This window comes from Falco punctatus (genome assembly GCF_963210335.1).
Source record: "Falco punctatus genome assembly, chromosome: 6".
In the NCBI taxonomy this organism is placed as follows: domain Eukaryota; kingdom Metazoa; phylum Chordata; class Aves; order Falconiformes; family Falconidae; genus Falco; species Falco punctatus.
The window spans coordinates 86617557-86761735 of record NC_137585.1 but is presented as its reverse complement, the minus strand read 5'-3'; the positions used below and the strand labels follow the sequence as shown (position 1 = coordinate 86761735).

The 144179-nt window shown below is 40.1% G+C and overlaps 1 protein-coding gene and 1 long non-coding RNA gene across 2 annotated transcripts; one reads left to right on the top strand and one right to left on the bottom strand.

Moving 5' to 3' along the window:
• The first annotated feature begins 35762 nt into the window (after window positions 1–35762).
• LOC308065935 lies at window positions 35763–83361 on the top strand. The gene is made up of 2 exons (XR_013928981.1): window positions 35763–76515; window positions 76774–83361. It is a non-coding gene; the product is annotated as an uncharacterized lncRNA (long non-coding RNA).
• On the bottom strand, window positions 82965–88378 carry PIM3 (Pim-3 proto-oncogene, serine/threonine kinase). The gene is made up of 6 exons (XM_080392601.1): window positions 87558–88378; window positions 87075–87184; window positions 86878–86928; window positions 86214–86577; window positions 84744–84920; window positions 82965–84570 (listed from the first exon to the last, which is right to left on the bottom strand). Exons 1-6 carry the CDS (start codon window positions 87640–87642, stop codon window positions 84386–84388), a joined length of 972 nt encoding a protein of 323 aa, XP_080248727.1. The 5' UTR covers window positions 87643–88378; the 3' UTR covers window positions 82965–84385.
• Between the last annotated feature and the right edge of the window lie 55801 nt (window positions 88379–144179).

Here is a 144179-nt window from a genome sequence, read left to right as displayed (position 1 = left end):
TTGCATGCTGACTGAAGCTGGTTTGCATGTTAATGTGGAGAAGAAACAGCATTAAGACTGTCAGTGCTGGACATGCTTCAATGTTGCCTTTTAATTAAAAGTTCAAATTTCTGAAAGAATAGCTGGAAAAGAATGTACCGGAATCTTACACAAGAGCTCGACTTACAAAACACAGCAGTCACATGGGTTTGTTTCCTGTCACACACTGTTAGCATCAATGACATTGCTGCTGCCAAGTTCACTTGATCTATGCATAAAAGAGATGCTTACTTTTCAAGAGTTATTTGCCCAGCAATAATGAAAACATCCAAAATTCCTTCATAGTTAACATGCCCCCATCCCCAGCCATTATTAATATGTGGCTATACAATTCAAGGAAAACAAAGTACTGAATCGCTGACCTCACAACTTTTTCTGTGGGGTGGGGGTTGCTTTGATTTGGGGTGTTTTGCTTTTTCTCAGGAGTGGAGTTTTCTTTTTATGGGTGTTGTATGAATGCACATTTTCTGTACTTACTGGCTTATCTGCAATATTTTGTGTGGATTTCTAGACTGAAGCTCCTCTATCATTAATGGAAATTGAGATAGCTGGTAGTTCTTTCAAAGCTAGATTTATGTCCTGAAAGTGCAACAGCCCAAGGAAACTAATGCCCCAAGTTTGTGATTTAAATCATTCATTCCTAGCAGTAAGTGAATATCGTATTTTCAAAGATAACATGTCAAAGTTTCCCAGAGATATTAATTACAATGGGTCACATCTGATTATCTGTTGCGCTGGGATGAATACAAAGTAATTTTCCTTTCTCAAGTAGGTCTGCTCTGTCATCACACAGCTATAAACTGAAGTACAATTGGCCCACCCTTTTTTGATCTTTAGAGTATAATGGCTCAGCTCAGAACAGCAGTAGAATAATATTTGCATATTTGGCCCATTTTAGAATCAAATACCATTATTTAAATGATAATTGGAATCCTTCCTTTAGAAAATGCAGCATAAACAATGCAGATATGAATTAATCATCTTCCTTTATGAACTTTACAGTTCAATGAAGATCGTTTAGCCAATGCAGAACAACTACATTAATCAGTATAATACAGCTAAACTTGCGTTAAATAAATCAAGAAGAGCTTTTTATGAGAAGGGATTTGGCCTTGGTGCAATCTTGTAATATTTTTTTCAACTCAAGCTTGATCAGATTGTTTTTAAAGAAAAAAACCATCAGGTCAGATGAAAGGGCAGTCTAACCCAATGTCCTGTCTCTGACCATGGCTGAAAGAGGATGCCTAGATAAGAATAAGAGAGGGTAGACACCTACAACTTTCACTGAACCTGCATATTCTAAGAAGTTCTTACACTGCTTGTGTCCTGTGACTCTGCTTTTCCAATGGATATCGAAGGAACATGAGGCACTTAAAGCACCATGTTTCTGTTAGCCATTCAGAAGTTCATTTCCTCTTAGGTTTCTTACTTTGAACATAGCTCTGACAGCTCCTTCTTTTTTTTGTTTTTCAAAAAAATTCAATAATCTTTACCTTTTCCATCTTTCTGAACTTTAGAACTAGTGTACACAGATTTGTTGCATTATGAATACATGGCAGTATCGTGCAAACACATGAAAAAGAAGCATAAGCCAAAGTCACCTTTGGCCTGGTGACCTTCCTAAGATATTTTGGATCTAGATTCCTCTCCAAGAATATTTCTTCCAGGGCACTAGATCTGCTTATAGGCTAGCTGCTCATAAAAAAAGTCTCCAAATGCTAACATTTTTGAGGTTTTTTTGCTAGGTACCAAGAAACTGCACTGGTTAGCCCAGGAACAACGTAGAAAAAACCTGTCTTCACAGCTGTTCAGGCATCGCTTTAAAACCAGGACAGTGCACTTTATGCATCTGTCTGAACCATCTCATCTTGAGGCCTAATTGCCCCTGGCTCTCAATTCAGTTCCTGGTTGAGTTCGTGAGGAGAGGCAGCCCATGACTGCAGCTCAGACCTGAGGTGACCCGAATCGCTTTTCCAAGGGGCAAAGCTGTCTGTATCGATTGGTCACATCAGCTGTTCCAATTGTGGACACATCTTGTTCAGGTGTCTGATGCTAGGAGATATAAATCCAGGCTGTATAGTGGAAAGACAAGTAACATTAAACATTTTAACAAATATTTGATCATGATTTTTATCAAGCCTTTTTGGTGGGTGATACTAACTTTTTGCAAATTAATTTCCTTCCAATAAGCTTTAGTTACTGAAACAGGTGTTTATAAAAAACAAATTTCAAAACTTCATGCCCACAGATCACTGGAATGTATTTCATACATGCACATGAAAGAGTCCTTGCCAGACATGTTCCCATGCCCAGTCAAACACCAGAGAGAAATTATCCTACTTGAGTGATCTGAGTAACCATAACTACATAACACAGCTTGGTTTTCAAGTGTCCATGAGTGATTATGGAGTCAAATGATTCAAAAAGCAATTACTGGAAAAGTTGGATAATTATTTTTTTGAAACTGGGTTTTCTATATAGATATTCTACAAACAATAAAGATGCTAAATTTATCAAATAAATCTTTTGTTGTGAATTAGTCACTCCATGACAGCTACAAGCACCAAAATACATAAACATACATCAAGAATTGACAGCTTTCTGTTAAGGTCTCTGACAGAATGGAAATGGGGTCTGTACTATTTGAATAATGTAAGAAAGAGGAATATGTCAAGACTGTTGAATTTATTCAGACTTTATCACTCTAGGGCCTTCAGTTATACTAAAACAGCCAAGTGCTTCCTACAAACATTTTGCCAGAGACAATATTTTACCATTAGTTAGCAAACAACAGTTTAAAAAATTCAAAAATCTTTAAGATCTTTTTAACTTTTTTCCATTCTATTTGTCTTTAACCCCCAAAATAGATATAAAATATACACTTAAACTGTATTCAGAACATAGGAAAGAAACACTAGCCAAAAAATCCTCTTCACCCAGCAACAGAAAAATACTTGGCTTTATTTGTTTATTTATGTATATATTTATTCATATTCTCACATGTAAAAAATGCCAGTGAATTAGTAATATATCTTGCAAATAAGTTATGATCTTAGATATCAGTCTGAAAAAGCACACATGCACACACCTGGTCGGAAAGTACCTAACCATATGCCCAGCTTCAGTAGGACTTAAGCATATTGGATGGAATCTTTCCAAAATTAGGACCTCGGGCAGTAAGAGAGCTAGCTCAGGCATTGGAGGAGAACACTAGCACAAAAAGTCACCCGAACTAACTTACCCTTCAGACTCAAGCTGACCAGTGAATCTACTGAGGTAACACAAAAATGTACTATGTTTCAAAGGGAACATTTCTACGATCTCATTTACAGCACAGGCCCCAAGGAGCCGTAGTGGCACGACCGAGCTGGTTGTGCTGTGGGAAAAGGGTGAGTGGTGAAGGAAGACTGGGACCTCAGGGATGGGGCTGAGGGATGAAGAGGGGACCACCACCACCACTGCCACCACTTGGCTGGAGCCTTGGACAATGCCTCCAAAAGGTGGTTGTGGTGGACTGCTCTCCAGAAGCTTCAGGTCCAGCTATTGTTTGCCTTGACCTGTTGAGTAACATTTTCCATGTCCACTATCATTCTTCAGTTTACTGGGATGTAGTTTTAGGTTGTTAGGGGTGACTCATTCCTACACTTAAAATCTTAATTTTTGTTGATTTAAGGAATTTTATACATTCATGCTGCTGTTACATTTAGAAGCAACAAACCTTGCCTTTATTAGACAGATGTTTGATTGCTCTAAATTAAACTTTTGACTGATAAATCATACAAAAGTTTGCCTGAAATCAACTCATCTCTTTAATGCAATAGCATTTATGTGGATTCACCTTTCCTCCCCCTTTTCCTTGTCACCAAGGATTTTTTTGTGAGAACTACTTGTTACGATGGTTGACTCTAAAGCCCGTTTTTGCAGCTACTAAGCAAATTGGCTCTGACACTGATTTTTATTGAAAATAAGCCCAGAAAGCAATAAAATCAGTTGTAGGAAGAAAACTGGAAGATGTTTGAAGTCTGAGGGCAAGTTCAGCATCATCCTTACAACAGAATGTGTTGCATGGAGAAACAGTGTTTCGAATTCTTGGCTCATGCTTTCCCTCCTTGACTTGGCATATGCTGAAAACTGAAGCAGCGCATTAACAACCAGGCACTCATTGTCCTCAAGGGTCTTGTTCCTCAAGCGTACTTAGTACACTTAGGTACCAAATGGAGACTTTTTTGGTGCTCAGAGGAAAATTCTGTGATTTAGGCATTCAAAATGTGGTGCCGACAAGTTTGAAAGCAAAACAGGAAGCTGAGGATACAAAATCCTTGATTTTTTTAAAATCTATCTGCAAATTCTTGTGAACAAGGCAAACCTACCAATTTCTTTGAATTCCCTAACATTTTTCCAGTGTGAGATGTTCCTTTGTGAAAGTATAAAAGAGAAAGCTACTAAGCCTGTTATTTGATCCATACTTATTTCGGCTATAATATTGCACTAGCAACTCCTACTACTTCATACCTCAGGTTACTCATTCCCACTTTTCTATCACTCCCTTACTTTGTCAGTACAAGCATTGGCAGGACTTTGCAGAGAACTTGATTAGATAAGTGACCTGGTTTAAACATAAATCTTTCTTATTTATACATTTACAGAGCTACTTTTTAGCCAGATCAAGTCCTGACCCAGATGACCACACGAGCCCTAGCCTAGTGGATTGGAGGTGGCAGGGGAAACAACTCAGGTGCCTGTCAATGCAGCTGGCACTGTGACTGTTTTAAGCAAAATGACAAAATTGCACCAACCCATCCGCTTTCCCCATGGTTGTCAAACATGGACCATTTGCTTGCTATCCTCCAGAATATCTATTTCTTTAATTTGGTCAGTTCCTCATCCTGCCTCATGATCTAGCAGCTGAAGAGGCTGAGATGGGACAGCATGTGGGCCTGTGTTTGGGGAAGGAGTGGCCAGGCACTACCACATATGATGGGTCCCAGTGGCCCAAGCAGGGTGAGGAAACACCTGGATGAGCAGCACTGCGTGAGTGCTGCTACAGGTGAAGAAACACCTGGAGATCTTCCACCTCTGTGACGGCATGGGTATTGGTAGTAAGGATGGAAAGGAGAAGTGGGTGGTGATAGCCCAGACTGGCACAGCTGGCAAAGAAATACGCATCATCCCATTCTTGTCTAACCTACTCTCAGTTTTTCAGCTGACCACACTTTGTACAACAGCTTGAAATCAGGTTAAGGCACATAATTCTGCGTGGAATGTCCATACTGCAGCTTACTGCAGTTTAGCTCTCCTACTCAGATTTCATGGGGGTTAGTTAATTTAGTCTGCTTTTCTTGAGAAAGACCATTAAAGAAAACCCCAGGAGAAATGGTGCGTGAGTCTTGTGTGCTCCATGTGACTTCAATACCAGGTTGCTGCTAGCAGCCTTAGTTTATACACTGCTCTTCTCCCTTTTGCCAGGCCACTGGCAGCCCTGCTCTACCACCTGTGAATTAGCTGCCCACAAAAATGAGCTGAGGGGCAGGAGAGAGACTATGGTCTGCAGAAAGCCCTGGCTGTATGTTGCCTGCTGGGGGACATTATCCAGAGCAGAGTCACTAGAAGGCATGATACCCTGCTGCAGCCCTGAGACATGGGGCTCACAGCCTGTTCTCCAGGATGTGATCAAGGTAATTCATCCTGAGACCCACCATCACTCAGGTGTACCCCTCTCTGACCCTCCATCTTGGGTTTCATAGTGCAGAGCAAAAACACACTATCAAAAAATGTAGTGCTGTGAGGGGTGCTAGTGGGTGAAGGAATCCAAACAATTAACAATTGCACAGAACAATATGTTGATCATATTGGAAGGGAATTCAGCCATAAACTCTCAGATTTCTGTGGGAAATTCTTTTCAGATATAACAATCATGGTTTGAATTTACACTAGTTTCATCAAGGATATTTGCTTATCATCCACTGAAGTTTTTTTTCTCCCTCAATAGCATTTACCAGCTAAGATTTCTTGGGCTTTCTTCACATTTTAAGAATTGTTTTCATTATTTTTGGTTTAATTCAGTTAAGACTAATTTAATTCAATGAAATTATTAATTCAATTCAATTCAGGCTCAAGAATTTTGAGCAGTTTTTAAATGATCAGCCTATGAATTTGCTTACTATAGGGGATTTTCAAAACTCTTAGGGTTCTAATTAGATCACACAGCCTGTTTGGACATGATCATCACGAGTCTTAAATTAACTTCTTGAGAGCCATTAACTAGAATTGATAATGTCAAGTTTTTTACTTTTAAGTGACAGAAGAAATTCAGCTGCTCTGAGCTTGAGCTTAAAAAAAAACATTAAAGTGAAATAAATTGCTGTTAAGGGTTCGTTTCTTTAACCTTTTGCTTGATAAAAACTCAGAACTGGTTAACTCAGCAGCTGAGAACACATTTAATCTTGATTGCTTCATTCTAGCATTACTTAATTTAATTTCTTTTATCTTTATCCCTGGCTTTGAAATCTTACTAGCTCTTTCCAAGCCACTGTGATTGATAGTCATATTACTCTCATGTGAATTTGTGGTGAAGGTGATGTTTCTCTGCTTTGAAAGCAATGCCACAAATGAAATTGAAAACCATAGTTTTAAAAGGAGAAAGAGTATTTATGATTTGGATAAAAATATCAACCTTGAGACCAATACAAAAATTGAATTATAAGAGTAGCCTCATTTACTCATATCTTACATTTAATTTACATTTTATATCAACCCTTAAGTGCCAATTTTAATGCTAAATGAGCTGTTACTTTGGAAATAGATTATCTGGTTTGATGGAGTGGCAGAAGCTTTGACATCTAGCTCAGCACAAGGATAGCTGAAGAAAGCCATCTTAAATGCAACAATATTCAAGGACAATGGGAATATATAGCTCTATTCACAAAACTGCACACTAGACACATGCTGTTTATGGCTTATATGGACTGAGAAGTGGTAAAGTACTCTGCAAGCATTTTTCCAGTGTCTCGGTTACTCAGGCATCTCTGAGCATTAACTTGCTCTAGCATGCTGATCTTTTAAGTTTTTCCAGCTCAACTGATTCTGAGATCTAGTTTTACTACAATATATTGACAGCAAGGAAAGCAAAAATTGGGGGTCCACACTGAGGTTCAGGTTACCATGTGTCAAGGCTGGAAACAGGACAGCATTCTGGAGACAAAGTCTCAGAGAGCAGTCTGGGTTGCTTCTCCAGGAGCACCTGAAATCAGTCCACAGTGGAGCTCCAAGTCCTCCCTCTGCCAGTCCAGACACATCCCACTTCATTCATCTAAGCACCTACCTTCTGGCTAAGCGGTTCACAGCCAGCTAGGGAAGTACCTAAATGTCTCCTAACTTCCCTAGGTGATCCATCAGGCATGTTCAGAGCATGTCTGACACACTGGCCTAGCAAAACCTAAAGGTTATTACTATTTCATCTAAGAACAATCATTCACCATCCTTCTGGGAGCCAACCAGTTTGATCACCATCCTAGAAACTCTCCATCTTGAAGGTTATGAGTCTATAGCTCCTACTGCCAATGAAACTGGTGTAATCACTACAATGGACACCAGCCATGGGGCTGCTTTCCACAGTGGCTGGGCTACTTCACAGGGGGTGAAGGGTTCATATTGCCATGGGGAAAACAAATGAGAAGGGCGCATCTCTGTCCGTCAGCACAAAGGGTGATTACCCACAAAGGAAGTCTTGGACTGTACTTTGCTTCCACAATTGCCTGTAGATTTATTCAGTGATTAACTTTTTGATGCAACATTCCTAGATTAAGGACTGCAAAGAAAATCATAGTTATTTGCATAATTTGTATTATATTAACATCTACAGTCCATTACAAGGCTGATCTCTAATGTTCTAGTCAGGACATTCATTTGTTCAGGAACCATCTCTAACAGTTTACAATCTAACTAAAAAAACACAGCAGAGTCAGGAAATGGTGGAGGATTTATGATTTATGTGAGTTTAGGCCATTATGGGTCCTTTTCCCCTTGTGTGAACTTCACTTGAATTTCTATGGTTTTATCTGTCCTGTTTAAATTGTAAACTGAAGGGCTCTGTACAGACCGAAGCATCCAAAATGTTTTTAATATCTACCATTTTACAGGTATTATTTCTGAAATATCATTAGAATGACACTTATGACATAATGAAGCTATTCTTTACATCAATAAAAACAGACTTAAACAGAGGTGTATACACCAAGCATTTTGCATCTGAAAGATTTACAAGCTACTAAGCACCCAAACTATCCTAAATCTACAAAGAGCAGTAAAATATCTGATTCCAAACTGAAAGCGCTAACACTTGTGGGAGCTTAAATATGATTAATGATATCAATTTCTGTAGACATTTGATACTCAGATTTTGACCTTAAACAAAGCATGAGCTGCTGAAGAACCAGCAGTCATCAGCTGCAATTTACAGCTATGTCTTCTTCTGCTGTCTTTTTAATAGTCCTCCAAGCTTCACCGGTATTAAGCCCAGTCCCTTTTTTCTATGAGGCTTTGTAACAATAAGAGTTGATTTTGATAGTTTTCATCAAAATTAAATCAGTGTTGAAGCAACGACCCACTGACCTTGGAAGTGAGGGTCACAGTAGGAAGGATGTGAAGTGAAGCCACCTCTGTTCTGCATCTGGAGGCACAGGGGCACGTTTTCACATCAGTAGATGTGATAGCTATGCCATGCAAGCTATGCTTGTTTGAATTCACTCAAACTACATGAACCCAAGTTGGCGTGCTGCATTCACCGCCCCTGAGTTTCACTTGGAATAAAAAATCTGGGTCAATCTATGCACCAGAGCCCTTCCTCATTCTCCTTCTTCATTCTTTGTGCACGCTTCAAACCCTGTGGAAAAATCTTACGACAAATAGACGATCTGCCCCTTTGGTTGCCCCTCTTTGGACCCACTTACAAGCATCAGTAGAACCAGGTTAAACTTTGCTATCAGTGATGCAAAGATTCTTTGTATTATTAGGTTGTCTGAAATATATTCTCTCTAAGAAAAGCAAAAAGAAACTCATTAGTTCAAGTAAGAACCGCCCACAGTACTCAAGGTAGGGCTGCACCAACACTGAATACAGTGGGATAATCACCTCTTTTGACTGGATGGTTGCACTGTGTGTGATGCATCCCAGGATATGATTTGCTCTCTAGGCTGTCAGGGAAAATATCACATTTTTATGTTGAATATTGCATTATGTTTTACTCAAAACTTCTAGTTCTTCACCTATCCAAGAAAACTGCTATACAGAAGACTGTTGAGTAACAACTAGACTGGCTGTGAATCTTGCTGGGAAAAAGGAATATGTGGTGGGAAGTATTAAAGTCAGCTTTTGCAGCTGTTGCCTGGAAGTCACTGTAAGCATTGCGAGCTTCCTGCTTTGTTTCAGAATTTTGTATATCGCTACCACTAAGCCCAGTTCCATGGCTACATTGTTGCAGAGCTTGCGATGAGCTAAGATTTAAAAAATAAAATGTGAAGGTGGGAATGAGTTGTGGAGCGTTTGCCAAGAGTAATAACAAGAGAAAGATCCTGATGGGAGAGGAAGAGGGTCCTGGGCCAGATCCCTGCTTCTCAGCCCCTGCGCTCACTCCTGCTGCCTGTGCAGGGGGCTGCGGGGACCCTCGGCCACTCCTCTGCGCCTGCTCTGCCCACACCTCCACACCCCACTACAGGGAAGAAGCCCTCCTTGTGCTGCTCTCTTCCCCTTCTCTCTGCCTACACAAATAGCTTTCAAACTAGAAGTAAGCAGAAATGTGCCACAGTTGTGAGAGGAAAGGCCAGGAGAATCGGTAAAAAATTATTTCGGTTGAGAAAATGAGGACGTATCCCATCTTTATAGTTTGTAGACTGCTTTAATTCTTGACTGAGTAACTCCCACAGAGCAAGTGAAATTACAGTGAACTGTGACATAATTGGGGAAAAAAAAAACAGCATCTTGTATGATGATGACCATATACTCCTGTCTGCCAATAAAATTATGCAGTCACAGTTATTTCTGTTTTCACTGTAACTATTCATCCCACTTTTCTGCTGTTTTGTTTCTGAAAGTGTAAAGAGTCTGAAATAGCACATTACTCTTCTTTTTCCTTATCTAGACAGATTTTCATATAGGCTTCAACACTGAACGCACAAAAGGACTGTTTTCACAATTATTTGCTGAAAAAATCAGTTTCTAGCTGTGAAACCAAACTTACATTACCTCAACTGACCGGACCCATAGCAGACTTTCAGCTGGAATGTATGCATTGCTCTTTGCCAGTTCAGAGGTTATTTAATATGGTATGTCTGGAACCAGCCTTTTTGTGGAAATTTTTTTGGCTAAGAAACTATCCAGATGAGTCTACTGCAAAACTATGTGCTTTGACTGGGATTTTCAAAGTTGGTCTGGAACTGCTCCACTCAAAAATGGGCAGTGTTAGAGATTACTTCTTATGGAGAATATCTCTTAAACCAAAGGTTTGGTTTAGTTTTGTTCATTTTTATTTTATTTATTTTTATCTAGGATCAGTACAACTCATATATGCATGTGTTATTATATGCAAAACAACTTTACCTTTCCTTCTCAATTTTTTTCATTGTCTGTGTTCAAATTATTCAGTAAAACATCAGCAGAGATAGGGTGATAAAGACAGGGAAGAACTGTAATTTAGTCGTGTGGATGGGAGCTATCATTTTGCAGTATTCTGTTTAGCCATGCATCATCCTATCCAGAAATGGTTAGTTACTATGTTAATGGGAATAGCTGATGTATTGCAGTAAGTGCTGGCATTTTTCTGCTGTCATGGTTTTTTATTCACACTAATGAGCATTTTTCTTTTAAATTGGTTGCACTGTTTAATTCATTGTTATACTTACTTGACACCCCAGAACAAATTCTGCTCTCAATTATACTAGTGTAAATCTACGATAAGCTGTCTGTTCTCATCAGTGTTAGACCTTGATTTGTCCAGTGATTTAGACAAGCCTTTAACCTTAAGTACATTTCCATCAGATGCTGATAGTAGGGAGACTCCTAAGTGTTGGGTTTTTTCTTCCTCATGTTGGCGAAAGGAAGCAAATTTGAGCTTGTGTAATTAATTCTACCATTTAATAGCTAAGTGTATAGCTACATATAGCCCAGGCGGTAAAAGAGATACTGAACCATCTTCAAAAACAGCAATCATGGTGAGTGAAATATTAAGCCCAAGTCAGTAGGCATTGCTGAGAAAGCAGAGCTTGTTAACCTGGGCATGACAGCCCCACTGCTGCTGCTGCTTTTTGAAAGGTGCCTGAAAAGCTGCGTACTCTGGCAGGAAGGTTTGGGTGAATTTAGCAGTGGTAAACTCAGGTGCAACCTCACCCAGATACCTGCCCCACAGCTGGGACTTAGTGAAACCTGGCACCTGTGGAAGGGGCAGAAGAAATGAGTGTGCCAGCTCCTCCTTCAGCTACTGGAGTTCACAGTCTGGCATATTAATTCAAGCTGCTTTCCTCGGCTGAGAGTTGTCTGGATGGTTTTTCAAGTCCTGCGAGGTAGATTGGATTCAATTTTTCATCTTACTCATCATTAAGTGGGTAATGGGCAGTTTCAGGCTTGTAATGAAACTAGGTCAAACAGTAGCCTGCTTGTATAAGCTCCAAATGTCTGGTTCACTAGAGTTAGGTATATCTTAAATGACAATAGATGGTATTTTGATGTACCTTACAGAGCAGAAAAGGCTAGACATATATTAGCCGTGAATAGATTTTTCTTCTTAAATATGCTGGAAATTAATTATGTCCCAAATCCAGCATTTTACATTTCAGGCCTTTGGGATGTGGTCAGAAATGCAATTTCAATGTCCAAAATTCAATTTATGTAGTTTAAATCCTGGCAGCTGTCACTACACTAACTCTAATCACCATCTCAGAAAAGATACTTTGAAGTCCAGAATTTAAGTCTATGTGGGAATATAATGCAAAGTAGCATAAAATCTTTATATAGTCCCCACTCTTCACTCATTCAGTGTTGCGAGTACTTTGTCCAGCTTGTGACACAATAGATAATATACCATGCAACTCTCTTTAGCAAAGCTAATGCTAAAAAACTCCAAACCAAAACAGTTTATCACTCTCATTTTTGAAATGTACACAGGTTTCCCATGACCACAAATGAAGATAAACTCAGAACTTATGATTTTTAAAATTTGCTAATGCACATCTTTGTACAAGCCTCATAACAAAAGAAAAGAGAAAGGAAGAAATGAATGGTAGACACTGAAATATCAGATTGCAAGGCACAGTCTCGGGGGTTCTCATGTGGTCATTCCTGCTGAGCCTGCAGCAAGCCACTGAGCCAGGCTCTACCATTTCTCTTCATGCCTTTTGTTTCTTCTGAGCTTCTCTGGGGCAAAACTGCTTTTGACTCTGTGCTTGTAAGAGTAGATGGTTTAGTCAGAAACCAGATTATGAATTATGATAATGGCACCTGGTTATGAAAGATAACAGCATACTCAGTCAATAGACGAAGTGTCAAAACCATGTAAGGCTTTACAGAGTGAAAATGAAGCGCTGGAAAAGTAGCGGCAACAGAGGCCAGTTTATTTACAAGTTTGGAGGGAATTTGGAGGAATAAACTTTTCAGAAAGTGCTGACTGCTCATCTTCAGGGACCTTTTATATAACCCACACTGTGAACCCCAAGTTACGCTTCTAAAAATGAAGACATTTTAACTTTCCTGGACTATATCCCCATCAGGCTCAGTCTTGCTCCAGCACCGTAAGTCTCACATCCCCTTCTGCCCAGCCTCACGCCTTCGGTATCTTCAGGGGTAGGGCACTAGCCTTCAGCTCAGGCTATTCCACCACCCTGCAGTAAGAACACCTTCTTAAAAGTGGGAACTGTGGATTCAAAACTACTATGGGCCAAAACGAGTCAAGAAGCATAGGTTTCCCATATTGTAAATGTTAGTCTATTCTGTCAGGCTATTGTGTGGAGGTCAGTGTATGACCTGAGCATGTCTAATGGATCAGGCTTCTCTAAGGAGTTAGGGTAGATTTAGCTGCCTCGTGCCTTTTATCAGCCTGCATTGGAGGGTAGATGCTTTATCCCCTCAGCCAACACATCTCTGAGTAAGTGATATGCTAGTCCTGAGGAACTTTGTGCACTGAAATGGGGGAACAAATTGATTTTAAGCACCTCCAAGGCTTAGACAGGACTGGAGTGTCAGCAGTCTGAGAACTGTGGACCTGGTATCAGGGTCTTGGGGAGTGAGAATGAAACCTAATTTGAGGGGCAGGCAGCTGGTCCCTCGACTTGGTGTAACAGTTCAAATGAATACCTGCACTAACCATTCATATTCTTGTTTTTTTGAAAGGAAAAATCAATGGATTATTTTATTCTACCCTGACCCCACTTATTACTTGAGCTGAGTGAATAATTTACAGTATATCTTCCCTGACAAACAGAGCTGCTTTTTCTGCTCTTGGACATGAATCTATGAAGCCATCTGCCTGTAGCTATGAATAAATTGCAGTTTCCTCATGTTTATCTGTCTGCAAAAATGCAGTGGGTTTCCCCCCCACCCCCAATCTTATAATTTCTATGAATTGGTCATGACCTGATCTCTGAACTTGTTTTCTGGTCACAGAAATCACCAGGGTGGTATATTTCAGCCACAGGTACAGTGAGCTCACATGTTGTTATTTGCTATTGTTTAACCATTTTTTTGTTTTGTTTTGATAGATGGTCTCAAGATTTATGATGAACAAATGTATACCTTTGTAATCTATTCAATATGATAAGAGCTGCAGGAAGATACAAAAAACAGGTGCAGCATAAAATAAAACTGGAAAAGAGCGGTTAATAGAATAAGCAGTTTTCTGAGTCATTTCTGGACCCAAAGCTGACATGGAAATTTGAAGTCACATATGTTTAAAACCTTGCAAATGTTACTTTGAAATTAAATTTCTGCTATCCTTTATTGTAGTAACATTTTGTGATAAGCGAGGTATAGCTGTGGCAGGGTGCAGGTTGAAGGAACTGTAACAGATGCGAATATATTAAAAACCTCACATGTATTTTTGGAAGGACTTAGGTTTCATTTGGGATGTATTTTGCTATAGTCATTCCAGCCTTTTTTATGCTTGATTAATCATTGTTAATTTGTGAACTGGCTAAAACAAGGGTTACTTTTCACTACAAGAATGTGAGTCATCTTGGTAGATCCAAGGCATGTCACTCTCTGTCTGCTGTAAAATTATATTTTCCTGTCTTTCTAGAAGTCTGTTGTTTAATTCAGCCCTACAGCTGGATCAACAAAACAGCACTGAGAGAATCATTCACTGTCATCCCTGTAAGCAAGGTTCCTGCAGTAACTCTGAGTCAGGTCTAGAACTAGTGCCAAATTCAAAGTATGGTCCCATCTATGCTATTTTTTTACAAATTAATATGAGAGGTCTGTAATTATCTTAAAGGTATACTCTTATCCTCTGAAAACAAATCTGGGAAAAGAGAGGAGGAAACTGATACTGCACCAAAACCATGTGAGCTTCAAACAGAAAGGCTGATAGTAAGAAATACACGTTACAGGCTTTTACATCCTTATCATGCTGGACACCTCATGATATATTGACTGCCTTTAGTTCCCTAACCCCAATGGCAGTTTAAAGCATTTGGTATAGCAGAAGATAATAATAATAAGTTTACAGGATGGAACTTACCAGTGTGGCAGTTTATGTGAAAAACTGTCATGTTAACCATGGCATCTTGGGTTTCACATTGAATCCTACTACATATTCATGTTACTTAAGTGTACCAATCCCCATCTATCAAGAGGTGGATCAAGGTGTTTGGAAGTGGCTATTTAATTTCTCAGATTTACATTTGGCACTTAAGTATGCAATCTGAGTCCTGATTTTGTATTTACTTCGGCTGGATATACAGCTATCTTCTGTAAAATTATTGCTCCCTTTTTTATGAAACCTCTGAAAAATGAAAATTATTTAGTGAAATTTTTTTCCACTCCTGCGATGCTTGAAAACTTTTCCATTCTTTTCTGTATGTATTTTAATTTGGAGCTTTGTTAATTATAAATAACCACAAGTTATAAGATGTTTTCGAATTAACCAACCTAGCAAAATATGTTCAGGAAGTTTAGCAGAAATTATTTTGGTTTATACTACTTTGGGATTATGCCAGCGCACTGTGACCGCCTCTGAATTGATGCAGGTAATATACCTGCATCCCTGTGGACTATGACAAAACTAGCGAGAGCAGCTTGTCATCTTCTATCTACTAGCTGTCCGAATATATTCCTGATCCATTCTTGTGACAATTACCACCCCATACTCTAGTTCTATACCTCTCTTCCTGTATAGGAAAAATGGCATGGTGTCCAAATAATGATATAGTCTAGACAGATTTACTGCATGACTTATTTTGAACAGTTGAGTTGTCTATAATTTTTGCTAATATTAAGCAATTTTGATAGTTGGTTGGCTGGTTTCAGTACTTGTTTTTTTCCTGTGTCTGCCTGTGAGGAATCTGGTTTGCAATACGCTCTCACTTCTCTTTTGTCTATGACAGTGTTAAGATTGACATAGCCCTTTCTTTTATGCTTCTAGGTTTTTTACTGCCTTATACTAGTGCCATGTCAGTAAAGACTTCTCTGTCCTCATATCAACATAATGTTGGCCCAGTACAGTGGAAAGTCTGACCCAAAGCACACAGATTCTAAGAATCAGTCATTTTTCAGTATCTGAGTCATTCTTGAATCAGGATCATGGCACCTTCATCTTAAGTGAGGTGCCTTGACTCTACAGAGATGACTCTGAGAACAATAACTCATGTAACAGCAGTCCTCATCCCCTTTAGTAGGGTTTAACAAAGATTGCATGCACCAAGATCACAGAACCATGTGTATGTATGACAAGCTTGTTGTATTTTATTGTAAAGTAGATACTCAATTCTTACTTGATCTCAAGTCAAGGAGAACCTTTACTTTCAAGGAGAGCTTGAAACTTGAAGTGACAAGATTCAATACTGTAGCAGCTCAGAAGTGGTTAAAAACAGCCCAGCTACCCTAGAAGATGTAATTAAGGAGTCAGTCACCAAACAGCAGTGTAAGACTGAAGCCAAGACAGACCACTTCTGGAAAAACAGACTTAGCAGTAGAGTGGGAAAAACTTCATAGCGAGATGAAAACTTTATAGCTAAAAAAGGTATTCTAAGTAGAGAGCAGCCCAAAGATGCAGGTAGGATTTCTGCAGCTGCTTAATTCAGGGTCTCTGGGGTAGGAGCAGAAATAATTTGGGGCCTGAATAGTTTTCATTTTGTTTGAAATCTTTGTGAAACAGCCAAATGGACCATAAAGTATGAACATGAGGGGACACAGACAATTTCTAAACTGCCTTGATAGCTGAACTTGAGTTTGACTAATTTTCTGAGCTGTGATGCTTGATTGCCTGTTCATAAGACATTTTAGCACCTAAGCTTCCCTGCTTGGAGATTTAATGGCTAGTACCTGTCAGCAGAGGAAGGCTCCTTTCTTTTTTTCACCTAAAAGTCTACTGTGAATGTGGTGACTTCAAATTGTGAAGGAACCAGCATTTCTTTGGGAGAATAGTATGGGGAAGATCTTTTCCATGGGAGGATCTAGTAATTTTTCAGACTTTTACAAGCATAGCAATTCATGTGTACCTTTTTTTCACAGAATGTTGAAAGCCAATCACAGAATGGTTGGGGTTAGAAGGGACCTCTGAAAGGTCATCTAGTCCAATCAACCTGCTAAAGCAAATTCACCTACAGCAGGTTGCACAGAGACATGTCCATATGGGTTTTGAATGTCCCCAGAGAAGGAGACTCCACAGCCTCTCTGGGCAGCCTGTTCCAGTGCTCTGTCACCCTCAAGGCTAAGAAGTTCTTCCTCATATACAGGTGGACCTTCCCGTGTTGCAGTTTGTGCCCATTGCCCCTTGTGCTGTCACTGGGCACCACTGGGAAGGACCTGGCCCCATTTTCTTGCCACTCACTCTTAGGATATTTGTATGCACTGATAAGATCCCCTCTCAGTCATCTTCCAGGCCCAGCTCCCTCAGCCTTCCCTCAGAAGGTAGATGCTCCAGTCCCCTCATCATCCCTGTAGCCTCCGCTGGGCCCTCTCCAGCAGTTCCCTGTCTCCCTTGAACTGGGGAGCCCAGCACTGGACACAGCGCTCCAGATGTGGCCTCGCCAGGGCAGGGCAGAGGGGCAGGATCACCTCCCTCGACCTGCTGGCCACGATCCTCCTAATGCCCCCGGGATCCCACTGGCCTTCCTGGCCACCAGGGCACACCGCTGGCCCATGGGCAACTGGCCGCCCACCAGCACTCCCAGTCCCTTCCCCGCAGAGCTGCCCCCCAGCAGGTCACCCCTGGCCTGTGCTGGTGCTGGGGTTACAGGTGCAGGACCCCACACGGGCCTTTGTTGATCTTCATTAGGTATTCATATACCTCATATACACAGACTATGAAATGAAAGTCGAATTCTGCTGTGGTATGAAAGGCACATGTACAGCAAAACACCCTAAATGATCACAGGCCTTAGTTCTTGATGTTTTGTCTATACAGGCCCTGACAGACCCCTTTGGAGAGGAAAACTGCTGCTGGTGAGAAACTTTTATCTGGAGAATGTGGTGCCATTTCTTAGAGATGTAGACACCTAGTCATGGTTAAGAATTCATTTGAATTCAGTGGGAAATATTTATTCATTTATTTATTAAGAGTAAGATTAACTACATCTGGCATAACAGCTCATTATCCTGTGAGGCTTTTCCAGTGACTGACATTCAGTACAAACATTTCAGAGTGTAAAACCAAAAAGTTACTCTGACTCTGCAGGAAATTCTTGGGGGAAATACGTTCAGAAGGAGAACTTTGTGCTGTGCTGGGGAAGGCCCCACAGTAACACAGGAGTGGGAAGCCCTGAGGTGCCAGATGAACAGTAGCTGTTTGATACAGGACTTGCCAACACAGGGGACAGGAATCCAAGTATCTCCCCCTGTAACACTTCAACAACCCAAGTATGTAAATGTAAGAAAATTACATTAAATTATTCTAACTGAAAGATAAAGAGTAGAAAGGAGAACTCCATGTAATTAGCATATGAAGGTGTCCCATTAAGTACCGTACTAGACTTAGACCACAATAATCTCTGAGTGAAAAACCAATGGGGACACAAACATACCAGGTACGCTCATAAATGGATTAACCACTAACATTGTGTCAGATTTCCCAGTTACAGTGGGTTGCATGCTAATTTATTCTAATTTTGCAAAACCAGTGCCTTAAAGAATGGACTTTACATTTCTTTGAGGAGGTACATAAAAATATTAGCAGGTAAAAGAACCATTGTACATGCTGCTAGAGTGTGGAAAAATGCTCCTTTAACCTTCTTTAAGCAAAGAAAGTGATAAACCAAATTAAATAGATGCATCAAAGAGCTTTCCTTTGGGCTTCTAGTAGAGCTAAAAAGGAAGGCTTTAAAGAGCTTACAAGAGGCTCCCTCACAATAATCACTTCTATATGAATAGCAGCTCTAAGTGAAATATGTTTAATTAGGTTAAAAAAAGAGAAATATAATCAATAGTGTGAACAAGGTTAGGTCAATGGTAGGAATTCCTAAGGAATGATCTTTTAAGCTTCCTAATCTCTTCTTCTTGAAAAGTTGTCAATATGAGCATCACAGTAAAGAAATTTTGGCAATATAATCTTCAGCTGACACTAAGAAAGATATCCTTACCAGGTTTAATGGCATCTTCTCTTTAAAAGTTTAAGAAGTGACAAAAAGTTTGAGTTACTTGAACAGCATTTTTACAAAGTCTCAATTGTAGTAGAAAATATCTGAGAAAACAAGGTAAGGTTGGAGTTGTTTTGTGTGTCTAGATGAGACAATTATTTCCTACTTATTTTAACACTGAAATCACACTATGCTAAGGTTGACATTTTTAAACTTTTTTTTGAGTTTTAGTTATTTTTTTATTCATCTTATATTTTTATACCTGTTAGCTTAGCCAACCTTTTAATACTTGTTTAATTAAACTTTCATGCCATTTAATTTTTCTGCTTTCCAGAAATCTCATGGTCTCTGTCTGGATGACATATTTAAATAAGAACATCAAAGAAAAAAATGAAAATGGTATATCCCTGTGACACAGGAATAAACTTTGAGGTTTAGCATAGTACCCAATGTTTGAATAACAGAGAAGATGGGCAATTATTTAGCCCATAGTTCTAATGGACTTTAATTAGTTCATGTGTAATTTCTGTGCTTACATAACTTCCTTGAAAGAGATACTTCCTGAATTGGCAACCAAGGGACAACTGAATGAAACAGGAAACAAATAAATAGATATTAAGGAATAAACTCTTATATGCCTGTGACAGAAATAAACTACCAAAATACTGTATTAGTCATGAAGAAGAATAGTAAGGTAAGATGGAAAATATATCTTATCTTTTTGTGGCAGTTTTTTTCTCCCACATATTCTGGTGACAATTCAAAGCCAGCAACAGATGCAATTCTGATTTGTCTCATGTTGTGGGTGAAAAGACTCAAATATCTCACTTCTAAAACCTATAGTCTCAGTCTCTTGAGGGATTATGAACAAGAGGAATGAGGAAAGTTTGGGGAAGGATGCTTAAGGTTTAAGGGCTATGAGGATATTTCAAAGATGTTAATAGCTATCTTCTACATCATTGAGAGGATGCTAACTTATGGAGTTGCATTACAGAAGTTAAAATATTTTCTTCACATAAAAATGAAACTTAAAAGCATTGTGAAATACAGTAATAAAGTAAAAATATCTTTTCATATTTTACTTAGGTTTAGATCTGTTACAAGCTTGCATTTTTAAGGGGTTCTCTCATAAAAGGTCATATCCTGATTGAAATCCAAGAAGGGAAAGACAAAGCCCAGTTAGACTGTGAGGAGGTCCAAATTATTCTCTAAAAAAGCAAGTGGTTCACCAAAGTCCAATCTGTACATCAGTTCATTTTTAACTTAGAGTTCAAAAGAAATAGCAGCTCTGTGGTCAAGCAATGATTGGAGAATTTAGTAATAGGTCAAAGGATAAAGCAAAGGATAGGAAAGAGATGGGTGAGCATCTGCGGTGGGGGAAATGAATAACATTTTCCTTGATCTGGTCTGAGAAAAAACAAGAATGTGGGGGAGAGAAGGGGCAGGAACAATAAGATCATACTTCTCAGGAGAAATACGTTTTTGCTCAGAATGAACAGTGAAAATCTCCAGAGAAAAACTTGAAAGATGCTACCACTGTGCTTTAATCCTTCAAAATGCTTTCTGTAACTAATTCCTCATTTGAAATCTGTTACTTTCTTTCAAAAAACATTACACAATTAAAATACCCCAAAACTGCAAGCCAGATTTATTCTTTCTTCTTAGGGCTCTGCTGTGTTGCAGTATACTGAAAAGAGATATTTTTTTGTTCCTTTTTTCCCCCCCCCTGAGATTTTTCCTCTGGGAATGAAAGCTTCTTCTGTATTAGCCTTATAACATCTATTTGCATAGCATTCCTGTGACTTAGGGATATATATCTCCCTTTTTTGTTAACAGTTGAAAATATTTTTGCTCCCGTTTTTAACATTTTGAAGTCAGAAGGCAAAATATTCCTTGTAGTTTACCATATAAATGGATCTACAACCTTATAGCATTATTTATTATTAAACAACTTGTGCAAAGTAAATTTCTTAAAATAGTGAAGTTTAATTTCAACAAGCAACAAACTGCTGTATGTATCCCAAGTCTTTGTAAAACATCTTTGGTTTTGGAATTAGGGAATATATGTATTTTCTGTATTACATTAAACATCTCTGAAATACTAATCTCAGCCTAATTCGATCCTTCTGGTTTTTGTAGTGGACTTTTATTTACATCCCTAGCTCCTTCTGTTGATGGTGCTTCTGACCTGCACATGGTAATCATGCAACTTTGGAAGAAATTTGTCACATCTGTTGTGTCTGTCGGTGTGACTGTGATTTCACAGGTGGAAAATATTAAGTGTCTCAAACTATTTAGCTATATAGTATAGATAAGAATCAGACTTAAAGGCAATATTACATGTATTCCCAAAACATGAAGTATTGTATGTATAGCAGGATACAGGCTTTTTATAAAGGCAGATTCTGTGGGTGGAAGAGGGAATATTCTATAGATACAAAATTAATGAGAAGTAAGCATGTTCTTCCATATGGTCCAGAGGAATTTCTCAGGCCATTTGACAGGGGTGATGGACAAGATGTCCACCAATTTTGCAGCAATGTTGTACTTTAGCATTTTTAGGGAATTAGGTACTTTTTTTATAGGATGAGAGCTCTAATCACTGAGCCACTAAATAAACTAAAGCTTCTTCTTTGTATCAGTTTAAAAAAAAAACAAACCCAAATATCTTCTATTGCATTTTGTACAGAGGCCAGTTCCATGGTTATGACTTAGGTTTTGGGAGATAATTGCTCAGTCTGAGAATATGCCCCCAAGGTTGGCAGCAGTTGAGCAGTGGGTTTTGAAGGTCACAATTTTGGACTTAAGCAGATTTTAAGTACTAATTTGTGGGATTTGGAAGCATTCCCAAGATCAGAAGCTGTGGTGTAGCAGAGAATGGAATCCAGTTGTCTTGTGTTGCAACCCATAAACACCGGGGTCTAGAAAAGTCTATGAAATAATTTTGATGTTAAATCACTGCCATAATGGAAAAAAAAAAAAAAATAAAAAAAAAAGAGTTTAAGGGGTGGAGTTTTGAGGTATTTAAGGATATACTGCTTTTAAGGATCTACTCACCAAGCTTTTCCTTTTATGTACTGATAAGATAGATAATACTCTGGCTGTAAATATTTTAAGCTATTGAGGAAACTACCGTGAGGGGGAAGGTTACTGCAGTCCCTGTGACAGGCCTATCAATGGTCTTTCATGGTTACAATTTAAAATTACATTTCAGGACTAAACAGATGAGGGAAAGGAATTCAGAAGAACAATTTCTTAAAGCCAGCTTTGTAGTAAGAAGTGACGAAAGTAATTATGTTTTTAGAATTCTACTCTCTGCCACTTTGCTCAGATGACAAAATGCAGGTATTTATTAGGTTTGGAAAGGTGGAAAAAATTATCCTAAATGGATATTTGCAAAAAATTCTGCTCAGCGAAAAGAAAGAGCTAGAGCAGGAGGTCTCTATGACTTATATACCCTAAGTCCTCATTCAAGTGCATTGTTATTGCAGAACAAACACAAATCCTGCTGTGCCTTGCTATTTAGCTGTGACATTCATAATGGCTAAAAATGTGTATATTGGACATTACCTAAAAAATATTTGTTGGGAAGAAAACCATAGCTTAAAAATATATGTAAATATAAATGGACATCTGGAGGGCTACAGTGACTGCCTTTCTTTTAATTTCAGGCTCAGATTCACTTTTCTTGGTAAATCAGCCTACATGTAATTTAAGTAAGAGAAAAGACCTTTACATTGACTTCAGTAAGGGGAAAGATAGATTTTTAATAACAGGCAGTTATTCAGCAAGGCAGTTACACATGTGTGGATCGGAGCCATACTACTGTAAACTCTTTCCTAGAACACCTTTTATTATCTGTAAGGCTGTATAATCAGGCAGCTTGTCAGTCTTTCTAAAGGAGAGAATAATTACATCTTCAGAAGTCACATAGTGGAAACATTACAGTTTGATTAAGAACAAACCCTTGCTTTTCCCCTGGAGAAGAATCTTCTCATGTGAAAATGCCTAACTAATCAAAAAACATATGCCACAATTAAAACAGATTTGAAGATCCTAAATAATCAAGCAATGACAGATTTAAAGTGTGCCTGACACTGAATGAGGGAGCAAGACTACAGGTGTATTTCACAAAGTCTAGTTAAATGAAACCTAGGGGAAGAACAGGTTATTATACCTCCTTTTTCCTGTTGCTTCTGTGTAACAATTGGCCCTGAGGTGATTTGGTATTTCTAAAACAAATTCCTTGTTCTGATAAGCACTGGAAAAGATATTTCTGATGCTAACTGTCAGGAGTTTCAGCTTCTCTAGAAGAACAAAGGGTTAACAAAATCTTCTCTTCTTTTCAAGTGCTAAAAGCCAAGAGTTGCCCCTGCTTTCATTTGTAAGAAGAGCCTGATTGAATTTACTTCTGTTTCACTTTTAAAACTTCCTGGCTTTTCATTCACAAATCACACGTTTGTCTTCTCCCGGAAAAGCTTTGCCTTTGTTTTTGTGACCTACATTTGTAGGGCCCCTAATTAGCAGGCAGCACTAGGATCTGCTGTCCTTCAGTAGCTCTGCTGCTTTGGGGTCCTAAGCTAAACAGAAAACATGCTGCCGAAATCTCAGTGAAAGTAACTACCTACTACTGGCTGGCACCTTTACGTGAACAGTGTAAAACAAAAATCCAGCATAACTGCAGATGTTCCCATGTATTGCATTCGTGTCCTAGTCTAGCAGCTATTGAAGTTAACATGAGAAGGAAGAAGGTGAGGTGAGGTAAGTTTTCATTGTCCTTAAAACAAAAATGTGCCAGCATTACATGTGTCAAAACATTCTTCCCTGCATTAGTGTTTGCAATAACTTCCTCAATTTTCTCTCTCTTTTTTTTTTTTTTTTCTCTCAAATCTTTCTTTAGCCTCTGTAGATAAGCTGCTCATTATTTTTACCTTTGTGTTCAAATGATCATTCTGGCTTATGAGAAAGTGGCACAACATCCTACTTAAATAGCATTAGACCACACAAGGACTAAGTCTTCTCTGTTCCAGTTGTCAAAGTAAATAGGAGTTTGGCTGGAGCTGGAATGCAGCATTTGACTCTGCTTTTTGTATTAAAAAACACGTTACGTACTGTGGTGAATTGATACGAACTGCTGCATTCAAGCACATTAACCAACCAACTCCTCCCACCACAGGATCTTGTTACTTGCTTAATGACATTTTTAGACTCCTGCTATGCCTATCCTCAGCAGTGCCATGTTAGTAGCTGGTCAGTCCAGTGCTTTGTCCCACAGAATAGGTTAGATAATGTCATTATCATTAGAACAAACGAAGTTTCATTTTCTTGGGATTTGCCTTCTGCTTGGTTGCATACCTTGGGCGTGCTGTGCTTAAAGGCATACTTTCTTAGAAATTTGTTTGTGATGAAGCCTTTTCCTAAACCTCACCACTTGCAGCACTTCTCAAAATTTATGGGAACTTCAGCTCTGTAGCCATTGTTCCTCACAATCAAGCTGAGCTGATATGCTCGAAAGTTCTTGGAGGACACAGATGGTGACTGACTGCTTTTGCCCTAGAAATTTAGGCTAGAAAGACTTGTATCTGGAAATATATACAATATATACAGTAATGTCTGTCAATGTAAACCAGATACCTCAGGTTAGAACCCCAAAGGCAGGAAACAGGTATGAACACACCTAACTTCTAATTAACATCCCACCTAGAATATAAGATGTTCAGTCTTTCCCTGTTCCAAGATCTAGCTAATAGTACAGCAGAAAATTCCTAGTCCTAGTGGCAAGACTAGCTTGTTTCCAGAAACTTTTTTCCTCGGTGTTTTTCTACTCTGCCAGTACTCCATTGTCTGGCACAAGAGTGGAAGGAATGTGCTGTATGTCAGGTTGCCACTCTGCAGATATGCTGCTATACTTGCATTTTCTGGAAAGCTATAGGTTTCATTGCATGCATGCTTTAAATACATAACTATTTCCAACTACCAGATCCACTGTATGTATACAAAACTTATCTTCTGTATCTATCTGGTAACTCCTGATTCTCTTGCAACAGAAATAATTCTGTATCTGAACAGTAAATCTGGCATACCTACAGGCTGTGTGACATTGCACGGGGTCAGAAACAGAAAGGCTGCTGCATACAGCCCTCTCCCAAGACTGTGCGAAGAGGGCTGTTTGTAGCCTGGATCCATGTACGTAGGCAGTGACTCATCCAGTCAAAAAGGTTGAACAGTGGAGACTGAGGGGAATTGATGCTCGTGCTGAGGAGCTTCTACAGTGCCAAGAGAGACTTGGCCTAGATATCACTCCCAGGGGCAAGAGGAGGAAATGTTCCGTTTATTCAGTAGTCAGATGGTTTCAAGAAAGGGAGATGAAGTTCCATCTTTATTTAAATAGGTATTTAAATGTCTTCGACAACACAGTATAATTTCACTAGCAGAAAATTGTGTTCTTTTAAGAAGCAGTTTTCTTATTCAGATAGACAGATTAGTATGTGAATACAAGACTCCCATTCTGCCCTGATTTCTAATGCTGGGGCTGTTGGCTATAATAGGATGATTAGACAAATATTGGCTTCTCCTGCCTTGCATTCTTCAGCACATTGGATGTGTTCCTCCTCACATAGGAAAAGCATCTCCTAGCTTGGCTGAGGTTGAATTGGCTGCTCACACCTTTCAGACTTCAGACTTTTTGGTGTCCACTTTCTGGCAGAAACACAGGGCATGCTTATAAATCACAGTGGAGTTAAAGGTCTCCAAACTGATGTGTCTGTATAGTGCAGTGCAGTGCCAGGCAGAAACATGAAACTGAAGTTGAGAGCAACAGCACAGTGTTAGGGTGGCACTGCCGTCATACTAGTACAGCCTTCTAGAAGGAAAGGCTGACTGGCTCAGACCCAGCGATGCTAAAGCCAGTAACTCCTTTGGTTTCTTTAAGAGACTCAGTCACCACCAGCTTGGGGCTTTTGTGCCGTATTTCATTTACGTAGCGTGGACTTGCAGTTTTACAGTCGCCTAGGGCCCTTGGACTTTACTGATATTCATCACAAGGCACTTCGCCAGTGCCAGTGCCAGAAAGATTTTTAGCAAATGCTGGTTGCTGAGAGCTCTACCTCTCAAACCTTGCTTGTTCTGTCAGCTCCTGCGGAGCATCTGTACAATGCACATCTTGGGTGCAATTTTGTCTCTGTGTCTGCAAAGCATCTAAGCTCTCACTGTAGGCAATGGAGATCTAGTCAGTGGAGTATGGGGGGATATTCAGTTGACCAGCTATAGGTTTTTGGGTTAGGTGAACTGATTTTGCTCTCCTCTTAGGATTTTTAATATGCCAACCTGCCAGTTGTCTCCTCGTGCCAATCTGTTCTCTCAGAGGTGAAGTGACAAGTGTCACAGGAGTAATCCAGATCTGTGGTTACAAGAATTTCCACTGCACTGGAATGATGCCTTGATGTTAGCCATTTACCCTGAAACTGTCCTTTACCCTGAAATCACTTTTCATTCAACCTGCATTACAGCAACAAGCAATACTTATATGTGAAATCTGAAATAGTACTTGCAAAGGTTTAGAAAACCTGATGTGTGACAGAAATAAAATAACCCTCATTGAACTCCTTCCTTCCATGTATCCAGCAGATGGATTATGGATGCTCTGATTACTAGACACCACTTTAGGGTTTTTTGCACATGAATGTTAGTTTGTATTTTCACCTATAGATTTAACTCAAATCCCCTCTTTTCCTTTCCTGGGAAATGTTATTTCTCCTTTCTTGTAGGAGAAAAATATAAGCTTTTTTCTTGTCTTCTGTTTATCGACAGTTACCACCTCTTTAGAAACCATAATGTCTCAGTGGAAAACCTAAAATCCCAGTACACCCTCCCATATAAGCCAGTGGTGTTGAAGCTCTTGACTTCCTTCTTCACTTCCCTCCTCCAAGAACATCAAGCAATTCTCATGTGGCTTTTACAAACCCTAAATGTTTTTTTGACAACCACACAAAATCTAATGCATAAATGGAGCTCTTGGCATGAAGTCTGTTAGTGATTCTTGAGAGTGATTCTGAGATTAGAGAGAACAGGAAACAGGCACTCTGGAGCAATAACAGAGTTGGCATGGCTCAGCCCCCCACCTTATGCTCCTGCTCTGTAGATGCCATGGCAGCTTCTTAGATGCTCACTGCAGACTTTAAGCCCTGGAGGCCTCTAAGTGCCTCCCGGAGGAGGGAGGAGGCAGCTGTGCAGCTGTACTTGCTGCCTGCCATGTCAGCACTGGGACTGGGTGCCCAGGCACATTCAACATGTTCAGCTCTTTTGCATTAGAGTGAATTATGGTGGGTGAGAGCAACTGTGGATGCTGCTGAAGTGAATGTATCACCTGCTTTAGTTCATAGGAAAGCTAATGTTTCTTTCCTCCCACCTTTTTTATGCCATAGTGGACACAAATGATTACCATGCAGTAAAAGAATGCACCCTTTTAAAGTCTGAAAATAAAGTTAATCTCTTCCTGTCTTCAAGATACTAGTAGACACATATATTTGCATGCTTGAATGCAATGTTAACTGCAATAACAAGTGGGCAAATGAAGCCAAATTATTTAAAAGACACCCAAACTCAGCAATTTTCAGCCGAGTTGGAAGTTGAAGCTTGATTTCTCCTGTTCCACATAAGCTCCTGAGTTAGGAGCTCATCTTTGTATGCAATTGGACTCAGACAGTCCCTTTCCTAAATCACCTTCTGGGAACAATCAAATTCAATAAATGTTCCTGTTCCCTTCTGTCCCCTGTTTTAGCTCACAGCATCTCCTTGGCATTAAATGGCAACTCTCCTACAGCACTGACTGAAAAATCAGAGAAAAACATTTCTATTTTCTTTGTTCTTGTTTAAATAAAAAACACTTTTCATGCATTTGGAGGCAATTCTATCTCTCGCTTGCTAACAGAAAACTTGTTGATAGCCTTTACTCAAGAGGTTTTCCATAAACCTAGCTAAACATGGAGAGCTTAACTACAGGATGAGAGGCAACTTATGTAAAACTGATATCGGTACTGAGAAACCTAAAATAGTCACTGATATATATCCAGGGTTTTCTCTTGGTTTTGTTTGGGTTTTTTTGAAGCAAAAGAATTCTGAGTTGTTCAGAAAACCTAGAATTAAAAGCTGCAATTCCTTCATACATATAGCAGTGATAAAGTGCACAGTAAAACTATTCTGACAGCAGTAGCAGGTATATTGTTTTTTAAATAGGTACCTAGTAAAGAACCTGAGTACAGCTTGGGTTAGCAAAAGAACTCTTTAAGTGCTCTACTTAAGAGTTTCATTTTACTGTTATTGACTCAAAATACACAGAAATGTATCTCTGACTTGAATGCTCTAATTTGGTTTTGTATTTATTATATCTATGTTTATTGATCATTTTATCATCAAGATTCTTCCTCAGCCTTTAAAACATAAAGCACATACAGATTTCTTATGCTGAAATTTCAAGTTGAAAGAATACTAATTTCTTCTTGCACCATGATGAATTAAGGTTGGTTTTTGTAAGAGGGGTATATCTGCACTGTTGCTAAGTCTCTAATTTTCATCATGGATCTCACATTTGGTTAGCTAAAAATATAATTTTGGGACCCATTTTACTGCACAAAGAGCCCTGCTTTCTTTGTAGTTTTAGATTTATTTTCTAGCCCTCCCAGTTTTGGCAAAGAATTTCTCTAAATATTTTTAATGAGAAGTTCTAAGTTGAGTGAACTGTCTGGGACAGAAGGATTAGGGAGTTATGGGTTGTGTATGAAAAACAAGGCAGTGATTAGTGACAGCCATTATGACTTCACCAAGGACAAATCATGCCTGACAAATTTGGTGGCCTTCTATGACAGGGATACAGCATTGGTGGATAGTGGAAGAACAACTGATGTAATCTACCTGGATTTGTGCAAAGCTTTTGACACTGTCCCACACAACATCCTTGCCTCTAAACCGGAGACACATGGATCTGATGGATGGACCACTCAGCAGATAAGGAATTAGCTGTATGGTCGCACTCAAAGAGTTGTGGTCAATGGCTCAATGTTCAAGTGGAGACCTGTGGAGAGTGGCGCTCCTTGGGAGTTCAGTATTGAGACCAGCACTGTTTAACATCTTTGTTGGTGACATGGACAGTGGGATTGAGTGCACCTTCAGCAACTTTGCCAATGACACTAGCTCTGTGGTACAGTCAACACGCTGGAGCAAAAGGATGCCACCCAGAGGGACCTTGCCAGGCTCGAAAGGTGGGCCTGTGTGAACCTCATGAAATTCAACAATGCCAAGCGCAAGGTCCTGCTCCTGGGTCAGGGCAATCCCAAGCACAAATACAGGCTGGGCAGAGAATGGATTGAGAAAAGCCCTAAGGAGAAAGACTTGGGGGTGTTGGTGGATGAGAAGCTCAACACAATTTGGCAATGTGTGCTTGCAGGCCAGAAAGCCAACCATATCCTGGGCTGCATCAAAATAAGTGTGGCCAGAAGGTTGAGGGAGATTCTCTCCCTCTGGTCTGCTCTCATGAGACCCCACGTGGAGTACTGTGTTCATCTCTTGAGCCCCCAGCATAAGAAGGACAGGGACCTGCTGGAGCAAGTCCAGAGGAGGTCCATGAAGATGATCAGAGGGCTGGAGCACCTCTCCTATGAAGACAGGTTGAGAGAGTTAGGGTTGTTCAGCCAGAAGAAGAGAAGGCTCCAGGGAGACCTTATAGCAGCCTTCCAGTACCTAAAGGTGGCTACAGGAAAGCTAGAGAGAGACTTTTTACAAGGGCTTGTAAGCAATAGGATGAGAAGTAATGGCTTTAAACTGCAAGAGGGCAGATTTAAATTAGATATTAGGAAGAAATTCTTTACTGTGAGGGTAGTGAGACACTGGAACTGTTGCTTAGAAAAGTGGTGGATGCCCCCTTCCTAGAAGTGTTCCAGGCCAGGCTAGATGAATCTTTGAGCAGCCTGGTCTAGTGGAAGGTGTCCCTATCCATGGCAGGAGAGTTGGAACTAAATGATTTTTAAGGTTCATTTCAACCCAAACCATTCTATATGACATGATCCTATGGCAAAAGGAGTGGGAAAGAAGAAACAAACAGCGAGTTGTAAGGTTTGCCGACTTAAGTTTTTAGGTCTGGCTAGTATGGTCTCCATGCCTGTAAGCTCCGTTCTTGACAGCTAATGGAGATGTGTATGTTTGTGTTCTGCTTTGCTTAATGTGGAGGACTGAAGGCGGTGGGTTGATCAGCATTGGTAACATGCAGCTGTGGCCTTGCCCCAGAGGCAGTGGGCTGGTTGACATGGATGATGTGCAGCTGTAGATCGTTCCAGCTAAGTGGTTAAATAGCCCTGAGGATGGTGGGAGAGGGGGTCAGGTGGAGCAGTGTGGGGTTTTTTTTGGGAGGCAGGGGAAGCAGCATGGATAGTAGAACCTGACTAATGGTAAAAGTCTTGTTGCAGTCTACTAGTTTGTGTTCTGCTCTGCTTAATTCACATTAAATTATAAAAACTTCTGTGCATTTAATAGTGTACTTTTATAAGCCTGGGTGGTTTACATTAAAGTCAGTTTGTCTTTTATCCAAAATGGGTATTTTTACACAATTAGATTTTCACGATTGAATTAAAGAAAAACATTTAAGTGGTTCTGGTTTATTCAGCCTCTTATAATACTTTGTGGTATTTATTTTTGAAATGTAAGTGGAATTGTTCTGTGTGGCTTATCTTATCATGTAAGGAGGCTTGCCTATGGGTTTTTTTAATAGTTTAGTAGTGTTAATAATATAAATGTGCTATTTAGACTGTGTAAGTAGTCTAGCTGGAAAGAAAACAAAAAAAAAAAAAACCAACAAACAAAAACCCCACCAGATTTGGCCTCTGCCTCCTCTAGAATACTTGTTTTCTTACCAGAAGTCTGACACTGATAGTAATGCTCTTCTGTGTATGAAGCTGAGGGGGCTAACACCCTGCCGCTCAGCAGACCTGAGCTGCCAATGCAATGAAATGCATCTATAAACTACAGTCAAACCACTGGAGGGTATCTGTTGTGTGATCTGGAGTGCCTGCATCCTGCTAGCGGGGTGTGTGTCGCACCAATCTCTCAACACATCTCTGCTGTGTGACTGGAATACCTCATGTGGTCTTTGCTGCAGAAGCCAGACTGAAACAGATTTATGGTGACACCAATTTTGATAATGTGTAATGTCTTCTAAGCATGGCGAGGCAGCGGCTCAGGTGTCAAGTCCTGGAATACCTATATGAAAGGGTTATGTAACCTACCATGGCCAAAAGACTAGGGTCTAATGTATAAGGCCTTCCAGGGTTAAGGTTATGATGAAATGTATACCCTATAAAGAACTTCTGCCAAAATGTGTGAAGCTCTGTGTTTTCAAGCTGTCATATTCTTCTTCTATAAACAGGTTTTATTGTTTAAATTTGTGTATGGAACCAGATGCTCATCTGATGGTTACATGATCTGGTCTGATTGACACCATCTGTGAATCTGATCTGTAGTTTGTTCTGGAGCTGCACTGAGAAAGTCAGGTGGATTTTGGTCTCCTTATCCCCTTATGTGCAGTCTTTGTTTCTACAGTGTTTTGGTTTTGTAAGAGAATGAGAAGGTTTCACTACCTAACAAAGAAGTCTTTGATTTGGGCCTGGCTAACAGAATCCAAAATTAATGTTCTCAACAATTATGCTTTGTTCCCTGAATCTTTTCCAGATAGAAGAAAGTTTAATATAACCAGGATGGGGTTATTCTAAATAATTGCATGCCAACAGTTGATTAACTTATTTAAGTTTTTGCTTGGTTCTCTGTGGAACATGATTTATGCAATCACTCTCTGAAAGTCTGCCCTCGGCCTCTTGGCTCATTTTAACCCATTTTGATAAGGGAAAAACCATGTAGAGATAACTACCTTGTTGTAAGTTTTGTTCAAATAGCAACTTGCATAAAGGAAATGGGTCCTAAAGGTGTTTGGAGTGAACATAAGGTCACAGGATAGTTTAGGCTGGACCAGAGCTTATGAAGCCAACTGTTATAATACCCTGCTCAGAGCAAGTCTAACAAAGTCTTGAGTCTTGAACACAGCCAAATATGGAGATGCCATAATGTCTCTGTATGTTCTGTTCCTGTGTTTAACTGTCCCAATGGTTAAAAAAAATCTTAATATGCAATTGAAATTTCCAGTGCTCCAGCCTGTGCCCTTTTCTTCTTATGCTATTGCTGTGCATCTCCAAGAAGAGTCTGGTTCTGTCTTCTCTGTATCATCTGACCAGATAGTTATAGACTCATAGAATCATTTAGGTGGGAAAAAACCTGAAGGTCATCAGCTTTAACCATAAACCTAACACTGCCAAGCCTGCCACTAAACAGTGTCCTTAAGTGCCACGACTACTCTCTTTTAAATACCTCCAGGGATGGTGACCAAACCACTTTCCTGGGCAGCCTGTTCCAATGCTTGACAACCCCTTTAGTGAAGACATTTTTCTCAATATGCAATCTAAACCTCCCCTGGTGCAACCTGAGGCCATTGCCTCTTGTCCTGTCACTTCTTACTCAGGAGAAGAGACCAACACCCACCTTGCTACAATCTCCTTTCAGATAGCTTTAGAGAGCATGAAGGTCCCCCCTGAGCTTCCTCTTCTCCAGACTAAACAACCCCAGTTCCCTCAGCTGCTTCTTGTAAGACTTGTGCTCTAGACCCTTCACTAACTTCATTGCTCTTCTTTGGACACTGCAGTGTAAATTCACTCTTTCTCATATACAATTCGGTGTTCGTATGTACCGAGTAGAATTGGTTGAGGAATATAGTAATTTACAAATACCATCTTTGATATAAATATGTTTGGTTATCAGCCAGTGTTAAAAGTTTTAAATAGTAGGAAAGCTAATAGATTCATATTTGTGTTCATGCATCCAGAAATTTTAATGAATTTTAACATAAATGCAAAAACATATATCTGTAGAATACTTGCTACTTGGGTTTTTTTCCAAGAGGTTCATGATCTGTAAATATTTGAAGACTATCAACCAACAGGTACTAATCATGTACCACAAATGAGAGATGATCAAAATAAACAGTTCACTAGTAATCAAACGTGTAACAACTAAGTTGCATCTGTTAATCATTGACAATTTAGAAGGGGTTCAGAACTGATTTTTGTAACATACATATTAAAAAAAGCCAAAAAAACCCCAAACAAACAAACAAAAAAACCAGATTAAATGCTTATCACTGCAAATTCTCCTCCTGTTCTTTCTGGTGCAACTCATAATGGCTTTCTAAAAGCGTGGCAGGCATTATCTGATTACCAAACCTTCCAGACTAGCATTTACCCTGGTCCTGGCATGTTTTCCGAACTGAGGGAAAAACTCCAAATAGTGTGGTCACTACATGTCAATGGACAAAACGCTTGGGACATGAGGTGGTTGGTAGACTTGGCTGCTGTGGCAAGTTGTCTGGGAAAACCTGAGGCAATTATTTTTAGTAGGATAAATTCCAAGATTCTTCAGGGATCTCAATTGAGTTCTCTTTGATCTCTGCTAGTGCAATACATAATCTGAAGCATGTTTTAAACTCACACTTCAGAGAATGTTTAAAAATGGGATAAATAAACGATTTCTCCTACTAAATAGAACTTATTTTCTTGTAGAAGCAATCCTATCAATAATACAATACATTTTACAAGAGATAAGAAAGGTGGAACAGGAAAAGGAAACAGGTCATTACTCACAATGAAAACATCATTAACATAAACAGCTTAGCAGTCTTTAATCTTCTTGTATTATTATTATATTGTAATATAATACTGTTATTGCTGGAATACAGCTGAACAGGTACAATGCAAGTAAGCTCTCAGATATGTGTGTGTCTCCAGGTAAGGAAATGGGAGAGGCAAAGGCATCTTGCCAATAGTTCAAGAGAAACTTTGTTGTTTAGTTTTGTGTTTCTGTTTCAGTGATGTTTACAATAGAAACCAACAAATGTCTGCACTGGATATTTTCCATACTGTGCTTGAAGGCTGGAAACCTATTCTCATTCATATGATATGTGATATAGAGATACTTTAATAATTGCCTTTACGAAATATCAGTTGTCACTTTTACTGCAGGTGATATTTCAGTTTCACTGTTAATTCTTTGTTTTATTTATTATTGGTATTCTAGTTATTCGGCTGTGAATTTTCTTGAAATTGTGTTGTTTGAATGAAGTTGAATTTAGACTCTCACAGTGGAATCTGATGTAGTAAGAGTTCAGAGGTATATGTGATTTTTGCTTTGTTCCTAACTCAATATAATAGTTAATATAGTCAATAGTACAAGTATGCTCAATTCCATAAACACAGTAGAAGGAGCTCTGGTATTTACAAGTTGGTGCATAATTTAGCCAATTATTGCTACATGCTGTCATGTTTAGATATTCTCCCCTATGGCTCACAAAATAAGGCTTCACAAGAGAGTTATATTTCTCTGCCTTTGATTAGCCAAACAAAAGGCAATGAATGAACAGCTAGAGTTTTACTTCAGACCTTACCAAGATTCAGCTTGCCAAACCTGATTCTGCATTGATTTGACTCCCAGTCAGCAGCCCTACTGAACATAATGCAAATCGATATTCTCCGAGCTCTCTTTATCATGTTGCTATGATTGTTTGTGAGATTGAAAAGCTCATAAAACATGTCATAATGAAAGACCTGGAACCTGAAGTCTTCCCACCCTCAGTATTCATTTTGCCTCTTCTGCGCCTTGCAAAGGGCATAATCACCAAGAGCTCTGCAGGACCCTTTTCAGTAACTATAATGCCTTTTAACATGGGAATTGGAAACAAATTTTAGAGACAAACGTAACAATAACCCAAACATTTTTCTCTAAATTGTTGATGCTATTTTTGTGTAGAAAGTGGAGTTTAATTTATATGTCATAGAGATAAAGGATGTCAACTAATGCTTGGAAAAATCCCACTCCTGTCCACATAAAGGGCAATTTATTGAAGTCATGACATACGCTACCCAAAGATCAGTCAAGCAATAAGCTGGAGACCTTTGACACTGCACAGAGGAGAAACAAATAAGGAACCTGGTTAATATTTTACATTCTGTATAAGGACTGGTTTGAATTATAGTTTCTTTGTGTAAGTCAGTTCAAAATAAAGACCTGGGCACTGAGGGGAGAAAGCAGCAAGCTCAAGGTGAAGACCTCCCTACTCCTGAAGCTTAGTGGCTTTGGGAAATTCTAGATGAGTTTCCTTCCATGGAAAACTTGTCCTACTGATGATTTTGGAGATGGTATGGAATTTCACTGCTTCAAATCACACTGCAAGGTCTAATCTAGTCAACTGTAACATCATAGCATTCATCATCAAAGGTAGATTTTCTTGAATGCAGGGAGACTAAAGACTGGGTTACCAGATCGCTAACTTAAAGACATTTTGCAATGTCTTTTGTAAACTGCATTATTAAGGCAGTGACTTTTTTGTATTCAGGGTGTCTTTGGGAATTTCACTTCTCAGAGAATTAGAAATCTTTAATTTGAAGCCTAAATATAGAATGAGATTAATTGTTTCCAGTTGTTCTTATACAAATAGTTTGGGTTAGGTTTTTTGACCCACATGCAGTAAAACTGGTGTGTATAGAGAAATCATGTCAGCTCAGCCTTGTTTAAGATTAAAATCCCAGAGTGTTTTGCCTATTCTCATAGGAAAGGCTTTATACTGTCATTATCATAAGGGGCACTTCTCAATACATCTTTCACCTTGAATTTGTATTTTCTAACTGGTGAGTTTTTTGCAGTACTCCTCGAGACAGACAAGTCCTGATAATGTCAGCAGTTCCTCTGAATTCTGCTGCAAATGCTTCAGCTCATGGACCCTGATGTCATCTGTTTTCTAATTGCACAATGCTAGCAGCTCCTAGTAATTCTTTGATCAACTAATATAAAAAAGTGTATTTTTTTTGAACTCCGGGATCATAGCAAAAATTCCAGGTAGTAGTGGCAAAAGTCCAAATTCAGTCTGTCACACAACAAATTAAATTGATACGAAGTGTAGTTTGAAATGATCCTCCATAAACACCTGCTGTCAAAGTGAACTCAGGAGAACAACTGTCCTGTCTTAGATGTTTCAGCTAAGTGCCTCAAGTTAGGTGGAATGAACCTAGATTTAACTGTATAATATTCTTAAATAAAAAGTAATGAATCATGTGTTTTATAGTTACCACCACAAAAGGTTTTAGAAAGATGTGAAACTTACATAAAATCTTTTGATATTTAAATAGCTTGATTTATTTATTTAATACGTATTACATTTTAATATTTAGAATATTTTCATGTTTAGTAAAAAAAGTTTACTTGAGCCATTTTAAAAGATAGCACAAAGGGAATTATTGTATAAAATTATTCATGTCAGGAGAAACATTTTAGTCACATTTCAGTCTACTATCTAGTCTTCTGCACTTCTGGATTTGTTTCTCAATGGGACAGAACACATCTATGATTAGAAATTGTTCTCTTCTTGCTGTATTTTTATTCTGCATATCCTTTTCCTTTTTTTTTACTGCAATATCTGAAAGTAAGCAAAATACTAACATGTTTTGAGGTCTTTCTAATATTATGCGATTTTGAACTTCTCAGCTAAATCTCACTAGCATGCACTCAATTCATTTGGCTGTAAATTTGTTCGATTATTTTATAATGTGGAAAATATTTTTTTTAATTCTTAGCAACATTCTATGTTAATCAATGTCTAATAGATGATGACTTTTCAATACCTCTGAACTCACAGGATGATACTGTTGAAAGAGACTATGGACTGAGATGATATTATTTTTCTTCCAAATAAGGTGGAAAGTTATTTTTTCTAACATCTGAATTATTAGTAAGCAAGAAGGATTTGTATTGCTCTGTATAATGGAGTATACACTTCATTTGTATTAGGAGTGCAAGTATGAGGTGATTATCATCCTTCAAGGGAGTGTATGAGCATGCTTAATACAATACTGACCTAGACAGCTACGTTTCTGGAGGGAAAAGAACAAAACCTAGGGTACTTGGAAAAAAGGTGTCCTTTTCACAGTCCCTGTGCCCTCCATGCTCTCTTGACTCTTCATATCAAACACCACTGCAGTGTTTTTTACAGATGAAAAAGACGTATGATTTTGTGTAAACATGTTAGAGTCTTTGTAGGAAATCCTGGTGCCCTTGAAGCCAAAGGCATTGCTGACCTGGGCTGTGCAGGTCACCTTCAGCATCAGACTGCCGCGCTGCCTTCTCCGTGCGCTTCCCTCACACCAACACAATGACTAACATAATAAGGAAAGAGAGGAGGGTGCAAAGACATATTTGAAGTAGTTTTTCAAACATTTCAAGGGGCACAGAAAGCAATGGTGAGGACCCATGTTACTTTTAAGAGAAAGGGTCTGAAGCTAAACTGGGAGCTACTGAAGAAACTGGAATACCTTTGGAATTGCGTATGTACTCTCAAGAACAAAAAGCAGATGGTTTTGAGAAAAGAGCTCTGAAAGTTGCTGTCACTGATAAAGAGAGTCTTCTGCTTCAGATTTTAAAAATATTGTCATACTTGGCACTGTTCAATAACTCTAATTTGGCCATTAAATTTCTGTCACCTTTGCCCTTTCCTAATGATTGTGACAAAATGCTGTCTGCAATCAGCAAGACTCAATCGTTGTGGGAATAATTTGAATAAATAATCAAGTCTGCAGCTCATCCATCACCTTGACTGATTTCTCTATTCCCTGTTCACCTCTTCATGACATTTGGGAGGTCACTTGATATAAAATATGCAAACGGTGAACTGAAATAGCCCAAGTTGCTAAAATATGCTGACTGAACACGTCGTCTTAAAGTAGCTATACATCTTTGCATGGCAAGCACATGTGTTTTCCATAGGCCTTTTTTCCTTGCCACTTTTACCTTGACCAGGTTGGTATTCACCCCCCTTTCTTTAAATTCATAAGCTTGTACTTACGAACCTACTTCACGTGAACATGGGAACTACCTGTACAATCCCTTAGATAGGTACTAAAAGATAAGAAGAAAGGAAGAGTGAGCAGGAAAAAAGGCAGTGGTAGGGAAATCAAAGGACTGAAGAAGGCAAGTGAAGGAATGTAAGATGGGAAGTTAAGCTGATGGAAAAAATATAGAGAGTTTATCTTCTGTTTTAATGAAATTAGTGTAGATATCTTTAATAGGGTTAAATAGGCTGAAAATTGAGTTACATTAAGGATACTTCCAGTTGGGATCATCTGAGTATTTCCAGGGTTATTTGGACACTTACCGACACCCTGCTACCCACCTGTGCCTCTGCTAAATTTACTGGCCTGGTTGTGTGCTGGGCAGCCGCCAGCACACACCAGCTTTGCTGCAGCCAGCTGCTGCAGAGCTCAGGCTGGTGTAAAGGCACAGAGCTAAACTGGAGTCAGTTCAAAGTAGCGTGCTGGTCTGCAAATGATGGTGCTGAGGTCTGGGCATATGTTCATTTCTGCCAGCTGTGCTATGTATGGCAAGAGGCTCCTCTAGCAGAAGGGCAGGATATCAGCTGGGAACAGCAACCTCCAAAACAGTCAGAGGTCACCTGGGGGCTCTTTAAGACTAGTGTCTCAATACAGGTAAAGTGATCTGAACATCTCCCTAAAAGAACTATGTGTAAAATGTTCTTTGAGGTTTTTTCACCCTTTTACTTAGACCTTTTTTCATGGTCTTCATTTTCCTGTGCTTGTATGTTTGTATACATTTATGTTTCTTAGATGCCTATGAAAGACAGATGGAGTCAGGATGTGTTAGAATTCAATAAAGTTCAGTGTCAAATCACTTTGGCCCTTTTTCTGTTAGCTTCTGCAGGTAAACTTGGATAATTAGGGGCAAATTTACACTACTGTGGAATCAGTAATGATTCTTGGACTGCACCGGTCTAGAATGTATCAGTGATGACCTGTGAAATACCTGAGTAACTGAAGATTAAGAATCAGTCTTAGCAGAAACAGAGCCTCCACAAACAGTCCTGATCCCTGAATTTAGGGTTTAAAGTACAAGATCAGACTGACTTCAGGAGGTACAAACACTGGTTTGCGTTCCTGGATGTAACTCAAACCACCTTTTTCTCTAATAGCACAGCCCAGAACTGACCCTACTTGCTGACTTCTGCCTTTCCTTTCTGTGTTGGCAGGCTCCGTTTGTAACAGTTGTATTATAAGCCAATTCATTTAAAAGAAGTAATTTCAAAGTAACCCCACCAAAGGAGGGATGCTTGGAAAGTATTTTTCAGTAGTCATTTCAGTTATCAGCAGACTCAGCTGCGCCATTGAAGATCATACTCGTGGAGCTGCATCCTCAATCACAGAGGGAGCTGTGATTTCATGTTTGTCTTAGCAGTGGGGATGCCTAATGCAGACATCAGCCTGACTGCTCATTCTTGTCCTCTTACTACCACCTGAACTGCAAAGATACAACCAACAAACAGGTTATTAAATATTTTCCAGCTGAAAAAAAATATATCTTCCCCCTGCCCCTTCTCTTCAGCCAGACAGATCCAGTACATCCTGTGGTTGCACAATCATCTGCACATAAAGGATGAATGAGCAGGGAAGATTTCTTAAACCAGAAGTATCACCTCTACAGAAGTAACACGGACTGAGAAGTATATAGGGATGACCTATGCCAACAATGGATGTACTGGTACCAGGAGCCACAGCAGACAGCTAAACTGCTTTGTCTATGTCTAGATTATGCTGCAGCGTAGGCATGCACAATGTATTAAGTTGTTTGTTAGGTCAACAAAGAAAGAATATATTCCACTTTTGAATTGTTTGATGTTTATTATGCTGGATAACCAATTTGAGCAAACTTTCACTATATGAAAAAAATGCAAATACATAAACCAGAAAAAGTATTCAATAATTTTATACAAATAGAACTCAGTATAACATGACTTAAAGTAAACATGCTTTTAATCTTCAAAGTTTCCATCTCCAGGTATTTCATGATGAATTGTAATAAAACAATAATAAAGAAAGAAAAAACTACTTCTTTTGGGAAGATATGTTCATAAAAGCAAACTAATAAGAAGCTAGTGAGGTATGATATATATCATAAAACAACTGATACTCAGAGGTGGAAATCTTCATAAAAATGACATACATTTCTGTTTGACAAATATTTCATTGCACGTCTCACAGCTATTAAATAATTCCCAGTTTAATTTTCGTTGTGTCCAAAAGAGTCAATAGTAAAAATTGTATTCCCTTGCTCTCTTATATTTTCATCTCTACTCACAAAGAAAACTTCCAGTTTTTCTGTTGTTTCCTTTTCCATTTTATATGCAGAACACAGTAACTTTTTACCCTGAGGCTCAGTTCTTAGCATATATGGTGACAAACTTTCAAGCAATCAGATACATAATCTGCATATCTCACCCTCTCTTCCAGGCCAAATAACTGGAATGCATGTGAATAAGGAAACTTGTTGTGCACAGTTAGGAGCTCATTTTTTATCTCTTTCCGCTTGCCCATAATGTATGGTGAGCTCAGACTAATTCTGGGTCTTATCAACATCATCCGGTATCATATGGTTTCCTTTTAAAGGTCGCAAAATATGAAGACTTACCTTAGCATGTCACAGGTGGATTAGTCAGATGTCAGACTGGGGTATCAGGGGACCTTCCCTGTGCCTGAAAAACACAAATTACCTGGGAGACCTGTGGAGGCTGTAAGCCTTGTCATTAATACCACCCGACATTGCATTCCTACTGAGACAGTCCTTTTCTACGTGGTAGGGGAATACTGCTTATAGCTGATACTTTAATATTTTGTGAATTTTGTGTCAGATAACCAACAATCTCGTCAATGTGTCCCTGGTGCATTCGGATGGGGCATCCACACCTTCTTCTGGTCAGTGTGTCAGGACTGCTTTGAACTCAGGAGCCCCCAGCTGAGAACCTGTGTGCCAGTCTACTTCATTTCTGGACCCTGATCAGATGGAGGCAAGAAATAGAAACACAGCTGCTTACTATGTGGTGATCCCAGGCATGTACAGAAGCATTTGGAGAGCTTTCAGGTCAAACTGGGATGCCCCTTATTAGGGTAAGCGACTGAGTAAGGGCTTTCTGGACTTCAGTGTTGAATAAGCACCCAAATTCTGCTTTGACCATATTTTCTGACATATTAAAGCAGCTGAAATGTATGTCACTAATCAGAAATAAAAGAACTCTGCAGAGACAAAATGCTCCATCCACTGTTTTTTTCTTTGGATTGTTTCTCCTGATTTCAACAGATATAATATTAGATCACAAATAAGTAAGTAAATATCACAAACCTTGGAAACAACCTTTGTCTGCAGTGAATTACAAACAATAGTAACATGCACATGGCAAGAAACTGACCCTTTTCTATTTAATCATAATATACCTCTGTAACACCTGACTGCCTTTCTCTAGTATGGCATGGTTAAACATCTATCAGATTGTGGTTCCATACTTATTATTACTGGATTTACGTGTTACTACGTCACTTCCTAATATACTCTAAAATATGGCTGGCATATGCCAGCCTTGCAGTTAGATTTGGCAAAATACATCATTTACTCTAAAGAAAAGAGAACGCATGGTGCAGGACAAAGTTAGCCTGTCAGAAATTCAGGATGAAGTCTGAGCTTCCAGACTAATACGTTAAATCAGAGCTGTAGCGTGGCCAGAGTGCTTGTAATCTAGTACTATCATCCCTTACACCAGATTTACTGTATTGTTGACACTGAGCCTCGCTGACTTCCCTTGAGGGAAATGAATGTAGGAGTGAAGGATTTTATTTTGTAAGGGGAGCGAAAAAATGTGATGGCAGGAAGCATCAAAAGAAAAGTCAATATTATATTTTATAGTTCATTTGTTTGAAGTCTTTTGACATCAGCTTGTAGCTCTGTCATCCTTCACTGCAATACATTTTAAAGCTTAGTCAGGTGCTCCTGGCTTGATACCATTATCTTTAAATGTTTGCTCTCTTAGGCTATAATGATACAGTCCTGAGAGGAAAGGAACTGAAAAGAAGTGTTACAGTGTCCTAGAAAACAGATGATGGTAGATTCTCAATGTTCATATATAATTTCAGTCAGATAATTAAAACTAACATCATTTCTCCTGATAGAGCGCTTCATTAGTCTGTAGCTCTCAATTTCTTTTACAAAACACCACAACTTTTGTCTTGCAGATAGCAAAACTGAGAGTAAAAGAAGCTTAAATAACTTGTTTAGATCAACGCAGTGAGTCAACGTTACTGCCAAGCAGAAAAGTAAGACTTCCAAGTTTCCATGGTAGTATATAGTCTACTACAAAACATTAGTACCCTGGTCAATATTGTATAATGTTAAAATGCCTCATTTGGTCTCTGTTATGCTTTCAAACACACCACACCTGAGTCACGTAGCAAAGATCTTTCAGTTACATTTTCAACAGGCTTGTGTAGTAAAGTACAGAAGTGAATATTTTCCACCCAACCGGCAAACCAAATAAGCAGTGTACTGAATCTGCCCACCTTGGTGGTCTCTGGTATTATAGTAATGTGCATCTTCCCAGCATTTCAGTATGGAGGTTGGAGCTGGATATGAAATTTTAAGGTTGGCTTCTGGGAAATGGGAAAACTGAAAGCAGTATCACTTATAAATTTACTTTCCCTGGGGAAACTAGCAATTTTAAATCCAGCACCTGTTTCCTAAAAATAGCAGAAAAACTGCTGTGCTATTGTGTTTCTTATGTTTGCTAATGTCAGTTTAGCTTTTTATCAGCAAACAGCTGTCCTGGCACCTCGCTCAAATTCTGGGTGCAAAATGAAAAACATGCTGTTTGCTTCATGATGGAATCACCTGTGGTTAACTCCACACAGACGGAAAAGAGAGACTGAAGAGGAACTGCAGGGCTCGTATCAACAAAGATACACACACACTCCCACCTCCACCACCACCCCCTCCCCCCAAAAAAAACCCAAACACAAACCAAACAAAAAACCCCAAACCAACAGCTCTTTCTTGCTTATCTTATATATTTTGTCATAGGTTGAAAACTACTTAGCCAAATATATTTTTCTTTCTAGGAAGGTGAAAGTCTATTCTTTACACCATTTGGAAACCAGCACACCAGACAGAAGGCCAAAGCGTGAACACTCAAGTAAACACAACACTTTTATTGTTTAAATTATAGTTTTACCAGTATAGCACAGGATTTTGTGTGACTCCAAATAAGTTGTTTTCAATCTTTTATTTGTAATCCAGGATATTTCAGAGCTCAGATATACAAACTGAGCCCTTCAAATAGTTAGAGCACAATAAAGGTATGAGCAAATTGTGTGATGAAGGTGGTAGCCATGGGCTGGGGCTCTCAGGAGCACGACATTTTGAATGTAGCTGTGGTACAGATGCCAAAAATTTGTGCAAACTGTAGCTTGAAAGAAATATTTGTTGTAATGGGTTCCTCTAGTTCTTTGTTTTATAAGTTACAAAAAATAACTGTTTCAGTTTCAAAACAGATAAGTGGTATTTTCTGAAATTAATGAAGTTGTACTACAGAAGGCATTGGCAACCCCTCTGAAGCAAAATAAGAGCGCTCTTCATCCACTGTAGTTATGCCATTTTAGTATGTCCATCCTCAAATTTCTCTTAAAAGTTCACATAAAGAAAGACAAGCAAGAAAAAATTAAAATTGCAAAAAAGAATGTGTTATTTGCTGCTTACGGTTCGGTGTTGTATGTAGGAAAAGATACAGTATATCACAAGACATATTCATTGTCATCAAAAGTTTGGTGAAATTTCTGTTATTCTAAATTAACTAGTTGCTAAAAGCCACTGCTGATAGGATTGTCAGCAAGAGGAAATTATTTTACCTCTGTCCAAAAATCAAATCATTACAGATGGCAAGTACTATAACCTTGAAAACTGAGAGATGTTTCTTAAACCTGCAATAAAATTTATGAAAAATTTGCTTCAGAAACCTTTTTAATAGACTTTTGCATCCAAAGTTAAGTTAGTATCTAAGGTATAGATGACATGGAGGTAGAAGCACCTGGGCTCTGATTATTAAAAATGTAAAGAATTAATGCTATTCAGAAATAAGTTTTACTAAATTGTCTAAACTAAAGACTGTACAATACAATCACATATATACAGACATTTCAATCACTTTACAGAAGTCAATCCAAAACCTTAAAACCTTAGCTTCTGACACTGAAACATTCTAATTTCTTTGAGAATAAAAAGACAATATTGAATTTGAAATTGAAAACAAATTATACAAACTATATTTTATACAGCTTTCAAACTACATTTTACATCAATTACTAGTAAACTCAGAGGGACTCGTATATCTTAGAAAAACATTTTTCCTAGCTGTCTCTTCATGTTGCTTGCTGGTATATCACTGCTATCAAAATGATATTATTAAAAATTAATATATTTTATGTATTATGTAAACCACAATATTACACAAAGAATATTTTAAATTGTAATTCATCAACATACAGCAATGCAGGACTAAAATGTATGACCATAAAATTATTTTATAAATGTCTATATAGAGACATGTAATATATAGAGGATATTTGCTGAAACTGCTGGTCTGTAACTCCCAATGCAAACTGCCCATATTTATACCAGCACACTCTGCTTTTTCCATTCTGTTGTGCTATAGAAACTTGTAATGTAAAGAAGACTCTCTGCATCTCTTGTCATGAGGAGCAATGTTCAGTTTTCCCCTAATTTCTTTTGGCTTTCAGCCCCACTTCAGATGTACTCTCCTCGTGAAGACAGGGATGTGGAAAGGATTTTCAGAAGTCACCTAGTCCAAGGTCGGACCTACTAAACCTTCATCGTTGCTGACATTCATAGAAAATAAGGGTGATTGCACATCGTCCCTGCACAATCTACTACAGTACTTAACTGTCCCCAAGATTGAGAAGTTTCTTCCCGAAGGCTGTATTAGATCTGTACTCCTGCAAACCCGTTACTTAAAATTCTCTCTACACTGGACAGATTATTTCCTTTTTCTTTTCAACATCCTTTCATATTTGAAGATTATTATCATATGTCCCCTCAGTCTTCCCTTTATTCTGAGCAACTGTTTCCTGGCAGGCTGTACCTTGCAGTGAACCTTGCTGCTCCCCTCTGAACTTCCTGCAAATCCATCTCAAGTGCCTCAGACCAGATATATTAAACCAACTAGTCCTAGCCAGTGCTGAGCAGGGTGGAAAGAGTAACCCATGTTTTGCAGTCTGCACTCCTGTAGTGAATCCCACTATGAAATCTGAGTTTTTTTCATGAAAGTACACCATTACTGATTTGCGTCCAGCTTGTGATCCACTAACATGGATCTTTCCTTAAAGAACTGGAATTACACCAGCTGTTCTGTGTGTCTTATTTTGCAATTAATAATTCTACCTAAGTTCAGAGCCTCATATTAGCGCATACAGAATTGAAGTAGCTGAAGATAGCAAACTTTTCTGGATGCAGGAGACCCTTCCAAAGACCCTCATTCAATAAATACATCCTTCCAATTAGACTGTAGATTAATGGCAACCACAACTGCGGTTTTCTAGTATTTTTTGTCACCAGTCTGTAGAATTCTCCTCCAGACCTGATTTTCCTAACTTGTTAATGAGAATGCCACATGAGAATCAAAAGCTACATTAGAGTCAAGCTACATTACATCACCTGCTTTCCTTCTGTCCACAAGATCTGTTACTTTATCATTGAGGAAAATTAGATTGATTTGACACAATCTGTTCTTGACAAATCCCTGTTGGCTGTTGTTCATTTGACACAATCTGTTCTGTTGTTCATCTCCCTTGTTATCTTCAAGGTACTCACAGACAGTTTGATTATTTGTCCCAGTTTTTTTTCCAGGAACTGAAGTTGAGCTGGTTGGTCTATAAGTCTCTGTTTCTGTCTTTCTCTTGTGCTGTCTCCTCTTTCTGTCTCTTTCTTTCCCTCTAGTTCTTCATAGCCTCTCTAGCTATTAAACTAGGCATCGTATTTACCCTTTCTAGTATTTTGAGAACTCATCTTTTTCCCTGAATTCCCAAAGAGAACAGATAACAACCTTGTTTTCTAAGCGGGTTTATATGAATATGTGTAGCCTCTTCAAAGCCAGCAATACCAGGATGTAAGGACTCAGTGCCACTCTAATATTTAATCTACCTCCACACCCCAACTACCTCAGTTAACTTCATATGAAGGTGCATTTGCATTAAGATGTCAAATCATTAACTGAAGCAGCTGAAGCTGCTTTTTCTTGTTTTGCTGTTCCTGCTGCAAGGACAGTGACCTGGAACAGAAGATAGGGCTGACAAGCAGAGGAGTTGTTTTACAATGTTCCTGCCATGCTCTTCTGAGTTCAATGTTACAAGCCCTGAGCACTGTTAAACCAACACTGCACATCAGCAGTCTTGCTGCAGCTACAGCCTCAGTGAAATGGAACAACACAAGACAATTCTTGCCCTTCTGGCGACATCTGCGACTACAGTTTCCTCCCACTTAGTAGTGGATTGGTTCTCCACTGGGTTTTCCACACACTAATAATGTAGTTACAGATGTTTCCTTTTTCCTCTTTGTGGTCTTTTCTGATTGTACCATATTTCATGGCTTGGCTTTTTCTAATTTTGTCCATACATACTTACACTGTTCTTTTATCCTTGTCCCTGATATACTGACCTAGTTTCCAATTTCTTCATGCTTCCTTTTTGTGTTTGAGGTTAATGAAGAGCAGAAGATTTAGCCAAGCTGATCTCTTGCATAAGAATAGTTTGTGATTGTGATCTTAATAGTGTTTCTGTGAGGAACTGCCAAATTTCCCTTTTCCTTCAGCCTTGTTTCTCGGGAGAACTAACCCAATAATTCTCTGAGGGCAGAGCTTCTCTCGGAAGCTTTTAACTCCATTTATTCTCCATTACTTGTATTTAAAACAATCTGTCCTGTTTCAGATGAAACAAATGGGACAAGCTGTCTAAATAAAAACAGTCAGGATCAAGACCATGAATAAAATCCAGCTGTTGCTTGTGAAATAAGTTTTCAATGTAAGTTTTTTTCAGGTAGGTTCTGTTTTTAAAATGTTAGAGAATATTTCAAAAGTAAAACAACAAATTGTGACTCATGATGGCTGGACTTCTCAGTGTCGCAAGAAGAATATACAAATACTAGCTTTCCCTTTTCAACAAGTTTGGAAAAGTCAGTATGACAGAAAAGACTGTGGCAAGTTGCCCTGTTACAGAAAGCAACTAATGCAACTCTGCTATTTATGTTCTACATTAAGAAATCACTCTATATTTTATTCTCCCTGAAACATGTAAATTTCTTCAGGCTTTTGTGCCTTTACAACAGCTGTAAGGCTCTAAAGGAGATCACTTTTTAACATTAAATCCCATTATGCATCATGTAAGTTTCTTTCATGTGGGATGCAATTTCAAGCGTCCATATCCAGACTCATGGTCAGCACTGGCAGTTAGAAGTTATTATCATTAGTTTTAAATTTTGTAACTTTCTTTGAATCTTTCAAGTCTCTCTAGGGAAGTCAGTTATGTTTCTCAATGAAAAGCTGAAACAGTAACAATCTTATGAAAGTACTATATAGATAATTTCAGTATTTTTAATAACATTCATTACTTAATTGCATTTCAAGTCCTAATATAAGAGTTTCCAATTTAAGGTAATGGGCTAATGGATTGCCCATAGCAATGCGTAACTAATGTTTTTTATGGCTGTGAAACACTGCCCTGAACCCATCCAAACTATCCTGAGAAGATAAAACAGGAAAAAAACCACCTACTGCTCAGACACAGTCAACACCCACCAAGTCCCTCACAAATGGTTGTATAGACTTTCTTGTACACAGGTGAGGACCTTATTTATTCATCCATCAGCTTTAACAGTCAGTATACTAGGTTACAAATACTTACTATATTAAAATCAAATTTTGGAAATTCATTATAAATGATCTAGAACTGAGGACAGTTTTTAAAGGTGAATGAGAGGAAGCATATCTGGCATTATGACCAGTCAGAAAGGAGATGAAACTGATTTCCTTTGGTCTGAATTCGCCAGCAATCGGAATATTGCAAGTGTGAACATTCCTGGGTGTTCTTGCAATTTTTTTCTAGTGGGATGAAGCCTTGAGCACTCAAGATGGAAGTGTGGAGCATGAAGTATTTGACAAAACCATTATGGGTTAACAGTTGCATTAATAAAGAATGCCTCTGTTACAAAGGTTGCTTATTATATATGAGAGATTTTATCACTTTAAATGAGTATGTACTTCTGTAAGTTGCACACATGTAAATAATAATCAAATATCTGCTTTTTGAAGGTCTTTAAATTCTCTTGACCTGTTAGACAACCTATTGACCAAGGCAAAGCTGAGGTCAATATTTTCTTCAAGGGACAATAAATCTCTGTGTTCACTGAAACATAGTCAATTAGATGTAAAACCTACCTTAATGTAAAGGTTATATGGCTATCAAAGGCCCTGGAATATAAAGCTATTTCATGGGGAGTTTTTTTCCTTTCAATTGTACTAACTGTTTTACAGATGTGGAACAAATAATTGTAATGAAAAGAAAAAATAGGGAGAATTTCATTAATGTGGCACTAATGTACTTGCACAGCTATATCTTACAGAATTGTAAGCTATATCACTTACAGAATGTTAAAATCATCCTCCATAATGGCAAAGTAGCCACAGCCCCGATATTTATGAAATTTGACTAAGGGCAAAGCTCTGACTTTGTGTGTGTAATCAAGACCTGGCTTGCTTAGTTCCAGCCTCTGCCTGCTGCTCTGTTCAGTCAGCTTCTGAGGTTCCAAAATAAGCAGTGGTTTATCTGTAGTGTCCTGCTAAAAACTGCAGCAGTTCAGAAGTAGATCAGTGAGCTGCTTGACATCCAGGCTGCTGGAGCAGAGCATGCCACCCACTGTGGAAACCTCCTGGGATGCCTCAAACTCAACTGCAAGTGTATGCTGCCCAAAGTTGGAGAGAAATTGCTGTTGTATTAGTTTGTCTGACTTCAGACTTTAATTTTATTTTTCTAAAACCTTTTTCACTCAAATATGTAGGCTTTGGACTCTGGACTCCTGGCCTCTGATTTTGCTGATATTCAAGGGGTTTCTAGCTTGCTTCTACAGCTTCTGGACTCCCATCAGAGCTGAAATTTCTTTTCTGAACTCTTACTGATGTCACCTTGAGTTATTGTGATGTTCATTCAGCAGACAATAAGTGGCTTTGGTCCCATGAACTCAGTGAAAAATGCAGAAATATCTCAAATGTTCCCAGGCTCTATATTTAGTTAGTTGCTGCTTATGGATACATGTTGGTTGTGAAAAGATGAAGTTTGACATTTTGTGGCAGCAAAATAAAAAAAAAAAGTATTTCTATTTCCATCAGGTAGAAGAACTAGGCTCATTTTGTTGCTTAGTGAGGCTGAGTGCAGTCTCTAAAATTACTAAGGATACCTTCAAAGGAGTGGTGCTGCAACGCTAGCAACAAAACAAACCAGCCTGATTTTCGGTCTTTGAAGGTACAGTAACAAAATTCCCCTTGAGAGTAACATCAGCAAAAGATTAAATACTCAGGAGGGAAGCTGGCACTCAGTGAGTGTAAGCCATGCTGAATGGGAGCTACCATTGCATGAAACAGAGAGGCCATGGTTCTGAGAAAGCTAAAGCAGTACAGCTGACATTATAAAGACATTCCCAAGTGAAATTCTGGCTGTCTGGAACAGGACTTTGCAGATTCTGGGAATTTTGTGCTGGAGCAGCAAATTCAGAACCCTTAGTAATGTACAACATCTGCCCTTTCCTGGGAGAGTTGTGTGCCCAAGTAAAGTAACGTGGGTCTATCAATGGCCGCTTCTGGGGAGTCCAGTCTGACTGGCTTTAACTTATTTTGATAAACACCCACAAAGTATTTGGAAGTCTACAGTAACACATTTGGAGGGCCAGTAAATAAAGAGCAGAAAGGATCATAAGGGACACTGATGTGTAGAGATACACTACATCAACCATTAGGAGTCCCTGACCACAGGAGTGAAGTTCAGAGTATTAATCATCTCATGCATTGCTGGGAGTGGGGCATTGGATTCCTCTGCCTTGGTACTCAGCGCCAGCAGTCTCCAAAGCTGAGCCTTGGTCTTACAGCTTACCTCCCTATGCAGGTGTTGTATTTTCTTCTAAGAGTCAGAGAAGTCCAACCCTAGTCTTGGTATAGCTGCCGCAAGGTTAATTTGTTATTCAATTAACAAGTTAAAAATGTCAACTCTCTTCCAAAACACTTCAGTAGTTATCTACTAATTCTGCAGCACAGTTACCTATTTTCCTTTGTCTAAGAAAAAAACCCCTAAATAAATAATTTATATCCTACTTTCTGACACTATGTATGTGACTCACTAGGCACTTCTAAAGTTCTTTTTCAAACAGATAAACACATTGTATACGCACTTTTTTATATGTTTGCAAATGTATTTAAATCTGTAAATATGCATATCCAATTTAAGCCCATAAAGAATTAGAATGGGATTTTCTCACTCAAATTCAGCTTTTCAAAACTACAACATGTATCACATTTGTTTAGACTTTCTCCTAAGTAATGCTGAAAGGCATCTTTGGATGCTCATCTCATCCCATCCCATCCCATCCTAGAATGCCTAAAATAATTGAAATTAATTGTCTTCTAAGGACATTTCTGTTTATTGACTACAGGGAGACCCTAAGCATTAGCATAACACCATCAAACTACATGTTGTCTTCAGTAAGAAAACTAGTTTAAGAAGTCCCTGTCCATCACTGTTTGCTCCAGCCACGCATTTACGTCTATGTGAAATTTATCAGAGCCACACAGAGGAGAACTGTTCTGGGCCAAACATGACTGTTCACTAGGTAAGGAAGGTATTTCCAACCCTCTTTTGCAGAGACTTTCCAGCTCCAATACAAACATACCAGCATTTAATTGGCTAAAATTACATGAAATTCACATTACTGAGTTCATAGCGCATATAAATTGATCACTTTCTAAAACTTACCTTCTGTTTTTAAACTAAAGACCGTAAAGTTATTAACTTTTGAGAAACTGTTTACAAAGCCTTTTGGGTTTTTTTCTTCCTTGACACCTTTTATTTTCATGACTTTTCACATAGATTGATGCAGGAACTTCACAATTCTGTAAGATAAAGACTAATATAATCAGCAGGACCTAAAGAAATGAATAGCCAAAGCTTTTCAGTTACAGCTTTCCTTGGGAGAAGTGGACAGGGTTCGAAGTGCAATAATTTTTATTGGATTAGCAAATAAATTATAATACAAAAGCTTTTAAGGACTGACAAGTGAAACAGGAACTACAGAAGTCTGTAAAGTTATAATTGCTTTGTCAAATTACATCAGATAGTAAAATACTGGATGTCGCAACCTCTTCTATAGACTGGCTATTAAACAGCCATTTTTTATGGGATTCATCTTCTGATGAGATGAGATTAATTTCACCAAACTTTAAATATCTATTTTTGTAGCATTCTACATCTGAGGTAGTCTCCCTAACGTCCCTTTATATCAGTAATAAAAAAGGCAATTTAGAGTTCAATTCATCTGATTTATTTTGGTTGCCACTTTGACATGAGATGAATAGCACCCAAGAACATATTTTTTTTCCACAGATTATAAAAACAGCTATGGGGAAAAAGGTCAGAAATTTATGTCTACATTGTGGAGATCTAAATTTTGGTAAGTTCATTTGCATGGTCTACAGAACATAATTTTCCTAAACCTTATTTATTTCATTTACTGAAATCATCATGTATATAATGGTTTGTTTGAAGGTAAATGGTTTGTCTGAAAGAAAAGGATATAATGGCACAGAAAGGTTTTTATTGAGTTTGTTGTTTGCTTTTCCAGAAAATCTTTTAGAGCATTTTGAATATTTCTACTCTTATTTAAAATTAATTGCAAAAATCCTCTGCCAGTAGAAGTGTATATATTGATTCTCCAGGCTTCATTCCTTGCACAAGATGAACAGGTTCTGTGCATGGGGTAGATAATCCCACAAGAACAGTTTTGAAATGCAATGGGAGTTACAGGAAGACATGGTCAATAGGGTAATACCTTTAATTAGATCACCCAATATAGTTGGAAAGAGCAGACAAGTTTCCAGCACATCTTTTTGTCATACGTCTACCCTTTTTTTGTTTATATTGTGTCATCTCCGGTAGGTGACAAGATCTCTACTAAGAGCTGGGACACTGAGCACGTGAAGGACACCTTTTAATTGCTGCACAGGGAAGAATATTGTGATCACAGGCCTTGGGCTGGGAAGCAAACTTTTCTTGTGAACAATGACTAGGGCACACCTGCATTTATACATCAAGGGGTTTTGTCTGTTTATTAGGCGAGTATTGTGTGCCTTTTGTTTCACACATTAAGCAGCTGTCTCTTCCACCTTTGGTTAGTGATTTAACAGACAGAACTGAGATGTCAAACTCACACAGATTTCAAAGCTTCCTCTTATAATATGTTTTCTTAGACCTTCTGGCTCCCTCAAACAGTTTAAGTATGTGTTCTATTGATGTAAATGTGCATATATCACGACAAAGTTGTCTAAGAATTTTACAGGACCACAATCTACCCCAAGAAGAAAGCTGCAATGAGCTGTCAGAAGGAAGAATTGTACTGAGATTTTCTTCATTTTTATCAAAGGACATTGAATTTTATTTGTATGCTTTCCTGTGTGTTTAATTCAGTTTCTTCACAGAAGAAAAATCTTGAGGTGGTTTTGCACTGAAACCAGTGGGATGTGGCTGCCCACTCACTGCACAAATCAGCAGTGCCCAGAGTTTAGCAGTGCCGGAATCAGCCCCTGAGGTTTTGGCTCCCTGTGGGTAGTCAGAAAGTGATGTGTCTTGTTCCTGCAGCTCCCAGTGACCTGATAGGATTCTGGTCTCCTGATTACCTCATTAAAAATCTACCTGGTGGCAGCTTTAGCTCTTCAGTCACCACGTCTGTGTTCCTGTGTGCCGTCTTACCCCACCACAGTCAGACTCCTCTTGGGATGGTTAGGCCTTTCCTCTGCCTAGGGACATGACTTCCCCATGAGAGGTGAAGCCCTGAGAGGAAAACTCACAGGAGAGATCCCTGAGCCAGTGGTACCTCTTGATGAAGACCACCGTTGCGATAGTTCTTACCTTTGTGCTCATAACTCTGAAACTCTCACTGAATTGGGATATTAACTGGAATGTAGTCCTGCCTTTTTTTGCTAAGCTTCAGTATTTTCAGAAGCGGCACACTGCAGTTCACATGAAGTACCACACGACCCTCGTTATTTTTGGTGTGTGGAAAGAAATCCTTTGTGGCTCTGGATCCAGAGTCAGGTCATTTCTACATACAGATATGCCACTCATCTGGCAGAACACAAGATTGTTACAGAAGTACAATGAAACTACCAGTGTTTGAGCAACATTTGTGAGGTCCATGAGAATTATTTTTTAAAAAAAAATGTTCTCAGGATACCTCGAGTCCCACCCACACCTTTATCAAATTTTGTTTAATTACAAAGGCCTAGTAATAATTCAGAAATAGTTGTTTCAAATGTGATTGTCTATATAAATTATTACAACACATCCACCACTGTATGTTTTGTGGCAAATGTTTTTCTCTCAAAAGGTTTTTTCTTCATGGGCACCCTCTCCAGTTTAACAAAGATGAGTCATTCATCAAATTAAGCTCTGAACCATGCCTGTAAATAACCTGTATTAGTAATAGACATCTTTAGGTCCCATTCAACACTGAGACTAAAAGTACTTTTAATTGCCAAGCTAATTTTTACCAGTTACCATTCCTAGTAGCTTAAAATTTCATTCACTGATCAGGTGCTTATTGTGCTGGTCATTCTAAACAGAGCAAAATAACAAGCTTACACAACTTAACTCTGTAACTCAGTTTAAAAATAATTCAGCTAAGTGCATGACATGCATATATCTGTCAAGAGATTTCCTCTATATGTATTTTATGTCTCAATTAAAGTGTACTTTTTGCTGAGCCCCGTGTAGGACATCTGGAATTTTCTGGAACACATATTAAAAATTAAACTATTAACATTCACAACAAAGGAAAACCAGGGTTTTTTTTGCCCATTCTCCAATTAACCAGATGAAAATCTAAAGCAAGTCTAATCTTATTCCATGTCTACACAGATGCAATTGAATATGCCTTTTTGTTATAGTACATACAACATAAGTAAAACCTTCTATTGATTTCCTCAAGGTCTCTAATCACAGTCAAGAAAATATCTGAGAGACTTTGTTATTCCTTTTACACTGAATCCTGAAGTCTATTAATAGATTTCACTTCCAGTAGCATGGAGCAGAACTCTGTGAAATCACTTCTTCAACATCAGCGCCTTCTCTGATTAGCATCTAGTAACAATAAAAGGAATTGCCAATGTAAAGCTGGCAAGTATTCCTCAATGTTTGAGAGTGATGATCCACACATAGTAAGAGTGACTGGAATTTCACAGCTAGCTTGAAAGAGAGCGAATAACTGAAGAACACTTCAGACACACTCAGCAATTCGATGGTATCAGGACAAAGCAAATATGTATTACCTACTTATCAGAGAAGGAGAGAGAAAATGTGTGTTCTGAGCACTGGTTAGTTTTATACATAAAGTTTAAAATATGAATGTGAAGAAAAAGAAGCAAAATTTACAAGAAAAGCTACTTTAAAAAAACATTTTCTTTATCTGAAAAAATGACATCACTATTGAAGGAAAAGAAACAAATAGGCTAGAAAAAAAGGCTTCTCACATATTTCTGAGTCTCAAAGTAACATTTCCACAGTAAAAAGATCATTGAGAAGAAATTTAAGGGAGGGTTCTCATGAAGATTAAGTTAAGCTGAGTAGTATGAGAAACGTCTAGCAACTTTCATCAGGAAAGACAATTCATTCTTTTTGTGGGGCACATAAAGTCTGTCTACAAAATAACTCATTTCATATGGCAGCTAAAATTGAGCTCTTAGTCTTGCAACAAAATTTTGGACCAGGAATATTTAGTCTCCCTTAAACAAGAAAACAAGAGTTTCATAAAAGTAAATAACATAGGAGTAATGAAAATATGTATTTTTTTCTGGAGATCATATCATACTGGAAAAGTAAAATTAATTAGCTGCATTTATTAAATAGAATAAAAAATTTAGGTTACTCAATCTAGTGATTACTATTGTAAAAAGAATCATGTATCCAAATATACTCAGCTGTTTGCTTTGGAAAAATGATTTATGATTCAAAGAACATGCTGCTCTCATTCACCAGTGGAAATTTTTCTCCATGTCTGTAGCATGGAGGAGCCATTATGTGGTGATATTTACCACAGCTAGGTATTTACTATAATTCCTGTACTGAGAGTGGAAATTATGGTAAATTTTTATGAGTCATAAACACCCAGACTGTAGCCACTGTTTCTTCCTATATCTGCCTTTCTAGGCTTATGATACAGGCATAGAAAAGAATGACATGGAGAGACAGCTATGGTAGAAGAAGCTATTCTTAGTTAGTCAGCACTATCTGCAGAAACAGACTGATTCACTTTGATTGCCACTCAGCAGGACTGAAGGTAGAAGTCGAATGTAAATAGATGGGCTAGAAATGGATGCCTGTATTCATTAATCTTTCATTAGACTCAATCTCAAAATTACCCAAAGGTTTTACAAGGACTTTTCAGACTCTAATTTGGCCCCTGGCCTTTAAACAAAATGAAAGCTATTGATTGATGTTCTGGCCAGGATGCAAATGAGCCCATCAGTTCCTGAATCAGGCTTTATTGGTTTAGATGCACTTTCTTATATCTGAGCAGGAAAGCTACTTGGGAATGAATATTTGTAGAAAGCTTCATAGTAAGGCTAATGCTGTGTTAAATTAACTAATTAAGCCTCAGCAAAAGTAAAGACTTATTCTATTATTTCCAGAAATGCATAAAAAATTGCTTTACTGTCCTTTAAAATGAGAAAAAACACAACACAGTTTTTAAAGACAGGTAAAGATATTTTTTCCTAATTAAATTTTAAAATACTACTTCTCTGTATTCCCCAACCCTGAAAAACAGAGATTTCTGGATATAATAGATCTTACATTCATATTCCTTATGGAATGATTTATACTCCTTAAGTAAATATTGCTGTGCCCTTTACTAGAGGAGAAAGTGTCTTCAAATTTGGAGCATCAGGTTTATTATTTAGACATTTTGTGTGGTAAAATGTTAGTAATATAATTAGAACAACTATTCCTATTGTGATTCCAACAGCCAGGCTTTGAGTCACTGTCATTTAGTAAAGTCAAATACGAACTAAAGGAATGCATGGGAACACAAAATACAATAATGATTGGTAATATACCGCTAATGATATTAAGGTGCTTCTTAATTTTTTTATTTTCAATTGCTGAAGATGAAAGAGTTCATAGAATCATAGATTCCCCCCTGCCATGGGCAGGGACACCTTCCACTAGACCGGGCTGCTCAAAGCCCCATCCAACCTGGGCTGAAGTTTGTGATATGCTATGAATACCATTGGACTTAGAGAACTCCATTTCTGTATATTAAAATAACTAAGTGGAAAATATCTTCCTGACATGAAGCATGGGAGGGGGGGGGGGGGTCCTAGATGTATCTGCTATCAAGGGGTTAGATGTTGATACTGTTGATCTTAATAGGGTCTTATTTAACAGATAACTTACCTGAAGTCAGATAGATTTGCAAATTTTTGCCACCTGAAATTATTTTTCTTTGGTTGAAAACACTTTCTGCTGAGCAATTAAAAGGATCTGAGTGGCGGTATGAGTCTGACCTACTGTAAATGCTAATGTGATCTGAACTGCTGTCACGAACTTCAAAGAAGGAAAAAAAGTCTACCCTAAACAGACATATACAGTGCTTATGAGATTATTTCCGTGTTGTTTAACCCCCAGGTCTTACCACAACAAAAAAAATCACAGCTATAGAAACACTTGCTCATCACAGTCAGATATTCTCGAAGAGGATGGCAGAAGCTAGAAGAGTTGGTCCCTGTCCTGTACCTGTCCTGTGGATAGCTTTGGTTTGCAGAGCTGTCAAGCTGGCATCGTTCCACAGTGCTCAAAATTCATTTTGGCTCCTGGGTGTGTTTTTCTGTTAATCATCTGCCAATCCATTGTATAAATCTTTCCAGCCTATTTTATATAAAAGTTTCCAGTCTAGCAAAAGCGAGGCTCCATAGGCTATTTCCAGACTTGCTGTCTCAGTTGTGTTGGCAGTATCCCAAGCTGTGGACACAGAGTGGCAGAAAGCCTGCTCACAAAAGGGAGGTGGGGGGAAGAGGAGGGGAAAACTGAAGTGCGAGGCAGCTATTACTACTCCAGATGAAGAAGCTAAATTCAAAAGGGTTGGTATAATCTTGAAAATGGGCAGGACCATGCAGAAACAGGATGGAGCAAAGGAGTTTGGGATAATCAGTAGCCAAGGAAGTCTTTTCAAGGTGTTAGTCCACCCTTCCTTCCCAGCAGAGTGCAAGGGGGGAGGTGGTAATGCCACCATCTCCCTTAGCCCTGGAGGCTAATCCTTCCTTGGTAGTCAATTCCAGACCCGCAAGCAAAAGGGAGCAAAGAGACCATTGCTTCCAGTGCTGGAAATCTTAAGTGATCCGTTGAATAGATTAGGTAAAATGCCTGTGCAGAATGCACTGCAGAAACTGAAGCTGTAAATTCTTGCTTGAGTTATCTTAAATAACTCTATATAACAGTCTGTTATAGCTCTGTAAGAATGGCCGTCCCAAAAGGTACGGGGTGGCAGACAGCTGCCTCTCACCCTCACATCTTCTGGACTTCCTATTATTATCAGGTTAGCGTGTTTTGTTTGTTTGTTTAAAGTTTTATCTGTTTTAAAGAAACTCATCCCTCTCCAGAATCAGAGCGCATATTCTCTCACGCACATCTGCACATGCATATGCACATCTGTTCCTTGGGAATAGAGACTGCATTTACTGCATATGCTACAGAATATAAAACTTGGATAATAAGCTAAGTGAAGTCATATTATGAATGTGTTTTACAGGTGTAAATGTTAATACAATAAGATTTGGGTTATTTTTCATGTTCACATAATAAAAGTGTTCATTTGAAACTTTCTATAAAAATGAACCCCTTTAAAGCTAGGATAGAACATGCAAAATTTCAGGCTCTGAACAATTTGCCTGAGGTGTATGTAGTGTCTGTCAGACAAGGGTAGATGCAGAAGGATCATACCAGGAAGCTCAGCTGCCTTAGTGCACTGCTTGCTCCTTGCAAACGACACGCTCGCCACTCTGAAATCTCAGTGAGCTTAAAGATCTGCCAAGAGATCTCTGCCAGGTTTTAGCAGACCCGAATTTTGTTTGGGAAGATCTTTGAATATTACCTTGTAGTTATTGGTTTGGATTTTTCTTTTACTTAGTTCAACCAAAGAAGACCAACTGCATCTTACGCTTAAAGTAGAAGTATGGTATTCAATACTGTAAAAAGGAAAAGTTGTGCAGACTGGAAAACTCTTTTAAATGAGGGAAAAGAAAAACTCTTACAATTGCATTGCATTTGAAACATGACAGCGCTATTCTCAGAGATAGTAAATGTCACTCGTAGGACATCACTTTGATGGCAATTGGACAAATAAACAAGTTAACAAAATTCAATGCTCGCTTCTGTTACAAGTGTTTTAAATGATAATTCACTTACAGATTTTGAAAATATTGTTATTATTGCTGGTCCACAAGAAAAGATATGTACCCTCTGCATTTATCCAAACATCTTCTGGATATTGGTCTTTGAGGTGTTTTTGCCATTCTGTTGCTTGATGATACAAGCCGAAGTTCTACCGGGCTAATGGAAAACAGGGGCAACTTCCACTGATGAATCTTCCATGTTAGGTAAGGTTTATTCTTGTCATCCAGAGGAAATAAAAAACACTTCCTAGCAGTCAACTTTTATTTTTCGTTGAGAACATTGCCAATTTCCTCCCCAAGTATTTGTAACTTCTTGCCATTAGGCACATATACTTGGATTTGCTTCATCCTTTTTTTTTTTGATATAGTGATTAAACATACTGACATTTATATTCAGAATATTTCTTGGAGTAAAAACTCCTTCCATGAAGTGTGGAAATCCATTTGTTAATATTATATGTACACAAAAAATGGTTTACAGTAACCTGAGACATGCACCTAAATGCTATAACTAAACCAATGTAAAATAGAGAAGCCATAACTTGAAAACAGAATATACATCCTCAGGACGTTTACAGCCAAACTGAAACCATATGACTCACAATGCTGATATGGAATAAATTTGTCCTGGCTGAATTTGTTTTAAAGTGTTGACAGATTATTGTTGTACTAACAAGCTTTGTACAGGATCAGGTATCATCTGTCCATGGCACTTCAGCTCTGTACTGGCTTAGGTTTTGTGAGCATGAAATGTAAAGCCTACACAAACTACAGTGGTTTTGCTAGTTGTTTGGGGGGTTTTTTTGTGCTGTTGAGCAAACCTACACCTAAACTGTCTGTAAGTTTTAATTAAACTGAAAGCTACGCTAAGACATTTTTTCCACTTAATGATTAGCATTGGTGTAACAAAAGCTGTTTAACAAAACTGGTATCTTTATAAAAAAACAGTTTATGTATATCTCAGTCTAAATAGACAGTATGTCTCCTTCTGTATACTCTTCTATATAGCAGTACAGTGTCTGTTTCACTTAACTGATCCTAACACAGCTGATTTTCATCTGCCACACCTGGGTAAATCTCAGAAGCAGTTGCTGTGTTCAGTGAGACAGAAATGTCAACTGGAAAGTAATCTTTTGATCTGTGACTGAAGTGGAACAAATAATAAATCTTTGGAAGGAAAAATTCTTTGGTTGTTTCGGGTTTTTCTTCCTTGTCAGAATATTCATAAGCAGATTGAGAAACTTTAATTTTATTATTTTCAATTACTCCGCAAACAAATTCATCAGCATTCTGTTGTGAATATCAATACTTCTGTATCACAGTTCCTATGTCATTGGTTATTTACACAACTCACATGCTAATGTCTTTCCTGATGGATTGATATGTATAATCAAGCATGAAAAATCAAGGTGTAGAAATGAATCGAAATAATAAATAAGTTTCAGCAAACACTTTAGCCTAAATTTATGGTTTTTTTTAAAAAGATGTCATCTTAGAAACTTGATCCCTTGAATATTTTTTTTTTTATGAACATGAAAGGATGTAAACACAGCTGAAGTGACATTTTCCTGACTCAGTATTCACAGGATACAGAGGAGAACACTCACAGAAGAGCTGATGATGCTGTGGATGACTGCCAGCAGAACACATTTCATTGTCTTCTCAAAAGCCATATGCTCATTTTGACACCAGCAAGCCAAGACAATCCCCTTTCCAGTGGGCTAAATTCACAGGACAGAAATGTGCCTTATGAATTCACATTAGCTAGGAAAGAGTGTTGTTATTTCAACAATGCAAAAGAAATGTATTAAAACATTTTGGTTTATAGGACAGGCTGGATTAAACATGATGACATGCCTACAATTTCTAAAGCACCCCTAAAACTGATGGCACATTCAAGTAAAATCAAAACCTTATCATATGCCAGAGAGCAGTCCACTAGCTTCATTACAGCTACGGGATGCGCAATACTCTGGTACTGCAGTTTCTTTCACCATGAGAACAGGTACCATAACACTATTTGTTCCCACCTGGAAGTCTAATTTACCCAGGACCTTGTGGCTTTGTACATTACTGGATGGATGCACCCCAGGTGAGGCAGGCTCAAGGAAGCCGAAGTGCTGGCTTAGGCTATGCTTGTCATGTCGTGTATCTCTTGAAGATGCCACTTAGAAACTTGCTCACTCTCATTTTGTCACCTCTCGAAAAGTTTACAACCTGGATACTTTATTCGTTGCATTATGTTCTGAATACTTTTACATGGTATTATTTCATTAAGAAATTGTGGTGGGTACGTTGATAAGTATTGCTTGATTAAATTCTGGAGGTGAGTCTAATTTGCAGCTCTGTATCACCATTGAAAATATTTTCTGTTCATTCTCATTTGTACTCCGAGTATGTGGTTACGTGGGTTTCCTGCGCTTTTGATGAGTACTGTATAAGTGTCAGAGCTGTTTCATTTCCTGCTCAACTGTAGGACTGGGAACTACAGACACAAAATATAAAAGTCTTATTCTGTAGTGGCACCAAGGATCTTGGGTTTGAAAACTCTGTTCTTTACTCTTTCTAAAAGAGAATATGCAATTTTCTGTAAAGAACATACAGACCTTTTCAAAAGTAAGTAGGACCAGAGCCCAGCTAAACTGTGTTTCTTTTACTTCAGAATTACAGCCTGCTGCCATGAATTTAAATCTCTACTGGACATTCAAGACTACAAAGAATGCAGTTTCACATGTCACTGGTTTTGGCTTGGAGTGAAGCTTGGTATTAACTGAAGACTCTTGTCATGATCCTCCACACAGGGAGACAAACTGTTCTGTGGTAGTTCAGTCAGAGATGGATGGATCAAAACAGTAATTAATATAGAAAATACAGAACATATTTAAAAAATCTGCTGCCTCAATAAGGAAACATACTTGAAGGAAACTTTGGGGAGGGCAGAGGGGGAAGCATTTGATTTACAAATATTTTTGTTTTTTGAGGTCATGTGTGATTTGTAAGGTATACAGAATTTGGGATGTCCAAGATACTGTCACAGGTTCTTCCAAGTATTCATTTCTGTATTAGAAATAAGCCTCATCATGTGCCATTTATGCTGGTTTATGCCATGAGCAGCACAGAGTGTTGTTTCCAAGCGTATCGTGGAATACATGCCTCTGAGTTTTAAGGGCTGATCATTGGTTATTAACTTTTTTCATCACAGCAGAAGAATAATTTGGGGTAGGTGGTTCTGCTTGCTAGATGGACACAGGGAGAATCCATGAAGCATGAGTCCAGATGTCAGCAGCAGATCAAACAGTAGATATTGAAGCTGTATGAATCTTCCTTTTTCCTTCAGGTCACTTCTAGATGTCTGCGCTGCTCTGCTTGCATGGTGTCTGGCTTCTCATTATCAACAAAAATAAAAATGCTGGCTGGACATAATTATCTCATCATCTCCTAAAGAAGGATGATTATGGAGTTATCAAGCAAGCTTTGGCGACACAGTTACTGTTCCCTACCAGTTCTTGGTCTGAGACAAGAGGCAACTTGCAGAACTATAGGAAAAAAGATTATGCATCCAATTAGTTATATCCATCAGTGGCTCAAGAATTTAAGATAAGCACGTAACCATCATGAAGCTAATGCTGAGTTCCTTCCATATATAACAAAGGAAGAAACCACTTGCAACCTGCCATTAACCATAGAAAAGAGGATGGGCGACTAAACCCCCTCTGTCAGCAGTTTGTAGTCAGTCTATTTGGATTTGGAAGATCTATAGCTGGATCTGGTTTTTTGCAAGTTCAGTATCACAAAGAATTTTCCAAACCATACTACCCATAGATCACACAATTCATAAGTCGTTGTTGGTATTGTATGAATAGGATGGCTTGGCCTTTATAGTATTGTCTACTTATATCAGGCCTTTTCAGAGCGTACATAGCCCCACACTGTGCTTGGAGACTTGTTGAAGTAATACATCAGTAAGAAAAGAATTTTCTCTGCAGTTTGGCATGCCTTGCATACCACCAGGGCCACTTAACCTCCCTTGGCTTAGCTCACCAGGTCAAATGTACAACTCAAATTTTCTACAGCTCCTCTGTGGATGCAGAAAGGGAAGTACATGCATTTCTAGCTTTTTCCTATGCAGATAAATAGCTTGCTATTCTTATCAGGATCTGATGAACTGGTCATTCCTTTAAGGTTCATGAAGCCAACTGAGAGAAGTTATCCATCTACCAGCTGAACAGCTGCAGTACAGTAATGGAATGTGTATCTGGCTGGCAGGAATCTAACTAGCAACTTCTGTGTCACTTATCAACAATACACACTTTTTCAACCTTATTTTATGGTTCTTGCTAGACAGTATCTGCAAGAGCCCATTGCTGCTGTGTATGAGTATCAGGTAACAAAAAGATGATACTAAGGCTGTAAGCCTCATTTGGATAGCAAGGTCATGAGGGACATTGTGAAAAGATAGCTTAAATCTTAGGTGGAGATCTCGCACCTGCATGTTCTCTATCTGCCTTCTATGCCTGAACACAGTCCACAGCACCTACCTTTTCCCAAAAAATGTACACATGGTTCAAAGCGTTGTAGTCCCAAGAAAGAGATTTGTGTTTGCTGAAATCCTAAAAGGACAAACATGAAAACCACCTTCCAAACTCGATGCTCTTGAAATCTATACTTAAAGTTCAGCAGCTTCTTTAGATGATGGTTCATATTTACAGATGTGGCAGAAAAGAAGGATGTGTGTGAGAGTGGGGCATTGCATTTTGGCCTGGTGACAATTAGGCTGCTATCAAAAGCTGTTTAATGAATCTGCTGAAGCTATTGCATTAGGTAAAAGGAAATGGACAAACAAAAGTGGACAAGAAGCTGCACAGCTCATAGAAGTGAGAGACGTGGACCAAAGAGGAACAGAAACAAGTTAATAGCAAATGGGCTCAGGTAATGAAAACAGATATTGGGGCATGGCAGGAATCAACAGACTTAACCTTTGAGCAGTCACATTGCAAGCAAGTAAAAAACCACAGCCATTAAAAAGCATCACTTGATATTTATTTCCTTCTACCCTATTATTTTACCCAGACCCAGCAGAAATGGGCAAACCTATCACATCAGTAGAAACCCAAACTTCAGGGCTTAGAAGGCTGAACTGACCCTGACCTCAATGAAGATGTGAAATAGTTTCTGATAATAATATATCAAAATTGCTTTCATCTGGTGGAAGCAGAGGATACCACAATGTTCCTCCTGTTTCTACATGAAGTAGAAGAGCTGGACATCTGACCATATGGGTAATGAGATTCAGCTCCTCATCAGCCTAATGCTAGAATGGTCATATTATGTTTTACTTAAAAAAATATATAATAGTTTTATTTAAATTTATATTATATATGTATATATATAAAAATTTATAAGATTTATTTAAAATTTAAATTAAGTTGTAAGAATCTTCATCTTATGCCTTAAACAATCCAGGTTTTGGGTATGGATAGCCAAAACTATTGTCATTCAATATAAGACTATTGTCACCGGGGGTGGGGTGAGGGGGGTGGGGGGTGGGGGCAGGAAGAAAGAGCTCCAGTTCAGGTCACGGTGGATTTATCATGTTCCATCTTCTGGATGGCCTGTTCCTACCTTTGAATGTTTAATTTTTTGTTACACTGGGGTCACAAAAATGGTTGGAAGGCCAAATAGTGACTGGAGAGCTGGGAATTTTCAAGAACTTGACATTCCCAGAAAAATAAGGTAATATCACCTTAGATAATGTTGTCCACAGACAGGTCAAACACCCAGCACCCATATATAGGGATAGCTCTAGGATAAAGGGAACAGTAGCTTTCTTCTCTAGTTCCTGGATAAAACCTAATTATTCAGAAGAACAGCATGCAAGCCTCCTGAGAATATTGATAAAAAAGAATATGAACATTTGGCGCAAAGTTAATAATGAGGAGACTAGATACGGTGCAAGCAGACAGAAGCAAATATACCAGAAGCAATCGTCACTCTGATTGCATCTTGCTCATTGGGTCAAGAAGCTAAATTTATGGTGGCTGCACGGTCTGTCAAGGACCACTGTCAAGTACCACTGATCATTTTTGGATTATTTTATATGGAAAAAGAGGCATTCTTGTGAAACAAGTGGCAGACTACATTTAGAAATATTGATCACATTTTGGAGGAATAGATGCCATTAGATCTTCTGTTGATATATACAATGAAAAGGCAGGTAAGCAGTAATATTAAGCTGTGGGCATTATTACTTGACAACATCTAAAAAAAGGAAATATTAGTGGCTTGGAGTGAAGCTAAATGTGACTAATACACCAAGTTCTGCTTTTACAGGTAATGACAATACTCCCATAAGGAGGATTTTATTGCGATTATAAATTAAATACCCCAAAACAAAAACTTTTAGAAATTTTTACTTCTTTTTTTCTAATCACAGGTGTCCATGAATATGGAACAAAAAGCAGAAGTAACGTAATTCTGCAATTGTCTAATGTCCAAAGGTCAGTTTGCTATTTGGACAATTCTTCTGCTCTATCTACTGGCTGTATCAGGTCTGAAGCTTCAGCTCTTTTGTTGACAAAGGCTTTGCATCTCACATATATGCCTGACTGAAAGACTATCACACTTACTAAGTCTGGGTATGAAATTCTAGTACAAACAAGTTTGCATATGTTCTTCTGGATGCAGGAACAAAACATACAAAATCTCAGTAAACACTTTACTGCTACATTTGACCAACAGTTAAGCAGGTAAACTTTTCCATTTTTAAAGAATGGAAAGAAGCTTGATGTCAATCACACAAAATGTTATCAAGTACTATAAGCACAAATATTGCCTAGAATGATTGAGCTATAAGGGTAATGCTAATTAGTGCATACCTCCTACATTTTTCATTTCAACTTTCTTTTCCTGCACAGTCCCTATTTACCTAGGGAAGCTATTTAGACTAGAGAAAAGTAGTTGTCTTCTCCCTCATGCAGAAATATCAGGGAGAAAGCAGGAGAGTGCTTTACTTCAAAGAGATCCCTCACGAGATGGTGCTTTATTCAAGCCTGAGGATGCAGTAACAGCATAGTGAGCACGGTGACTGCTGAGACCCCTACCTTGCAAAAAAACAATTTGAGAATTGGCATATCATCAGTTTCTTCTTATAGAAGACAATAATCTATGTTTTCCATCAAACACTGTGCTTTGGTAACAAAGAAGATTGAGGTGGTTCATTTAAACATTGTGAAATATGTCCATCCTTTGAGTGTCATAAGGTTTGGAAAGATCACGCAATAAACCATGGGGAAAGGGAAAGAAAAGTTATGGTATTTTTCATAACTTAATTACTCAAAGTAAAAGTTACGTCGATTACCTTGGAGACACATTTCAAAGCAGTATGCTTTCTCTGCCTGCTGAGCTCCAAGACATTAGGAATAAGAAGTGTTTGTTTTCCTAGTTGATATCTGAAAGAATAAAAAAAAAAAAAAAAAAAAAGTGGTGGTTTGCTGTGGCAATTACTTTAAAGGCTGGAGTACTGTAGACCATTAGTCATCACAACCCTGTGAGTACGTGGTACTTGGCAGCTTTACGCAAGAATGAGGTTTATACCTAGGAATTCCAAGGAAGAAATGATCTTTGTCTTGGAGTCTGTCTAAACCCAAATGTAGAATGAAATAGTTAAACCATTTACCACTTTCTCTTTTGATAAAATATGTGGGCATATCATACATATTGTAGTATATTTTTTATGCTAGTTTTTAAATTACTTTCTTTTGACTTATTTTATATTTTTGTTTATTCTGGACCTGTTAAAAATGGGAATAAAAACACCTTTAAGAATTCTCCTATGCACTTTTTGTACATATTAAATAAGAGGAAAAGACAGGCTTATATTAAAAAATCTCTTGCAAATCACCTTTAGCAGCATTTGGCTTTTTTATTTTAAACTCTTTCCTTTCAGTTATGATAGCCATTGTGATATGTGCATCCAGCAAAATATGTGCTAATAGAAGCCATAAATTCTTGTCTTAATGCAGACATATGGCAAAGCAAAACAAACACTGTCTTTACTCCTGCCTGATAAATGCCACCATGATGTTGCTCTTTATTCTCAAAGAAGTCTGCCTCCTGTGCGATTTTTCTTTTCCGCTCATGGGCCACTTGTAGGTTTCAAGGAACATCAAAATTTTCCCATCTAAGGACTTTGACAATGACCTTCATCAAGAGAAATGAAATGAGGAACTGATATTTCTGACATAAAAAATCAAATAAGCTTTCTTAGGCCATTTTAATGTGCCTTATGAAGGAAGAGTTGATAATAGAAATGGATGTTTCATTTCTGTTCACCTTTATATAACATCTCTTGCTAAGGTGAAGGGTAATTAAGCTGGGCTCAAGCAAAATCTTTACTAAAGGTCAGACTATCTGGGCTGGCATCCCTGGTCAATGGTGTTTACATCACAAAATTAAGGGGTCAAGTGAGAAAACATGCAAGGATGAGGAAGTGTATATATATCATGCACATGCCTTTTTAATGTGTACACATTAAGAAGACATTGTTGGTTTAGGAAGGTCATCTGTGCCCCTCTGAAACATTTGCCTTGCACATAGAAAAGGTAGTCTAGTGTTAGGTTTGCCAAGTCTTAATGTTGGGAGTGTAATTAATAAGTAGGTTAGATGGCTACTTATTTAAAAAAAAATAAATGTGTTTTTTTCTTTTTAAAAGTATTGCTTGGATTCTGCTTCTGTATCTGTAGTAATTCCACTGTTACATAAAGAAGAATAGAGTGTTTGGACTTAATTATATCTCATACTTACTGCTGAAATGAGCCAGGTGTGTTTTAAATAAAAGGGTTAAACACAAAAAGAATGGCATGTGATTTGATTTACCTTTAAAAATATTATTTGTTGTTTCTGGTATAAATCACAGTTTGCTCTGGGGAAGAATTATAGATTATTCAAAGTGCATTTTGCCTTGCAGAAATACCTAAATTAACGCCAGGAAAAGCAATTCCATATAAAGTTACTAACAGCAAAATACATTATTATTTTTTTTTTATTGTGACACTCCTCTTCAGAAGAAAAACCTTCACACACGTAAGATCCTGGGAATTCATATATTTTTAATTGTCTTGCAGATCACAAACATGACTAGACTTAGCTACTGAAGCCTCATTTAGTGCTGGGTGCTTGTGCACTGTCGCTGCCTGGGCAAAGCTGTTGCAGGGAGCTGGGAGCCACCTCCCCAAGGAGAGCGGGCGCAGGAGCCCTGACCTCGCTTCCCTTCTCCGTGCTCTCAGGTCTCTCAGCCTAATTGTACTGGAAGCAGTGAAACTGATGTGCTCCTTGTGACAAATTGAATTTTAATTTTTTTAAATGAAATTTCTATGAGTTGTGAACAGATAGGTAGTGATTTATTTTCTTCCCTTTCTTTCTTTTTAACATTTAATAGCATGTAATCACTGGTCATTTTTCCTGGCTTTGAGTATCTAATGACCAAATTCCACTGCAGCTATTTGGCTAACAGCTAAAAAGTCTAAAATAAATGTGTGACCTTGACACTCAGAGACCTGCTGCAAGTGCATGTTGAGGGCTGGAAGAATATATCCCCAACCTTTTTTTTACATAATACAGAGAAGATTTCTGTTGACTGGGAGTCAGAAGGAGATGACATCTCTCCAGGTTTCTGCAATAGCTTTAAGTACATAAAGGCAGCAAGAGTAACAAGTGTTAGAGTATTAAGAAAAGGCCACGGGACATTGCTTTTCCAATACATTTTAGATAAAAATGTAGCATGTGGCTTCTGAAATGAAGAAAAGTAGGCCAATGTGTTATACATACGACTGAGCAAGACAGAACCTCAGTCTTTGAATGAGTGCTTTTGTTAAAGAAATGGGGGAAATAACCTGTATAAACCGAATAATATAAGTTTAGGGTCTTAAATTAATGCCCGTTAATATAATTTGGAAACCCTAGTATTAGGATTGCCACAATCAGTGTGGAACCAATGGTAGGCACTGATGTTATTGCTTTTATTCCAATGGCACAGCAGTTCCAAGATACACAGATATTGTTTCTGTAAATAAGCTTTCAGACTTTCCTAACACATTTCTTTGTGTTTGCTCTTTTCCAGTAGCAGAGGCACACCCTGAGATGCAATTAGCTAAAGTATGCATCAGATGAAAATGGCAAACATTTAAAAATTTCTTCTAAGGGTGTTAGCTGTGACCCAAACAATTTTACAGACAAGTTAGCAGCCACTGATGGCACTTCAGCCACTCTGATTTCAAGTAGCCACAGTGGTAAAAGTACTTGTTTGCATGACTTTAGCAGTGAAGATGCTTGGTAGTGGTCAGCAGGCCATCCCAGGACAGACAAAGCATGGTTTGGTCATAGATTATAGAATAGGCTTAATGAAGTTTCTGCTATGAGCTCCTATCTCTAGGAGAAAGGAGGAGCACATCCTCCCCAGCCCAATCCAGTGGCATGGAGCAGGTAATTTTTTATATATTTTTTTTTTTCATTGGCTGGAACATTCATCCACAAAGCTGTTCCTAAACCAATTGTTGTTAGCTACCATAGACAGTAGAATTACTACTCAAAGAAGATAGCCTAACAACAGTAGCTTAGTGAGAACTTAAATAATGAACTTGGTACCACAAACTCATTGAAGGGTTGGAGAAAATGTAACTTTGTTTTGTAACACTTAGGTAGAATGGCAGGCTATGAAGTTGCCACTGACTGAGACTTCTCAAGTCATGTCAATGTGACAACGGGAGAAACTGTGAGAGTATCTTGTTGAAATCAGCCCCTCCACTGCTAGTATTATGCTTTTTGGCAAACACTGTAACTGCTTGCCAACTGTTTAAACACACTTTAAAAATACAGCACAAAAAATAGTACACAAACTATTTTAAAAAATTAAAAAGGAACTAGCTGCAGATGTGTTTGCTGGGGGCAAGCAGTAGAAGACAACAGATAGAGGCTGGAAGAGAAAAGATATTTGGGTAGAGTTGTCCCAGATTTTCCCATGCACGGAGAGTAGTTCAGGAGAGAAAGGGATGAGAGAGGTGGATAACATGGAATAGGGAAAACTAGGGCATATCTTCAAGGCCAAAGGCATGCTAGGAATGAACTGAGGGGTGGGGGAGAGGAGATCTGTCCTCCCTCATGAATACAAAGGCAACAAAGGTCCCTGCTCCTCCAACTGTCTCTTGGATTCTCTGCATACTTCCCCAAGGATACTGGGGTCAGGCTTCTTTCATCCCTTTTCTCTTACGGGAAACAAGATCTGATGGTTCCCTTTGCCACTGAGGGCATCCGAGTCCTCTCCCTTCCCCCTGTGCGGCCTCAGAGGGTTTAGTAGCTGTTACCTTTCCCTTCGCCTAGAAACAGGTGGGGAAGCGGGGCAGGGGGGAAGAGGAGGACTGCTCCTTCCCACCACCCCTTTTCACTGCCCCCTTCCACTGCCCCTTGGCCGTTCTCTGAGGCTGGGAGCTGAGGCTGCAGTGGCTGGTGTCTCTGGCACACCAAAATTGCCCGAGTCCTTCTCTCTGTTACCATGGCAGTGACATCTATGACATAGGTCTATGATGTAAACAACCACCAAGTCTCACCCTGCTAGTTGCTAACGGCAGGCCCGACAGCGTGGCAGACTGAGCCCCTGGCCCCAGGCAGGGGGGACGAATCAGACCCACCAAAGGTGAATGGAGCCGTTCACACCTCTTAGAGCTGCATTGTTTTCTTCCCGTGCTCATCTCCAAGGGGTGTTCTCATTCATGTGAAACTCCTGCTGAGAAGATTGGAGCACTTAACGCCTACTGGAGAAGATCTTAACACCTACTGGAGAAGTTCTCTTTAAGCCTTGATTTCTTCCAGACTGGCTGGGTGCTCTGCAGTGGCACGTCGGTGCTCTGATTGCCTTACAATTGGTGTGGCTGGGGAGGAGAGCAGCCACTGAAACCTCCTCCCTCTCATTTTCACCTGTTGGAGCCTTGCTTATCTTAACGGTCTGTAAAGGCTCAAGATCCAACGATGTAAATGATATCTATGTTAACAAAATCATTTGACTTTAAGCACTCAAGATAAAGAGACCTTTTACTAATCTTTGGCTGTAACAGTTTAACAGGTGGTGAATCCTTCTGCGGAAAAATTACAGCTTTGGTGGTGGTGGTGTTAAGGACCAAGCACTTCTTTTCCATGTCACTTCACGTTTGCACCTGAACAGCACTTACTGAATTAACGATATGCTAATGAACGCTATTTCATTAATATCACAAGCAAAAGAAAAAGAAAAATCTAGGGACTTTAATCTCCCTGAAACCTGTCTGATGCAGGACGAACTGTTCTTGGTCTTCAAGTCTAGACAGAACTTTAGATAGTGATGTTATGTGCTATCAGTGCTTAAAATCTTTGTAATATCCCCAAACCTGTGAAAGGACCTTTCCAAGACATCATCTTTGTGCATTGTCACCCCATCAGTGTTCCTCACCCTGTGTTCACTACTTGATCATCATGAGATCATGTGATTCTCACCTACTGAGATTTTCTGCTCTTGGTCAGTCTTTCCTTTCTTTGGGAGAACAATGGGACCAGATGTATAATATTTCTTTCTAAATGTCACAGGGCAGAAAGGTTCCAGTCAAATCTCAGGTTTCCCCTCAGCCCCAAAAACTCATGAATCTAACACAGTTAGGGCAGATCTATACCTTTGCCTTTGCTTCTGCATCTACCCACTTGATACTTTTCTAACAGTTAATTGCATAGGCCTTCCCAAGTCCTCTGGAAATAGTCCGAGGCAGGTCTGAGAAGACTCTTGCTTTGATGTGCTTATGCTGCATACAACAAATAGTCATTCCCAAATTCCCCTGGCTTAACTGACTCCAAGGTAAAGGGATGTAACTACTTGCCTCCAGCTCCAGGATTTTTCTGAAAGCCAAGTTTGCTTTCAATATGTTAACACTTCATGACAGCATTAATTTCCAAAGTGAAGATAAATAAGACCCAAGATGAAATCCTCTTCTTTCTGTCCGGCTTGGCAACCCAACTGCTGGCAGAGTGAAGACACATTGGTAATAGGCACAATAGTAATGGGTAAGGAGTTGGAGGGGGAACCTGACAGTGTGGTATGGCTTGATTTTCTTTTTCAGTAATGCAGATACAGGGGAAAAGGACATAGAATTCATATGCCTGAAAAGTAGTAGGTTTTAGAAGGCATTTGCATGAATAATCAACTCCTAGTAACAACAGGAACATGTAGGCTTTGCAGGCACCTATATGTGTGGTAGATTAGAGATTTTGCTGCATACGATACTAATGTAATGAAGCTATGAACATTAAGTTAGGCGGTGAAAGATCTTCTCCAGCAGCTCCATACTGCCAGGGCAGTCCATTATGTAGCTCGAAACAAAGCCCCACCTTAGATATCTACTTTTATCACTGTTTTCTGTTTCTGTGTGTCTTCTGTTTTAGCAGACCTACTGTAACTTGTACTGTTTCCTCTTAGAAATGATACGGTTGCTCTGACTAGAATATTTTTGGTTGATGAAGGGGAGACGAGATCAGCTACCAACTATGACTAAGTCTCATAGCTGTCAAGGGATAAAAATAGAGTAATGCGTACATGCCTAATACATAAAAATAAAGTGCTTGTGTATGTGGCAAAGGTGGGCTGGTTCCATTGGTTGCTCTTGTCCAAAGTTATACTATGTTATAAGCTGATGTAGATGGTTGTTGAACAAATTGGGGCCATCTAGCAACATCTAGCATCTGTTCACCTAACAATGTCAGAACAAGGGGGCAGTTACCTCTAAAAGCCACTTACATATTAATCCACTCAACTGTTTTCTGCTTGTACATCTGGGGATGAGGCAGGATCAGACTCTAGCCATGACCTGCATAATCCCCCTTCTGTAGTGACACCCTTGCATAATACAGAAGATTATTCGTGGTGTAAGGGTCATATGTCACCGCAGCACAGGGAGTCACAAGTGCCATGACTGTGGCAAGGAGTTTTTAAACAAGTGTGACTGTCATGGAGCCTTACACATGTCTGTCATACGACCTTGTAAAAGACAGATTTGGGAAGCCCTAGGCAAGGCTGTTCCCAGATGTAAGGTCAATGTCACACAGCAATGATGTCCCAGTGAGGTGATCCAACCGACAATCATCACATTTGACCATTAGATTATCGGAATGGATGTTGTAACAACGTAGTGTTGAGTTTGAAAAGAAAATATTTTCATACCTGAGACAAGAAAAGTTTTCCAGTAACAGCAGGAAGATCCAACTTGGATGCCTACAAACTATTGTGAATTAATAATGGCTAAGCAGGGGGCCAGCGGAAATTGATGGTATTTGTTTTGAAAAATTAATTTGTCCCTTTCCCCTTAGACTTTGCTTGCTGTTTGTCTTCGTAGACTGCAAGTGCTTGAGAGCAAAGCTGTGCTTATTTCTTGGGATCAATCATAATTACTTACCTAATCAATGGTTGCTAATGATAAATGGTAATAATATAAACCATTAACACATTTTTACCCACATCTGTGTCTGTCGCTCGGTGCAGTACTGCACTTGTTACTGCTGCATCCAACCACAGGTTCATGGTGAAATCCCTTTAATGTCATCAGAGCAGCAATACACCTGGGACATGAAAGCTGTTAGCAAATCCCTGGTGTCAGGGCTGGAGCCAAAAGACAGAAAACAAGAAAGCCAAGGGACACACCAAACTAAAAGGTATGGTGTAAAAATGGCAGAGTGGTGGAGTCAAGAAACCCACACAGCCAAAGGTGAACCCTGGGCCAAGGAACGGGCAGGGACAGAGCAAAACCTGGCAAGCTAGATAATAGCGAGATAATACAACACACAACAAGCAACAGGCATAGTGATGAGATTCCTTATCGCTGGCTGGTCAAAGAAGCCAACTCTTAGTCTTGGCTTTGGCCAAATGGCTGACTGCAGCTCAGTCGTCTTGATGGGTACAGCAGTATCCTTAACACCCTGGCAAGGTTGTTATCACCCTGGGCTGATACGACATTCTGCCCCAAAAAAAATGATGCGATACACACCTCTTACATGTTCCTACATAATGATGGTGCAGGAGGATGCTGATATATGTAAGGAGCCATTGAAAACAGGCGGTGTTTTGCAAGTCTTTGCACCTCACTGTAATAATAAAGAGCAATCTGCCATTTTCATTTTCCCACATTTTTCCCTCTGACTCCTTAGAGGAATGTTACACCAGAGCAATCTGGTTTCATTAGTTTTGAACAAGCTGCTGTAGTCACTTTTCTAGAAATGACAAATATATACAAAATCACATTTTTTTAATTAATATTGTAATAAAGATTGAGGCAGGAACGGCTGTACAGAATTCTAGTGCCCATATAATTCACAAGACCAGCCTACCACAATGAATCCCAATATCTGTGAAGCAATTTTTTCCTGCTCACTGTTCTTCACTTTCTCGTTTTAAGCCCATTCAATTTCATTAGTATTCCTTCACTGTGTTGTCAGTCTGCATGATGGTGGGGTTTTGGAAGGCCTTCAATAAAAGAATACTTGACTGTGCTACAACCCTCACCCTTTGTACCTCTTCAGATCCTAACAGAATGAATCTCTAAATGCCTACATGTTGCAGAAAACATGAATTCTTAATGAATCTTAGGATACAAGCCTAAACAGACGACAGTACTTTCCAATCTGCTACGGAAACAATATGTTTTAATTAAGTATAAGGTTTAATAAAATTTTCACTCCTTGTACAAAAATGAATGGTGATTAACAGACAGCTGACAAGCCAACTCTAATAATTTCTGATTAAATGCTTTTGTTTAGTGTTTTCAGTCACTCTCTACAGGGAATTAATTACTGGAAATGAAAAAAATGAAGGTTCATGCCAGTTAATATCCTTGAGAAAGTGGAAGGTAATCAACTGTATAAATTACAGTGGCATATGCAGGCCAGCTTGTGGTCAAAATTTGTACAACATACCCCAGCCAGTTTTTAAGTTGGTTGGATTGAAAAGCGTGTGGGGAAAATCTGTCTGAAGTAGCTACTCCATACTTTTAAGCAAGGAGTGAGCAGCTGTATTCAGAACAAGATGCCACTGTGATTTTTCTTCAGTTTCAGATTTTTTTGTAATGACATTTACTTATTTATGGTGGTCACTATTATAGGTTGAAAGCATACATCTACATGATTCTTTCATGCTTCAAATTGCTTTTTAAATAAGGCTCTGAGGGCAACCTACCTACATGGAAATATAGAGGAGAACTACCCACCAGGGATGTAACATGAGGGATGTGAGCAGACGGGCAGGCAGCGCTGTCACCCTGCTCCGAAGAGCTGCTTGCTACAGTAGGCACCCACCCACCCACCCGGACTGAGGTTTCACCTCACCTTGCTGAGGCCATTCCAGATACACTGGCATAGCACACTCCCATAAATATCCCCAAACAGGTTTTGCATAAAACTAATTTTTAAAAAAAAGGAGGAAAAGGACCACTGTTTCTTACGCATTTTCCTCAAAGAGGTGCTAGTTTGAAAATCGAGTTGGGAAAGGTTAGTTGGCAATGAACTCGAGCAGGCAATCCTGAGCTGGTCTGTGCATGTGGACTTTTTGCTCCTCTGAGCTGATTGCCAATTGACTTAGTTAACAGCTTTGTAGAAGTTAATCTAGATATTTCACGACCAATTGAACACAAATGTTTGTGTTTTTCTCCAGGTTTAAACCAATGGCAATCAATTAACCTGAATTTTAGTAGCCCCAAGTGCAGTACTCTAGAACAAACTCATGCCCTCTGCAATGCAAAGGCTAAGCTTTCCCTGCAGGAAAACAGTTCTGGAAACCAGTATCAGGTAAGCTTTGTACTGGCCATGTGCAAGAACTGAGAGACAACTTCAAATGTACTTCTGACAACCTGGTGTTTGTCCAAGGATTCTTTAAAACTTTATAATATTGCCTTGATAATCACCATTTGTGTGTTTGGTTGACGGTGAGTTTCAGCTGAACTAACCTGTTTATTGCAGAAGACTTACTATAGCAGTCTGAAATATTAGGAAGTTATATAGTCATACATATGAACTTGTGTCATTCAAAACATTCATTAAAAAAATTCAAAGTTTTCCAGCAGAACTGAAAAATCAGTCAGAAAGAGCAAATAATTACAGGTATTTTTGGGTCACTGACTACAGCCAAAGATAAGAAAATGTAATTAAATAACAAATTAATTCATGATTGAGATTCCTTTGGATCTAGATTTCTGTTCACTTTTTAAACTCTTCTCCAGTATATTGCACTGGGAGCTGGAACAGCAGAGGCTAAGAAATATGGATTAGAATAAAGTGCAGAGACTTACATCCTGGAGTTCTGGTTTTATTTTGTATTTTACATTATACAACAGATAATAATTAGCAAATATAATGAAATATAATAAAATAAAAATAAATATAATTAATAGAACTATAATAAAGGTATTATTTTTAAAAGTTCTAGAAAACAAAAGGAAGTTTCTTAATAACTTGGCCAAATGTTCAGTGTTGTCAACTATATCCCTTTGCTCTGGAATTGAGAAAGCTTTTCTATAAGGTGGCGGTAAGATGTAGGCAAAGGTTTGCTGTCATCTATATTCACAATCAGCCAATGAAGCTTCTAAAGTATTGTGAAAGCTACGTGGGTGAAAAAGACCATTGGCACCAGTGCAGTTGTCATTGTGGACGTTAATTTCTTACTATTAATAAGAACGTAGCCTAGTGAAGACTATGAAAGCATGTATTATCAGTTCTGCAAGTGTGACTCACATGTTCGCCTCATCGCTTATATCAGCAGGAGTTTGTCACAAACCAGAAAAGGAGTCAGATGGGGCCCTCGGTTTGTGTCGTGGCCAGTCTGTACAGCGGAGGAAGAAGAAAAGACCCGTATCAGTTGTTACCAACATTGTTACTGATGCTTCCTCACATCAACGGGCAGTTGCATGGAAAAAAAGGCTTCCAGTGAGTAACCGCTTTTTGTAGTATTAACAAAAATATCACCCAGGCCTCAGGTTTTGAGATAATTTTTATGTTCTACTTTTCTTTCAAGTTACCTTGCCCTTGTTTTTCAATCAACTTGTTAATTATCTTCCAGAGAAGATGCAGCTCTGGCTTCTGAAAGACAGAAGGGCTTGTTTCTTCCTCTCTGGACATATTTTCAGTATTTCAGCAGAGGGTTTTCTTTACAACTTCAGGCTTTCTTATTCATTTTCTCTCTAGGGCATCCCTTCTTTTGTCACAAGCGAAGAGATAATCCAGTAGTCATTACACAGGCAACATTCCCCTTGACATGATCAGAATTTTTGGACAAGAACTGCAGAACTGGCTCCTATGCTGCATAGAACACTTTGGCTAAGAGCGGTCAGGGAAATGATGATGCTCAGCTATTAGTGCTGCTCCAGTGGATCACCACAAGTGCTAGACTGGAGATAAGTGTACCTTCAAAATGGACTCAAAATCCATGGTTTATATAGGGAGCGACCAAGATTTCCAAGGTTGATTGCTGAAGTTTTCCTTTAAGTATATTGGAATATTATATATTAAGTTATAAGTATCGGTCGAAATATCCTAGAGATGACAATGGAGCTCGTGACTGCTGAAGAGACTCAAAATGACAGAGAAAAAGGGAAACCATAGATCTTGAGATGAAACAATAAATGCAATTATGATTTCTCAACTAGTTTGTTACTTCTTCCCACCACAACATTTTTTTCTTCATGCATAACTGTAAAGTGTCATTATTTTGTAGCTATTCTGAAATGTTTCATGTATTTTCTCATTTGCAAATGTACCTGTGAAGCTGGTTAAAAAGTAGGGCATACTGTTGAGATGTGTAAAAATATTCATGAATTAAGTTTTGTGAGATTTCGAGTGATCCGAGTTCTTCGACTTCATCAGGAGGTGAGGTACTGCGTACCTTTCAAGCGAATGCTCAGCACACAATCTGAGAAAAAAGCCATCCAAAATAATTTGCACGCAAGGTTAAAAATAGCAGGATTTGCCAACAATCCTTTGAAATTCTTTGATGCAATATTTTAATAAAATAGAGTCTGGGGGGTCTGCTGGATGGTACAGACTACAGAAAATGAAGTTTGTTGCTACATGTATCCTTTCTTCAGCAGTAGCACCTTTCCCGCCCCCAGCCCAGTCCCAAGTGGTTGTGCATATTCCCTCACTTATGCTGAGTTGTTATCAGAGAGATCAGTTTATTGATTTGAGTATCAGTGCACCAGCAAAAGGAAGGGATGGTGTGAGGGAGGACCAGTTTAGCTGATGCTGGCTTTGAGGAAAGGTCAGTAACCCCATAGCCTCACCATCATGAGAAAGTCTGTCAGTACTTATATTGATTAGATCAAATCTGCATTAAAAAGTGTTTTGCCAGTAGCAAAAGGGCCACTGTCAATAAATTTTATATTGGTTCAAGCAGCAGAATGAATGTTGTGGGCCAAAATCTCTTTTTGTTAATTCATGAGCATTAGGCTGATGAAATCCAAAGTATTTTTTAATTGGCTGTGATTTCTAGATGATTTATGAAAAATGCTTGTTTCTGAAAATGATGATTTGATATATTCCACAGTCAGTTTACTCTGGTGTTCTGCTATCCTTACAGATATAAAGCTCTTCCTTACCACAACTTAATCTGCATTCCTGTGGATTAACTATCTATTTACGTCTGCTTGGACAATATATGTTACCTCTGGAAAGCTGAGATTTGTTATGCTTTTTTGTGGTGATGTAGATCTGTATATTGTGAGACTTTTACTATTACATAGGCATTAAAAAAACAGAAAAAAACCTTGCATGAGTCTGAACATGGGAGCATTTACTTCAGATTAATGGACATCTTTCCGTGGGATGACCCTGAAAGAGGCTGCTCCCTTTCATGACACTATTAGGTATAGTAACTTTTAGCAAAAATAAAACCATTTGTGAGATGCCCACTCCAACCTTTTATAGCGTATGCTTGTTAATAAAATTATATATTTTAACTGGAATAGACTGAGACTGATATTTGATGCTTATGTTTTCCTGTCCTAAAAGAAGGGAGGCAGAAAAGTGGAGAGACAAACTTCGACCCTGAAACCAGACCATTCATAATTACCAAAACAGGTGTTGCAAGCAAAACTTTTTTGTTTCAACAAAACAGCATCTTTTTTCCCCCGTAGAACATATATAACAACAACAAAAAAATCCAACTAACTGTTACAGAGACCATGTTTCACAAAATGGTAAAACATTTTTTCTGACTTCTCTACAGAACTGAGCAAAATACCCTTCAGTTTTCAGTATAATTTTCTGTAAATTAATTATTCCAATTATTCCTGATTGGAGAGTTAAAGTGACTGCTGAGTCATTAATAGTAAACAAAGAAGCATACTGATCCACAAGATGCTCTGTTGCCTATGACTTGGGTCTAATTTCCACATTTAACAGAGACTTACCTGAGAAAGAGTGCAAGGTAAAGTATGGGTCTCACTAATTCTCTTACTGAACTAATATAAGAAGCTTTTTACATAATGGTTTGTGTAGTCAATTAGCAGAGTATTAGCTATAATAGATAACATTCTTACTAAGACCATATTAATTAGAGCTTAAACACAGCTAATCTGAGACCTATATTGAATTTATATCATTAGGTAGGCATAATGCTTCTGTAGGCAAGTAATTTCCTACATGTTGTTCTTAAGGAAAAGGAAATCCTAGCATCTGAGATATAAATATGCAAATTTTAACAGATACTTGGAAACCATGTAATGTTTCTTAAAACTTGAGTGGGCCTGGTCATATTACAAATCATAGTAATATTATGAGCAGCCAAGGACATAAAAGATTGAATTCTTTTAAAATTTATTGGAACAGGAGTGGAATTGTGAGCTAGGAAAATCTCTACAAGAGTTTAATGGATTTATGTTACTGCTCCTCATTCTGCTTTGAGTTAGACCCCAGTTCTGGGGTTCTCTGGTAACTTCAGCAAAAGTAAAGACTGGTTTGTCTCTATGACCACATCTCTTATTGATCCACATGAATCCACCAGTTTTGAAATAAACATTCTCTGAAATTAATTAGGAATTCTGTCTAAATACAGATTTACATTTATTTTTAGCTGCACGGGTTTCTGGCCTCCTTATCACTTTCTTCAGCAGTTCCGCAATATAACCAAAGCTTAATATGTCTCTGGTATATCAGCTACCTGAAGGAACCCCTTAGGCAAAAACATATTACATTTTTAAATCACAGGTAACCGTGAAACTAAGCAATTGCGAATTTACAAGCATAGCAAACTTCAGTACAATATCAGAAAAAACTGTGTACTGCAATGAAATTAAAATGCCACCATCTTGACTTCTGCTACCAACAGTAGCATCACTGCTGTTAGTCGAAAAAATCCACTAATAATAAGCTGATAGGGCCACAGTGTTCTGTTCTGTTATCTAGTTACACTGCTGAGAATTATTGCCCATCTGTATGGCAGAAGACAAGTGCTTCTCCTTGTGACTGAAATGGAGTGGAAGAATGAGGGCTAATATGCTCATAAATGCTCACGCCAAGAGTCATGTAAGTGATGGGGGGGCTCACTACGGCAGGTTACCTCTGTAATTTCAGGTGCAGAGCTGACAACCTTTTGAACTCATACGCCCCTCTTCCCCCTTAAATTGAAAAGCTATTTTCATATTTGTAGTATCTTAATTTTTTCCTTTTTTTTTTTTTCTTCTTCTTCTTTTTGTGATGGTAGCTTTTCAAACATTGTGGGATATTTAAGTATTAGTCATACTCTTCCACATCTAAAAATGTCAGTCAGCAGCATTTTAAAATCTCTCTTCCCAATTTATGCATCATTATTTTTGGAACATATACTTTAATTTCACCAACAGAGGTCAGTAAACCACTGAAAGAAAAGCGTAAGTGTTTGGCAAGAACACACCCTCGTCAATCTTCCTAACATCCTTCTGATAGTTTTGTTCAAAGGGCTCTTGTTCATCTGCTTCAGTAAATATGAGCTTAGTTAACTAGAAGAAGAGAAAAAAAAAAAACAAAACAGAGAGAAGAAGTGCTTGTGCAAACTGAAGAATGAGTTTTATTAGGGATATGAATTACACAAAATACAACATTGTCAAAGACCATTCAGCATTAGAATATGTTTAAAATACCTGTTACGAAGCCAGTAGCATACATACATGCCTAGGTATGATCACTGCTAAATCAATTTGTCAAGGTTAAAACAGGCTGTGATTTAAACAGTAGTATTTTGAATGGTCTGCTGAATTCTACTTTTCAAGCTTCGTGCTGTTGAAAACCAGCCTGGTGCGGAGTATAAAGAGGAGGATCCCAGAGAAGTAACATTTAATGATACTAAAATACCAGACAGAAGCACAGGAGAAACCAGGAGCTGTCACCGACTTGTTCATTTTGGCAGTAACACTCAGCTAATGGAACTATATTAACACATCATTTTCCAACTTTCAACTGTAATGAAAAGCTATTTTTACAAATCATTACTTTCAGTATATGGTGTTTCAGCCACGTGGCTTCTATTAGTGTACAGGGGAGTTTCACAACTAAAGCTGCCTGTGCAGTACTGAAAGTGCACCTTTTATGTTGAGCTAATCCCAGAGGGGAGTCAGCACTCGCGCCCGTGTCCTTTTGACCTTTATCCTTTTAATGCATTTTGCCTCAGTAGCAAAAGGTGAAAACCTAGTTTTTATGTTTCAAAACAGACTGCTTCAACAGAAATTCTCTGTGAAGCTAAGGAAAGAAACATAGGCTCCTGTGGAAACGTTGAAAGTCCCTAGTTCAGCAATCAACAATAGCTTTACAAAAGTATTTTTAGAATCGCTTTTCTGGTAGCCCTTTGAAGCTCACCCATACGGCCTCGCTACCACCCCTCTCAACAGCTGCGAGCATGCGAAGCCACTGGAGTGGAAGATGTTAATTATCATCAGCTACTGGAATTTCTCCAGGGACCACTTGTGGTTAGAAACGTGCTTCCCTGAAGAACTGAGCTAGGAGCTGGGATAATCTCTCCTGTAGTTTATCTGAGTCCCTTCCCTTAAGCAAAAATATATAATCAATTAAAACTCCCAATCTTCACATTTAAGGGTTCTTCTCTTAGGATATGATTGTGTTGATTTCCCTAAGCAATCTTAGCTATGAAATCTTCTATTTCTGTGAACAGAGTTCTAACAATAGGCATTTTCATGTGTTTGTGAATTTCCCACGGACTAGGTTTAAGGCACACAGATTTTGATTAAAAACTGGAGAAACAAGTCTAAATTGAAAAAGGAACAAACCCAGAAAACAGACAAATTGATGGACACAACCGTGTGTTATGGTTTTTTCCCCCTGACAAGTCATTTGAACTTCCTTTTTATGGCCAAGAAAAAGCTACGCACCTTCCCCCCTCCCCGTGTCATCAGAAAACTGCGCACACAAAAAATGGTCTTTTTCCTTCTGCTTTACCTCCTGCTATTCAGTGGCATTTTAAGTCTAAACTAGTCAGCATCAGGAGCTTGATGTGATGTCAGCAAGTGAGATATTCCCCACAGGGAACCAAAATAATAGTAGATGTGCTGGCAGAAAAATCCCCAGAAAGGAAAATAACATAAACCAAACAGATTCCAAGCCTAGCCCTGCACTGTGACTACTACAAAGCATATTTAATGACTGAACGCACCCTTGAATATACCTTGTAGATCCCTCTGTGGTAGTTAAACCTCGCAATTGCTACCACCCCTGCAAAAAGACTAAGTCAGGTCAGTCTCTAGCTGCAGAGACTAGGATGAACTCGGTAATCTGCAGGATTTTACTCCCAACATGCTGAGTGAGCTGCTATGGACAAGAACAGCACACCATTCCCCAGTGCTTTTTAAAGTGACACACCAGTCTTTTCTTTTTTATAATCTAAGTGAGCTGAAGGAAAAGTCATCCTGCTCTCCAAGAATGCTGTCCCCTTCCTGTAAGGTCACAGGAAATTCCCGTCCACCCCCTGGGAGGAAGGGGTAAGCAGGTGGAAGGAAACCGAATGTAATGGAAAGTAAACATGTCAACTGTGAACACAGTGACCACCAGTGACTACAAAAATCCTTCCTTCTTGTACTTAAGGACAATGAGCACAGTGGTATTTCAGTTATTCAGTGTTTACAGTTAAAAATCCCACAACTACTGGGCAGTTCCCTTCTATGTAGGCCATTAGTGCAGTGTTATATCATACACTTTCTCCAGTTCGACATCAAATACAGCCATCAAGCAGACACAGTCAAGAGGAGGGATTAATTCTTCCAAAATGGTCACTGCTTAATGGCACGGACAGCTGCTGTAGACCTTTACAAGGTAGAGAAGGTAATGGAGGAAGTGTTCCCCAGCTGGCACCAAAAGTAACGGTGAAAACAGAAGTGAGCACACAAACACAGAACTGTTATATACAAAAAAAGTTTAATTGAAATACCTGTATAAAAAATATGATCTCCATACATTTCACACTGTTAAACTGAAGAAAAAAAATCCAAATCCAAGCTGCATAAATGCAACCAGATCACAGAAACACAGCTATTAAAATAAATTAAGGTTTATGACTCTGCCACTCTACCTTCCAGAGCCAATGCACGGAGACTGTACAATGTCAATAATTTAAAACCCTTCCAAACAGCATTACTTTACATTTCTGGTACAGTAATACCAGACAAAAGGCATACTGACTAAAACTTTAAAAAGTCATTCTATTTCCCTTAAATTAGGCTTTGTACAACAATTTTCCATCTTTCAACAAAAACTGATAAGGTCAGAAAATTATTTTTTGTCTTTTTTTTTTTTTTTTTTTTAAAACAAAAGTTGACAGGAATGCAGAAAAAAAGTACCATGGGCAAACCACTAGAATTCCCATGGGGAGAAGGAGGGGAAAGCACAGTGTTGAATAACTCTAACCAAATAAATTAACCAAATAAATAGCCACAGCTGAAACCTGTGGGAGGTCTTCTAAACTCCAAACAATAAATAACTGTATAGTACATGGGAAAAAACAAGTTTACATAAACATATTATACAGGTATGGAAAAAAAAAGTAAAGTCCTTGAATATTGCATTGATTGTGCATTCAACATGCCCATACACACTTTAAGACTCGCAGGGTGACAAAAGGCCAGGGGGAGTTGAGAACGGGGCTTCTCATGCCCAATGGTAGAGAGATGATGAAAGGAAACATGAATAAATGTTTCTGATAAAAAAGCTGATATACCTGTTCATATTTCTGTGCAGGCTATAGGAAATATTTTGAGCAGCAGAGGTGGGTTGGATTTGGAAAGGGCTGGGGGGCAGGAGTGAAATGTCTGTGTTCAAGTATTCCATCACCAGCGGATGGGACTACTTCATTCAATCACCGAACATGTTCTCCAATGCATCATAGGAGCTGCTTCCTCCAGCACTGAGTCTAAAGGGAGCAAATTCCTATAATGAACTGGATCTTCTTTGGACATACACAGCTCAAAAAAGAAAGTCCCACTGAAGCAGCTTTCAAAAAGGCACTCAAAAGCAAATAAAATCTAGTCCAGGCTCTATGAGAGCAAAAAAGTTTACCATGTATTCAAGAGGTCACTGCTTTCTTAATAAGGTCAGTCTTTGACTAAGTACTGGCCTGCAACTCCCAAACATTAGCGTTTCCAAAGGAAATCTCTCATTCCAAAGCAGAAACCAGCAAAGGGGGAAAATAAAACCAAGTCCCTCAGACAAAGATTCAACTACAGAATAATGAATGTATTTTTCTAGCCCCTCCTACGTATTGGCAGCAGCACTGTGGTCTTTCTGCTTGTAGCTCCCCTCCCAGTGCGAGGTCCTTAGTAATTCACAGACTCTCATTACTTGAACTTGTGCTAGATACATCAGTATCAAGGGTCCGTAGCCTTATGTCACAGTCCTCAGACTTCACTACTTCAGATTTGTGCATCCATTGATGGTCAAAAATTTGCTCAAGTGTTGGTCTGTCTGAAGGCCTCAGTGAAAGGCACCATTTGATCAGCTGTTGACATTCTGCAACAAACAAACAAAAAAAAGCAATTTTAGACTAGAAAAGTAAAAAAAAAAAAAAAAAATCAACCCTGAATAAAAAAAATCCACCCATACAAGCTCAAGCGTCCAGGACTATTGAAAAAAAAACCCTAACAACAAAAAACAAACCCCCACTTGACCCCTATAGAACTCACCAGGTGAAATTCTTCTCCTGAAGTATAATCGTCCCCTCAAGATTTCTTCATCTTGCTCAAAAGGGATGTCTCCGCAAACCATATCATACAGCAGAACTCCCAGAGACCATACTGTTGCTGACCTTCCATGGTATCTGTGGTATCTGATCCACTCTGGAGGGCTGTATACTCTCGTTCCTAAAAGCAAGTAAAAAAAAAAAATATTAAAGGTTTGGAGCACTTCCCTATTGTTCAGCTTCTTCTAGTAGGGCTAAATGAAATTCATAATTTGTCACTTCTGAGTCCAAAAAAACAAAAAAGGCTTTAAATTTCTTATGGGCCAAAGCCATTAGTGGTGTAATTTCAGGTCATCTGCGGGGTTACACCATCAACAGACTTGGCCCATCCGGTTGTGCTATTTTGTTGCAAGGAATAACACAGCCCCATCAGCTGACTGTTTACTGAGGCAAGCTCCCTTTCACTGACCACGTGGCGTCTGCAGCATCACACCAAAAATAGACACAAAAGGACAAAGGGGGCTGGCGGGGAGGAGAAGAGAGGGCGGCAAGAAGGTGAAACCCAGGTCTACCCGTATTACATGGGGCTAATCTGCTTTATCCAATTCCGCAAGGCAGTAAACAAAAAAGGGCCGCTTAAAATTTCTGTTTTTAACGACCCGACCCACCCCCCCTCCACCCCCACCCCCCCCCCGGGCTTCTATGCGGCAGCTTTTCCCAACCCGCCCCCCGGGTGCCTGCGGGCTCCTTGGATACCAAACAAAACCGGGAATTCGTGATGCTGAGGGTCACGTGCGGCTGGGCTTCGGGTTTCACAACAAACAGATGCGAATGCGGCAGCTGGGGGTGGGGGGGGAAGCAGGGGAAGAGTCCCCCGTTACATCAGTTACTCTCCAAGGACTGGGGGAAAGACTCCCTTCTGTCACACACAGGCTTATTTTCACCTTTCCCCTCTCTAAAGGGTGGCACCCGGCCCCGGAGCTAGCATCAAGTCATTTTGAGGGAGCGTATTTATCCCCATCGCTTTGAAATCTGCAATGCGGGATTTCCAGGACATTGGTGGAAAGGGAGGGGGGGGGGGGGGCTACCGCTCCAAGTTAAAAAAAGCGCCGCATATAAAAACTACACATCCACACATGGAAACATCCGACACTGGTGAAGCCTCCATGTAAACAGATCGCCCTCTAGGAAAAAACCTGCTTTTTCCAAGACAGGGAAACATAAACTGCTGCGTCACTGCCTGGAATCACTTCTTTCCTACGCAACTGAACACCCCTAAGCTGCTTTGGGTCCAAAGGTTTCCATTACCGATAGACCTGATATGAACCCCTGCGTCAGAGGCACCGCTCGCTCCTGCCAGGCGCCAGGGACGGGACGGGCGGCAGCTACCGGGGGGGCACCGCCGGGGAGGGGTGCGGGGCTCCGGCCAGCGCCGGTGCCCAGGGGCTGCCCCGGCTGCGGGGAGGGCACGTACCGTCGAAATCGGTATAAACCGTGTCCTTGAGGAGGGCCCCCGAGCCGAAGTCGATGAGCTTCAGCTCGCCTGTCCTGAGGTCAACCAGCAGGTTCTCATCCTTGATGTCCCGATGCACCACGCCGCAGCCGTAGCAGTGGCGCACCGCCTCCAGCACCTGCCGGAAGAACCCGCGGGCCGTCTCCTCGTCCAGGGCGCCCTTCTCCGTGATGAAGTCGAAGAGGTCCTTCACCAGCTCGGGCCGCTCCATGATGATCAGGTAGCCGTCGGGCCGCTCGTACCAGTCCAGCAGCTTGATGACCCCTCTGAAGCCGGAGCCCACCTTCTTCAGGAGGACGATCTCCAGGGGCACCATGACGCCGCTCTGGGCACAGAGGGGGCGCGGGTCAGCGGGGGGCGGCGCGGCCCGGGGCGCCCCCGCGCCGAGGGGAGGGCGGGCGGAGGGCGGGGAGGAGGGCGCGGCCGGCGGGCCCCCTCCGCCGCTGCCGCAGTCCGAGGGGCGGGCGCGGCGCTGCGGCGGCGAACCCCCGCCAAATTCCCTCCCGACGCAGAGGCCGCGCCAGCGGGGCGGGCCCCGCCGCCCACACAATAGCCCCGCCGCGGCGGAGTCCCGCGGCCGCGCAGCGCCCTCGGAGCCCCCCCGCCACCTCCCCCGGGTACTTACAATCGTGCCCCACTCGGTCACCCTCTCCTTCACCACATGCTTCACGGCGACCTGCGGGGCGGGTTGGAGAGAAGGCGCCGTGAGCGGCGGGGCGGCCGCAGCCTGCGCCTCTCCGCGGAGGGCCGGGCCGCGCCCGCCGTCCCCCGCCCGGGCCGCGCTCCCGCCCGCCGCCCCCCCCGCGCCGCCCCGCGCCTCACCGGTAAGCCGTCGGCGATCCTGCTCCCCGCGTAGACTGTGCCGAAGCCCCCGCTGCCCAGCACAGAGCCCACCTGGTAGACTTTATCGAACGGCTCCCTCTCCACTTTCACTGGGGAAACGAGAGGGAAACGCACCGCGTCAGTGTCCGCAGCCGCGCTGCGCTTCGCCAAAAATTAAAAAAAAAAAAAAAAAAAAGCTAATAACAAAAGCCCCCAAGTGCTCTGCCCGGGGGACGCGTATGATGCGCTGCCCCAATTCTGCCCCAGGCTTTTACTGGTTTTAAGTAAATTGTCTTCTTCAATTTTTAAAAAGCCCCAAAAAACCACAAGAACACACTAAAAAAACCCAAGCGCGCCCCGAAGTTTCGGGGGACTGCGGGGAGCCGGCCCCGAGCCCCGCGGGTAGCGGGGGGCCGGTCCGCCCCGCCCGACGCGCTGCGCTCGCAGGGGGACACCCCAGCCCCGGCGCCGGCCCCGCCGTACCTGGCTGCAGGATCTTCACCGGCAAGTGGTCCATGCTGGTGGGGCTGCAGATGTGAGCCAGCGAGCCGAACTTGGAGAGCAACATCTTCCGAAGGGGGGGGACGGCGAGTCCCCCGCGGTGGCACCGCCGGCGGCCTCCCGGCTGCGCGCTCGGCGGCGCGGTGCGGCTCTCCGCTCTCCGGAGCCGGCTGGGGACGGCGGGCCGCCGAGACCTGCCGCGCTGCTCCCTCCTCGGCCGGGAGCGGGCACCGACGGAGTCCTGGGGGATCCCCCCCGGCGCGGATCCACGCGGCGGTCGCACCGAGTCCTCCGGCGAAAGGCAGCCGGCGAGGGCGCCGCTCCTCCTCTCCCTCTTCTAACCGCCGAGACCCGCGCAGGGCGCGCGCAGGCGGGACCAGAGTGCTCCGCGGAGGCAGGCGGGCGCGGGGCCGCGCGTGGAGCCCGCCCCTGCGGGGGCCGCCGCGGCGGGGAGCGGGCTGGGCGCCGCAGTGGAGCCGTGGCGGGCGCAGGAGCCGCGCCACCGCCGTGCCTGCCCGCGCGCTTCTGAGCCGGCGGAGCCGCTGAGCCGCCTCTTAACTCCCAATATTTTGGTGCGGGCAGAGCGCGGCGAGCGCGCCGAGGATATCCCTCCGCGGGGGAGGGGGAAACACCTCTCCCCCACGCCCCAGCGGCCCCCTCCCCTCCGCGCCGGGGCGCCCGCGGTGCGGCGGCCGGGACTGCAGCCTCCTGTCCCGCCCCATCTTGCGGGCGGGCGGGGGGAGGGCGGGGGGCTGGGAACTACTTATTTGTAGTAACCGGCGCGCAGAGTTACAGACTGTCTGAGGAACGCATCACACATTAGCGGCAAAAAAAATAAAAAAAAAGGGCGGGGGGGGGGGAGATTCTCCTATTTGCGTTAACATTTCCGTGCGGCCAATAGCGGGGCGCCTTTTCAAAGGGCTACCGGCGCGGCCAATGAGGAGGGGTCTCATTTGCATGCGACGGAGCGGGGCCAGGTGGCAGGGCGGGAATGCCGCGGCGGCCCGGCCCGGCCCCGCCCCGCGGCTGCGGGAAGGTCGCTCCGCGCCGCGCCGCGCGCCCTGGCCGAGACGCTGCGCCTGGGGCCGGGCGGGGGCGGGGCGCTCCCAGCGCCGCCATCGCTGGGGCACGTCGGGCCGCTGCGGCTCCGGCAGCCCCGGCCTGCGGCGCCTGCGGCCCCGGGCGCGGCCTGTGGAAGCCCCCTTAATTCAGAAAGACGCGGTGCTCGCCGAAGTCGCGCTCCCCCCGCCCTCCCCGGCGATTGCGGCTGCTCCCCGCCGCCGCCCCCCGCCCCTCGCCTCGCACCGGCCCGGCGGCGTGCCAGGGCGGGGGGCGCCGGGCGCCCGCCTTCCGCGCCTGCTTCTGTCAGTCAGCTCCTGTGTTGCGGAAGCCCCGCGGGGCCGATGCGGCGCGACGGCGGGCGCCGGTGCCCCGGCGGCGCGCCTCGGGGGAGCGGAGGGCTTCCCTCCCCTCCCCTCCCCCTTCCCGCTGGGGCGCCGCGCCGGCCAAGGACGCGAAACCGCCCGGCTGCCCCGGTCCTGCCGAGGTCCGGGCCCGCGGCGCCTCGGCCGTCCGCCCCGCCCCGCAGGGGGCGCTGCATCAACAGGAATCGGGGCGCGGGCTGGCGGGGGGCGGCCTCCCCCGCCCCGGCCGCCTTCGGGGCAGCTTTTAAGTGTCCTTTTCCGAGGAAGCTTCCCATGAGGCTCCTGCCTCAGCGCCCGGCCGGGCGATTAACGCTTGTTGGGGCGCTGCCGCCGTGAGGCCCCCGGCGCCGGCCTCGCCTGAGGGGAGGCCGAGGCAGCTGGGAGAGCCCGGGGGGCGAGGGCAGACCGGGGCCTTCCGGGGATCTGGCCGAGTGTCTGCGCTGGTTTAGGAATTAATGGGTGCGGTGCGGGGTGGGTAACAATACCTGATGAGTCGCTGCTCCTGCAGCCGCTACCCAGCGGCGCTGAAGCGGAGAAATGGCGTGCGGAGGTGCGAGGCTGCGGCCCGCCCGGGGTCACCGCCACCGAGGCAGGCGGCACCTCCGTTTCCCCGGCACCGCCACCTCCTTCGCACCCCCGCAGCCCTGGGGATCCCTAGCGGGAGGGTACCCTGGGACAGTCGCCTGGCGAGCTGGCAGTCTGTCCCACCCCGGGCACCGGGAGAGCCTTGCAGTTGGCATTGTCTGCTAATAGCAGTGCAGTGATCGCGGGCAGTCATGCCCATAAACAAAGCAAGGGCTTCTAAGGGGAGGTAGTATCTTTTATTAGATCAGGCCAGATGATGTAAAGGTCAAGTCTTCAGGCACGGTTTCAACCCTTCACATCCCAGAATGTGTTTTTTGAAGCTAGATCGGTTGGGCTATAAAAGTTACTACCTCTCCAGCAGACCACTGTTATTTGCAGAGGAACCAAACTAAACCATTCGGTTTATTGAGCAGCTGAAGGATTCAGGTGGGTTTGTGTTTACAGATTTCCACACACACACACCCCCACACCCCACACACACCCCCACACCCCACACACACCCCCACACACCCCTGCTCCAAAAGCCAATGATGCAGATTTCTCAGATAAAGAAAGCAATTTTTTATTTTATTTTGTGTGTGTGTGTGCGTGTGTTAGACTTCCTACCTTTTGGCTGTCTCTAAGTCACATTTAAATAAGTTTTTAGCAAGTTTCTCCACATAATGGCATATGCGTGCTATACTTGCATTTATTGCTGCCGAAATGTAAATGAGTACAAACAGTAGGAAGATTTCATGATCTCACAATATATGTTCCAGATTTACTTTAGAGAATTTAGCTCTATCTGCCTTTTGCCGTAATCCTTGTCAGTGGCTTGTTATGAGTATTGTTTTGAATGGAGAGGAAGTGTTTCTTACTTCCAAAATAAAATCTCTGGTTATTGAAATAACAAATATCTTTAAAGAGAGAAAACTGGCCTTAAGTATTAATATGCATAAGTGCTAATTATTTAGGGAACTAACACTGCAAGTAGTTATTATTTCCTGCTTTTTTACATGGCTAAGCATGAAAAATCATGCGTGTATCACTAGTCTGCAAACATAAAAACATCAGGCCTTTTTGTTTCAACTGCATTTGCAATTTGTTAAATCCATCTTTATGTTGTCAATCTATGGCAAATCAGTGATGTACTTGCCTTGAACCTGTTCAAGAAAATAATACAGTTTCCTCAAAATCCTGTTGAGTTTAAGCTACATCATCTTCAGCTGTGTCAGCTGTAATACTTTGAGTCAAAAGAATATAGCATACTTTTGCACATCTACATTTGAAGCAAAGTGGTAATCTAAAAAAAGACCATGATCACTGTCTAGTATTGGTATAACAACTGATCTGATTTGTATTTTCACACCAGTGTAAAAGGATATTTTATATTTAACATTAAAGAAAACAAGGTAGTTACTGTAAAAAAAGTGATAAGGGGGTGTTTGTTCTTCGTTCACTTAATTTTGGCAGACAGACATTTAATTTGTATACAGCTACAAGGACTCTTGGTTTGACAGAATTACAGATGGATCCCAGACACGGAATTTACCCTGTCTTTACACATAAGCCTTTCATGGGTTTGTGGTGCTCCTTTTGATCTGGCTTGGAACATGCAGTTCAGTGGTCCTAAACAATTATAGCTGCAGAAATATTTTATAAACTCGTTTTGGCCTCTTTAGCAGTGGCTTTGCAACTATAAATGGAGAATCATTCATGGGTACAATGCCAGTTTGTTCTTTGATGTACAAATCATTTTTCTGTGCAACTATCCCTGAGCGGGCATTGAGTTTGTCAGGCACAGAAATAGGGAACATCCATGGGAGTTTCTGCTTCCAGCAGAGAGACAGTACTACCTTCAAGATACCTTCTAACGTCTGTATGGAACCCAGTTCAGTTTGCTGTGGCACATCATCGGGTACTACACTAGTGGCAGTAATGTGCTCTAGTATATACCTCTAGTCATTGTAGGTCTCCTGGATGGGACTACCAAAATGAATCTTGTTCGCATAATGTGACCATAAGGAATGCTGTTAAGAACACTCTAGCAGTAAAAGTACATTCAAGTTCATAAGAATATTGGTATTCTCGGGTCGCTCAACCTTCTTGTATGTCAACGCTTCTAGGCATCTTAATGACCCTTCACTTGATTTTTTACAGTTTCTCTTTTATTTGGCAAGAGAACAAACTGAACACAGTGCTCCAGATGTGGCTTCATATGTGCTGAACAGAGAGTAATAATCATGTCCCTTGACCTGCTGGCTATGGTCTTGCTAATGCAGTCCAAGATGTGGTTAGTCTTCATTACCGCAAGGACACACTGCTGACCTTGTTCAGTTTGTGGTCCACTGGACCCTCTACTGTAGAACCATTAGTCTCAGCCTGCACTCCTCTGTAAGTATATCCCAGGTGCAGGCCCCTGTATTTATCTTTCTGGAACTTCAAAAAAGATGTATCTGTTATACACTCATGCAGCTTGTTGAGGTCTCCCTGAATGGCAGCTATACCCACCAGTATACCAAGAGCCCCCAGTGATTTGCTGTCACTGTGCACTTCCTGAGGGTCTCATTATGCAAGTCATGAATGAAGACACTGATCTCAGGGAATTTCACTTGGAATCACCTGCTGATTTGGCTTCAGTTATTAGCTACCCTTTGAAGTCAATGATCTGGTCAGTTTTTAAGCCACCACGTAGTCCACCTGTATCTCCCCAGTTTGGTTGCAAAGAAACTAGGAAACTGTGTCAAAGGCCTTGCTGAAGACAAGGACAATACCACCCACTACCCTAACGTCACCCAGAGAGCCTGTAATGTAGTTGTAGAAAGCAATCAGAGTGACTAATCACACTTTGTCCTTTGGAAATTCAAGATGGCTATTCTCAATTACATTCTTGTCATTGTGTGAATGGAAATGGTTTCCATTCCAATGGTACTTACTCCGTAATTTTCCCAGAGACTGAGAGAAGGTTGTTCATCCTGTCATTGCCCAGATCCTTCTGCTGGCCATTTTTTTTCCAAGACACGTAACATTTTTATAGTTGTCAGAAACCTCCTCTGATCATGGTGACCTTTCACAAGGGAGAGGGTGTGCCCTTCCAATGGCATTTGTTGGCAATCTTGGTACTCTCAGATGTATCCTGTACAACAGATACATAGATGTACATCTCAGATGTACCCTGTACAACCCCATGGACTTGTGTTACGTTTCCAGCTTGTTTAAATACACCCTAGCTTGATCTTTGCTACTTGACTTGGAGCTCTGGGAGGCCTGAGAGCAGACCTTGCCAGTAGAAACTGAGAAAGACATTGAGTACCTGTGTGCTGTATCACAAGGTCACCTGTTGTATTCAGCATCAGGCCTAGATTTTACTGTCTCCCATTTTGCTGCAAAAGTGTCAATACCTTTGACATATTTCATCAATTTTAGCTGCATGCAGGCATTGGCCCTCTAATCGCATCCTGTGTGCCTGGGCAGAGCTCCTGTATTTCTCCTGGTCATGCCCCCACTTCCACCTCCCTCCTTTTTTTGTTGAGAGCAGTCATAAATTCACTGTGTGGCTAAGGCAGGCCCCGGCTATACCTGCCTGTTTACTTGCAAATTAGGATGGATAACAGATATGTCTGACTGCCAAGTCTTGCAGACAGGTTGTTAGGGCACTTTTTCAGCAACACCACAGGATGGCTGGGGATGGAAGGGACCTCTGAAAGATCATCTAGTCCAATCAACCTGCTAAAGCAGATTCACCCAGAGCAGGTTGCACAGAGACATGTCCAGGTGGGCTTTGAATGTCCCCAGAGAAGGAGACTCCACAGCCTCTCTGGGCAGCCTGTCCCAGTGCTCTGTCACTCTCAAACTGAAGTTCTTCCTTATATTCAGATGGACCTTCCTGTGTTGCAGTTTGTGCCCATTGCCCCTTGTCCTGTTCCTGGGCACCACTGAGAAGAGCCTGGCCTCTTGCCACCTGCCCTTAAGATATTTGTAGGCATTGACAAGATCCCCCCTCAGCCGTCTCTTCCCCAGGCTACACAGGCCCAGCTCCCTCAGCCTTCCCTCACAGGGGAGATGCTCCAGTCCCCCCACCATCCCTGTAGCCCTCTGCTGGGCCCTCTCCAGTAGTTCCCTGTCTCCCTTGAACTGGGGAGCCCAGCACTGGACACAGCGCTCCAGATGTGGCCTCACCAGGGCAGGGCAGAGGGGCAGGATCACCTCCCTCGACCTGCTGGCCACGATCCTCCTAATGCCCCCGGGATCCCACTGGCCTTCCTGGCCACCAGGGCACACCGCTGGCCCATGGGCAACTGGCCGCCCACCAGCACTCCCAGTCCCTTCCCCGCAGAGCTGCCCCCCAGCAGGTCACCCCTGGCCTGTGCTGGTGCTGGGGTTACAGGTGCAGGACCCCACACGGGCCTTTGTTGAACTCCATCAGGTCCCTCTCCACCCAGCTCTCCGGCCTGTCCAGGCCTGGCTGAAGGGCAGCGCGGCCTCCTGGGGGATCAGCCGCTCCTCCTGGTTATCATCAGCAAACTTCACTGCTTTCCTTTTGACCAGTGTGCCTTATGAAGCCACAACCTCTATTCTTTGCATTAAAAGAACACATTGTTAGAATTATGAGTGATGTTGACAACCCCATCAGTAACAGGCCTTACATTTCCAGATATGGTACATTCTTTCTCTTTTATCACTCGTGCTATTAAGTGAATTCAGTCAAAGGCGGCTCCTGCCACTAAGTGATTAAACTTCTGTTTTATTTCCACAGTTATGTAGTTAATAAACAGGGGTTTTCTTGCATCCTGTCCAGGTACTATATACCTATTGTTAAACCTCCTGCTTCCCCTCCTAGACACACAGATACACAGTTTTGCTTGTACTTATATGTTATCATGGATGATGCATATGTATCAGTAGAAATTATCTATTTGCCATCTGCAATTGGGAATGTTGCTAGGTGTTTAATCTGTCTAATAGAGCTACAGTTACTGTTTTTCAGATCAGGCTATATACAGTATATATAGATAGATGTTTTCAGTAGCTCAATTAACTGTTTGGATCAAGGACTTAATGAAAATAACCATGTTTAGATTGTTAGAGAAGCAATGCTTCTTTGAGACAATCAAGACTTAGGACTTGGTAGTAAGAAGTGATGAATAAATCAGTGAATAAGATATGACCTGGCTTTAAAGGATGATGTATATTCTTGTACACTGGATCTTTGAGAAATATCTTAAACATGGTGGGATGTATTTCAGCACTTGTGGAGGATGGCAGACGGAATCACAAGCATATAGTTAATATGTCAGGATTTATCTGGCCAGCCATATACTTTGTTCATGTTGAAATGTGTTGAGCTCAAGCTGGAGGGGTGGAAGAGGAGAGGAACAATCCAAAAATACCTATGAGTTGAAGACCGTCTTTTTATTTGGTATGTAGACCAGTAGAAGTATCTCATCTGTGATAGAGGCTCTTCCATGGTAAAAGTAACATAAATAATATGAATGAGAAATAGCCTTTGCACATAAAGGATTATGGAGGAATATGGTAACAATGGACAGGGCTGTAGGACACTTGTAGAAATAACCACCTGTCTGGTGAAGAGACTTGTAAGCTAAGGGGTTAAACAGTCATCTTTTATTGGAGGAGTATTAATTTAAGGGTAGGCAAAGAATGTAATGCCTTTGATACACTGTTAGTGAGACCAATACTGGGGTACTGTTAAAAGAAGGTTGAAAGGCTTTCAAGGAGAATACAAGGTATAGGATCAGTGTCTTAAAACAGGAAGCTTTAACAGCTCAATCAATTCTGTTTATTTGAGAGAAGGTTAAGAGGTAACCTCTTACCATCACAGTCTAGAAGTATCTGCAATCTTTTTTTTTTTTTTTTTTTTTTTCCCACTTGGTATTTAATAGCTCTTTAAGTCTCATACAGGAAGAGTTTCACAGCCTGGGAACAGAAAGAAAACAAGAAACTATAGAAGTAAAGTACAGGTGGGTAACAGAGGATAACTGTGGATGTAGTCCTCTGTTACCTGAAGACCCAAAATTGAAACTGGGTTTAAAGTAAGGCAAGAAAATATGTGTATGTGTAAAAAGGACATACAGATTTGATGCAGAATTTACATTATGTACCATGATGTGTCAAGGGAAGTCAGACTGGAAAGTCTTTGCAGCATTAATATTTATGACTCAAAAGAGCATGACTCTCCACAGAACTGAGTTCTCGGGACCTCATCTTCCATTATTGTGCAGGTGGCACATTGTGTTCGGTAGAGAGATTGCACAATTTCAGCAGCTGTTTTCCCTGTTTCAAAAGATGTATTGGAGGACTGAAGTGGGATCAAGGAAGGGTAATGAGAACGATGGGGAATATGAAAAAAAACCTCTTTTGAAAGAGTAGGCCCTTTTTCACTTTAGAGAGAGATTAAGAAAGGGGACACAGTAAAATAATGGCCTAGGTACAGTAGATTTGATGACTGCGTTCTCTGTCATCTAACGTGAGCTCGGGAACATTAAAGAAAATTAGAAGGTAACATTCAAAACTGATAAAAAACCCCCACCCAACCTGTAATTACCTCTATATAAAACTTGTAATTAGACCATGGAACTCACTGCCAAGTCACAAAGGCCAAGAATGTAACAAGATTAAAAAGAGTATTGTATTTTTAGGGATAACAAGAATATTCAGAGTTATAATTGGAGGATAAAAATAATGGAAGGGCTATTAAGCCTCAAGTTTCGAGGTGAAAACCAACTTTCTGTCTTGTAGATTAAGTTGATATGGACATTGACAAAGCAATGAATAAGGTGTGGGGGTAAAGGCAGAGGTGGACCACCTCCTCTGGGGTCTTTGTACAGTGAGCCAAAGTGCTGGAATAGTTTGTGTAAGAAGGCAATTTGTTAATAAAGTCCTGTATTTGGCTGGTTTAATTCTGTTTGTTTCAGTAGTGTTATGCTTAAACCACTGCAATGATGTGAAAAATTGATCCCCGTGTTTTGTTCAATGAGATAGACTGGATGAGTATTTTTCATTCTATAAGTACTGGTGGAAACAGTAAGACATCACAAAGCGTTCTATGAATTTTATGTTTGCCCACATGTATCAAACAAAACTGGGGGGGGGGGGGAGGAAGTAATAAAACAAAAGTCAAGGTTTACTATTTTTTTTTTGTTATTTGGTAAAAAAATAGCAAGTTACAAAAGTAGATCAATACATGATCCTTCAGTTAAAATTAGAATCCCTCAGTTAAAATTAGAGAAATACTGGCACAGATAATCTCTTAAGGTTTCATGTAGAAATCATGAATTTAGAAGGACATTTATGGTATGGGATGAGGCAAAAAAGCATTGTTCTTGTGTCTGTCTGAGTTTTAAAGAAATGTTAGAATACAGATTGAACTGGATTGTGTTCTACCTTCCCTTTTCAAAATTCTTGTATAAAAATTTTTAAATGTGAAGGATAAATATGTGAAAGCCTTATCTGAGTTGTGACCATCATAGCTATAAAATTTAGATCATGCAGTTGGATCTGTGACCTGATCCAAAAGGCACATCATTGTGCTTCCAGTAAAATAGTTCAGTAATTTGTTAATCATAAGTTCATTACAAAAGTCAGTGGCACTGCTAATGTGTCTTTCTATACCTGAGAACAGATAGAAAAGTTTAATTGGTTTTTAATGATTATGATAATAATAATAGTAATAATGATAATGATAATAATAATAATAATCACAAATAGTAAAGTCACTGAAGACTTGCAAAAAGAGACAATATACAGAGCTGTCAGCTCTTCACTTGAATTTTCTTGAATCTTGACACTAAATTTAAAACGAAACTTTTAATACCAACATTGTGAAACAAAATGCTACATGTTTATGTGGTCCTATGCTACCAATTTCTACTCTGTGTTGAGATACGTTTCTCATTTTAAAATCAAGAGGAAGCATTTAGAAGAGGCTTGAACGGGTAGCTGGTGGTGGAGGAGTTAATCAAGAATTGTTACATTAATATAGTAGTTGTAATATGGACATGATGGAATATGTTCACATTTTTAAGTGCAATAGGTGGATGCACTTTGGAACCACAGTTTAAGTTTTCAACCAGTTTTATGGCTATGTAAGCTCCTAGTTAGGGCTTCATGAGCCAAAATTGAAGTAAAAGCATTCAAACATTTACGACTACCTTACTGACACTTCCTGTGTGCCTCCATCTCCGCTTTCTCCACCTCAGCATCCCAGACACTCTATAATGAGAAAACTGCTGTAAAATTACCGTAATCACAGAAACAAGATCTGCCCTTTGAACCACATACAGGAGAGAATGACCAGATTAGTTTGAATGGGTGTGCCCCAGCTTTCTGATTGACGAACTACTGGTGTTCCTGATCTTTGCTAAGATAAAAGAATGTAATTATTAACCAGCAAAAGCTCCAGTGCTGCACGTGCATCGCACGTGTAGTCTTCTGCAGAACTGTCACTAGTCACTGCTACTTTTGTTACTATCAGACACAGAGAGTGTCATTAGCAAGCTGAATTAGCGTGTGTGCCTTTGTTCAAAGGATCCTCAATACTCTGCTAATGTATGTACTTGACAACAGAAGTTCACATGGAGGAGGTTACACATTGGGTACATTTTTCTGTAAGTATAATTACTCTTGTCAGCATAGGCCGCACTTTTTATTTTTCAAAGTCAGATCGAGTCTATGAGAAGAACAATTCCATTTAGCATATGCAGAAAGTTGATACCTGGTTTCTTAATGTACTATTAAAACTAAAAAAAAAAAAAAAAATGGGAAGGAATGAGCATCATTAAACGATCTTTGATCAAGGCTCAGCTGAATGCACTCCAACATTTATACTATAATTAAAAACATAGTAACTGTCCTTGCTCAATGTTTTATTCATAGATAACTAAGGTATGTACCATAAACCACATATGATTGTGTGATCAAAGGACACTTTACTGTGTATCTTATCAGTAGTAGTACACTAACTCTATGATCATAATTTTTCCTTTTCTGTTGTGTTTCCATGGACTTCATAAAGATTATTGTAGTTTATGTTATGTTAATCAGTACCAATTTATCAAGGTTTTTTTAATTGCTTCTTAAATGTTAAAATTTAACAACAACTATGCTACAATTTAACTACTACACTTTCTGAAAGGATGATTTTACTCATATTTCAACCTTGTAAGTCTCTTATGCCTGATCTGAAAATGTGTCCACAGAAAAACAAGAAAAGATAACAATATTGGACAGCAAAAGCTGGGACATGCAAGACAATAGGTCCATTTTGAATATTTTAGCCATATGATGTTTTTTTCCTTTCCCATATACATGCTTTTGAGACCAGATATGAGACTTTCTGGCTTTGAATATATATGGAGAGCCCTCCAAAGGATCTGATTTTGAGGAGGTTGGGACTCAGTATTCTGTTAGTATTTATGCACAGTTAGGAAATAATTAAAGTATGTAAAGAGATGCCATTTTAGATGTCAGAGGTGTCCTGTTTGGCCTCCTTACTGCTACTCAAGAATGATGTGACTGTTGTGCTGGTCCTTTGTCATCTTCCTATGTGGAAGCCTCACATACACTGTTATCTGAAATTATTCAGGCTTCTAATAGTTTAGATGCCTGAATAATTCTTTATGTTACCTTTCAGTATCTGTGTGCCTGTAAGATGTTAAGTGTATTTTCAGTTTACTGTGGATTTTCAGATGCTCTGTGAATGTGCAATCAGAATCTTAACCAGATTGGTGTGGATCTAGCATGTGGGAGAGTCATGACTACCTAACTCATGCTTTGTCTACACAAAAAGTAAGGATTTATCCTGAGGTCATTCTCAAGTCTGTTTATGTCAGTGAGCTGGCAGAAGTCCTTACACTCAAGTCCTAATAATTGTTTAGCTCTGCTGGACTTTCAGGAGTGATGTTCACCTGAAAACTCTGTCTTTCAGCCCTTCTGTTTCTGCTGTGTGTTGGAAACTGCCTGTGATCAAGTCCTAAAGACTGCTGCTGTTTTCCCTGTTCCTGATTCCCTGTTCCATTTTCCCCTGTTCCTGATTACAGCTCTTCCGCTTCTCCATGTAATTTTTTGCTATCACTTAACAGCAAGGAATCTGAGACAGGAAAGAGATGGTTGTGCCACAGGCCAATGCCTCTGCTTTCCAAATGCAAAGCATGAGGTGCAGAGGTTTCATCCTGGCTGCCCACCCTGGGTTGAAGAAGAGCGTGTACTACTCAAGTTATTTTGGCAGTCGCTTTTGAGCAGCCCTCAGTACTGCTGTGAACATTCATCATGAAGAAGGCTATGTCTGCAGAGTTTGGCAAAGGACAACAACATATACTTGGGAATGAAACATGGTCCTGTGGTGAAAGTACTGTAATACTGTAGTAGTTAGGGCCTTGCAGAAGAAGGGAAGATCTGTGTTCTAAACTCTTGGCATCAAGAAGAGGCACAGCTGTAGCTTCCTAGAAAGGTCTTCTAGTTACCAGCCTAATGGTACTCTCAGTCTACCCACCCTCTGAGATGAAAAGTGTGTAGTTTTAAGCACAAGATTCCATGGACACCAAAATGGAGTCCTCTAATAACTTTTATTTATCTTAGGTATGTTCAACAGTAAAGTGATTCTTGAGGGTATGCAGTGTGAAGCGTGAATTATTCTTGAGCCTTGAGAATTTAAATTCCAAATGAAATCACAATTGAAGCATTTTTGAGCGTGTCCTTCCTGGTTAGGGTAATCTTGTGTGACAAAAAAATACTGGACTTTAAATCCTGGTCCAGAGGTCATTTCTGTATTTATTGTATAAAAGGACACTTACTCTAGGGTATAAAATATATATTTCATGTGAGGTGAAAAGGAACAAAGTTATCTGCATTTAAGACAATACAGAAAAAATGTATTGAAGGAGCTGGCAGCGGTATTGAACATGGTTCTAAAAATGTCTTTTAGCTGGTACTGAAGTAGAAGCTACAGAGGATCGCTGGGTTGATGGAGCTGGAAACTAAAAAAGGCTGAGCGGCTTGGACTGCAAGAAAGCGAGTAGAAAAACCAAAGGTGTATGCAGCACTGCCTAGGCTAGAGAATGGTGACCAGGACTTCTTTCTGGATGACATCTGAGAAGGAAACTGATGACAAGCACCACTCTGCTTCCACAAATAGCAGGGGCACCTAGCAGGATTCTGCTTTTGCTGACTTTGGTTGTGATACTGAGCCTGACAGTATTTAGGAGTTCAGAATCTATATTTGAAATACATGTGAGAAAGCCTCTGTATACAGTTCAAACAAAGGTCAGAGGCTGAGGTTGCTACACTTTCTTTAAGAACTGCAGCCTCTGTTACTGTGTAGAGTTTGGGTTATCTCCTCACATGGGGAACCTCTGTGTCTTTCACTTCTGTTATTCTTGCTTCACCCAGAAGCACCAATATGTTGGTTTAGTTAGGTGAGCTAGCAGTGAAGTGCTAATTTTGAGTAAATTGTTATAGATTAATGCAGCCGTATTGCTGTAACACTTCAATGAGATATCCGTGCTTCCAGAGTGACAACCAACAAGAATGTGCAAAATTGTATGCTGCCCTCCTATAAATTAAGGTCATATAAATACAAACTGGAACAGGCTGCCCAGGGAAGTGGTTGAGTCACCATCCCTGGAGGTATCTAAAAGACGTGTAGATGTGGTGCTTAGGGACATGGTTTAGTGGTGGACTTGGCAATCCTGGGTTAACGGTTGGAGTTGATGATCTTAAGGGCCTTCTCCAACCTAAATATTTTATGATTCTATGAATGGAATTGATATTTGATGAGATAAAGTAATACACATTGACAATCCCCCCTTCAGTTGGTGGTCCTGTTGCAGCCGTGCCATTTAGTTTGCCTTGGGTCACAACATTTCTCTCTGAAGCATTGGCAAAGAAAATTCCAAATGGCAAGATAAAAAGCCAATTCTGAGCCTTCAACATGTGTTGAAATTCTCAAGGATCCAGATGACTCCTCATTATTTTAGAAGTCTTGAGAGAAAATTACCCAGGTCTGCTTATTTTTCAGTGTTTATTTTCGATTGCTTCTCTTCAACATCATCCTTAGCTAATCTTTGGAAAGGAAATATGTCACCATTATTTTATGGTACAAAGACACACTTAGCTTTGCTTCAAATACAGAGCAGAAACGTGCTGAACACCTCTGCCTTTTCCTGCATGGGTTTTGTTTTTTGTTTTTTTTTGTCATCTGCCTTTTCTGATTAATTGTATCTTCTTTCCACCTCTGTATCAACATTCACAAGAACCAGGATTTCTTTTACTCCCAATTTTTATTAAAAAACAATTGTTGTCCTTAGTCCTATTGAACATGGAATTTTTGCACCTATAATTTTAATTTCCCCTGTTACCTGGTTTTCTTAAGTTCTTGTATACATTTTTTGATTCCACATTTATTACTGTCTGCAGGGAAATGGGGTATATCTATATTACTAATACTTAAAAAAAGACCAACGTGAGAAACAATAGTAAATTCCTACATTTGGAAAATATGTGAAACACATGGGCTGAAGGTAGTGTATAGTTAAATCTAAACTCTCACAATTTCTCATCTGTCCTGTAGTCAAAAAGACGAGAATGAGTCAATGTTGTGTTGCTTGCCATACAGGTGCTTTTCATACCGTTTCATAGAAGATGGAATTTCTGGTGAAATAGATTATTTAAATTCATTATGTGAATGTTGAAGTCCATTTTTAGGTGTGCAAAAAGTACCTGTCTGAGAACACTTACAGACTTGAGGCACCAGATTAAAATGTAATGTTTATTAATTCTGTCAGTTTTGTGTTTTGCCCCTGTGAAGGCCACTGCCACTCTTGGGATAAAAGTGGTTGATGGACTTGCTGATGCATCTGCTACAATTTTTAGGTCTGATCATTAAGATAAAGTTATCTCAAGGCTAAATCATTTTAGCTGAGATTTGCCATAGGGATAATAAGCCTTATGTTATAAAAATATAATTTAGTTATGGTTTCTTTAAGTTCTGTGCAAGTAAAAAGAGGCAAAGTATAGTGATACCAGTTCTGCCGGTCTGCCTCCAATAATTCACGAGAGAAGCTGTTACGTCTGCTGCCATTTGTCGTCATATCATTGGACACTTTTGTGTTTGTTCCCACAGTGCTTCACAAGGACTTCAGGCCCAGTTCTAATTTCTCATGTCCTGGATTTTCTCCACTGAATTCAAAAGGATATTTCCATTGCCATAAGAGGGATTTAAATAAGACCACTGCAGACACATCTATGCAGTTGTGGTCTTACTGTCCTATCACTTTTTATCGTTCCCATTGCATACTTCATTTTGCTGGAGCATATGGGCCTTTTTCTCATCCCTTTATACCCAGGACAAAGAGGTAACAGAAGAAAGACTTGCTAGTCTTGAGGGTTTGAGGGTTGTCTTTCTGAAAAATAGACTTAAATGACTACAGCCAAATAACTTGTATTTGGTTTCATTTTTAGTTTCATTTTTCAAGTTATATTGTATTGCTGGCATATCTTTTTTTTTTTTCTTCTCTTTTTTTTAGTGTGGGTCCATAGTTATCCATATTGCTGAACTTTGCACTTTGACAGGAAATAATAATCAGTGAAAGGATTATATAAAGAACAAACACAATTCATTGCCTGCTCTGATTTCCAGGATTACACATTGCAGATAAAAGAATGTCATAACACAGTGAGGTCTGCTGCATAACATCATACAAACTGGCATGATGTGCTTTGAGAGTGTGATAAAGAATCATCAAATGCATTAGAAGTGCATGGAAAAGCTTTCCTCTTAGACTAGTTGTCGCTGTAATGAGTCTGTTCTTAACTTCAAAATTCTAAATGCCATAATAGTAGTGTTAGTAACAATGAATGCCATAAGTCCAAGAACGAAACAGCTTTCATAATTCATGTAGGAGGATAGAAATTTCATCTCACAAGCAGTGTCTGGTACACTTGTGTATTTAACTGTATACATCTTGCCACTTAGTGGGCAGAAACAGCCAAAATATTGCTTGCAGCTTCCTTCATACAGAAACAAGATGGCAGAAATCCGTCTTGTGTTCAAAATCCACTATACTCTGCCTTCACTATGTCTTCATACCCTAACAGGATAAGTATTCTGATGGTACAAGGATCCACTACAGACTATACGTACTGCTTCAGGACTCTCCATTTCAAATGTAAAAAATTATTAAATTGCCTTTGATTCTGATGGTTCCTGGTGTGTCTGCTCTTATAACAGTGCTGAAGAGCTGCATGAGCAGCTGCACCAGCAAACAGGGTACTTCTCTAACCTCTCTGGAGATATCTGAGGGTGGAACAGTTGAACAGTTCCTCCTTGTTTTGGTGAAGGCGTTTCTTCTTTCCAAAGATGTAACTATGCATTGCCGAGAACAAATAAGGCTCTCCTAAAACATTTTGTACACAAGGTAGTGTTGCTTTCCACATAGGTTTTGGCCTTGTTATAAGACTCATTGCCTTTGGCAAAGTGGTAATCTTACTCATTTTTCTTTGGTATGAAATAAGGGGAAGGACAAGAGAGTAATAATATATTAAAACCTTCCCAGATAGTCCTGCTTACAGACTCCTGAAAGTAAGACTTGACCCAATGGTACTATATTATGAAAAAAAAGATTGTGTGTCTTTCAGACACTGTGAAGTTTTTGAAGAAGTAGGGAATGCATAAAGGCCAAAAAGCATGGACATGGTGTGAAGGCACAGTAGCACACAGGGTTCTGGATGTTGGTTGGCTTGAGCTCTTCAAGTGTACCCTAAGGTCTCTAGGCTCTATGTGGATTTGCTTTGAAGGTCTTGTGCTCTGGGAAGTCAAGAGAGGAGCCTCTTGGAGTTAGATGCCAAGGCAGTCAGGGAAGTTGGGAGCTGATAGCATCACTGCTACAGGACATTCAGTTAAAGTATGTGAAGTGCTAGGATGGATGAGGTTGGGGTTTTTTTCATCAATCTTTCTGTTAGTATTTATTCTGTCTTCACAACTAACACCCTTGCAGGAGCTGTAGATTTTTTTCTTGAACATGGACCATCAGTTTTCCTACAGGAATACCTATTTTCCTAATGGGTCTGTGTATGTCTCACTGGACATGTGGAAGGAGGTGCTCTTTTCCCCTTCCTGGCTACTTCTGCCCACACCATTCACTTGTATGCTCCCACTGCTTTCTTGCATTGATGTCTGTGCTCATTAGAACCATGGCTGATGTATCCCTCTGTCATTATAGAGCTGGGTTAGCAAAGACATAACCAAACTCAGTGCACTTGCACATACCTTGTCTGTCAAGCACTAAAGCTGATCAGGAACAGCCAGGTAAAAGCAACACTGCAACAGCCATCAATTAGATTTACTTAGGCTGCTGTAGAGCCCCATTTTTGAGTGTTGTTTAGTGTCAGCAGGAGATTATTTAGGTCAAAACTACTGTGGTCCAGCCCTCCGTTGTTGGCTGTGTATTTTTACTTTCACATTTGTGCTGGCACTCACGCTTGTCTAACTGGGAGATAGCTCAGAAATGCATCTTTTCACCCTTCGATGAAATCCTGTTGTGGGTTGACCCTGGCTGGATGCCAGGTGCCCACTACAGCCGCTCTGTCATTCCCTTCCTTAACTGGACAGGGGAGAGAAAATACAACGAAAGGCTCGTGGGTCGAGTTAAGGACAGGGAGATCACTCAGCAATTGCCCTCACAGGCAAAACAGACTCAGCTTGGGGAAATTAGTTTAATTTATTACCAATCAGATCAGAGTAGGATAATGACAAATCAAACCAGATCTTTAAACAGCTTCCCCCCACCCCTCCCTTCTTCCCAGACTCACCTTCACTGCTGATTTCTTTGCCTCCTCCCCTCCAGTGGCACAGAGGGATGGGGAATGGGGGTTGCTGTCATTCCATCACACGTTGTCTCTGCTGCTCCTTCCTCTGCAGAAGGAGGACCCCTAACACTCTTCCCCTGCTCCAGCATGGGGTGCTTCCCACAGGAGACAGTCCTCCATGAACTTCTCAATGTGAGTTCTTCCCATGGATTGCAGTTCTTCCTGAACTGCTCCAGTGTGGATCCCTTCCATGGCGTGCTGTCCTTCAGGAACAGGCTGCTCCAGCATGGGTCCTCCAGGGGTCCACAAGCCCTGACAGCAAACCTGCTCCAGCCTGGGCTCCTCTCTCCATGAGTCTACAGGTCCTGCCAGGAGCCTGCTCCAGTGTGGGCTTCCCGCGGGGCCACAGCCTTCTTCGGGCATCCACCTACTCTGGTTTGGAGGGCTGCAGGTGGGTATCTGCTCCACCATTAACCTACATGGCTGCAGGGGCACAGCCTGCATCACCATGGGCTGCAGGGGAATCTCAGCTCTGGTGCCTGGAGCACCTCCTGCCTCCTTCTGCACTGACCTGGGGGGTCTGCAGGGCTGTTCGTCTCACATATTCTCACTCATTCCTCCAGTGATAGTTGTGCAGCAGATTTTTTTTCCCCTTCCTTAAATACGTTATCATAGAGGTGCTACCATTGTCACTGATGGGCTCGGCACTGGCCAGCATCTGGTCTGTCTTGAAACCAGCTGGCATTGGCTCTACCAGACATAGGGGAAACTTCTCACAGAAGCCACTCCTGCAGCTCTCCACTACCAAAACCTGGCCATGCAAACCCCATACATACGCCTTGTTGAGTCATGAGAGCAGTCATTGTTCCTTTAACTCTTTCCAACCCGTTTGTCTCTCTTCTACTCCTCATCAAGCCTTTTCTTCCAGGGAAACAGATTCTTCAGTGACTTGGGCCATTGCTGATATGTGGAGTACTATGCAGTTCTGGAACTCAGAAGTATGTGCTAGACCATTGTTTAGGAGTTGTACTCCTTTATTTATTGCAACTGCTTCACAAGTGCTAGGTCAGCAGCCATACTAAAAGGTGCCCCACATGGGAAGTGTCTCAAGGCTAGAAATACTTATTGTGTCGCAAGGTATTTCTTCTGGATTATCAAACGTGGAGGATTTTTGAGGAATATAGAATCAGAAAAGTAGTGTACCCCATCCTTCACTGTGGAACAGCTTTTAGTTCTCTTCTGTGAGAGAACAATCTAAAAAACCCATTCAGATTCCATAAATTAGTAGGAAGAAATCTCTTTGTCTAAACATCAAATTCCAACAACATTGCAACATTTGGTTCCCAGGTTTTGTAGTTGTGCAGAAGCCTAAGTGCTCTACTGTGTAGATAGAAACCATTAAGCAGAAAATGGCAGAAGGAACCACTGAACATACAAACCTGATCTCCTGCACTGCCTGTCACCTCACTGGGGGAAGCGAGACAGACTGTGTGCAGCAAGCACAACGAGTATTGGGGTAGTTATGACTAGCAGCCTGGGAGCAGAAATGTTTGGCTTAATATGAGCTTGGGCAGGGGGGAAATGTGTTTCTCTGTTATTTAATTATGCTCTTTTTCTCCTCAATACCTGCATCAGTGATCAAAACCTGTGTTAATTGACAATGCATTAAGTAAAAATCTCCAAATTGTACTGGTTTGTCTATGACACCGTGGTTGCAGGTAGGCGTATGCTCTGCACATAGCTGTTGCAACTGAAGATACCCTGCTATGGCTTTCTAGGTGCATGCTACTGCCTTATGTTACAGTTTATCCCATGCTGGACTTCAGCTGGTAGTTTCCATGAGCACCTTCTACTTTATTCTGAAAAAATCAGCTAAATTATTTCAAATAGTTTATTAAGCAATGTGAAGGGGTTTAGCTGACGTGGCTTGAAGGAGACTAGGGAGCACTTCACTTAGTTTAGTGCAGAAGAATTGGTAAAGAAGTGCTGTCATGGAAAAGCATTAATGCTGTTCTGCTAGTGACACCTGCATTTCGTAAAGCAAATGAGGATTCACTTTACCAACAGGAGACTGATTCTGCCCATTGCCTCAGCACTCCATTTGGCAGGACTGTACATGTGGTAATCTCCAGTGGCAGCGTGATGATGGATAGCTGGGAATCATTGTCCCTTTGGCTGGCACAGAGTATGTCTATTCTCATTTCTGGTTCTATTGCTGCTGTGGATTGATAGCACCTGTTGTACACCTATGCCAGTTTAAAAACTTCCCGCCTCTCTTCTGAATGCAACTAGCCTGTAGATCTGTGAGTACTCCCTAACCTATGCTGGGCAAAAGGGTTAGCAAGACCTACTATTTAATTCCTTAAGGCAAATTACCTGTCTTGCCCGAAATGCGTTAGGGACTCCTTATGCTTGTAAATCTGGGAGTGACAGCCTGTTGCTCTGCATGACTAAATTACAAAGTAGGTTTAGACTGCTATCGTCTGTGGCTATACTGCATCCAGTATCTAAAACAAACTTCTTTAGAGCTATTTTTCATTTTTGGACCAATTTGTAGATACATTTTCTTTCCTCAAGTTAGTTGTGCTTTACTTAGCAGCATGTTCTCTGGGTTGTATTTTATTCTTCATCTCCCTAGGCCTCTTTGGAGACAGAAGACATGATCATGTCTCTGAGTCGAATTTGGAGACAGAAGACATGATCATGTCTCTAAGTCAAATATTGCTGGAAGCTGGGAGAATGTGTAGAAGTTAGATACTCTTATGCTTGCCTTGTTTGTATGCTATCTTGGCGTATGCTAATAGTCGCTGCTGGGAACTGGATACTGGGCTAAAGAGATCTTTGGTTTTACCTGTTATGGCTGTTCTTATGGTTTGCTTTTATATGGCTCCAGGAAGACAGTAGCTACTCAGTGACTTTGCAGCTTGTCATTCATTGTGGAGATGCTTCTCAGTTTTGTGGTGGGCTGACCTTGCCTGAATGGCAGGTGCTCACCAAACCACTTTATCAGTCGCCTCCTCAGCAGAACAGGGGGAGAAAATAAGATGAAAAAAACCCTGCGAGTCAAGATAAAGGCAGTTTAATGAAGCAATAGCAAAAGTCTCACGTGTGGAAGCAAAGCAAAACAAAAGCTGTTATTCTCTACCTCCCGTCAGCAGGCGATGTTCGCCCACCTCCCGGGAAGCAGGGCTTCAGTGCATGTAGCAGTTGCTCTGGAAAACAAATGCCGTAAATAACAAATGCCCCCCCTTCACCCTTCTTTCTCTTAGCTTTTGTATCTGAGCAGACATCATATGGTATGGAATATCCCCCTGGTCACCTTGGGTCAGCTGTCCTGGCTGTGTCCTCTCCCAAGACCTTCCCACCCCCAGCCTACTGGTGGTGCAGGAGGGAATGTTGCAGAGAGAGCCTGGGTGCTGTGCGAGCCCTGCTCAGCAGCAGCCAAACCCCTGGTGTGTTATCACCACCTTTCCAGCTACCGATGCAAGCACAGCGCTGGGGGGGCTGCTGCGGGGCTCAGCCAGACCCCATACAAGTTTTCTGGCTATGTGCAGTCAAGAAGGGGGAGAAGTTAAAGAAATTTGTTAAAGTGCGAAGAAAAATATTTGGCCTCTTCATTTGTGGAAGACACATAAAGCATGCAAAAATGAAAGGAAGGACAATGAAAACAGAGAGTACAATGAAGAGCCAGGGTAGATGCTCTTCCTAGAGAGAGAGAGAGAGAGAGAGAGAGAAAAAGAACAAAGAATGTTAGTAAGGCAAAGCATGAACTGAGGAAGACACTTTGAAAGGGAAGCAGTAAGCACTGTAGCAAACTACAGTAAAAACAATACAAAATGTTTAGATAGGATTTCAAGAACAAATAGGGGTGGTAATTTCTGAAACTTATCTTTGAAACTTTTGAATTTTTTAGCAAATAAAAACATTAGAGAATGCATGTTGTAAATATTGTGAGTCCTCATTAAAAGAGCAGTGTTTTTACTGATGCACTAATTCACCCGTTCAAAATGCTTCAGTCATCAACTCATGGAATTTAGAATTGCAGTGTTTGTGTGTATGTGTGTGTATGCGTGTATGCATTTGTGGTTTGGGTGAAACTGGTATTTTTTCATTTGAATCAGACAAAGGTGTGGTCAGGGTGTTTTCTTTTGGGCATTTATTTATCGTAGCTTACAGTTTGCTTTGTTGTTCAAATAGTATGTGACTCCACCCTTTCTCATTATTACCAGGCAGGGATATAAGGCTGCTTTAGAGAGTTTCTAAGTTAATACTATTGAAATCTGGTATCCAGTTGCTTTCTAATCCTTTTAGGTGCAAGACTTTGGAGGTGAAATGGTAAGCATTATATCATGACTGCAAAAATATGACTCTTTAGAAGGAAACATGATGTTGAAAGAAAATTCTTATACTAACCTGTTCCTTATTTAATTGGCAATAAGTTGTCCCCTTTCACTCCATTCCAAACTTCCTGTGCAGTGAGCCTGTGAGGATCCAGGAGTGCAACTGCTGTGGTTAAGAATGTGTGGGTTTGATCTCCTGAAGGTATTTCAAAGGAATATGCAGACAGTAAGTGTAAGCATACCTTCATCTCTCCCACAGACAGGCTACCAGAAGTGCTTGCTCATGCTGGAGGGAAACAGTGCTTTATGCTAACGGTGTCACAAATCACACCCAGTGTCTCCGATGCAAATGCAGAGCTCCAGGAAGCAATTTGTTTCCTTCTATCCCAGTACTCCCTGAAGGGTGATGCAAGTCTACTGTCTTTAGTGTAGAACGGTAGCTGCAGCCAAGGGTGAGTTCCTGAAAATTATGAGTGAAAAGGAAAATCAACACTCTTAACTGCTTCTGTATATGAAACTGGATCATAAGCTCTTACAAATTTGTTTTGCTTAGATCTTGTCTATTATAGCAGTTACAGTTTTTCACAAGTCCTAAAATAGCACGGAAGAAGGAGAATGGGGTGGATGAAAATGAAAGTAAATTGTCAGTCTCCTTGGGAATGCTGTCAGTACACTTCCTGCTACTGAAATGTATTTCTTACCTTTCTGGAGAAAAAAATTCAATGGTAAACCTAAAAACCAAAAAATATTTTACAAAATCATGTTCTGTGTTTCAGTGGTGACTGCTGGAAATCAGTTTATTGCAAGATTTGTTTGTGTTCCAGTGTAACACAGGGAATGTAATCTGCCGCCTCCTTTTTAAACTTTTCCATCTCTCCTCAGTAGTGAGGTCACCTGTTCTTTTCCCAGATGTAGGTTTGCTCTTAGACTCAGGACAAAGATTTGTCAAAATCAGCGTGTGTAGCACCTTAGCAGAAGGCACCATATCCAAAGGCAAGAGGAAAAACTATGCAAGGGAGAGGATTCATCAGAGGTCAGGGAGGAACATTTCTTGTAGGTGACTAATAGTAAGGGATGGGCAAACCTTGTGTTGTTTTGAGGTTTTGTGAACCTTGTGAACTGTGCTTTTGGTTTCGCAGAGTTTGTGAACTGTTCTGTCTTCCAGCTTGCCCTTTTCCCCATGATATTTTTCAGGAAGGGGGTTTTGTTGATTCCCCCACCCCACCCCCCACCCCTAAAAGAGAGATCCCTTTCTGTAATTGCTTGAACCATCTTTCCACTTCAGCACGTTCTCAGCAAACTACTGGGTGTGAGCAGTTTCTGTCTGTATCATGGCCTCTTTTTCTCAGTATTTGCATTTTAATGATATTTTCTTCTAGGTATGAAAGCACAATATGGGAAAGGGACCTAGGTCAATATCAAGAGGAACTACAGCTTGTTCCTTCTGTAGGTCTATCTAGCTTCAGTTTTAAACAAATTAAGTTTCTTTCCTTTCTCCTCATTTAATCTAAATAATCTGATTTTGTATAATTCTGGAGTTGATTATTTTACAGAATCGCAGAATGGTCAGGGTTGGAAGGGAGTTCTAGAGATCACCTAGTCCAACCCCCTGCTAAAGCAGCTTCACCCAGAGCAGGTTGCACAGGATCGTGTGCAGGTGGGTTTTGAATGTCTCCAGAGAAGGAGACTCCACAGCCTCTCTGGGCAGCCTGTCCCAGTGCTCTGTCACCCTCAAAGTGAAGACGTTCTTCCTCATATACAGGTGGAACTGCCTGTGTGGTGGTTTGTGCCCACTGAAAATAGTCTGGCCCCATCCTGTTAACACCTGCCTTTAAGATATTTGTATGTGTGTTTTAAATTGTGTTTGTGTAACATTTGTCCTCTCTGCTCCCTTTTTGAGTCATTCAACTGATCTTTAAAAGCCAAACCAGAATCAGGACCCTCCTAGTTTCATTAAGTCCTTGCACCATTGAATCAGGTCCTTGGACTCCGCAAAATTTGAGATTATTTTAGAATAAAACCCCATATCCCTTCTTCATTGTCACCTGTAGGAATGAATGTCCTTAGACTAACCCTCAAAGGAGATGGTTTTATATTACTACCTTCTTATTTAAATCTGTTATACTATGCGTGTATGTTACATGTGTAAAACAGGTTGATTTATTGTGTATACTGCTACCATTTCACATTTGATGAATTGTAAGGAGAGAAACTTCTTCAGACATTGCATTGGGGTGACCTGCAAAGTGATCTGAAAGGAATAAGTCAGTGATTTGGAGACTTTGTGTAGTGAATTGTGGTTTGCATATCTTTATCTTTTAAATGGAATATTTTATTTTATTTTTTCTTTTCAGGATAGTATTTTGGTAGATTATTGCTGTGTTCTAAATTTTACCTTTAGTGGATGCCAGTTAAGTTAATGAATTCTAGCTGGCCAATCAAAGAATCAAAGCTATTTCGTTTGTAAAGTATACTAATTGAGATAGCTATATGCAGTTTAATTGTGTTGGTAAATAATGTTTCATTTCTAAACAGTTCATCTTTTAATGGAGGAGGACTGGGGGATTTAGTAATTTGCCAAAAATGAGACATATTTTCTAATTACACAAATTATTCATCAGCATCGGTGCTTACAAAAAAAACCCTAAGGCAGAAATATATATATAAATTTTAAAAAAGGAAGTAAAGCTTCATCTAAAATAGAACTCAAAACAGAAGTTGAAGCCAACTTTGATGAAAGCTTTGCACATTTTAAGCTGACTCTAGGGTACACAACAAATAGATGTGGAGTGTTGCAAAACTCAAACGTTAAAGCAACAGAGCACAGTCGGTATACTGCCAAGATCTAGATGAAGAATTGTCCAAAAGCCCTTCCTGCAATTATAATGAATTAAATATGCAAACTATGCATTTTAGAATTTCTGCAATTTTTACTATCCTGCCATAAAAGGATTTCTCAGTGGAGAAGATAACTCGTACAAGAATTGTAGATTTTAATAGAAATGGGCATCTTGCATTATATAGACAGAAAAACTGAGACTCTTTAGTTGAATTCAGTTCTTTATGCAAGAATGTTTTTTATTTGCATTACTGCAACAAAATTAGTGCTAGGGCCACCGACAGAGATGTGTTTTACTACAAGTAACAGGATAGATTGGTGATTGGCAGATTTATGTTCCCTAAGCATTTTCCCACAACAGCTCTTCTGATGACAAGCCAACTGAGCAAGTTTTGGCTTGCAGTTTCGGTGGTTTGCAAACTGTTTCATTTTGAAAGTATGGGAGTTGTTACTCAACACCAGGGGCCAAATGATGATCTGAATTGTGCTGGAGTTACACTCATGCTTCTCTGTTTACTATTTTGGAACAGCTGCTAACATACACTGCTGTTCAGATCATGATCTGGTCCAGTTTCCTATACATTGTAGAAGGTGACGGAAGAAAGAAAATGAAATTCACCTCATCTGTGATAGACCTTTGACTGTGTCTGTCTTTTCTGCATTAAGTCTAGGGAAAGCCTAGGGCACATATTTTATGCACCTACTGAACTGCCCTGTTAAGATGCATATCTCTGCACTGACTGTAGGAGCAGCCTGGTTACCTAACTGCCTTAAACCAAAATCTTAACCTTTATACAGCTAGAATGAGGCAAAAAGAGTCCCACTCTAGAAAAATTGACTGGAAAAGGAGATTGTGTATTCTTCACCAATGCCTTTGAAAGAAAATGGTTCTTTACATCAGCAATATTTTTGCTTGTAAAGGTGTTCATGCTGGGTTTTTTTATAGCCCAAATTAATGTTGTAATATCATCCTGCAATAAAAAAAAAAAAAAAAAAGAATATTTTTTAGGAAAAAGAAAGTGCAAGAATGTGAAATTTAGCACATATACTGCTCTCTGCTTTATGATTCTTCCCAATCAAGAGCAGTAATTGAGTTGCTTGATGGAAATTACTTTTAGGAGTACTAGAAATCAAGAAGTTGAGTTTTTTCAACCTTGCTTTTCATGGCGGTGTGAGCTCTGCTTGAAAATACTTATAAAGCCTTTTTGCTGCTTTCTATGTCTTAACATGGAATGACTCTGTGCTACAGTTGTTCCTTCAGTGAGATTTAAACAAAATGTATTGGCTAAGTGAGGAAATTAAGAGCTACTGTAGGAAAAAGACTGCAAGAGCATGTCAAATGTAGGCTAACCAAAGATCTAACAGAGGCTGGAATGTTTCTCTTGAATATATCAAGGGACTAATTACCAATAGGTGGGAAAGGAAAAAGGGTGGTGATAGCCCAAGGTAGAATTCATAAAGCAGTTTAGACTGTGACTTTGAAAGTTTTCAAGAAAGAAATGATGCTTTGGGCTGTCTTCTGGGGGAGCAAAAAACCCAACCACTGTTAAGATGAGTTTGATCATTTTAAGAAAAAGGTTTTATCATGCTAGATAAGAAGAAACTGCACTTGGTGACCCAAGAATAGTCTTTTGATAATAGGTTTTGAAGGCCGTAGAACACAGAGCACTCCTGCATTCTCTGCTTCTAGTCAAAGCTATTGGTAAGTATCAATATATAGCTTAGGACATTTTCCTTCATGATAAAAAAGCACCTGAAAAGATTGGAAATTGCTGATAATCTCCTTGGAATTCTGTGAGTGAGGAAATGTTCTAGGGTTTGATGGAGCATATAAAAAAATTTATATTAAGGTCTTATATATAGTGGGGAAGTTTGTTACCTATTTTTGGCAGTTGTTCAACTGTAGGAGTAATATTGGTTACACAAATGATAGGGCACATAAAACTGAAATACCTCCACTATTATGTCCTCTAACTCAGAAAATATTCCTGTTTATGTTTTGGTTTCTAAAATTGCTTTTTGAGCATTCAGGCTACCTCACTACTATGACATTGGTTTGGATCTGTGTTGTGAAGGACATACAGAGGATGGTGTGCAAAGTATTTGAATTTTTTTTTTCACAAGGGTTTAAGTATGACTGGAAACTAAGCTGTATTTTTAAAAAGTGGCAGAATTTGGACTAGTACATGACACTTAAACTTCTAACTATGCAGAAAGATTTGGGTACTTGTTCTAAAAATGACACACACATGCATGCACACACACTCAGAGATATGCTCTTAAACTAGCAAAATATTACCAGTTAATCTTAAGAGTCAGACTTCAATCTGCAGGTGCAAGAACACTTTGAGACTAGCCTGTCCTTAATTCACCCTGTCGTTAATAAGTGACTTGATCTAAAACACATCCAGGCTTTCAGATAAGTCACAATAGTGAACAGAGGTCTTGCCAATAGTCCTCAATATTGGAAATTGTTTCCCTATATATGTATGCTTGTACCACAACATGTTATGTATGTACTTTGAAAGCAGACACCATACAATGACCACACTTAGAAGAATCACTCGAATCCTTTTGCCAGAGGTTGGGCTAGCAATGTCTTAACTAACTAGACTGTACAGCAAAGTCAGTTTAGAGGTTTTTTTCTCTTTTTTCCCCCCATGCTACACATTATTAGTGATAATTAATGACTAGTGAAGTGTTGTTTAACTATCGCTGAGCATACCAAAGGTTTATCTTTAAATATGATAACTATGGCTACCATGGCTGTCCTTCTGCATTAAACAGTGCCTCAATTGTGTACATGCTGTTCTCTCTATGTTGATAGCATTCCTGAATCAACCACATGTACTCTGCTGAATCCTGTTGTAGTGGTTTAAACTGTTTTCCCCAGATGTCTGTCTTGCCTCTCTGCCAAAGATTGTCCTGTTCAGAAAATCAATAGAAAAGAGCATGTGCTGGCTCAAAGACATGATCCCACAGCATTGGTCAAATTATAGTTATTAGAGACTTAAGAAGTTTGACATTTTATTGAAGATGGATTTATTCGGTGACTTCTATTTCTTTCTTTCAAGTCTTTTTCAAAGACAGCAGTCTCTCAGAAGGTGACAGGATAGTCAGTTTGGAAGGCAATGCCTAAAATCATTAAAGCAAGTTTTAACATAAATCGTCTGTTAAACACCTTGAATGAAAACCAGAAGCATTTTATATCTACTCTTTAATTATTTTATTAGTTTGTTATCTATGTTATGTTTATCAATATGTGAATGTTTGAAATTTACTGGTAAAAGTACTCTCAAGGAAGGACTTTCCAAGATATGCATACAAGTACCTGAGAAAACCCATGTCTTAAATTTGTAGTATGTTCATCTGATTGGAAAAGCAAAACAATCCCAAGATATTTATTCCATCCATTACAACCAAAGGAATAGAATTAGCATTTTCAATAACTCAGTTTAATGATGGAGTAAGTTCATATTGGAAGGGGCCTCAAGAGTTTTGCAGTCCAACCCCCTGCTCAAAGCAGGGCTGATTTGAGGTTAGACCAGGTAGCTCAGGGCTTTATCCAGTTGGGTCCTGAAAATCTCCAAGGACAGACAGAGCCTCCAAAGCATCTCTGGGCATCCTTACCGTCTTCATGGGGAAACAGTTTTTCCTTATACATAGTTGGAACCTCTCATTTCAATTCACACTTACTGCTTCTTGTCCTCCCGCCATGTGCCATTGTGAGCAGTCTGGGTCTGTCTTCTCAGAAACCTTCTTGCAGGTACTGGCAGGCTGCTATTAACATCCTTCAAAGCCATCTCTTATCCAGACTGGACAAGCCCAGCTTCCTCAGCCTCTCCTCACAGGGCAAGTACTTCATCTCCCAACAACTTGATGTCCCCGCACTGAACTCGCTGCATTTTATTGATGTCTGTCTTGTACTGGGGAGCCCAAAGCAGGGCATAGTAGTCTTCCTGTTGTCTCACAAGTGCTGAGTGGAAGGGGATAATCCCTTTCAATTTACTGGCTGCATTCCAGTTAATATAGCCCAGAACACTGCTGGTGTGCCTTTTTCCCCCCTCTTTTTTCTTTCTTGTTTCTCCTTCCTGCCCCAGGTCACACTGGTTCCTCATGCTCAGCTTGCTGTTTACTACAGTCCCTTTCCACAGAGCTGCTTCCCAGCCAGTCAGTCCCCAGCCTGTATCATTGCAAAGGGCTCCTTCTTCCATTGTACTGGAATTTGCATTTGTCGTTGTTGAATTTCATGAGGTTTCTCTTAGTTCATTCCTTCAGCAGGTCTAGGTCCCTCTGGATGATAGCCTTCCCCTCAAGCATATAAACCATTCCCCCCAGCTTGGTCTTATCTGCAGACTTGACAAGTGTGCACTCCAGGACTGCTTCTTTCTTAATTTTTTCCCAGGCTTAGTTCTCCCACTTGAAAACCCTAGGAGACTACAGTGACCGGGCACAGCGGGATTTAATTAATATTCATGTGATGATCCTGGAATAACCCACCAGCTTTAAAACCGTAACATTTATCTGGTTTGGGACTTTTCTGTGTTGGCTACATAAGTAATAGGTTAAGCAGGATAACACAAGGGAAGTGCAGAACTGATGATGTATGAGATATTTTTTGTGCGTATGTCCCTTGTACTGTTCATTTGCAGCTATACAAATAAGGTAGCATTCACCGCTTTCAGTTATTAGACTTAAATTTTCAAGTGATTCTGGATACCAATGATTCTGAGTACCATAATTTGGCAAAGGCCAGCTTCTATCATGCTGAAAAATCTGTGGAACCACTGAACACTAGCCCTCTGAAAATTAGTTTATCCTATGATGATCTCACGTATACTCGTCAATTCGTGTGACACATTTGAACGGAACTCAGAGGAGAGAAGATGACAGAAGAAAAGCCTATTGACATGCAGTAGCATAGGTACAGACAAGCAGGTTGGCCTAAATGATGCTTCCACATGCATCTCAAAATTACAGAGGTTTCACATAGATCACAGAAACAGCAAAGAAATTGCACATCCATCAATATATGACCTGGTTACTTTCTCATGAATGGTTGGGAAATCATAACCGACTTTCATAAGAGATACAACAGATCAGTTGTATGGTTCATCAGATTGGAAAGTGGAAATATGGAACTGTTTGTTAAATCTGTCCCAGGTTGTCTTTTGATGCCAATCATTTCGTCAAAGCTTGGTCACCTTCAGTGAGCACTATGTATAAAATGTAAGTTATTTTTTCCAGCCCCTGCAGTGTGGGATGTACAGCTCATGTGTGAGGTGGAAAGCAATATTGCAGGGTTTCACAAACCAGCTCCTTCTACCAGAAACCTCTGGTACTGGGTGTGGAATGGCACTCTTCTTTCATGGGTATCAGGCATGAAGTCAGTCATATAGAGACAGAACTTCAATTCCTGTGCATTTATGGTTGCCACAGCCTTCACTGGGGTCTGAACCATCTGGATTTACCAGAATTTACCCGTGGAATTCACTAAAGAAGTAGGGAAGAAGTTTCTTTTAGCTCTTGAGCTGTCTAATGTATTGAGTTGGAACCACAGAAGATAAAACTGCAGACTCGGTTGTCATTTTTCTTACTTTTTATCATGATCTTTGCTATATTACAGCTGCTCGTGTTCATCTCTTCTCCACCCAGACAATTTAGTTTCAGGCACAGCAGAACAGGTGGGGAGCTAGTATTAGAGATGGACTCAAAACATGATGATGTGAATTACAGCACTACTGTGTGATTCCTCAACACATAGATGGGACAGGGGAAGGGGACATAAAAATAAAAACGTGTGGACTTAGTGGGTCAGAAAGAACCTGTGTAACAGTTTGTTTAGGTGTCCTCTTTGAAACACATACCAAAGAATGCTGCTTGATAGATTATGCTCTATACTTGTGTTTTCCAGCAGAGTTTTAGTATAACTTCTAGTGTTAGAAAAATTAAGAGTGTCATTAGACTAACTTTTCAAAGAGAAATAGGAAGGAGGTTTTAAAGGGCTTTATTGACAAGTCTAGCCACTTACATGTAAGAGTTTTCACCGCTGTATTCTGTAATCAGCCTCCAAGGTTAAACATTGAAAATAGAAAGGATGATCTGGAGCTCACTGATGTTACCATCACCCCAAGAGGCTTTTCTTCAGACTCACCGTGACCAGCATTCTGAATAAGCAACGTAGAATTTTCTTCTTAACCCTGAAGTTAAACGTTTCCCACTTAATCAACATTTTTCTTGTAATGTAAGAAGATGGCTTAAAGCAAACAGATCTTGAGCATTTTCTTAATTAGAGAGCCGTATTTCAACAACAGCCCTGGAACCTTGTCAGGGTACCCTGCTGGGATGTGCATGAGGTGCATGTGATTTACAATAATCTCTTAGCAACAAACGTTTATATGAATTGATAAATTACTGCATATTTATTCTGCTTAAAAATTATGTCCTTTGACAGTGCTCTGTAGGAAATGTCTCAGCAAGAAGCAGAAACACAGTCTTGAAGAGTGGAATATAGTTTCAAACCAAAGCAGAGCAATTTTTTCAGTCTCAGTGCTAAAGAGGTAAGCTCCAGTAGGTATTAAACCCTTCGTGAGCAGCGCACATTAACCGTTGCAACACCCAGTTACTGTTACTATGTCCACATAACACATCTCCAGCAGTCGGTAAAGCCTACCTAGGGTACAGATCCTGTAGCTAGAACACCAATAAAAATGGGCCAGAGTGACGCTCTGATCTACGTCTTTGATGGTGTCAAGAAAAGTGACTGGAACATAAGGTACTCTCAACTGACTGCATGAAGAGTTAGTTTACTCTTCCTATGGCCAAGTTTAATTGTTCAGCAGACCTAAAACCTCAAAAGTTCTAAAAAAATGAAAGTGGAGTTTGGGTGATTTCAGAGAGATGACTAAGTAGGTGTCAGTTAAAAGCTGGCAATCCCCCCTGCCCAAATCCATCCCTGATTCAGAGATGTTGTGAGCAAGATGAGCGGCTTCTCTGCCAGAAATACTGTTAGTTTGCCACTGAAACTTTCATAAAGGTGCAAATCATGGTTTTGAACTTTTGGGCAACCCATAGCTAGTATTTTAAAGTTGCTGGTGAATACTTGTCCAAGCTTCCAAAGGGAAAAATCATCCTGAGTCTTAATGCCACTAAACGTAGGACCTTAGGTTTTCCTTTTAGCAACAAAGAGGAACTTACTCCTAGGATACTATGGGATATAAGAAATCACATACCTTGAAACCACATGACCTCGAAAACATACCTGTGATGGTACATGTAATAATTTTTACCCTGTGGGGCTACCTTATGATTCTTAATTTCTAATAGCAGAATGAGTCTTAACACATGGTGTGAAGAAAGGGCCCTTCCACTTCTCAGCTGTGGCTTTTGCCAAATGAGATGAAATTCACTCTCTCTCCTGAAAAAAAAGAAATAAAAGCAAAAAGTAAGGAGCAAGTGAATTCCTTGAGATCAACTGTTTGAATCCAATGACAAAGATTAAAGAGGGAACCCAGATCTCCTGCCCTCCAGACAGCTATCCTATGCACGATGCTGCCTGCCATCAACCCTTTGTTCTGTCTCATTCTGAAGATCACTCCTTCAGATTTGCCGTGTAACAGGTTGTTAATAGATACTTGCTTTTGTATCAGTGACTGAGGAAAACATAAGGGTGCAGTACTGAGGCAGTGTGTCTATAAAGTGCCAGAGCACAACACCTAGAGAGATAGTATGCATTGCAGATCCACTATCTAAAAAAGATAAAAAAAATTACCTGCCAGAGATTTATCCGAGACCTTCAGGGTAGTAATCTATCACCTGTGAAAATTCTTCTGCCCCCCAAATCCCATTTTAAATAGCCAAACTCTCCACATGTCCCTGAACTTTGTGATAATACTCTTGGGTGCACTGACAATGATTGCTGAAGTCGGAAATGATCAACACATACAATATGCCACTTAGAGCAGCAGAAGCAGATATTTCTGGCTTTCAAATGGTAAGGGAATTACTGACTAGGAAACCTGGTCTGTGGGTTGTTTTTTGGTAGTCCCCCTTTTTCTGTAGTGGAGATTAAGGGGCTTTCTTATCAGATATTTGTTGTTTCATATTTGAGCCAATTCAGCTACCTTAGAACAACTCTTTACAATAGATTATCACAGGGTTATTTGTTCACCGCACAGGGGTCAGTTGATCCAGAGGCAGAGCAGAGGGAAGATGTAGTAAACTGTCCTCTTCAGTCTGTGATACTGTCTTGAGCCTTGTGATTCCCAGAGCTGGGGTTATGCTCACGTGGAGTGTCTTTTGCAGTACAAACCTTTCCGCTAATGGCATGCAAGCTGGGATGATCAGACAGAACTCCTCTTGGAACGATCCAAAATCTATGGTACAATCTGAATGAGGTACTTTCCAATATGCAGATAACGTACAGTGTACAGAAGTGGAAAGCATGACTCATCCCACAATTTTCCCTTGGTGTGAAGGTTTCATGCAATGGCCATGGCGCAGTAGTTCCTGTGTGATGTACTTTGCTGCATGTCCAGTGTGCTGTTCTGTCTGAGTTAGGTAGAAACTTGATCCCTGAAATGTGCTACTCAATACTGGAGCCCATGACGTCCTTCTATGAAAGTACTTATGGAAACATGAGTATAGCAGGTCTGAGAAGGTACTTCACATATGACAGCATTTTCCTCATTTAGGATTTGTGGGAGGAAGAAGGGTTTTCAGCTTGGCTTCACAAGGGTCAAGACAAGATGGCACTAGGAAGTTGTGTGAAGGAATATAATTCAAAAATTATTTCCATAAGTTTCAGAGAACCTTTGTAGGGCTTCAACCTATTCTCTCTATTTTTATGCCTTGTTACTAAAAACTTGTAACACATTAACTGTTAAACAGTTTCCAAACTCTTTCCAAATTAACTCAACTGAGGATAAGAACTTCCCTGATGATGTTCAATTGATGACACTTTTGCTGAATGCGGAATCCATGTTTGATTACCCTCTGCAGAAGAAGAGTAACTCCGTTGATGACATCATAATATAAATGCCATATGAGCAAAAAGAGAATCATGTCATAATACATAAAGACATAATAAAAATTTTAAAAATTGAAAATAAATTTTTCTTCCTTCCTTCCATCTGTTTGTCCGTCTTTTTTTTTTTTTTTTTTCCCCCCCAATCTTCTGGGTGGAGTAATGTAAATATTATAAGAAATATAAGTGTGCTAGTGAGTCAAACATATTCTTTTTCCCAGGATTTGTTATTTGCATTAAGGTATGACATGTTACTAATACTACGTAAGTCATTAATTTATTTTCTCCATTCAGATAAATCCCAAGAGATTAGAGTACAATCTCACAGCTGTCCATTAAACAGCAGGAAACATATGGTTACAGAAATGTAGTTATATCTTGATAAGTTTATTTTTTGAAGACACTGAAATTAAAATGATTCTATTTGATGTATTACCATTTTATACGCATATACTTTTACTTTGCTTACAGTGCTTATACCGTAGAATCTTCCTGCTATAATGTCCTGAATTTTGTGAGCAAAGTTGACAGTCAAGAAAATTACTATGTAATGACTAAGTAGCTTCTGTCCATCCTGATTTATTTCTGAAACATGAGAAAACCATCACAGATGTATGCTACATTGTTCAGAGAACATACATATGCATTTAAGTCACTTACATTATACGTTTTAGTGATGTAATTGTGAAATATGTTCTTTTTACATTCCTAATTATGGAGCAGAACAGATGGCAAAGACTTAGTTCAAAGTAATATATATCCATTAAAATAAACGATGTTGCCAACCATTCATCAATGATAGAAGAGTTTACTACTTCCTTGGAATATAATTAGGCACTACTCTGGACTGCAAAAAAAGGTAATTATTTCAAAGTTTATTTTCTGTGGTCATTTACAGTCAAAATTAGTTAGAAAACTGTTTGAAAGCTTGCATTATCAGGTGCAACACAGTTATAGTGGGTTTGTTATTTGGCAGCGTGAGACAGTTTGTAGGGAATGTAACTCTGAGCAAGGACTATGAGTGACATTTATTTTGGCTCTGTGTTGACTCGTATTTACACCATCGTAAGTAATTGAAAGCGAAACTCTTCCTTCAAGTAAGAGGTTGCAGGAAGGATGTGTACTGTGATGGGCTCTCAGAAAAAAGACCCTGAACAGTCGGGTCCCGGGGCGGTACTGGGAAGGATCCCTGCTGTACCTGTTGGAAGTCCAGAGTTCCCAGTACTGGCAGGCTAGTGCATTTTGCTAAGAGGCGGGGAGTGGTGTGCTGGACTATGAGTCTTCCAAATCACAGTTTATGTGGCACTGCAGACTCTGATCAACATTTGCAGTCCCTAGGCAAAGTGCCTTGTTGCTGTGATGTTCTTATTGAAGACAGCAACCAGCAGATCAGGCGACATGCTGCACAGGGGTGCCAAACCCTGTCTCCCTGTAGATGTAATGGAGGTAAGTAGGTGTCTTGGAAAAGTTGTCCAGAAGCCCTGAGAAAAATGCCAGCCACTTTAACCCACTAACTTTGTAAAAAGCTATCTTTTGGCAGTTCAGTAAAGATAATTTAATGTCTTCATTTCTTGACATTAGATGCTGTAGCAGATATTTAAATTTAATTTAAGCGCTGTACAGCTCAATGTTTTCTTAAAGGGCACATCAAGGATTTTGTCTGGCTCTTCCACTGGGGAAAAGAACTAAAACTAAGCCCCTAAGCCTGAGACTACAGCCACACGAGTAAATTAAGCAGTCCTGGGGAATTTTCCCAGGCCCTAGAACTCAAATTTTCTACATCATTAAGTTGCTAGTACAGTCCCCAGCATGATTTTGGCTTGAGCTAAATAGCATTTTCCTAAGCAATCCCTGGGCACAGGGCAGAAATGTGCATGGGCCAGTCAGACTGCTCGCAGCAGGCAGTTTGCATGCAGCCATCTTCTTGGGGGGGCTCGGAGAGGCTGCTGCTCTCCTGGCCATGGTCTGCACGGCTGCCTTCAGTGCCAGAGAAAGGTTTCTGTGTATTTACTTTACTTGTATAGATAGCTAAGTTAGATCAGTTAACCTTAATGACCAAACTGTGGAGGACAAAAAAAGAAAAAAATTTCGAACCTTAGGTAAGCAAGAGGGTTATCTGCTGACGTTCCTAACAGGCGTTGATCTGTGAGAGCTCCTGTCAGAAGCTCCATTCAGGAGCAACACAGTAACCTACCACTTCCCAGTGTCTCCAAATGCACACAGTAACCACCTTGTTGTTCATGTTGAAGCTGCTTGTGGTCCTAGGGCCTTCACCTCAAGTTGCAGTTTGCACTCAGACCCTCTATACTTGGTATAAACAGTCTTCACTTAAACACACATCTGAAATAATCTGTAGATAACAATTATTTTTTCCAAGTTGGCTGCCCATATGCACAGCTGGAACTAACGAACAGGCTTGAACGCAAGACTGTCTATGATGTGATTATAAACAAATCCTTCTGTATTTAAAATACAACCTGAGTATAAATATAATTTTCTGTACTCTGGCAACGATTTAGACCCTGTACATCACTAACTCCCTGAACTTCACGTAATTATTGCTTTATAGAATGTCTGCTGGGATATTTTCTTCGATTATGGGATTTTTTTGGTCACCCTGTGGTGATATTTACTCTGCCTTAACAGTATGAAGGCACCTTGTCTTTGCAAAAAGGTGATTGCAGAAATTATAAATCTTCTGTCTAAGTGGAACTAATTACTGAAATGGATCAAACCCCTTTCTGCTAATGCAGTGCTAGTGTAAATCCTCCACCAACTGTAATCAGGAAGAGTTTTGCCATGGATTTCAGTGCTGGAAGGATCAGACTTTAAGTAAAAAAACAATAATAATAATCCATGGGTTTCATTCTTCAATTGCTTATTAATTACAGACAAGAGGTAATAGATATGAGGCAAAGTCAATGAGTTTAATGTGACAGCTAGTTGTTATTGAGAGAGCCATTTTCATTATGTGTGCCCAGAATTCCACAGAAGCCCATGGACAGTTCTGAAAAAAGTTCCCACAGCTTGCAGTGTTGGTTGTTCTTAAACAAAGATAAATAGAATACAATAGAATACAACTGAATGCAATGTAATGTGATGCAGTACAATATAAGGCAATACAGTGCAATGCATTAGCATAGAATACAAAGAAATACAAAACTTAGGCCGCATAAGTTTCTGTTTGATCACTCTGCTGGTATTGCTGAATTGGTGGGAGTATTTTCTGTACCATCTTGGGTGTTTTTCTTGATTCAAACTGGCTTGAGAAATGCTGTAAAAATACTAACTCTGAAAAGATTTTCTTAACATAAGAGATTTAATGCCACTCAGATGGCATAAGTCTCCCAGATCTGCATGTGAATCTTCCCCCTCTTTTCATATGTAAAACCAAACTCAACCTTTTCTCCCATTCTTGGTTTCTGCAGATGTCTTCCGGAGAGCACCCTGACTTTTCTGCAGGTTGATGATCCATGTTATACAGGCATGTAATTGAGGTATGAATAATTTCTTATGTGGTGTATATACATATAATGTCTTATCCTGCTATCCATGTTTTCGGCTGGAAAGTAAATATACTTCTCAGCAAAGCTGGTTGGTTTTTGTTTATTTCATCTTTCTGGACAGTTTGACATTGGGGAAGTCTTGAGAGATCGGTATTGTGATAAGCTTGCATGGACCCAGAGCTGCACTTTGAGGAAAAAGAGTCTATCCCCACAAAGGAATAAGCCACCAAAAACACCGTGGGAACAAAAAAAAATGAGGAAGTCAATAAGAGAATTCTTATGGCAGAGTCCTTCTTTGACTCCCCTGCCATTGCTTTTTGTTCAGGAAAGAGGATGAAACAAAATGAAGTATGGATTGTGCATCCCTGTGACATGTTGTACATCCAGAAACTCTCTTTACCAGGTCTCTCTTATATTTGGCATATATATGTATATATATATATTTATATATATGTGTGTGTGTATATATATATACACACAGACATATATATATATATATATATGTCACATACTCCACAGCCGGTGATTATGCTTCACCTCTGTGTTCAACTCTGGAACAGTTACTGGTTTTGATTAAATGCATTCAGAGTTAACTGTGGGTCCCAGAAATATAGTTTGTACTTGGATTTTTATCAAGCCTGCCAGAAAAATTCAGATGGAGGTCAGTTAAAAAGGAGTAAAATATACAGAAAAATCATTAAAAATTCACCATGGCAAATAGCGTCACCAAGAAATACACTACACAACTGAAATTAAGTGCAGCTTATATTGATCTTAATGGCAGAAGAGCATGTTGACTAACAGGAGTACACTGTCCTGTCACACATTTCAAATGTTACAGTGAAATACAAGGTAAGGAAAATACTGGATTAACTTTGGTGTCTGTTTACGTTCTGACTGTGCAATTCAAACCGTGACCTACAAGACAGAGATACCAGATGGTTCACACTATGTCAATCAAAGATCCCATGACTTTCATTTCTAGACTGTGAGAGAAGTATTCAAGGTGTTGCCACTCTGAAGAGTTCTTCAACTCTGATATGAGTCGGTGATTTCAGGTGGCTTCTTTCAGAAAAGACCTTATATGTGACTAGAATCTGATAACTACCATTGACAAGTAAGACATGTTTTTAGGTGTCTTAAAATAAAAATAACCCTCTTCCCAGGAAAAAAAAAATCTTTCCTAAATACCATCTTTTTTTAGCCCAAAGTCTTGTCCTCAGCAAAAGTAAGATTTTTACTGTGATTTCTTCCATACTTACAATTTCAGTCAAACTGGCTCTGAAAATGAACGATCCTACCTTGCTTAAGTAGCTCACGTTGCTGTTTCCAGTGTACCTTTATACGGGAAGAGGGTCTGATTTCCTTGAACTGCCACTGCTGTATCATCTTGAGCATTATATTAACTTAAAGAAGATGACAAAAAATACTATGAGCTTGTAGATATATTCTGTCATTGACAGGGCGATGAAAGATTAAAACAATTAATAAAATAATCTGAAGTCTGAAACCTGAAACTGTACATTTCATAGCTTATAGGAAAGCTTCATTTCCTTTAGTTGTGGTGTTACAGAGTTGTGTTTCTACCATGCTAACATGATGTCACAGAATGGCTGAGGTTGGCATGGGCCTCTAGTCCAAACCCCCTGCTCAAGCAGGGCCATCTACAGCCAGTTGCCCAGACCATGTCCAGACAGCTTCTGAATATCTGCAGGGATGGAGGCTCCACAGCCTCTCTGGGCAACTTGTGAAATGTGTAGCAACAGTACCTGACATGCAGGGAGTATTAAACTAATTACTGCCCGGTCGCTTATGAGCAAATGAGATGTGAACTTAAGAGACTGCTGTGAGAGAAGCCAAAGGAGCAGCAAGCGTGACGCCAGACACTGGCACGAAAAAAGCCCAACAAACCAACCAAACATATCTCTGTCGTGCACAGGTATTATTTAGAGTTTTACCCCCGTGCCATTTTGGTATTTATGACTTTTTCCTGGTTTAGTGGTAGTTTACTACATTCCATAATTTTCTCCTTCCCTTTCTCCTCCTTCCTTTCAGGCATGGATTTTGAAGGACAGTAGCCTCTGTCTCGAAATGTTCTGAAAAATTCTACCTTTCCTTTTTGGTTATCATTCACATACTTGGTGAGTGTGAGAATCAGTTACATTTAATTTATTCCTCCTATGCTGGTGTGGTCTGATATTCTCAGGATTTTGTAATTTCAGAGAGGGTGGTTTGCTTCCTTCCATTAAGAGAATGGAGCTGTTGAGCCAATGTTTGCTACCAACCACAAACTAAGCTGGATTACATGTTTTATCCTCTTTGGTTTTGCAGTAAAGAATACAATTGCTGTTTTGTTTAAGGTGGCATCAAAAACCATGTTTTTTTCATCTATGTTGATGAACAGAAACTCTTCTTACAGGTGGTGTGATTTTTTAACATAGTATCAATATGATTTATATTGCTAAAACATTTTATTTTGTTATAAATGTATCTTTCTCTTAGTATAATGCTTAATTTTAGAATTATTTATTTTTTTCAACATTCATGTGATCATTTAGAGCAGATCAAATATTGCACTTATGAAGTATTTATTGAAATTGATAAGAATTTTAGATATTATTTTTTTTTAAATGGCTCTTTAACACTCATTTTTTTTCTGTATGTCACTAAGAACTAAGCATATGTGCTGAGGAATCTCAGTGCCCTCTACATGGAATTAAGCACATCCCTTGCATAACTGGGTTGAATCATGCACAATGAACTATGCCACACATGGAAAACAGAGGTACTAAAATTCTCAAGTGTGTGTGATTCTGGAGATGAGCTAACAAAGCTCAATATAAAAAAAAAAAAAAAAAAAAAAAACAAAACCAAAACCAAACCAAACCAAACCAAAACCACAAAGCCAAAGCTTTTCTCAAAATGAAAATAAGTTAAATCCTTTAAAAATCAGGAAAGAAAATCCCTGTATGTAAAGGGATTGCTCCTTTGTCTATTGACTTAGTATGACTAATCAGTAGTAGCACAAATATTTGATATTTTGTCAATTTGAAATCTAATGGAAAAAGAGGTAAAGAAAGTGCCTTAAATAGCTCAGAAATGGCAAAAGACCTGACAACAACTATTCGGTTAAAAAAATCCCAAAACACAAACCCAATGACGATGTTTTTCTCCCATCCCATTTTACACATACCTATAGATACCATCAACTGCTGATGCTATTAGACTTTGTGCTGACTCTGTGTCTGCAGCAGGAATACTGGCAGGCAGCACCGTATCAGCAGTCTGAAATTACATACAGACAACTATAAAAATGAATGCCTGCTCTTAGGTGCAAGTTTATTTATTATGGGAAGGCTGTTACATGAAGGGTACATGACCTTATGGATAAATGTGATAGTTTTGTAGTCTTTCACTATGTGGACTTGCACTCTATTTAAAAGGAAGATTGGAAGCAAGTGTGACAGTGCATGCTGATAATGATTCACTTTACATGAAACACCTGGTCCAACTCAGAGGAGACTAGTATTGAGATTAATCTACCATGAGAAGGGATCAAGCTATCTCTTAGTGTGTACAGGATTTAGCTAGGAATAAACAAAGCTAAAGACTAGCAGGTTCTTAAGAGTTTTTCAATCTATTTAAATAACATAAAGACCACACTAAAGTGCCATGAGTAATCTTAAACACCCAGTGCCTAATCCAGAGCCTACCGAATTTAACAGAATGTTATTATTTGCTGTCAGTGGATTTGAAAACAGTTCCTTGAAATCATTAAGTCAAATCTGACTGTTTTATTCCCTCTGCTGCATGACCAGGCCAGATTTTATATTCTTCTATATCTAAGAATGGCATTAGAGAACGTGCTCATGTAAGTTCCAGTGCCTAACAAATAGAAACAAAAAGGCAAATTCAGTCGCGATGTAAAGAGAACTGAGAGATGAGGGAAGGCGGAGATCAGAACACCTACGTGAAAAGGAAGTTCACATCATATCAGATATTGCTGGGAGGGGGGATGGGCCGGGGGGGTGATGGCCAAAGAATTTCCATGCCCCTTAGTGAATATATATTACACGAAAAGCATCGACCTTAAATATGCTTCATGGGGGGAATGAAGGGTCAGGGCTCTTGGGACTAGTACCCTTTAGATGCTTATAATTGGTTGTACTTTGACTGTAGCTTGGGCTCAAGGACTAAGTCTGCACTGTACTTGAACTAGTCCCATGGGCTGGCTAGTCCCACAGGTGTCCTGAAGTGTGATATGCTCTCAAGATCTTGCTCTGTATATCTGTGTTTTCAAATCCTACAGGTCTGAAATTGTGGAAGCCCTTCCAGGGTAGACTTTGTCTATCTTGTCTGCACACCATGATCACATGGCATTGCTTAGCTGGACAATTCGTGAAAGTGATATGAACAGCATACACCTGCAGGAAGGGAGTTTCCCCTTCAATACCTGACATACTCTAAACCCAATCCAAAGAATATGTCTGATAAAAAGAGGATAGATGCGATGAATACAATCTAGAGTCCAGTCTTGAGCCTGCGATTAGAATACAGAACTAAACCTGAGACACTGCCTGGTGGAGTGAGTTGAACCTACCTCATGTCCCACCTTTCTAGGCTTCACAAACAGGACAGTGGATCCATGCTAAAGTGCTGGAGATCATCAGTGTCTCCCCCTCTCGTGAGCCTAGAGTTCTCCGACTGCATCGGTCTGCAAGCAGGGGCTCAGATGTACCTGGTCTGAACAATATGCAGCCCTGAACTCAGGAGAAGGTTTGGAACAGTGCTTGGGCAAATTGTGAATTGTGAATCAGATTTTGACAAAAAGGTTTGTAATAATTGATGCACATTTATTAATAAATAATAATAAAAAAACCCATACTGCACATACTGGAGATAGTTCAGTGAAGGGCCACAAATGATTATGGGACTGGGACATCTCTTCTATGAGGAAAGGCTCTGAGACCTGGGACTATTTAGCCTGAAGAAGGCTCAAGGAGAATCCTATCAATGTGTGTAAATACCTGAAGGGAGAGTATAAAGAAGATGGAGCCAGGCTCCTTTAGTGGTACCTGGTGACAGAACAAGCAGTGGTTGCAAACTGAAACACAGGAGGCTCCGCCTGAACATCAGGAAACACTTTTTTGCTGTGAGAGTGGCCAAGCACTTGAACAAATTACCCAGACGGGCTGTGGAGTCTCCACGCTTACAGAAATTCAGAAGCTGTCTGGACATGGTCCTGGGCAACTGGCTGTAGATGGCCCTGCTTGAGCATGGGCTTTGGACTAGGTGACCTTCAGAGGGGCCTTCCAACCCCAGCCATTCTGTGGTTCTGCAATTCTGAATACTTGAGAGTGATTATGCTCATACTTGTATTGCAGTATCACAGTGGAAATAGAGAAGTGTGAGTTCATAGTCTTCTCCATAGTCCTCTCCTTCAAATGCACATACAAAATTGAAAGATAAGGATACATTATTTAACAATGGTAGTTCCAAAATTTAAGTATTAGTTTCCAGTGGAATCAGAAAGGCAGAACTAAACTCATTATAAATGAATCAACTCAGTTACATTGTTCTCCATCTATATTCATGTCTTCTTCGGAAGAATCTGTTTCTGCCATTGTTTCACTGTTTCATTGTTTCATTTATCTCATCTGTTCCCACCCTATTTGGGAGTGTAGTAAGAACAGTGGATTACTCTGTAGAATTGATTAGTTGACAATAGGGATGAGGCTTGTCTTTTTCTTTCTCCTGGTGCGTTTCTAAATTTTCACGTGCCTTGTCAGTTGGGCTTTGGTTGTTTTTTGTTTAAAATTAAATTTCTCAAGAAAATGTTATACTTAAAATGACTAAATTCAACAAGGCAGTAAACGGAATGATTGAGCTGAATGAACAAAGAAACAAATTATATAGTAGGTTAATGACACTCCCAAAAACTTGGGTGAAAAGCTAAAGCAGGAGTGGAATACTAATGAGAAGCTGCTCTCTAACCAACAATTATATATGCTTGTGAAAAATACTACTTTTAATTACATCAAATCCCTTCTTTTTTCAGTAGCAGCAGCAGCAGCAATTTCTTAACATTTAGTTCTTACTAAGCAAGAGAAATATTTGACCCATAATAAGCCATCATTGAGCACGAAGGAACTAAACACAGGACGTATTTCATGCAGCAAGCGCTGCTGTATCCACGAGGCTCTGAGTATGAGTCCGTGCTTACACAAGGGTGTGGCTGTGTACGGCAATTTGAGGCAATTTGGCATTTCCCTCTGTGTCCATAGTGTGCTGCTTGTTTTGAGCAGACAAGTGTCTGTGCTGCAGAAACCACCATAACATCTTGCAGTAACTGACCCCCTTGTTGGCAGTGGCAGCAAAGGCGCAAGAAGGGAGTGAACGTGGAGATAATTACCCTGGCTCCGCAGAGGTCGGGCCTGGGAAATGTTTGTGGGGTAGCGTCTGCTGGAGCTGACTGTGCTTTAGCTAACATAAAGATTTCATACAGAAGCCTTCTACCACTAAAGTTATCTTTCTGGTCCCTTTCGAGAAATCTGAAGTAACCCATTTAGTTTTTGACAGTGCTCTGGTCACGGCTGTTACAGTGCTGGTGCTATACTAGAGGCTATGGGCGTTCTTATTAAAAAGTTTAACTATTCCAAAGTCAGATGGGTGGTATCGTAGCATTCTCACTTGTCAATAATACAGCAAATTTCTGTAAAGAAACAAAGAAAATGCCATGCAATACCTGTCACTGACAGAGCCCCAGAAACCCCTGTGCCAGGCACAGCACACAAGGGGCAGAAGGTGGTATTTCCCCTCATGTGAAAGACAAAATAATGGTGAGGGGAAAATAGGGTGGTGGGAAGTAAAGTGGTTTGCCGAAGATCACCCAGAGTATTTATTGGAGAGTTGGGAAGGAAGCATGGGTCTATTGACTACTACTTTAGTCTCATATCCACTAGATTATGGGATTTTCATGCACTTCCCACAATGGTAACATATTAATGCTCTGCACATTCTTTCTTTATCCATTAATAGTCCTAATATATTCTATATGTGTCATGGTTAGTGAACACAGAACAACAGTACTAACAGGTTATTGGTTAGATCCAAAGTCTACCAGTATGAGTTTATCTGAAAAAACTTTGGATAGAGCTTATAATAAACTAAAAGGGACAGGCACTGCAAGTCTGCATGTCATTTAACAAATGAAAGGAAATAGGATTTTTAAATTAAAAGCAATAAATAAAGTTTGTCATTCCTTAGTGGATTTTCATTTTTTATTTTTTGGTGGAACAATTATGAAGTTCCCAACATCCTTGCCTTGGCAAGAAAACACCTAGTTCCCCAAGGTACGGGGTCCTTGGGAACTCATGAAGACTGGACTCCTTGCTTTATAAAAGTTAAGTTTCTGAGGACCTCATACAAAAACCTTGGGAACAGAGCCCAGATTGTTGAGGGCTTGCAGTTTTTCAAGTTGCTTTGGTTTGCCAGATGAATTTTGCCTTTTAAGAACCTTCCAAATTGCTAGTAAGAAGGTAGGTGGGTGAGCAGAAACTGGGCAAGAAATCTGAGGAGTGTTTTGATTTCACTGAGCTGACATCTTCCAAGGGGAGAAAATTGTTACATAGGAACGTTTCTGATCAGTTTTATTATGATTCTCTGTACTAATGCAAAGAACTTTTGATCCCACTTTTATAGCATTAAATGCCTAGAGGTCAATATCTGTGTATGTGTGTGTACACATTGCACAGAGGATAAATATCAGCATTTTGATATGCCATGTGTACAAAGACAACGTAAGGCTTCTATAGCAGAAACAAAGCCTGAAGAGTCAGATGACTACAATGTGATTAGTCCCTATAATACTCCACATCAGTAGGCTGATCCAGGAAGATATTTTTTGCTGATTATTTGTTATTAACATTACTAATCATTGCAGAAATGCACATTGACCTTCGTCAAAGGGTCAATGACTATACGAAACTAATTAATAAAGAAACAATATTCTTAGGAATGGAAATGGTCAATGTTGGTTTCCTTTTTGATTTATATGAGTAATATCATACATGATTATTGTAATAAATTATGTTAATGGGAAATTTCTACAATTTATAAATGCACCTCTAACTAGTTCAGTCGGAAAGAGATAAATATGTCAAGAAATGATACTAATTCCCTTCCCTAAATATGGGAAGATGTAAAGATATGATTTAAAATGTCACACTTGCAATCAGAGCAAAACCCCTGCAATCAGGAATCTGCAATAAATATTTACATCATGTTTTTTGAAGACAGAGACAGTGCAAACATAATTCAAGCAGACTAAACATGTCTGGAAAAAATTCTAAAAATAATTTCCTTTAATTGTTGTTTTATAGTGCAGGGTTGCAGCTAGCAAAGTCTTTCCCGACTAAGCTTTTATATTAGAGGTTTTAGATAAGCAAGTGGTTTACTGTAACAGACACATATCTGAAAGCTGAGAATACATGAGTAAAGCCCAGATGCTGCAGGTTATATATGTTGGTGCAAGTCAAAGAGGCATGTCACAGAAAGTGTGCGTGTGTGGGGGAAGGTGTCATGTTATTTCCAGTTTTGGACTGCTGCTAGGGGTGAGAAACATCTGAGATGTCAGAGCCAAAACTCACACATCAGGCTGTAAAAGAGGAGTGCTCTGCTGCACTGCTGAAAGCAGAGCAGGCAGGGAGCCCCAGCAGGCTCCCTCTCTGCCTTGGGGGAAGGGTCATGGGAGAGAAGGAGGCATGTATGGAAACCCAGCACCATGCTCCTGTGGTGGGAATTCTTCAGTGCCTCAAGGACTCCTTATGCTCATGTATGCCATGAGAGATGTGACTGGTCTGTTTGCTTAGAGACTATATTACTGATTTAATGAATCAGTTATGGTACTTTCCCAAGCTAGTATTTCCCATTTTTATTAAAAAAAAGAAAAAAAAAAAAAGAAGTAAATAATGGCTGGTAAAACTCCTGAAAATAAGGCACATTTTCTGGTCATACTCAAAGTCTTGTATCTGGTGCCCGCAGATGTCAGAAATGCATTTCTCTGTGATTTCCTGTTCAAATCTGTCATTTCCTGCAGAACTGTGACGATGCCTGCCATAAGATAGTGCACTTCTCCACCGTTCAGAGATTTTGATCCCATCTGGCATGAAAAAATGAAGAGAAGCTTTCCCTCACATTAAAATGTCTAGGCAATCCATCTTAGCAGGTGTGCTGCTCATTTTTTACAGTAATTGCCCATGACATTGCAGTAGACCTTCCTGAGATAAGGCAGCTTGTCGGCCGTAGAGACTTGGATTCCCGTCTCCCTGCCTTGGTTTGACTCCTCTTTATGGTGCTTCTGTGAGTAAGTCTGATCCTGAGCAGCGCTGGAAAGAGCGGAGCGTTGTCAGCAAGCAGCAGGTTTTCAGTTATTAAATTAACAGCTTCGGTCGTAAGTACATTGCAGCTGGGGCTGGAGAAACGGGCTGCGCCGCCAGACCAGAGGCAGGAGAATGAATCCATAGTACGGAAACTCTGATGAATCAAGGGTCTTGCTCTGAAGCTGTTCATGAATTTAGGCAGCAAAAATAAAGTTGGCTTGTCCTTCAGACCGGCAGGGTGGTTGCATTGATGGGCAAAGGGGGTTAGATGGAGAGTAGTTGGCAAGCGAGTCAGCGGTGGTATTTCCAGAGGTAGCTGGGAAGAGCATACTCTGACCGACACACAAGGAAAGGAAAACGAAATCTTAGTCCGTTGGCCTTCAGGGTTAGCAGAAAACTTGCCGTAGGCTTCAGTGGACTCTGTCTAAGGCCTTGTAGACAGCAGAGAAGGGCCATGGGCACTGATGCGGAGACCCTGCATGCCCGCAGCAGAGCCGTGGTGAGGTTCAGTCTGGCAGATAGTGCTGCGGGGAGTGAGGGTCTGGTCTCCAGGCTGGGGTGCGGGAGATGCGAGGTAAAAAAAAGGAGTTTCTACTGCTTTGCTTCTTAATTGATCATTGTATTCTTTTAGAGAAGGTGATTAAGAGATAAGGAAAAATGAGTAAAATAACTCATGATTTGTGCTACAATCTCTGATACATTTCTAGGAAATTTTCTCACCCCTATCATTTTTCTAAATCCTTGCGAGCAACAAATACTGAGCCAAATTTCACAAAATCAGATGAAAGATCAAAACTGGATCTCCTGGAATTTTTAAAGTCACTTTAGATAGCAATATGTTTTGAAAAAAAAAATGTATGCAAGAACAAGAAAGAAAACCATATTGTGTATATCGTATATACATGTATATACATGTGTGTATATATATATATATGCACAATAACAAGAAAAAAACATCACATGAACCTGAAATATAAATTTAATTAATTATATAGCCATACAAACAAGCAATATAACACTGAACTGTTTGTCATGTGATTTTTTTAAATACAAAAAAGTACTTAATAAAGATGAATTTAGCAATTATTTTGGAAGCCAAGTTGAAATATGTTTCCATAGGCAGCCATTGCTGATAAAGATCTTGCTTATTTATATTGATATGAGATCATAATATAACAAGCATTTTTACTATTTTTTAGAGTGTACTATAGCATCAACATTTTTATTGTTCCTCTGTGTAACTGTGTCGCATTTTCTTCTACTAGATTTATTTTTGCATATTAATTTGTGATAAAAGCATCCATTTAGAATTCATTTTTATAAAAGCTTAACAAATAATTTTTCTTCCCTAATACTTTGTTCACAGCCAAACAGAATTTTCCTTTTCTTTTTTATTTATATTTGTATTTTTTTCCAGTACTGTTTTTAATTTGTAATGACCAATATCTGTGCAAAGACATTTTTTTATGAAGACAGCTGAGCTCTGCCAAACATTGTCCTACTAGCTCAGGCTAGAATTGTGAGAAAAAATTCCAGGCTGTGTCTTTTTGAGTGGCCATTTATTTCAAGTAGTGATAACATAACTACTTTTAGCTGGTGTTGCATAACTCAGACTACTCTACTGATCTTTTTCCTAAAAACAGAATAATGATAATAATATGGTTCCCCTCCAGAGTTTATTTTCTTCTCTGGAAATATAACAAAATTCTGACAAAATAATTGTGCTATTGTGAATGATAAACAGTCATTGAAGAATAAATTAGTAAATACAACATATACAAAAACCACAATAAAGGTACTGTTCATCCATCATCTGCTATTAGTACCCTGACCTTGAATTCATCATTGAAGATAATGGGAATTTTTTCCTGGTTGAGGAGTTTAGGAATATGGCAGCATCTACATGACAGAGAGAATCAAATGTCCAAGCTACAAAGGTAGCTGGTTTAATACAAAGGCACTCTTGCTGTTCTGCTTTTTTTTTTTCCTTTTTTTAATATACCCAGTGGAAGTGACAGTGGCAAGATAGCACTGTTTTTCATAATTGCCATCTGGAATACCATTTAAAAGCTATCAATACTTTTGACACTGGATGCAGATCTCTTACAAAAAAGTTATATATTCCCAGAGTATTCATAATTTCTAAGAGTATCAGAAAATAGGTATTTGTCTCAAAAAGCTGATCTACTTGCAGCTGATTTACTATAAAAGACAGCCACTGAGAAAATTCAGGACTTTCTGTTGTGCATAACTGACTGGTTTATGGTAGCATTACACTTGACTGACCAACATGGAGTGAGTCTGCTCTCAGGAGACCAGCTTCCTACTCATCTTGTTATGGTGCCGACACAGTGGGTAGTTGAAAGGATCTGTGGAGACAACCCAAGCTCTTTGAAAAGTCACTAATTACAAAGGAAGCGATTGCAATAGCTGAAGTTGCATACCTTTGAAATTGCTCAATTAACAGAATTGTCATCACAACTAAATGAAGCATTTCAAACTTTGATCTTGTAGCCATACTACTGAAGCAGTCTTTGTCTTAAGCTCGTGGTCCTTTACACAGAAATGTCCACTCAATAATTATATCAACATTTATTTTGGTACTCACTTTTAGAATTGAGAAAAGAAAGAAAGAAAAAAAAAAAAAAAGGCAAAAACTTTCCATAAGCATTCAGACTTTTAAATTGATGTTTTGGCTGTATTTATTCCCACTTATACTCAATTTTTGAGATCTTTTCAAATGATTATTTGATCACTGGCAGAAGCTATTGGACAGCAGAATACAGAACTGCCTCACAGTTTATGGAGACGTTATGTTAAGGTTTTGGAAGTGCTGGCATGTCAAGTCAATCAGAGAAGAGATTACCTGCCTATTGAATCTGGAAACAAAGCCCAACAACCTTCCTTGCCCATAGTTACAATATTTATTCGCTATCTGTCTGTAGAATTAAGCAATTCCAACAGACTGAACAGCCTGACATTTGATAAAATCAGAACTGGTTTTCAAATGTGTACAACAAAGGTGCGTTGGGTCTTGCTGGGATGGCATTCCCTCTCCCCACAGCAGCCCTCACAGAGCTGTGCTTTGTAGCCAGAATGGTGTTGACAACACACGGGTGTTTTGGCAGCTGCTGAAGCAGCGCTCACACGGCATCGGGGCTGTCTCTCCAACCCCACTCCAGAGGCCAGTGGGCTGGGGGTGGGCAAGAGGCTGGAAAGGGGCACAGCTGGGACAGCTGACCCAAACTGACCAAAGGGGTGTTCCATACTGTATGATACCACGCTCAGCAATAAAGTCTAAAAGGAGGAGGAAGGGAGAGGGGCCATTTGTTATTAAGTCATTTGTCTTGTGAAGCAACTCTGGTGTGTACTGAGGCCCTGCTTCCAGGAGGTAGCTGGACATTGCCAGCTGATGAGAAGTAGAGAATAAATCTTTTTGCCTTTCTTTGCTCCTGCATAGCCTTTGCTTTTCTTTATTAAGCTGCCTTTATCTCATCCCATGACTTTTGAATCTTAATTTCCCTCCCTGTCCTGCTGAGGAGGCAGCCTGAGAGAGTGCGATAGACAGCCAAGGTCAACCCACCACAAAAGGACAACACACATGTACAACGAATTGTAAGTTGTTATTATAAGCTTAATTCCAGTCATCATAAATGGCATAGGATTTCACATGCTTCCTACAATATTCCAAAAGATCTGATTTCCTGTGCAGTCTCCTGTTGAAACAAGGAAGGTCTGGAGTGTCCTTGTAGAGGGCACTTGTAGAGGAGTAACTTGTAGAGAAGCAAAGCCAATTCAAGCTTATGAACAGTCACAGCCAGTAGCCAGGAGACGGGAGAGCCTGCAAAGGAGATCTGGCAGTACTCAAAGTCAGAACTGGGAGCTCTGGAAGGTCGAAGAGCTCAGAGTGGGCAGTCAGGAGAAATGGCAGTGTCAAGACAGGACACACCGAGTAGTGCTGGAGACTGGAGTTGCTTCCAACGTACTCCACAGGAATTTTTATTACATAGAAAACACATTGTCCACATTTCCACATTTCTAGCACAAATGAAGTTTATGGCTGAGATTGCAAGTAAGTTCCACACGCACTCTTGGTAAACTGAGAAACTACTCTATTACCGACAGTGAAAAATCCCTGAAAGTGTCAGTCACAGAGCTCTTCATCAGCATTACAAAAATGCCTTAGGTAGGATGCCCAGACCAATTACAGCCTGGGTTATGTAGAACGAATACAAAGTCCAGGAGACACAAAGTAGCTGCCTCCCTCATGGAGAAGGATCTGACCAACATGTACCATGAGTTATTTTGTGTAAGACATTCCAAAAAACTGCAGTCATGAAGCCTGAAAAGCTCTACAGTTTGGGACTACTCTTCCCATGTGGCTGCTAAGCAAGCACCTTATCTTACGCCATGTGCCTTAAAGAAATTTTGGCCAATAAATTCTCAGCAGGCTTATGAACGGATTCATGAGTTGCAATTCTAAGAGTTCTTTGAGGAACAAATAACCTGAGATCATAAATCCATAGACAAAGTAAAAAATATTTTTAAGAAAATAAACAATTTTTAGGGCAATTCTTTAAATAAGCCAAGACTGAAAATACCTTTAAGCTATGGATGACCTATTTCAGGTGTTAGAAAAAAATAAACCATCCACCAAAGGGAATAGTTCCACCCTTTCCTCATCTCATGCAGTTTCTCGTTCCAGCCCACGAGATCCAACCCATTTTCATTATGCTGGGGTTTTTTGAACTGACACCAGTTCCCAGCTGGTTTTGAGTGTAGCTGCACAAATACATGGTGTCATGGAATCGAGCAGGCTGGTGGTAAGGAGAGGATGGGATGGCCCTTTTCAGTCACAGCACTGTATCTTGCTGTCTTAGAGAGATCATGGAACTGGACTGCAAGAGATATTTCCCTCAGGACATAGACATGCTGTGAGATGAGAAAATCCAGCCCCCTGGTGCTTACATGGTCTGGAAGAGTGCACATACCTGCTGCCAGACTGAGACCAGTGTCGGACCAAAGCTGTATATTGTATTTACTCCAGTAGAATTGTGCTAGCTGAAACACATTAAATACTATGTCTTGCTTTTTGACTGAATCAGTTGATGTCTGATAGAGATGAACTAGGCTGCCGTGTGCAGAATTTTGATTGTATTCCCCAGGGAAATAAAGAACGTGTTTTAATGTCTTATACAGTAAAATAATATGAAGTTGGATTAATCTATATGCATCAAATTCATGTTGTGTTCCCTATGCAAAATACCAATTCAGAGTATTTGGGAGCAGATCTGTGTGGACAAAACAGTATGCCCTCTGATAAAAACTTCTTGCAATCTAGAATTTGAAGATGAATGTTTATGTTTAGAATTAAATATCTAAGTTTTGTCATGTAGGCCTTACAGAATCACGCTTTTTTGATAAGTGTAATACATTGGCTGTGCACATAATTGCAAACAAATCTTTACACATTTCTGAGTCTTTTTATGGATTGGGTTATTTAAATATGGCATATTAAGAAAAAATAATTAGTCTATAGAGGTAGCAAATTATATTTTAGATGATAACCTAGTAACCACAGTACCATCCTGGCTGATGCTCTCCTTGGTTTTGCTCTGCAGCTAAAGGCAAGTTACTCCTGCATGTGCCTCTTACTCTCCTGCTATGTTTGCTCATAGACTCCTCAGTACATAGGCCATTTTACCACTGTGTGTACCTGACAGTTGGCAAAATGCAGTCTGGCTTTTACCTGGGGAATCTAGACATGAATAAATAATGCTCATACTCTATAGTTGCCTGTCTACGTTATTTTCCATGGGTCAAAGAATAAAAACAGCTCATCAGGAGTCCCACAGCTTTTCTGTGAAACACCGGCTGGGTGTTCAAGTGGGATTTGTAGAGACCTGGCACAGGTGGCTGTGGCTGTCTAGTAACCCATGTTAGCCCCATAGCACATATGTGTAATTCTCTGTGACTCAGGAATAGGACACACACAAGAACTGCTCATGATCCTCATGAAGGATCTGTCCTATTATATGCTGGTTTCCTAATTCACCAGGTAGTGAGCAGTATACACATATGTGTGAGAGACATGTTTGCTGGGAAAATTACAGTTTCAAAATTAACAATCTGTCTGCAGGAAAATCTTCAGTAAAATGGGTTGAAAAATGAAAGCAGTAAGTCCAATGGGAAGGAGAATGAAAAGTTAATACAGTTGTAAAAACACTATATTCTCTATTTAGCAGAAGGAGCTCAGCTGTTATGCACAAGTAATGCACAAAACAGAAACAGAAGTAGTTTCCTGTCCTAAAATAAGGCATCATTATGAAAACAAAAATAAATAATGACAACAGCATAAACATTCATAAATGTGTAATAGTTCCCATTTCTTCAGAGAAAACTTAACATTTTTTTGTAAAAATGTGAGCTTTATGTGCTTTCAGAACTTTTCACTGCAGAAAACTTGATTAATTATTTCCAAGGAAGAATATAATTGCCTTTTCTCCTTTATTACAAAGCCTATAATTTATTTTATAGGAATTTATGTTTTGTACAGAGTACTTTTTATTACCAACAGTTCTTCCTACAGCAGAACTGGAAAGAAAGTTAACAGGCATAAAAATCAGAGGCAGAAAAGCAGTTGCTGTTCCCTGCCATTGAACTGGCTGCTCTCCACAGCAGAGCATGTCAGGCTTTCTGCAGGATGCTCCTAAGGGCTCAATACACCGATCTGTTACTAGGAGTGGCAGAAAAGTGCCAGTGATTCAGTTCCTAAACTGCCCACACAGCAATGGGTTGGTCTTCCCCTATTTCCTTTCCTGATATTATTCCCTTTGTTAATTTTATCCTATAAACCCTAAATAATATATATTCCACCCAGTATACTCAGACTACTGTTTTGCCTCTATCGCACTGTTTCTGAGCCAGACTAGGCTTTTAAAATCTTTTTTAGTGAATTAGTACTTAATCATGCTGCTCTTTTCTGAACATTCTCTGCTGTGACAAAATCTTGCCAGTAACACAGATGTAGGAGCTAAATAAGCTGTTTGAGTTTCTCTTTTCACTATAGCTGCACAGGGGAGGAATTCTGTGCTTTCTTTACCTCTGTGATGTGCACATGCGTAGGTAATCTTAGAATACCATTTCTAGTGGTTTACAGCTCCAGCTGCTATAAAACAAAAAACTAGGCAATCCTTTCACAGTGAAGCAATGTTTAACCTTCTCAGATCTTCAAGATCAGAGAAGGGGAAAAATACCCATGCAGCATGTTTTAAGAAGGTATTTTTGCCATAACTTATTCTTTCAAGAAAATGGCTTCTGACCTTTGCCTATGTTGCTGATGATAATTTGTGATCCAATGGCGCCCACAGTGTACTCATGATTTTGAGATGCAGAGGTAGAAATAGGAGCTGTCTGGGTCAGTGATTGGGTAATAAAAGGCAGAGTAATTAATCTCACAGTTCAGATGAAATTTGGTGAAATGCTGGTTCAGCCTGACTATTTTATTTAGGAATAGTAGCAATAGCTGAAACTACTGTGCGCTCTGACTTGCAAGCAGAGGTGCCAACTAGCTCTATGTTGCTGGACCTCTTCTCTTCTGATTGTGTAAATGGCCAGCAGCTGCTGGATGGCTCCTATGGAGGCTTTACCACTGGTCCAGTGCCGTTGCAAATTTGACTTCTTTTTCCTTTTCATTGCTGTCAGAGACGATATGGCAAAGCTCAGCAAAGCCATGGAATAAAAGCCTCCTCCATCCTCAGTATAAGGAATAACCATTACAGCTCAAAAAACTGAGGAGACTCAAGTATATGCTTACAATCTTTTATTTATTGTAAGCAGAAAAGTAGTTGCCCTCTTCAATTGGCAAATTGAGGTCCCTTGGTAATGTAGTTGCATTTATATAATTTTATGGTGATGGCTGCTGAACAGAGCATTTTTTCCTGCCAGCTTCCTTAATGCAAGAAGCAAAATACTCTTAATGCAGATTTCTTTGATATACTGCACTATCTTACAAATCTCTCTCTGTAAGGATTTAAATGTTAGGCAGTAAAAATATTTTCTCAGTCCTGAACTCTTGTATGAAACCTAACCTCCATCACTCCCCCAAACCCTGCAAATCATAATGTACATCAAGATGGAAAAGCAGACAGGCTATTTTAATTGGACGGTACATCATAATATTTTTTCATTTATACGTTTCTCCAGAATACAGCTATGCCTTTCAGAACTTAAAATTATTTTTTGCTGCATCTCAGTTAAATGGATATTGAACTCATGGTGACAAAATGTTACACTAGTCTTCTGGCACTAGTATTTTTTAATATAATTGAAATCTGGATTTGTATATAGCATGCAGTCTAAATATCATTGTAGATAACTGCAGTGATCTTACACATTTGTCATAAAGCAAATATGCTAAAATAGCCTTAGATGACTTAGAGTGATGCATAGTTGACCTTATTACACGGTTTCTTGAAGTGTGACAGCAGACTAAGACTTTCATGTGAGCAATGCAGATAGTAAAGGTCAAGGAATGACGATGACAACAACAAATCTGACTTTCAGCACTGTAAAGTGAAAGCCATTAATGATAATGTATATTTTTACAGCCAACGCATAATGTAGGACTTGAAACTATGCAACATAATTTATTTGATTTATTTCAATTTACTCTTATTTTATTTGTGCACTTAAGAATGGAGATTGGTTATATGATCGGGAAACAGGAGGATATATTGTTCCCCACCCTTTCTTTGCCTAACAAACAGTTCACAGTTTTTTCCCATGGTCTGAATTACTTTACAAGACAGCAAAGCTAGAAAATTATTTGCATCTTTTTCTGTATTCAGCATAGCTCAGATAAACTTACCATGATACAAAAAGCCTTATGGCCTATATATTAGAAATTTCAGATGTAGAAGGAATTGATGGTTCCTCAGAAATGGTTGAGGAAGTTTTACAGTAGCTGCATTCTGAGGAGTTATATCGCTAGGTGGATTTGTATACAAAGAAGGTTGAAGGTGGAGGCTGGAATATTTGAGGGTTTTTTTTCTCCTTTTTTTTTTTTTTTTTTTTTTTTTTAAGGAACTCAGTAGGCCTGATCTAGTTCAAAAATTAGTGTCACACTTGGAAGGCATTGTACCGATAACATCCTAAGGGCCCTGGCACACACCTCTGCTGATTCTCCTTGGAGAGGCTTACAGGTGTTGCAGCATCTCGCAAGCTTTGTGTTGTCTCCCTGACAGAGGGTACCAGTGGAGTGGTCAGGGCAGCAGGATGGTGCATGGGTCTCTCAGTCACCTGTAACTCAGTTTTCCATCTGGCATTTTGAAGTAAACCTGCCATAACTTGTTGCAGTTCAAATGAGCTGGGTCAGCAAAGATTAGTCGGTAGTGTTTAAATGGTTTAAGATAAACTGCCTCATTGCCTAATTTTGACCGAAACAGATTAGGCAACACTCACAGGCACAGCGTTGTTGTCAGGCCAGGGAGTAAGTTTAGGGCCAGGGTGATGAAGAGCAGGTGGAAGCAGATGCCTGCTCCAGTGGCACAGGAGAGGGTGTCTGTCCACAGCTGCACAGTCTTTGGCACACGGCTCTGTGCTCATTAATACCATATCCACCCATCCCTGGATCATCTGGCAGTGCAGTTTTGAGCCCCTTAACACCTAGGTGCATACCCGTGTTTCGAATGGGCACTGCTGGA

What these genes read in the sequence shown, in the direction of transcription:
- PIM3 (XM_080392601.1), bottom strand. Translation starts at nt 87,642, where the DNA reads ATGTTGCTCTCCAAGTTCGGCTCGCTGGCTCACATCTGCAGCCCCACC. An exon ending in GGATCGCCGACGGCTTACCG is followed by an intron (nt 86,929 to 87,074) that starts GTGAGGCGCGGG and finishes CCCGCCCCGCAG; the next exon opens with GTCGCCGTGAAGCATGTGGT. An exon ending in CAGGAGAAGAATTTCACCTG is followed by an intron (nt 84,571 to 84,743) that starts GTGAGTTCTATA and finishes TGTTTGTTGCAG; the next exon opens with AATGTCAACAGCTGATCAAA.